Source organism: Psittacula echo (genome assembly GCF_963264785.1).
Source record: "Psittacula echo genome assembly, chromosome: Z".
Taxonomy (NCBI): domain Eukaryota; kingdom Metazoa; phylum Chordata; class Aves; order Psittaciformes; family Psittacidae; genus Psittacula; species Psittacula echo.
In genome coordinates, this window is record NC_137742.1 from 91,808,803 (window position 1) to 91,950,751 (window position 141,949).

At 40.5% G+C, this 141,949-nt stretch overlaps 3 protein-coding genes across 5 annotated transcripts; 2 read left to right on the forward strand and 1 right to left on the reverse strand.

Annotated features, from left to right (window-relative positions):
• The first annotated feature begins 35,024 nt into the window (after positions 1-35,024).
• SIAH1 (siah E3 ubiquitin protein ligase 1) lies at positions 35,025-57,143 on the forward strand. Of its 2 annotated transcripts, none has more exons than XM_080637114.1 (2): positions 35,025-35,501; positions 54,078-57,143. In XM_080637114.1, exon 2 carries the CDS (start codon positions 54,080-54,082, stop codon positions 54,926-54,928), a length of 849 nt encoding a protein of 282 aa, XP_080493240.1. In that variant the 5' UTR covers positions 35,025-35,501; positions 54,078-54,079; the 3' UTR covers positions 54,929-57,143. The 2 variants fall into 2 exon arrangements, with proteins under 2 accessions (XP_080493240.1, XP_080493239.1); XM_080637113.1 differs by lacking the exon at positions 35,025-35,501 and adding an exon at positions 50,895-51,107.
• A 218-nt stretch (positions 57,144-57,361) lies between these two features.
• LONP2 (lon peptidase 2, peroxisomal) lies at positions 57,362-103,120 on the reverse strand. 2 transcript variants are annotated; one of them, XM_080638143.1, is made up of 15 exons: positions 102,873-103,120; positions 101,702-101,936; positions 100,800-100,931; positions 99,305-99,427; positions 97,573-97,736; positions 96,812-96,906; positions 94,781-95,039; positions 86,092-86,233; positions 79,929-80,079; positions 79,296-79,422; positions 76,849-76,979; positions 67,069-67,211; positions 61,492-61,699; positions 60,454-60,644; positions 57,362-59,139 (listed from the first exon to the last, which is right to left on the reverse strand). In XM_080638143.1, exons 1-15 carry the CDS (start codon positions 103,103-103,105, stop codon positions 58,918-58,920), a joined length of 2,556 nt encoding a protein of 851 aa, XP_080494269.1. In that variant the 5' UTR covers positions 103,106-103,120; the 3' UTR covers positions 57,362-58,917. The 2 variants fall into 2 exon arrangements, with proteins under 2 accessions (XP_080494269.1, XP_080494268.1); XM_080638142.1 differs by having other exon boundaries at positions 86,092-86,281.
• A 27,218-nt stretch (positions 103,121-130,338) lies between these two features.
• Positions 130,339-131,160, forward strand: PLEKHF1 (pleckstrin homology and FYVE domain containing 1; the record flags this gene model as incomplete). The annotated part of the gene is made up of 1 exon (XM_080638260.1): positions 130,339-131,160. The coding sequence occupies one exon, from the start codon at positions 130,339-130,341 to the stop codon at positions 131,158-131,160; it is 822 nt and encodes a 273-aa protein (XP_080494386.1).
• Positions 131,161-141,949: the final 10,789 nt, after the last annotated feature.

Consider the following 141,949-nt stretch of genomic DNA (forward strand, 5'->3'; position numbering starts at 1 on the left):
TAAGAAAACATACAGATCAATAGAAAATTTTTGAAAATGAATTTATAATAAGTCAAATACAATTTATTTTTAAATTGTGTGGAAACATAGCTCAGCTGTGTAGTTTTGTTTAGAGTCACATTCTTAGCATGAGGAAAGGAGAACTCCCTGACAGAGCTAGACTGCATGAGTGTGTAAGGCTTGAACCTGTTCAAGTAACACACACAGTACTTGGTTGTCAGAAATGACAAAAATTGTGAGTTTCTGAATAGGTTTCTGTGCAATTCTTGGCTAGTTCAGTGGGGGTTTATGCTTTCTTATTATTTCTTTACTGGAAAGGTGTGTAGGGTTGCAGAGTTGGACACAGTAAGAGTAGTTTCTCTGGTTAATACATTGCAGTGGCAGCTCCAAAACTATTGTTCATGCAAATATTCTTGTTTCAGAGACAAATGCCAAAATTAATTTCAAAGATCTCTGTGTTCTAGGAAAGTTCAGATCTAGTTAGCCCTATCCATACTGTTGTCACTGTAGGTATTTAAACTGATTTGTTTTATTTTGAGGTAGAATTTGGTATGCACTTATTACTATTTATAAATATTTAGGACCTAACAGAAATATCCAGGATGAATTTCACAAGAATGGGCTTATTTAAAATATTATCCTTCAGAGCAAGTGGATGGCTTAGCTCTGAGTGAGAGGAAGCTACAGCAGGAGTTGACTCACACAAAACTGACCTGCTGTCCTTCTAATTCTCTGTGGAGCCAGGGCGTATAAGCCACCAGGAAATTTACACTTCTAGCATGAACTTACAGGCTCCAAACATATTTGTGTTTACTGAACCATTATTACTTGTTTAGTTTTAGGTGTGCAAAAATGTTGCTGAATTTACAAATGATAGCTTAACCTTTTGTGGATAGCAATAATTACTATCTTGTCTGTTTTAAAGTGTCTATTGAGGGCTCCAAAGAACTCACTTAACACAGGGTTATTTTAGTTCCATATAGCACTGTCTTTAGAAGAGAATCCCACTCCACAACAGTCTGTAATGAAAATCAGAATGGATTGTTATGGTCAGTGGAGGAAGCAATAATTAAGGCCCTGGGAGAAGTACGCTTCACAGCTACCTGGCAGAGCAGCAAGTTAGCACATTGCTGACTCCAAGAGACCCCCAAAGGCAATTACTGCTACCTCATTAAAGGGATTAAAAACACCTTCTGTAATACTTAGAGCCTTTTCTATGTTGGCTTTGCAGACTTTCTGAAAGTGGTTGAACAAAAAAACAAGTTTGATTTGCTTTTGTAAGAATACCATTTTAAAAAACCCTTACTTCTACATCACAAGCAAGCTGTCTTTTCAATAGGTATTTGTTGCTAATTCTTAAGAAGCAAAACTTGGAGACACCTTGTTCTTGTTGACTTTCAAACTTTTACATGCTATTTAAGAAAATACTTCTTAGTCTAAGCAAGTTCAGTTAGGGAGACTTTGAAAGAATTTTCCCAAGATGTATTTAATTTACTGGTGAATTTGTTTTTCCCTTATGCTATCAAATGAGTTGTTCTTCATAGAAGAGTACCTTTTGTATCTAAAGACAGTTCTTTATGGTTTAAATCTTAAAGCTTTCACTTGGACAAGTTCATTTTAAGTAGCTTCAGTTTAGCTTTTTAAATGTTGAAATTCAAAACATAACATACTAAATGATGAGGTGGTAACAGAATTATCATGTATATGATATTTTTAAACATTTTTGTTTTGAAATATGAAAGCTTTGGAGTTTTTCCTTCAACACATGTTCTCAATATTAGATACTCAATATGCATTTAATTGGTTTCTTTAAGCAGTACTCATCTGAGTAATCACTGTCTCATTTGAATGGTACATAAGAATGGCACCATTCTGTCTCTCTGAAATTTTGTAGAAGCTAATATTAATTTTTGTTTAGCTCCAAAATTCTTACCAGCTGATTGCATAAAGTTGATTTTTATTACCAGTTTGTTCATGACTAGGCAGTACTCATGTGAACTCTATGTAGTGAAATTCTGGTGTATGGAGTATGCCAGAATTCATGCATAGCATCCTACTGGGAGCTAAATAGTATGTGATAGGAACTGAACATGCCTTAGAGGAGCTTATGAGTCAACATGAAATTAATGCAATGAGAAATGGTAACAGGCAGAAGAGGAGGATCAGAGGAAAGTCAGTGGTCACAGAAATTAAAAAATTAATGCAAAGTAACCTTTTTATACTCATTTCAAGTGCTTTTTTAGTCAAAGAAGCTGTTATTTATTGGGCAAATTTAGGAGGATTTTTGCTTCCTCTTTGAATGTAGTAATTCTAGAGTGCATTTCTTGAGCTATTCTCATACTGAATGAGTCCTTATATCCAGTTATGAGGCTTCATTTCTAAAGGACCACTAATAAAGATGAATATTCTGAAAATCAGACTTTTTCTGTGGCCACCTCTTACTCATTTGTTTGGGGTTCTGGGAGGCATTCCATTTCTGATGTCTTCCAGGGAGTCCCTCCACTCGTCCTAGCACATCTGTGAGAGGGTGTGCTGATCTTTGTTTAGACACTGATGATATCTGACATTTTACTGGCTCACTGAAATTCTCCAGGGAATTTCCAAATGGTAATGTACTTCTTTAGCTGCCTACTTATCTTAACACAATGACTAAATTTTATCACTCCTGTCACTGAGGCAGCTACTGTGGTGTCAAGCCAAGGAGGACCATCTGGGATAACTTTGTAGATAAGTTCCAGTGATTTGCTGAAGAGACTTGTATCAACTTTAAAGCAGCATTCTTTGTTGAGGCTGTAAAGCACTATGTAGAGGTATTTGCATCTAAACTTGTTGTTTCCTCTTCTGTTTAACATACTGTATTACTTTAAGTTCAAACTGCTTGTGACATTGATTCTTCCCTTGTGACAACTATACTATTACAAACAGGAAGTTTGCCTCTTGTGTGATTCTTATTTACCAGCATGATTTCCTTCTCAAGAAGGCTGTACATGCTAAACATAATCTCTAGATGTGTTTCCTGTCATCAGTCCTGTGCTTGAATTGTTCATTATTGTGTCTCTAACCTTTGTCTTATGTAACTGATGTGGCTGTTCAGATTGTTTCTAAATAAAGTTCACAACATCTTATATTATGGCAGTTGCAATTAGTGAAATACATATTTCTCCAGTGGGAATGTTTGGCTAAATAACTCTGCTGCTAAATTGATTAAATTTACATAACATATTGTCTTCCAAGCTTTTTTTCATTAATTCAGTGACAAGGCATAGGAGTTAATAGATCAAACCGCAGCTACACTGAAGATGGAATTTCAGTCTCTGAAATGCTAAGACAACGCTGTGATCCCTTGTGACAATGTAGAGTAGATCATAAAGTCCTGAGTGAAGTTTTTGTATTTAAGCGGTTCTGGTTAGACACATGCTTCCACGGTAGATTAAAGCCAGGCACTGAACTTCTTTGGGAACTTCTGTAAAATCTTCTTCACAGAAAGTCTTCTCACTGTTGAAATTACATAAAAAATCTGGATACCAGCTTTACAGCAAGAAAACCCAGGCAGCACCCAATAATTATTTTGATTAAAAAAAAAAATAATAATTAAGTAAAGATGTCTCAAACATTTGATTTCACAAGAAAGAGACACAACAAAGATTTTATGAAATATGATTTGGACTTTACTAATTTATATATAGAAAGTATTCAACCACCATAATGGCAGGTGAAAGCATAAGCAGATTTACTGATGGGTCCTAAGGAAATCATGGCTGTTTAGTCATTTCAGGATCTGCCCCAGCAAAGATTGCAAACCATTGTGGAAACCAGAACTTTGATGTTAGAGCTGAATCAATCTAATATTCTTAATTTTCATCTAAGGCTAAGGGTCATTCTGAGTGTTAATGCTTGTGATAACAGCATTTTGCATTTAATTCGTGTGCAAGTGTATGCAAAAACCTGACATCTCCTTTTTGCTAACTTCTTTGCTTCCCTTTCCTGTTTTCTGTGTAGTAACAAAAACACTGCTGGATGGTCTAATCTCCAGATATTTTTCCTATGCGACAGTACCAAGAAATACTAAGCAAAACAATAACCCAAAACGAGCTCCAGCTAGAAGGAATATAGACATTTACAGCTACAAGCATGTTTCAAATACAATCTAAGTAGGAAGCTACTAACTTAAGTGGTGCTATAACTTTTCCTAGGCATTTCACAGAAGTAAAATTCTGTAGCAGGAGGAGGTTGTCTGGTCTGACTGAAAATTTCCTAAAATAAGGAGAAGATAGGCTACAGAGGGAAGTAAAATTTATTTTTATAGTCTGTGGTAGTAAACTAAGCTGGACTAAGGCACAGATTCATGTGCTGGCCCTTAGTCATCCATGCTGTTGAACAGCTAGCGTGCTGGCTGAGGCAGTTCAGGCCTGCTAGAGAGTGCTCGCTCAGGCAGTGCTGGGGTAGCACAGGCCAGGGGAAGGTAGTGCAAAAAATGAAAGTTCAGACCTCCCAGATGTAGGCTGGCTGAGTACCACTTGTCCTCAGGGGCAGACTAGGTTCTGGCTGATCTTATTTACTTGTACCTATAGAGCCACAGAGCTCAAGAGGGGAAGAAAGAATGGAGATCTTTAGAGGGACCAAGAGTCTCTGTCATGGTTAGGAATTTTGTTTACTGTCTGCTCCTTATAGATTAAAGTGACTTGACTACTTGTGCTCATTTTATTTAAAGACTACAAGTGCTTGACTATACCGAAAAGTCTAAATCATGATCTCTTGCTACTTGGCTCCCTCATTATTAGAGGTGCCATGAATTAATGGTCAGGATAAGATATTTTGGCCTAAAAACATTATGCTCTTTTTCCTACCAAAGCACCTGACTAAATAAAGACAGATCCAGAATCAACATAAGTTATAAATGCTATATGATGTGACTCAGCAAAAGCAGAGATGTCATCATCAGTAAATATTTTGATTTCGACTACTTTTTGTCTTTCCTATAGATATAAGTGCCATTATTAGCAAAGTCAGAAATTGGCTGCTTTTCCCTTCTTATTACTTATCATGTTTTCAGGTCAGTTCTGAGTAGCTGTAAAAATTATTCATATGTGAAAGTGCAGGTATGTTTATTCTACATTCCTGTTACTTTTATTCCACAGCACTTGCAGACCAAAAGTATAGTCAGTATGCTACTTCTTTGCAATTCTCAGCCCATTATTTAAGTTCCAAAGTGAAGCATTTCAAAGATGCTATAAATAATTTTCTGAAACTGAATATGAATGAAGATTGATTAAACACCAAGGTTTGGCATGACCACCTCATTCTCTAAGCTCCCTTCTTCTGATTGCATTGCAATGTGAAACTATTAAGAAAATATTATAGGAAAGATCCTGTTTCTTTTTTTAAAAGATACATTATTTGAAACAAGATTTGATAATTAGGAAGTGCAGAATAGCTGCAATTTAAAAGGAGTAGTGTTATCTGTCTCTGAGTACAGTTTTGCAACAGGTCTAAAAGAACTAGCAGACCCCTTGGTAATTCATTGGGATCCTGAGCTCATGACCACCTTAAACTAACAGGCTAGCATTCTCAAGGGAAAAGAGAAGCCTGGAAGGAGTGAACTGTAATCCAGTTTTTATAGGTTTGTGTACTACAGTTATCTCTGTAATGTCTGAGTACATTCCTGGAAGCTACTGCTTTTCTTTCTGTCAACTAGTAAGTAAGAAGAGTCTATCTTAAATGTAGGCCTAAATCTTGTTTATCAAATGGTATAAACATGGAATATTTTCAGCCCAGTGTATGTAGAAGAGGGAAGAATACACTCTGTGACATCTCTTCCATATGTCAGTGAATGCTGGACTTTTAATTGACATGCTTGGTATCTCATTTCGGTAACTGATATGAAATTCAAGTAAAGAAGAGAAGGTAGTAGCCATATGTATGTCTAGGGGCATGAGGCTTGGCTGCTTGTTATACTGGTACAGTTCTGAAAGAAATCTTCAGTAGCAAACTTAAAACCAAGTCCAGAAAGTGCATTTCTTGCATTGTTGTCTGTTTTAGTGTGCTTAACTGTTGTTGTAAAGCAGATCGAGGAATCTAGATTCCTCGAATACTTTTAGGTTGCAAAATTCATTTGATACTTTTTCCTGCCTTTGACACCAGATAGGGTCCAAAAAGGGCTTCACCATCTGTGTTTGTGTTGGCTTGGTCTTTGCATATCTAGTGGGCAAGTCCCACAAGTATTTCTCAGTGACTTAAGAGTCTCAGCTGATGCATTTTTGCATGTCCCATTTTCTCTTCAGATGTCAAATGCACTGAAAGCTTTTAACATGTCCCTGGTATTTCCATCTCTTGTTTCAGGGAAGTATAAAATAGGATGGTTAAGCTCTTCAGTGTATCTTTTGCTGTTGAGCATTCTTTGAACTTAATATTCCTCACAGTATTTATATATATATGCTCTAGAAATGTCTATGTCTTACACAGAATTTCAGCTTTTCTATCAATATATTGCATTTTAACAGGCACAACATAAACTTTTGCTGGTGTCGTGATCTAAGCCCAGCCGTAACTCAGAATCATGCAGTCTCTCTCTCACTCTCCCCTTCCTCCCCCCACCCCACCACCACTCCCAGAGGAATGGGGAGGAGAATCTAAAGAATGTAACTCCCACGGGCTGAGATCAGAACAGTCCAGTAACTAAGGTATAACACAAACCACTGCTGCTGCCATCAATAATAATAATGATCAGGGAAATAACAAGGAAATAGAATACAATCACTTACCACCTGCCGACCGATACCTAGCTGACCGAGCAGTGATCCAGCCCTTCCGGGTAACTGCCCCCGGTTCTACATCCTGGGCATGACGTGCTGTGGTACGGAATACCTCTTTGGCTAGTTTGGGTCAGGTGTCCTGTCTCTGCTTCCTCCCAGCTTCCCCTCCTTCCTGGCAGAGCATGAGACTCAGAAAGTCCTTGGTCAGACTAAACATTACTAAGCAGCAACTGAAAACATTGGTGTTATCAGTGCTGTTCCCAGGTTGAAAGTCAAAACCACAGCGCTGCACCAGCTACTGAAAAGGAGAAAAATTACTGCTACTGCTGAACCCAGGACACCTGGTCACAAAAATACTTTCTTTTGAAGTCTCTGGGACATTTTTAAAACCTAAGAAAATGTAGAAGACATTTTTAATTATCAAAATATTCCTTAGTACTAAAATGGACCATAACTATTTCTTGCATATTGCAAGTTCCAAATTGTAGAATCATACAGTTAAGGTTGGAAAAGACCTTAAGATCATGTAGTTCCAACCCCTCTGCCATGGGCAGTGACACCACATACTAGATCATTTCTCCCAAGGCTCTGTCCAACCTGGCCTTGAACACCGCCTGGGATGGAGCATTCACAACTTCCCTGGGCAACCCATTCCAGTGCCTCACCACCCTCGCAGTAAAGAATTTCTTCCTTACATCCAGTCTAAACTTCCCCTGTTTAAATTTTAACCTGTTACCCCTTGTCTTTGCACTACAGTCCCCAAAAAAGTAAATTAAGCCAAATTACTCAAGAAGGAAGTTGAAATGTAAATAAGAAACTTGCACTACCTTCCTGTATGCTTGAATACATTTAAAGTGGATATTAGTTTCTTGACATACTATTGAGTTCCCTCAGGTCAGCTTCACATTGATTTCTACAAAATCTAGAATTTAGATTTGCATGTGTATGAGCTGCAGACACAAATAAGCAATATGTTTGTTTTGACAGTGTCAAGTAATTTTCCCAAGGCATGTAAAAAAGAAATGTCTTTCCAGGAAATTCCTGTTAAATAATAGCTTCTCTATGAATTTAATCTTCAAGAACTGGATCATTGTTTAATAGTCCTATATTGTTATAGGCACAAGATGGTGGGCTATTGAAGCAGTTTTAAAATGTAAATACAACATTCATGTCTAGATCTCTCTGTCAAAAATATATGATTTGTGTTACAAAAATAAAAATACAAGCATCTTAGGTTTATAAGAAAAAGAAAAAAAAAAAAAGAAAACCAAAATTGGAACCATATGTTTAGAACTAAGTTATTACTACTTTCACAAATGGTTTGTTGCACAGCTTTTTCAGAATTATCCCAGATAAGTATTTTGTTGATGACAAGCTGGAATTAAATTAAGATAATACACCCTTCATTATTAAAAAAATAAAGTAAAATAAACAAAAGTATCTTTCTGGCTAAAGGCTAGTTGTCACCTTAAAGAATTTTTGGTTTAGGTTATTAAAGCATTCAATAATGATTGGCTGCCCTTGGGACACATTTGTTAATATTTTATTACATGTAAACATCTGGATTCAATTCAGTCAAAGAACATTGTAAGTGAAAACTGGCCTCTCTCCAATGCACTGCAATAGGTATCTGGAGGTCTGAATACTTTGCTTGCACCACTTTTCTGAGATAAAATTTACTATCAATCCTGCTAATTGAGACTTAGTAAATGCCCTTTAATACCAAGTATCTTAAGAAAAAAACAGAAAATAAAATTCAGGTTCAAATGCAGAATGCTGCTGCAGTGTAATAACCATAGGATTTGTAATAAAGGTGTGCAAAAACACTCAGTAATCCCTTTGCAGAGATATAGCAGTAAAAAAATATCTAATCCTGGGTAGTGGAGTTTTTCACTCTGAATTGATTTTTATTGTTTGCCATTTGATGTCATAACAGAAATATGATAAACTGCTCTGCAATACTTTTACAAGCTTCTAATTTATTTCCTCCAAGAGTAAATTAATTTGTACCCTTATGACCGACTCTTAGAAGTACCAAGCATCTCCCTTCAAGGTACTGAAAACTACTACATGAAACAGCAACACTGTCATGAATCCATGAGGAAAATATCCCTTGATGATCATAATATTTATGTTTTTGTCTTTGAGCATTAGTAACCATGAAGAACATCAATATTGTTGATTAGTTAGTGAACAAATTTAATTCCTTAAATGTAGCTGTAACTTCAAAATGATGGGCCTTCTTGATTGAATTTAAGTTGCATGGTCAAGTCATGTTCATTTTGCCATTTATAAACAGCATGGGAAGCTGTTGCCATATGCACTAAAAACCTTTTGAAGAGTAAGAAGATAGAGGTCTAGTTGAACATAAGCACTACAGCCTGTATGAAGTGCCTCTGGCTTTGAGTATAAACCGCTGCAGTCAATTTTCTATCCTGATGCCTTACAACTCTGTAGTCCTTTGTGTCAAGAAAATCAACTAATTGTATTTCTATTTGTAAAATTACGCTATGCCAATAACTTACAGATAATAAAGATTAATTTTGTAAAGTTTTTTACTGTGGAAAGTGTTACCTAAGGTTTAATTAAGCACTGTTATGTTCTCATAAGCTATGTAGCTAGTATTATGCAGCTGTGTAGACTTAGACATAGCAGATTGGGCACAAATCTTGCATGCTCTATCCTACTTCCTCTGTTTTTTGGGATTTCATTTTTGGGACATGAATTAGTTGCCAAAACAGAAATGTCAATTGATCTAAGGTATTTCACTTCTACTCTGGCTACCAATTCCTAAGGAAACAGATACCCTTTATGTTCTCTGTTATATCTAAATAGATTTTTCCAATAATTTGAAGCGGTATATAAATAATAATCATTCTAAATATCAAGTGCTATAAGTATGATCCTGGCACCCTACACCCTAACCATGCTAGAAGGCCAGAGATATTCTTCAGAGCCAGCTGATGAATCAGGCCAACTTCTGACACAGTTGCTAGGATGTGCTCTCTCTCTTTCACCTAAAAAGTTCCAACATTAGGAGGAAATGTAGCATATTTACTAACTGGCAGGAGACAGAAAATATAAAAAGGTTCAGAAATTAAACAGTGAATACTAATGCAAAGGCTCCATATCATGTTTTTCACAGTATCTTTAAAAATTTTACGGCATAGCAATAAAGGTGTGCAGAACATAGATAATGGTTCCATTTTGTGCGCATCAACTATGTGGATATTGCTTGTCATGGATCTTATCAGGGATTTTCTTTGAGACTTTGTTTACAAAAATAATCAGTGTCAATTTTTTTTAAGAGCAGAAATACATTCACTTTTTGAGTGTCCTTTTGCAATTTTCCTTGGCTTGAAAGAAAGCACAGCCAATGAAAAAGTTGTTCTTGGCATCCTTCCCAGTTTGTAGTAGGTGAAGGCCCATGTGACATTGGTATCCACATCCCTGTAGGAGGATGTGGGTGCATACATGGACTGTGTAAACCATAATAAATCACTTGTTTCAAACATAGTTGATCCTTTTTCTTGGTGTCTGGATGATTGAGATTGTGCTGTATTTACTTTGTCTTCTCCTAAATGTTGTATTGAAAAGGAACAGATTCTTCCCTGCACATTTCCTCCTTTGACTCTTTTGAATTAATTTCAGTATTTTTATTTCTAAGCCTTTTTCAGCTTATTCAGAGGTATAATGGACGAAGCTTCCAAAGTGGTGTGGTGAACTTGGCAAGACCAGAGAACCATTTCAACAGAATTGAGTCAAGAAGACAGATATCTGTGCACCACAGATATTTAGTTGAAAAATAAGAACAGGAATGTTCAAAATGGTGCATTCCTTCTCTATAAATAGCTCTTAAAAAAAAAAAAAACAACAACAAAACAACAACAAAACCCCAACACTTTCCCTGCTCTCATTTTTGTTGTTTTTCTAGTTGTGTTGTTATCGAGTTTCAGGTTTTACACTGTCTTTCAGAAAACTATTAATAATATTGGCATTGGTAATATTTCAGAGATAAAAGTAATTTCAAGTTTTATGCATAGATTGCATTTTTTTCCTCCTTATATTAAATTGCAGTGTGGGTTTTTTTTCCTCCAAGGTATCTTAAAGCATTTCAGATGAAAGCCCTTTTTCCAATAAATTTCCCATGATGCTATTATATAAGAGCTCCACCAATTGTATCGATCAGCATCCATAACAGAAGTCGGAAATACTGGCTATGCCATGAACATCTTATTGCCCAGAAGCTAAGGGTAGGAAATAAGAATGCAAACAAGCACAAAATATGAGCTGCAGAAAACAACACCAACTGCTATAATAAGTGAGTTCTGAATGTGACAGGATGACTGGCAATACCACAGTAAATGAAAAAAATTCATCTTTGGGGAAGAAAGAAAAGCAGAAGGTGTGGATGATGTTCTTGAACCAGTACACATAACAGTGGAAGTGACAATATTTCTGATTATTTTCTCAAATATAAATGAAAGCAGAATAAATGGACAGAGATTCTTCATGAGTCAGATCACTTCCAGCTGTAGTCTTCCCTGTGTTTTGCAAAAGTACTTAAATTCATTTGTTCATGGGCTTGCCCTAGTTATGCAAGTACTCGTTATGGAAAGACAACACTTCTGTTTACACTGGTATGACTTTCAACAAAGGTCAGACGATTCCATGAGAGTTGTAGGTTTGATGTGTACAGTTTACAAGAGGTCTCTAACTCATCACTGTTAACAAGAAGCCTCAGCTATTTGCAAGGGGCGGAAAATCTTACCCATTGGTGGTTAAACTCTTTGAAGAATCATACAAAACAAACATAAAGAATTGTGTTGCCTATAGACAGACTGAGAAGCTAGCTGGTTTAGTTCTCACTTTCTTCTCACTATACAAGCCACTGTCATTTTCAGGTTTTAAGGAACTTCCTGATTCCAGCACTCTCCCCTGACAGTGGATAAACCAGTATTTAGCACATGATGTCTGAATATCTCAGTGTTTAATTTTAAACATGTTTTTCACTGCCATCTTTGTGTCTCTGTTTTTGCAGTAGCTTGAATGAGGTCAGAGATATTGTGCCTATAATGCAGACTAATGTATCTGAGTAATCAAGTCAGCAATTTCATATGGGATTTAAGGTCTTCAATGCCCATTTTGTCTCCAGGTATCAATTGGCTTAAAATAAACCCAAACCTGTTTGAAAGCTATGTTATTAGCTGAGTGCACATTTCAGTAGGCTCCTGATTTATGTATTGCACGTGACCCGGCTGTTGGAGCTATGGAGATTTGAGTGCTTCAGGAAACCAACTGGAGAAAATGTAAGGCATTCTGCTAGTATTAGACAGATGCAGGTGCAGTATTACACAGGGAGCTATACAGTGTTTTCTTGGAAGGAAGCAGTGTTTGCCCCAGCACATGAGCCCACTTGAGGCCAGTGCCCTGCCTCTGCTCCCTTCGTTTGCACATGCCGCACTGGAACCATGCTTTGCATGAGATATGCTATGAGCAACAGAAAGTTTGTTTTGTTTGTCTTTTATCAATATTAACCAAGAGAAGGCTGATGTTTGCACCACCTTTTTTTTTTTTTTTTTTTTTTAAGCATAGAATCTTTTATTATCCTCTCATGGTATTTTTGAGGTGATGTAATCCCTGTGCTGTTATTTTTCTATATATGACAAGTACTTTAAAAAAATCATTATTTCTAAAAATGGGACAAGGTATCACTTTAAGATCTTTGCAAGATCTGTATTTGGGGGTTTAAATTTAGAAACCTGTGCTGTCATTAAAAAAAAAAAAGAAATAAAAATGTTGCTTTTCATCTGATTTCCCTCTGGCTCCCAGGAGTCAGTCTCAATGTAGCAGACACTGCATTGCCATTTCCTTTTTAAATCTAGGACAGCAAAGCTATGACACTATTCAAAGTTCCGACGTCCTTGTTAATATTTTTTTGTACTGTGAGTGAAGGTAAAGCTTACGCAGGAAATGTCCTAGTTTCCAGTTCCTAATTCCAGCAGAAAAAGTCTAGAAAACAGAAGTTTGGCAAGCCTTTTATATTTATATTTATATATATATTATGTCATGTATCTTGTAGTGTGCAAAAGCTTTGTGAAAGATGGAGGGGATAAAATGCAGAAGTATGACACTTTATTATCCACTTGTAAAATATTCTACTGCTAGTTTGGAAATAATTTCAAAGCTTTCACAGTCTTTTAACTCAGATGCATCTGTTTGGTACATGAGCGGCAGTAACCTTTTAATGGCTCTCCAGTACCAGAAAGACACTGAACATACTGCAGTTAATTCAGCAAAAAGCCTCTAAGAAAACCAAGGGTTTGAAGTACATGATACTCAAGGAGAGGCTGGGAGAACTGAGTTGTTTGAACCTCAAGAAGAGAAGATGAGGGGGAAACCTTATTGCTCTCTGCATTTATTTAATGGAAACGTAGTGAAAAGATAGAGGGTGACTCTTTCTAGGGAGTGTGCAGCTACAGATGAGAGACCATGAATGCAAAGTGGAACACAGGAAATTACAGTTATATGATCTTTAAGGTCCTTTACAACCCAAACTATTCTATGATTCCATGAAGAAAATTGCTTTCACTGTGAGGATGATCAAACACTGGAAGAGATGACTAGAGAAGTCATGGGATCTTTGTCCTTGAAGCTGTGTTCCACCAGATCTACTTGTACTTGCTTTGAGCAGGGGACTGAACCTAAGTTCTGTGTTTCTGTGACTGAGTAAAGCCACTACATTTGATGCCAGTTTTGCCACAAGAATAGGAAAGTATATCTTTCATATAAAAAGCTTAATTATTTTTATAGTTTCTCTACAAATGTCTGACTCCAAATGTACCTGCTATGCATAGTATTTCCTTGTCCTCTCCCTTCTCTGTACTCATGCAGCATTAATAGAAATTGAACAAATAATACATGAACAAACAACAGGCTAATATCATAATGCTTGTGCAGAGGGTTTGAGCTGGCCAGTAGAGCATGTAAAAGCCCTATCTGTGTGTGGCATAAAGTGCATGGTGAGGAACATTGGGATCTTAATTTTAAATTCAGCAGAGGAAAACACCAATGAGATTTGAGATTTTAACCACTGATGATAGGAATGTGTACCTCACCCAGAAATTCCTCTGTCAGCTGTTTCCTATTACTCAATTAAGGTTCTCACAAATATAAATATGCACATACACACTTTTTTCCTGACTTTAATCTCACCAATGTTTTTAGCTGCTGCTGCGGTAACAGAGACCTGATTCAGAAAAATGAAAATTAATACAAAGGAAATAAAATTCGACATTCTCATCCCTGTGCTCCTGGCTTTATCCACTGTTCAATCAAAATCAGATACCCCACTACTGCTGTGAGAAGCAAAGCTGGGATATTGGTAGTCCTTCCCCACTGACTGCAGTTTTTAATACGTTTACAACTCAAGTTAGAGGGAAAAAGTTTTGCAAGAATCTATACCATTATAGATATTGCTGTATGAAATTAAAGATTAATGGTTCTTACTTTCTTCCTATAAATCACCTCTTTTAACTCTTTTCCAATATAATAATTTTCTTTGCCTTTTCTACCACTTAGCAGTATGGAAGGTTTTGGACAGTATCTGCAAGCCTTCCGGAAAATCAGCAGATCTTACAGAAATGTTTTTACTGAAAACTAAAGTATAAAATGTTCAATGAGCCTCTAAGGATCATCTCCAAAAATGTACATATAATTGCCATGTATCTAAAAATGCCACCCCTTCCAAAACAAAACAGGTGGTGTTGTAATAAATATCAGTGCTACATTTGAAGAGGGAAATTTTCAACTCAGAAATTCTTTTTATTTATTTATTTTATTAGATTGGGATAAGATTTTCAAAATTGTTTCACCAATACAGGTACTAAATCTGGAAGTAGAAACCAAGTAATTGGCAGCTGTTAAAAATAATATTTGAAGAAAACTGAGTGGCTTTTGGAAGTTTGTCTGTGCCTACTGGAGACATTTTTATTACAGGTCAAATGCTGTTTTCCTACATGTTCACTGACCTTGGTGGGACTGCAAGGGTGCTACTGAATTCCTCAGGAGATTATTTTATTGCATATTGATGTGATCTCTAAGTGCTGTATGTATGAAAGGTTAGAATCCAATGTCTGTACTGTGATTATACTCTGTCCTTATCTATGTAACTTAGTAAGTTAATATGGGGGTAGAAACAGAAGGAGAAGGGATACCTGCTACACTTGTTTCAGAGTATACCAAGTATTTAGAAAATAGCAATGCTATTGAAAATGAAAGTACAAGAAAAAGAGCAGAATGCCTGCCTTTGAAGCAATCTTATGTGGAATGCTGAGGTTTTGGTTTTCAAAACTAATGTCTGTTAGAATACTAGCAGTGGGGGAAAACAGAAGTGGAGCTTATCGGGTAGTCTGGGAGGAGCTGTCTTTCTCTTGTACGCTTCCAAAATAGAGATGAAAATATTGCTGAGTTTCACAAACCAAATACACCTCTATGCAATCCTACTAATCAAAGAATTGCATCATGATCTAGTCATCCCTGCAATCTGGACTACATAACATTGAGTTCAAGGTGCTCATATATCGGGGAATAGATATGTGGCTCTTGAAAGATACTGGCATGTCAGGGAGTTTGCTTCAGGGTCACAAGTTGACATGGAACAATATTTGGAAGGCCTTCCTTTGGAAAACTCCCTCCTGAGCATGGGAGTTCAGAAGGAAATATTAATAAATACAAGTATTAGAGAGGCATACTCTGCTGTTCTGCAAAATGAGAAATAAAGGGAGATCTATCAATTGCTAAGAAAGCATGCTTGGAATGACTTCACTTTTGATGTTTTTATTTCTGCACATACTAGGATATTAATTCTAGATACCTCGTCAAAGCTACATACATGTGCATTAGAAAGTATATGCTACTATAGAGGCTAATAATAGTATATAACTTTATGTAATGTTTCATTCCACTTAGTATATAATTTTATGCAATGTTACATTCCACATTAGACGTCATATAAATAAACCTTCTTTTAAGCAAACTTTACTCATGTTCCTTGGATCATATGCTGAGGAGAAATAATAAATAATAATTGTGGCTAAAATAATAATTGTAAAGTTCTGAAGGTAAAATGTACACAGTAGGATCTATTCAGACAAGAGGGTAAGTGGGATTGACAGAGCTTTTGCTGTGATTTGGGATAGAATTTATCTTAAAGCAGGATGCAGCATGAGTTAATGGCCATGCTCATTTAAGAGTGATCTCAATGCCCAGATTATCTTTGTTACTACATGATATAGTAACGTGTTACTACACGATGTAGCTGGTGATGAAGTTGCTAAGCCACTGTCCATCGTATTTGAAAAATCATGGCAATCAGGTGAAGCTCCCGATGACTGGAAAAAGGGAAATATAACTCCCATTTTCAAGAAGGGGAAAATGGATGATCCAGGGAACTACAGACCAGTCAGTCTCACCTCTGTGCCTGGCAAACTCTTGGAGCAGATTCTCCTGGAAGGCATGGTAAGGTACATAAAAAACAACAAGGGGGTTGGTGACAGCCAGCATGGCTTCACTAAGGGGAAATCCTGCCTGACCAATTTGGTGGCCTTCTAGGATGGGGCTACAGAACTGATGGACAGGGGCAGAGCAGTTGATGTCTACCTGGAATTGTGCAAAGCATTCAACACTGTCCCACACAACATCCTTGTCTCTAAATTGGAGAGACATCAACTTGATAGATGGAGCACTGGGTGGGTAAAGAACTGGCTGGATGGCCGCATGCAAAGAGTTGTGGTCAATGGCTCAATGTTCGGCTGGAGATCGGTAACGAGTGGTGTCCCTCAGGGATCGGTGTTGGGACCGGTCTTGTTCAACATCTTTGTCGGTGACATGGACAGTGGGATTGAGTGTGCTCTCAGCAAGTTTGCTGATGACACTAAGCTGTGTGGTTCGGTTGATACGCCAGAGGGAAGGGATGCCATCCAGAGGGACCTTGACACGCTTGTGAGGTGGGCTGATGGCAACCTTATGAAGTTTAACCATGCCAAGTGCAAGGTCCTACACCTGGGTTGAAGCAATCCCAGGCACAGCTACAGGTTGGGCAGAGAAGAGATTCAGAGCAGCCCTGTGGAGAACGACTTGGGGGTGTTGGTTGATGAGAAAATGAACATGAGCTGGCTTCAGTGTGAGCTTACGGCCCAGAAAGCCAACCATATCCTGGGCTGCATCAAGAGAAGCGTGACCAGCAGGTCAAAGGAGGTGATCCTGCCCCTCTACTCTGTTCTCATGAGAACCCACTTCGATTACTGTGTGCAGTTCTGGTGTCCGCAACATAAAAAGGGCATGGAACTGTTGGAGCATGTCTAGAGGAGGGTCACGAGTACGATAAGGAGGCTGAAGCATCTCCTATATGAAGATAGGCTGAGGAAGTTGGGGCTGTTCAGTCTGGAGAAGAGAAGGCTGCACAGACGCCTCATAGCAGCCTTCCAATATCTGAAGGGGGCCTACAAGGATGCTGGGGAGGGACTCTTCTTTAAGGACAAGGGGTAACGGGTTAAAACTTGAACCAGGGAAGTTTAGATTGGATATAAGGAGGAAGTTCTTTACTGTGAGGGCGGTGAGGCACTGGAATGGGTTGCCCAGGAAAGTTGTGAATGCTCCATCCTTGGTGGTGTTCAAGGCCAGGTTGGATGAGGCCTTGGGTGACATGGTTCAGTGTGAGGTGTCCCTGCCCATGGCAGGGGCATTGGAACTACATGATCTTAAGGTCCTTTCCAACCCTAACTGTTCTATGATTCTATGTAGCTCTTCAAAGGAAAATGGAAGAAGAAAGTAGATACGGTTCTATCATCTATTAATGAGCTAATTTCTTAGAATCGATCAACCAATGGCAGGGACTTCTGCTCTGTGTGACCTTTCTCTGATATGTAACACTGGAATTGCAACTTCCTGTGCACACTTCTATCCCTGTGCATGAAGTATCATTGCTGTATGTGTGAATGGGCTTTGACCCACCCATGCTTTGCATACTGACTTTTTTCACAAGCTGACTGGAAAGAAATAAAAATTGGCTGTTTTTTTCTGTTCTTCTGGCCCCTTGCATGGGTCAAGATAAGTTTAATTGCTGTTGCATGCTAAGCTCAGGTTCTGTGAAGGGGTTGTAATGCCGGCAGGGAAAGAAACAATGGTTGAAAATGTTCAGCAGCAATTGAAGCACAGTTCATTTATGCATTTCAAGATAAATTAAAGGTATTTTGACATCATCTGGAGGTCCTCTTAGGAGCTCCTACAATCTCTGAAAAATAAATCTAAGTAAACTTTAGGCTTTAAGCTTTCTCTGCAGTGGGCTGTAGAAGTGTAGCATGTTAAAGATAGCAGGCATTTTCATAGTTCTCTCTTATTTTTATCCTGTGTGTATCACATTATACACCTGTCTGCAGTTGGTGATATGAACAGAATATGTTGAATATATTTTCTTAAGTATTTTATGTGAACATATTCTATCTCATTGTTAACTTTTAACACATTGTTTTCATACTTGCTAGAAAGCACTTAATACTAATTTAATATGCAGATTTCTAAATTTTCTAATAGTGTTCTTAAATCCTGATTCATACTACAATGGTGCAATAATCTAGATTAGATATTAACTCTGCTTGGCTTTCCAGTTAAAATAGTTTTATGAGATTCTATGCTTTCTCAGCTGCTGTTGAAATTGTCAGCTTTTGCACCACTGCCCAGTTTATACCAAAGTGTTGAAGGTAGTCATGTTTGAGGCTTGGGAGGCTTTTGTATATTTTTATTTGTGACAGTAAGTGCTCAGATGCCACAAGTGCTCAAATTCCAGACAGCTGGATTTGATTGGTTTCACTGCTCACAGAGTGAGCGTCTGTTAGTAGTTATATTTTTTTCTTATATCAAGAAAATACCTACTATAAACACAGTTTACCAAGTGTGGAAGTAGAGCAAATATAACTTTCAAAATTACTATATAACAGCTCTTTCTAAGGGACCAAGCCTTGCCAGGATTAAATCTTCACTAATGACATAACCTTTGCTAATGAGGCTTCAAAAGTATCTAGCCAAATAATAGTGGATAATCTGAGGTAGCTAACAGTTCATTGTGGTGTGGAGAAGCTTGACCGAGTGCTGACAAATGGGTAGCAAAAAAGAGAGGCAATGTTTCCAGAAAATGTGAAGTGGTGACATCGTTTTCTATTGTGGATTTGACTCAGAAGATTGGAACTTGACTTCTGGCCTTCACATTCAACACTTGTTGGCAGCATATTGCTGTGTGTAAATAAATCTATTTAGTTCCTTTGTTCTGGTTAGTTTCCCAGATCACGTCAAAGTACATGAAACACATGCTAAAAGGAAAATACCTTTTATCTTAATGATAACAATAAAAACTACTTTAAATATTCTTCAGTCTGACATATAAAATGAAGAAATATGCATTTGATATGGTTATATTTATTTTAAGCAAACACAGTACTTTCTATGGGAATTAATGGGAAAGGTTATCTGTTTCAAAACAGAGCTGAATATTTCTGCTTTGTATAATGCTATGAGATTAGATTTCTTGCATGGTGTACTTGAATCCATCCTGCCTTATATTTTGAACTCTTGGCACCCCATTCCCCTTTGCAAAAAAAAAATCCTGGAAAAATACAGAAGAATGCAAGTTGTATTTTGGGGGAAAATCAGAATTATGAGATGTGATTCCAAGTATCTGATGACAGAGGGGCAGATTAAGTTCACTTGTAGGCATTTTCTTACACTACATTACACTAATTGTTACACAAACGTTGGTAATCTCTTAAATTTCCCCTATAGAAGCAACAGATTAATTACAGGATGTGAGCATGTTCACTTGTAACTTGACTGATGACAGAGAGAGGGAGAAGAATAGTGATTCTAACGTCAATTTAAAGCATTAAAATAAGGTGATAGCAAGTAATATAAAGCTCACAAAGTCTTGATGGATACCTCCTCCACATTCCCTTAAAGCTTAAGAGGGTTCCTTTTGTTCCTTACATTCAAACTCTGTTTTACACTTGAAGATTTACGTTATGGCCATCGTGTGTGGGAGGAATTTATTAACATGACAAACGTGCTCTCTGAAACATCACAGAGTTGTTACCCAAGAAATTACCAATTTGTATTGTGAGCTGTTCCATTCATGGGGGTTGTAAGCACAATGTAGCTAGAAAACTCTGGATCTGTTAAACTGAAGACCACTATTCAAGAAAGTGGGAAGTGATTACATTTATCATTACTTCAGCTTCCCATGTAAGCTATAGAAAAACATTCCCTTCATCCCTCATGATTAATTTACAGATGTGCAATTTATTTTAACTCTCCAAAAAAAAAGCAGAATTTGAAGTAACAAAATTATTTCAGATTTTACTGTGGATGAAATTAGACTGTGGTCACTGCAAAGGAGACCCCATTCAGGTTATATGAAGTCCAGAACCTTTGATCATTCGTAAGTTCTTCAATTGTATTTTTAAGAAAAGTATTACCCTCCCATTTAAATTCTGCTCTAGGCACGGGATGCAGACGGTATCACTGTTGTCTATTTCTCAAGTGATGAACCTAATGCAGAGTTGCACCACTCTGAACAGAAGTCTTCAGATTATAGACAAAGCCTATATGGTCTATCCTTTATAAGGTCTTGCTCTAGCTTAGAAAGTCCCTTCTCACTCTGTAAACTCTTATACTCTATTCTCCAAACTGGAGTTTGCCTGCAAAATCCCTAAATAAAGGTTAGTAGAGTAAAAAAAAAAATTCCTACATTAAGGTTAATGAAAACCTGAATGCTGCTGCTGATGTTAATTTCCTTCTGCGCATATCCAGATATGCAGATTTTGGATATAAGGAAGAAGTTCTTTGCTGTAAGGGTGGTGAAGCACTCAGTGGTTTGCCCAGGGAAGTTGTGAATGCTCCATCCCTGGCGGTGAACAAGGCCAGGTTGGATGAGGCCTTGGGTGCCATGGTTTAGTGTGAGGTGTCCCTGCCCATGGCAGGGGGGTTGGAACTAGATGATCTTAGGGTCCTTTCCAACCCTAACTATTCTATGATTCTGTGATTCTATATACATGTTGGTGGTCCTTTCTGTTTCTTCACAAGTTCTCATCATTTTTTTTTTATCTGGTCAGGCTTTTCAGAAATATGTAGAGGAAAAGAGAAGCAAAATTATGAGAGCTTTAAGACATATTATTCCACTTCTTATCCTTTACATAATTCCTGTAGAGAATTAAGGGTATGTGCACAGTTCATAAATTAAATTACAGGTAGCAATCTCTTTCCAGTTGAGAGAATCAAATACTTGAGCAATTAGTCTGCCTGTTAAGTTCAAATCACTAAAGCCAAGGAGATTCTAACACAGGCTTCGTTAGAAATTCTCCTGGAAATTGAAAATGTTTAAAGCGGTTCTCTCACCTATGTTTTTAGTAAAGGAATATATTAAAAAAGAACTTTTCCTGAGGACTATCAAGAAGTAACACGGGAGTTCTCTGAAGATCTGATGGCTGACAAATTGCATTTGTGCTGATGGAGATCAAACAGGGTTAATGCCCCAAGCTACTGATGTAAATTATAAAATAGCTTAACACTTTCAGCCTTTCTCTACCAACTATTGAAACCTGTGGGAATTATACCTCAGAATATGTTGGCAGATAAGTACAGAAGAATTATGAGAGCAGTTTCCATTCTACCTATGAAACTGCAAATAGGATGTACCCATACAGCTTTTTCTTTACCACTGCACCATCACCACTGAGACAGAATACCAGTTTGAAATGCAATGGATGAATTAGCCAGGGAGATTCATTTGCCTATAGCTCAGCTATTCATTCTTGGCCCCCGGATCTTACTGCATATCTGTTGCAGAAAGATACTTTACTGTATAAGGGTTCATACAGCATGAATGGGATACGAATGGTTTCTGCCATTCACACAACTCTAATACTGTGAGAATTTCAAGGCCTTTTATAAACCGGAATCAGTCCTGTGTATGTTCATACATGTAACTGTTATTCAGAAGCATAAATATATGGAGATCAGCTTCTTTGGAAGATGAAACTCAAGGTAGGTTTTCAGCAGACCGGGAAGGCCAAAAGCAGTTTCTTCATGAGACCAGAGATATAACAGAAGAAATAACCTAACTTTTTCCCAAACCAGAGAGAGGTCTCTAAGATGGATCTCTCCTAATGAAGGTCTTACACCGAGCATGAAAATTACTCTTTACAGGCAGCAGAGGAATACAGTGAAAGGCAGCAGATGTTCTACTGTGCCTAGGGTTATAAAATAACAAAGAAGAAATGGTAGAACCCTGTCCTGGGTTCAGCTAGCAGTTATTTTTCTCCTTCTAAGTAACTGATGCAGTGCTGTGCTTTTGACTTTAGTCTGGGAACAACGTTTGATAACACATCAATGTTTTTAATTGCTGCTAAGTAATGTTTGATCAAGGACTTTTCAGTCTTATGCTCTGCCAGGGATGAGAGGCACAAGAAGCTGGGAGGGAGCAGAGATAGGACAGCTGGCCCAAAATAGCCAAAGGGGTATTCTACAGCACAGCATGTCATGCCCAGTATATAAACTGGGGGAAGCTACAGGGAAGGGCCTGGTCAGGCTGGGTATCGGTTTATGGGTGGTGATCAATTGAATTGTGCATCATTTGTGGTTTTTGTTTTCTTTTTCCTTTCCCCTTTCAGTTTTATATTCTTTCCCCTTGCTATTTCCCTTATCATTATTATTATTGATAGTAGCAGTAGTGATTTTGTATTATACTTTAGTTACTGGACTGTTCTTATCTCAACCTGTGGGATTTACAGAAACCTTGGGAAACAGAAGCCTTGTCTTTTTAAAAAACAGTGGAGAAAATCAGTAAGGCTTCTCTGTAAGTAATGTTATATGGCTGATGTGGGCATCTCATTAAAAATAGAGTGTGTGTAAGTGAATCTGTGTGTAAGCCAGTGGTGATGCCAGGGGATTCTTCCGTTTAAACAGGTAGCTGGTGAATATGAAATGCTTTCCAAAACCACACTGTGATGATTGATTCTTAGTACCATAATTCATTACTTCTCAACAAATACAGTACATCATCCGAGGGTGGAGGGAGGATGGGGAAGGAGAGAAAGAGAAAAAAGTTGTGTTTCTAAGATCCTGTATCTGTGCTTCATAATAAATGAACGTATCCTGATACTTCTCTCTGCTGATGTCTCTGTTAAAACATTTTTTCTTCTAGACTTTGAGAATATGATCCCTTTCTAGGGTCATATGCTTCTGGTTTCTGTATTGCATCAAGCAAACCAACCATCCCCCTTCCTAGATCCATTCACAGCCTCTCTGTTAATGGCTGTCACCTCTGAATGGTACTGAGTGGTTAAACCCTTCCTCCAATAACCTAAACACAGTAGGATCCATGACTTTTTAGTTAATTACTTAACAAAAATATGCACATTTTTCTATGCCACTCCTCATGCTTTGGGAGAAGGTTTTGCACACCTGCAAAACTCTGTTATTTTCATTCAAATTCTGGTGAACTTTTTGTCCCCTTTTTTATGGCCATGCCTACAAAACAGAGGATAAATATCAGGATGTCAACATACTGTAACTACTTCCTATATTGCTAGCTTTTATTGTCTTGCTCTCTCTTTTGTTCATGTTCTCCCATCTTATACAAATGTCTAGGGAGTAGGAAGTGCCCTTTAAACTTTATGTTTATTGAACAACTGGCATTCTGAAGCCCTGGCATATGAAAAGAATTTACAGGCATGGGTGCATTTAATAAAAGAAGCATTACCTGTATAACTTAGCCTGGTGTGAAATTGGACTTGTTACTATTAAGGCTAGGTAAAAGGACCTATAATCAATCAAAGATCTCTGAAAATCCAGTTGACATATATTCGTATTTTTACTTAACATACTTTAGTATCATGTAATCCGAAGAGGTGGCCAGCTGCAGTTTGAATAGAAAAAAGAATTAAATTCAGTCTTCCATCATAGAAACTGAGTCAACTGCTCAGTGTTGGCTGTGTATGGACACCTTAGCCAATGGATGTGCTTGGACGTATCCTGTGACATCACAATGATAAGCTGTCTGTTAGCATTCTAATATTCTGGTTGTTCAGGAGAGTTACTCCTGAATTACAGTCATGAAGTGCTGGATTTTTCCTGTTCCTCTTGTAGGTGCTGCAAATATAGTGTATCAAACACATCAGGTGTCTTTGTATGCACACATGAAGACAAACTGGAGAAGCGCAGTGAACTAGCCTATCTTCTTCCAGGACTCAGAGAATCTTCTCTTGGGAACAGACACAGAGGATTTCAGGTACTAGCTTGCTTTTCTTGCTCATTGTCTGAATTCAGGGTATCCTAGAATATGGAAGATTGATACTGTTTGTATCAAATATGTACAAAATGAGATGTATTAGGGTATTCCCAGATTATGCTTGTTTAGATGAATCTTGGTGGGCTACTAACACAGTATAATGCATACATTATCCACAGTTTATGTTGTAGTTAATATAATCATTTTGGTGTCAAAAATAACATCTGTTGGCTCTCCAAAACAGTAAATGATATTTTTCAATTAACCTTGTAACTTGTCCAAATGGGTAATAGCATGTAGTTATAGCACCTGGGCTAAATTAATGCATTCAGCAACTGATCTGAAAGGCAGAGAAGCCTGCATTTCTTAGCCTACTTGCTGAAATTAGTTAGTTTTATGGTGCTTTAACATTCTTAAATCAGATCACAATATTTACATCTCGGTGTCATTACAACTGCAGTCACAACTCAAAGTAAAAGCATGATAAACTGGGAATATCTTAGCAAAGTGTCTTGCTTGGACCAAGAGTTTTAGGGGCAAGATTCACTTTTTCCTTGCTTTTTAGCTCCATCAGCACAAGAGACTGCAATTTATAACCTTTTTGCTTAATTTGTATTGATAATCTATAGAGATTTATCTCCTTTCTTGGATATGCTTTGGGTGATAGTATTTTAAATATGGTTACAGGTTTGACACATGCAAGCTTAGGCTGCTGAGACCACGTATTTAGCCATACTGATGTAAATAGGTATTCCCCCACCACTCAGTTCTTATTTGTGCTGGTTGACAGTTTGTGCTGTAAAAAATACTGTTGGAAAAAGTTTTGCATAGTAAAAGGATTTTGCTGTGGTTTCATTAAGGGTTATAACAAAGTTACAAACTAGAAAACTACAAAGACAAATGAATTTTAAAATAGTTTGAGGATTTATGATGAGCATGTACACACTTCAGAAGGCCTCTGGCACTAATAAGCCCCAATGTCTATCGTCCAACTAGATTACATTCATTTCCACTAGAACTCAGCAGATGCAGCAGCCATGGGTTGTTTTTCATTCCCAAGGGGTACTTTCTCCTTGATAGAAACTCCAGATACCCTTTTGCTTTTCACCATCTAATTATTAGACAGCAATCAGGAGGTGACAATAAAACTGGGAGTTTAGAGTAAACACCAGTCAAAAAAGGAGAAAAAAGTTAAAATACCCACGGCTTAAAGCAGTTTCTTAATGCACGTCCTTCCTAGGGAGAAAAATGAAATATGCAACCATCAAAAACAACACACAGCTCGAAAAGTTGAAGCTGAATAGTGGAATAGAACTTCTCAAGAGAGAGCAGTGATTGTAAAAGGGAACTAAACTGTCAAAATGAAATTGGAAATGAGAAGTGGATGGCAGATTTAGTAGTTGGAATCAAGACGTTCTTTCCTGTTTTCCAGGAATACACTGAAATTTATCACTGCCTCAAAAAAAAGCTTCACAATAACACCAAAACCTAAACTTTGGATGGAGCACTAGAGGAATTCTACAGTCAAAAATCGGGAGAAAATTGATAGGGTAAATTAGTTGGATTTTTTTGAATGAACTCTAATTCCTTGTTATAAGCAGTTTTCCAGCTGCTTTGATGTGCAGCTGCAAAGATTCTGCTTTGGTTAGTTACTAGGATAGGTCACATTCCAGGGCTTCCCATTGTAATGCACTTCTAAGAACCATTTATTGGAAGCTCATGGATGAAATTTATTGATTGTGAAAACTGGCTGTAGTGTGATGACTAAAGGAACAGACATGTTTGTTTGAAAGTACTGGAGTCAATTTATTTGAAATTGGTCCCTGAATTGTGTAGTTTAGGATACATACAAAGATGATTGATTCTACTGCTGTGGCAGTAGCTTTCCCTACCACCCTTTCAAACTTTCTAAATGTGTAGGATGCAAGAATAGTTCTGCAGCAAGAAACTCCCATGTTCTAGAGCTTATGTTCTTCTGAACAAACTAGGGTGGGGCTTTTTTTCCCATTAGCACTCTCTTCATAACTTTTTAAGGAAACCTGTATTACAATAATACATTAAGAAACAACAAGACTGAGGCTGTGGCAAGCCCCCACTTGATATGATGAACCTTCAATTGCATACTATTTAAAATAAGAAGATGGTGTCTTTAGGATCCCTAATACCATATAGAATGCATTCAGGCAGACAGGGTTATAGTATTTTATCATATCTTGAAGTGCCTCTCTGGGGTGTGCCTGTTGGAATCCAATCCTGTCTGCAGGATCCCTGTGGTGAGGGAAGCACTATGCAATGCTTCTCCTTATCCCCGCTGAGCCAGCCAGAGCAGGATTTGCTTCATAATTATGAAAAAGGATGCATATTTCACTGTGCAGATGTTCAAACAATGTCCTTGCTTTCTTCCATCTAGAGAGAAATAAACTTTTTTGCATTATCACAGTGAACACAGGCACAGCTTGCGCAGGATTTCTGTTTAACATCTTATTGAATGTTGTTGCCATGTCACCCAAAAATACTTTGGAAGATGATATCTTTATGCAGCTGACAAGCTATAAATTTTCTCTCAGACAGCTCTGTAAATGTGTGATCTTCCCAAGAGCTTTTCATTTTAAGCAAATGTGCAAAATAATCAAAACAAGCATGGATTTATTTGTAACTACCTAAGAGATTTTACATTTAACTTTGGACTTACTTTGGTGTATACACTTAATCTTTGATGAGTTAAGACTAATAGTTTTTAAAAAGAGGGTGTTTCACCTTAGCCAGGGAGCTGTCCTCTCCACATCACTGAGAGAACTGAAACAAAAAAAGCCAACCTCCAAACCCAAACCACCAAACAATAACAGGAATCAAACCCCAAATATGTTTAGTAGGGAAAATTACAGTGATATTATTGATGGTCAGTGTCACCACGCTAATTGGGATGGCAAACCTGTCCTTGTCATATTACATTCTTTGAATTATCCTGTTGCAAACCAGGCTGTGTTTTGTTTTTTGTTTTGTTCTTGAGACGAGGCATAACACATATAATGACCTCACTGAATAAAAGGAAGCCTGTGACTCGAAAGCTTTCCTGTGCAGCACTAGCATTCTAGGGAGAGGGCTGGAAACAAGAGGTGCTACAATGGTAAATGATATTCCAGTAAGAAGTGAAAAAGGTGTGTGCAGTATGAAATAGGCATTCGTATCAAAGAACATTATAACGCCCCAAGCTTTCTGGGTACTCAGGTGTGGAAACCAGAATGTTGTCTTCTGCAGTTTTCCCTCTTCACTGGTAAATCAGAAGTGTCAGTGATAATGCACGTAATCAGATTTCTTTGTGGCAGACACCTTCTTCAGTGAGGCACCCCCTCCGATGTTATAATCCTCATTACACTCCTAGTGTTTGCTCAGACTAACTCCCAGTACCATTAACAGGATGTCGCATGACAAAGGATACCTGATAACAAATTTCCTTACTTTGTACTGTTCCCAGAACACCTAATGTAAGGTGTTATATCTAGCCAGTATGAGATTTGCTGATGTATTTCTCATCATAAGAATTTGTTGACAGTGATAATGATTTTTAAATGCATTTTAAACACAAATAGGAATATAAATGAAGCAGACCCTTACTGTACCTGCTGCATTTATGTCCTGGTGACCACTGGGACTTTACTGAAAAATTACTGGCAAGAAGAAAAATGAAAACTCCCCATCACCCTTTATTTAAAGCTGAATGCAAACCTTGTTCCTTTGTCCAAGCTTCCCCACAGTAGTGCTCTCATTCTTACTGATTCATGCAGAAAACAAAAATCAAGAGACTCTTTGTCCCAGTTTGTATGGATAGAGGAAGGAGAGAGAAAAAGGGTGGAAGCATGACCATTTTGTTTGGAGGTGTTCTCAAAATGCTCTTTTTTTGGCAAATGTTTGCTACTGTGCTCAGTCACGGGCCTGAGTAGTACAGTCAATAAGTAAAGGCTGAGCAGGAGAACAGTGAAACATTCATGTGTACTGAGATATCTACAACAGTGGGAACTGGCAGATGTGGCAGGATCTGAGGAAGGTGTTAATCATGTGCCTCAGGAGGTTGGTTGCAAGTATAGAAATGGGGATTAGTGTGAGTTTTCTCATCAGAAAACTTGAAGAACAGCCATGAGCCTCTGTCGGAAGTATTTCACAAAGGCAAAAAAAGGGATCTTTAATCAAGGAAGGTGATGCCACTCTCCTTTTTCCTCCAATATGTTCAAGGCAACTATTTAATAAATAATTAGGCTTATGCCAAAGACATACTTACATTCTACAGAGGCCTCCTCCTGAGTTTAAGAAGGCTCAAAACGTTGGTTATTTGCCTGAACCATGAGTAGCAATACAATGAAGCAAACTGTAAGAATTTAGATAGGAACTACCTATAAAGTGCATGGTATAGGACTATGTTTGTATTCCTCTGGGAAAACTAACTTATTTGTGCCAGCTACCGGTGTTTGCATTCACTATTTGCTGTTTGTTTCTGTATAAAACTAAAGATGTGTTAAGTCTGGTTCAGAACTTTATATATACTGTTTGGGGTTTAGCTTGCACCTGATTATTTGTGTATACAGATTATCTGTCAGAATAATACAGATCTAGTTATAGTGTCTGACTTAAAAAAACCTGGATGACTTATTACTTAACATTGTTTCTAATTATCTGTCACTGTCCAGGAATGTTGTTCTTCAGGGCATGATGTAAAACAAATTTCTTCCACCCAGACATAACCTGCCAAAAGAAACCCCTCAAAACCACCTTTTCATTTTGTTCAGCCTTACAGACATGCAGATTTCAAACCTGGAAAAGTTATTGTATGTGTTTCACAGTATTTTTAAATAATTATTTTCATATCACAGTTACTAAGTTGCCAAGTAGTTGTGAATTTATTCCTGCAGAGTATCATGTGCTACATGTCCACAGAATCTTTCCAGTGTTGCACCATTTTAATGTCATATAATTACACATCTAATTTTTTTACTTAGGAGTTAAATGAAGATTACATTTTTACATAGTAAGAAATGGATGATTCAGGAGATTTTAATTGGTTTTAAAGGTTTTTAAATATAGTTAGTTAGAATCTAAACCAGGTCAGGACTGACTGGAATTGTATATTGTCTAATGGCTTGTTATGGATTCTTGCAAAATAACAAGCTTCTCCTTGGATTCATATTGATGCTCAGGAGGTCAGCGCTTGTGCCAGCTCTTTCCACTGCTAATAGTACGCTATTTCTGTCTTGAAAATCAGAGCTTGTTCTAAAACAGAATTTAGATTAATTATTTCACCTGCACTGGTAGACAGCCGCTTGCTTCCCTCCTAAGATTGCAAGGTAATAATTGCCTAGAAATATGCTGACTCTGAGTATTTCTGTGGAGCTCCATGACCTATCAGACAGATAGCGTACAACTGGTTGACAGGTTATTTGAATGCATTTTCTAAATAATTGCTACACAGAGAAAAATATGTGCAACCTAATCCTGTGATTCCTGTATGCTGGTATATCTACAAAATATCAAGATGCTGGCTGCTATCAGGAAGAATGAAGCTAGAGAAGTAGGCAAGTCTTGTATTAATTTTTATAGTGCCTCAGAGGAGTTAGTAGATTAGGTATTACCTAAAATCTCCAGTTCTGAAAATGCTTTTGTAATATACTTTAATATATTCATATGATTTAAAGGGTACCAAGGCACCTATGCCTGCCCAGAATAACTTTTAAAAACTAATTTAGCATCTTTTTCACTTTAAAAAGATTCTTTTTGTCTCCCCAACATTGTTCATTGCTAAACTAAAAATCCTTCTGTCTTCCTAGTCCTTCTATAAAACCTGTCTTCTACTGCTTCTTTCAATTTTAAGTTCTTAATAAATCCTGAAAAAGAACATAAGTGGTAAATACATCTAAAGCATGAAGTAAATAAGAAAAAGTTTCCTTGTAAAATAATTGTTATCAGCTAAAGTAGTCAATTATGATAACTAGGAAATACAGAATATCAGTTTGGTATTCTTCCAGGTTGCCTTTCTTTGAAGTGTTTCAAGACTTGGTACAGAGCTGCACTATAACAGGCTTTAACATATAGTTTCTGTAAGTATATCCAGTAAAGAAAACTGGTACATCAGGGCTATCAAATCCAACCAGTCTAACATAACATTAGCTTCAAAATGAAATATTTATTATTATAAATACTAAGGTTTTTGTTCTATTTATTTGCCTTCTGAAATTATAGCTTTTACTTTTGAAGGTTTTGTTCGTTCATATTTTTAGAGGGAATCTCTTGAATGCTGCAGATGTTAGAAGCAGGAAAAATATGCCCAAGCCTTTTGTTACCTAAAGTATTTATCAATAAAATTACTGGAGCTAGCAATCCTGTATATGATGAGGCTTTGCAGGTTGAGTGGGATTATCACACATATTTCAGAGAATCTTGTTACTTTCTTACAAGCTAAGTTTAATTCAACAGCTTATATAAGAACTTCAGCATATCCCAAAATGTTTTCTTGTAGAGCTCTTCGTACCTCAGAATTTTGTTACCATATAAAATGTGTGGTCCAAGCACATGAAATAGCTGTTGATGCCTACCTGAAAAAGTAAGATTGTTTTTTAATGAACTGCTTTAAGTAGTTGTTCTGTACTTTCACTTTCTTGATGTCAGAAAGCCCCAAAATAAACTGTTTGGAAAGAGAGATGTTTAGCAGCCTCGGCAGTGAAGAATATAGATTAAAAAAGCCAAACTCATTCTACTGCAGGATCAGTAGAGATCAGCAACTGATCTTCCATCTTCATATTATTAAGAGCCCTGGATGTCCCAGACAAACACTTGAAAGTCCGTCATCTTCCTTCCTGTGACACTGGGAATTGTGGGCAGCAAAAATCTCACTAGTACTCCATTCAAAGTGCTAGGATGTATGGGGAAGATATTGACTGAATAGAAAATGATAGGGTTAAAAATATTTTTATTTATATTTTGATAAATACGATGTATCATTTTGCATGTGAAGAATAGCCTTTTTCTTGAAAACTCATGCTTTATTTAGTACCTTGAGGAATGATCATTTTAAGTGTCCCTTGTAATTTGTGTAATCACTAATTTGTAATTAGTGTATTATGTTACCTTCAGGTACTTTGTTTACCCAAGTCTCAAAATAAGTGTGTTTTGTTGGACATTTATGTATTGAATTTTCTTAAGGGCTTAATGTTCTCATTTTCACAGAATCATGGAATCATAGAATAGTTAGGCTTGGAAAGGGCCTTAAGATCATCAAGTTCCAACCCCCCTGCCATGGGCACGGACACCCCACACTAAACCATATCACCCAAGGCCTCGTCCAACCTGGCCTTGAACACTGCCAAGAATGGAGCATTCACAACCTCCCTGGGCAACCCATTCCAGTGCCTCACCACCCTCTCAGGAAAGAATTTCTTCCTTAGATCCAATCTAAACTTCCCCTGTTTAAGTTTTAACCCGTTACCCGTTGTCCTATCACTACAGTCCCTAAAGAAGAGTCCCTCCCCAGCATTCCTATAGCCCCCCTTCAGATACTGGAAGGCTGCTATGAGGTCTCCACGCAGCCTTCTCTTCTCCAGGCTGAACAGCCCCAACTTTCTCAGCCTATCTTCATACAGGAGGTGCTCCAGCCCCCTGATCATCCTTGTGGCTTCCTCTGGACTTGTTCAAATAGTTCCATGTCCTTTTTATGCTGAGGACACCAGAACTGCACACAATACTGCAAGTGAGGTCTCACGAGATTAGAGGGGCAGGATTACCTCCTTCAACTTGCTGGTCACGCTCCTTTTGACGAAGCCCAGGATACAGTTGGCTTTCTGGGCTTCAAGAGCACACTGCCGGCATCTTTTTTGCTTCAAGAGACTTTAAAATACTGTAAAAAGAATTCATTTAAGGGTGTGTATTTTTGTTAGCTTCATTGTTGTTACAGACAAGCTTAGGAATTAGTTCATGTTTGGGTGCTTTGCTGAGGATCTATGCACTAAGCTACCAGGATCAGGTGTTACTCTGATCAGAAGCAGTACTTCTGCCCAGGAAGCCAAATCCAGCCACAAGATTTGAATATTCAGTTTATCCATTGGTAATTAGATTTCTACATCTGAGGAGAATGCTGCCATGAGTTGCTAACACTCTCTTCATTCTTGAAACAAAGAACGTGTTTTACAGAAACACAAAATATCACTAGTGACTTTGTAAAATATTACATCAACTCACATAAATAGTTTATTCTTTTACTAAATGCATATTAAATAATGGTGCTTCTAAGAATAAGAATACTGTCTAAAACTTAGAGAAGAAAGGAGTATTTTATTGCATCTTAATATGAAACTGAAGACTTACAGACATTATTGACTAGTAAGGAAATACAGTAATCTCATTAAACTATAGGACCCCATACATACATAACTTTTATCAACCATAGTGGCATTATACACTTCTGTAGTGACAGTAGGTACTTTTCCTAGTAAACAACACATACAAAAGTAATGCTAATAAATTAATAATTAGTAAAACTTCATGTTAAAAGGACTAACTTCAATTTGCAATTATTATATTGACAGATACTGCTAATTTAATGGTATGCCCATAGAGTCAGCCTTTATTACTCAGCATTTAGAAAGGCCTCAGTTGGAGTTCTGTGCCCAGTTCCCAGAACAATAGCAAAAAAGAATAAAAGGAGCAGTTGCAGAGTATGCAGAGAGAAAAGACAGGAGTGATCAGAGGCCTTGCAGTGGTGACCTATAGATGGAAAGGAACTGATGTAATTTACTGAAGATTAAAGCCTTCAAAATCAGGAAAGGGAAAAAAATATTTCTGTGTTCACTGGAGTGTTTCAAGAATGTACCAAAAATTATAGTGGGAGATTTAGATTATATGTCATGAGGAGCAACAATGTAAGGGTAAGGACAGACAAACACTACTTTCAGAGGATGGTTTTAAAATCTCTACTGCAGGAGGATTTTTATGAATGTTTAGACCAACACCTGTCAGGAGTAAAGAAAGCATAATCAATTCTACCTTGGAACAGGAAGGTGGATTAGGTGATCTTTTAATGTGTCTTTGAGACCTTCTAACCCTCATTTCCTACAGTAATAAAACTTGTGCAGCCTTGCTGTGAGGTCTGTCCCAACCAACCCCCTCCACTAACTTTTGAACCCATGGGCCAATTTCACCTCAGTTTGAAGGAGGAATAAGTCTCGAAGACACTGAAGTTCATGTAACTTTCTCAAAAAGTGTGATGATGAGTAGTGGAGGACTCTTTGGTCTGCCAGCTGGAGAGTGCACATTGAAGATGTGAACGTGGTGATGGAGCAGTGCGTGTGTGCCCACAGCTGGGAAGCAGCTGCGCTGCAGTATTCTCTCTGGGGCAGCAGCTACAAGCCAGGGTGCTACAAAGGGTTAAGGCATGTGGGCAAGCTGGAGGCATTGCAGAGGTGAGGCTGGCAGGAACATAGGGAGGTACTTGTGGTGGGAGGTACTTGAGGTGAGAAGAGAGACGAGAGAAAAATCCATTAGAAAAATGGCTCAATGACTTTCACTGCTCAAGGAACTAGTTTCTATTTAGTGAAAGGCAAACGCTTAGTCATACTGACCATCTAGCAATGGGCTGATCTGAGTAGGACTGTGAGACTCTGTCAGCTTGCCCTTTATTTAGCAAGAAGTTGGTGTGTGTTTGTGGGATCAAGGCCTTAACCACAGAGATACTTTGCAGAGACTGCTGGAGCTGATAAGCATTCTGGTTCTCGTATCTAAAAATACTAACTGATAGAAGGTTTTTTTTCCTTGTTGTCTATAGGAGACTGCCTTTTTTGAACTATTGAACAGACTTCCATTTGTTTAAAAATACATCAAATGATTGGCCCTACTCTGTACTAAAATCACAAGTGGCAAAAAAACCCTCTTAATATTTATAACTATCCAGGACAAAAATAATACTTAATTACAATGTATTTCCTTAAGTATTCAGGAAGTCAACCCAACTATGGGTTGGTAGTCCTTGCCAACAAGGGGCATGTACTGCTCCTTATGAATACTTAAAGGAAAAGGCTCAAAATCGACTGCATAGCTACAAGGAGTGCAGCAAAAAAATTATGTGCAATGAAGTTGCTCCCATACCTGTAATTCTTCAACAACAAATAATTTACATTATCTACACTTGGGAGGATTCCTAAATAATGGGTTTGATACCTATAGTACGGCATCACTACATGCATGTATTATTGAGAAGCTGCCTTAAAACTAATCCACCAAAATCTCTGAATAAGAGCAGACTTGGCAGGTTCAACACAAGAATGTTACACAAAAAGAAATGCTTTCTGGTCATCAAAAGGAATGAGGACGATATTGAGAACCATCTGGAGAAACAGCTAAACTAGCCAAGAAAATGCTTCAGTCATTCAAAATTGAAGTAGGATAGCAAATACATATTTTTAAATATTTTACAGAAAATAAACAGTGGCTCTCCTCTGGCAAACCTGAATAGTTTCAGTAGGCACTCAGAGTCCTAATCCAACAAAGCATATGTAAACACAGCAGTAGCTATACTAATTTCACTCATTTATGTGTTGAATGTTACATGCCCTAAATAAGGGCATTGCTGGACGGGGGCCTAACCTGAATTATGCAAAGTATTTAAAGAGACTGGAGGAGGGGTTTGTTGTATGCAGTCCCTTAGAAGTACCACCATGCAGCTGTGCTGAATGTTACCGCCTCTGTAAGGCCTCGTTTGGGGGCTTTTCCGGTTTTTTAAACAAAATTAACAGCCCGCGTGCCAAGGAGCGCCCTGTCGTGCCTCTGAGACTTTGCCCCCACCAATGCTGCTGTGCCAACCAGCTCCTGCTCTGGGCGCAGGGCTGCTCCCGCCGCCTCGGCCCACCGGGTGCAGGGAGGCGAAGGCCGTGCGCGCGGCTTCCCTAGGCTCACTTGCTTGCTCCCTGGGCCGCGGGGGAACCAGGTGACCCTGGCGGGGCTGGGTAGCGGCGCAGGTAAGAGGCGGCCTCTCCTCAGGCTCAACAAGTGGGTGGAAGCACAGCGCGGCCCGAAGGCCCCCGGCAGCCAGGCGCCAGGCGCGCTGCTGCCGAGCAGCCTTTGTTCGTCGGCCCGCGCCGCCCCAAGAACGGGGTAGCCCGACCTGCGTGCCGCTGCTGGGTGCGCGTGCGCGCTGTCGCCCGCCCGCCTCGGGAGCGCGTCCGGCAGGCAGTAAAAGCTCGCTCCGCCGCAGCTGGCGCGCCCTCGTGGCGGTGTGTACTTGGCCGGTAGCAAGCGGCACGCAGTGCGCGGCCGGTTTAGGCGGTTGGGGCCGGGCACTGAGTGTCTCGGCGAGAGCGGCGCAGCCAGTCGCCCGTAGCCCGCACGATCGGGGGAGCCAGGCCGCCTCAGCGGGGTCCCGCCCAGCCCAGCGCCCACAGGTGAGCATGCTGCGGAGAGGAGGCCGAGCGACCTCGCAGGGGCGAGAGCGACCGGCCTGACGGGGCCCTCTCCCCGCCCGATCTCCGGCGTAGGGCGGCCGCTGGTCGGTCACAGAAGGGCCCGGTGCGGCCTCAGGGCCGGCTCGGCGGCCGCAAAGGAGAGTCGGGACAAGGCCCCGCCGCGGCCTAAGCGCAGCCCGGGCGTCCGGGTTACCTGCTGACGGCCGGGCCCCGTGCCGCCGCCTGCGACGGGGGTCTGAGGCAGTGTGACCCGGGGAAGCGAGGCGCGGCGGGACCTTCTTTCTCGGTCGAGCCTGCGGGTCAGGAAAGGAGGAGGGACGGGGTCCCGCGGCGCCTGCGAGCCCTTCTGCTGGGCTATTGTGCTGCAGGCTGAGGCGGCGGCCCGGCCCGGCTGCTGCGGAGGGCCTCGGCCGCCGGGCTGCCCCTTTGTGGTGTCGGGCTCGGCTTCGCCGCGCTGTGCTCTTTGTGCGAAGGGAGCGGGCCCTGGCGCGGCCAAGGAAGGGCGGCGAGGGCGGCCCTACCACTGCGGGCCTCCGGCGGCGCCCCTCTGCCTGCGCCTCGGCGGGCCCCGCCGCCGCAGGAAACAGGTTGCCGGGGTAAATGGGCCGCTGGGTGCTCGTCTGTGGTATTTCCTGGGAAGGCTGCTGTCTCCCTCCTCTCTAATCCGGTGAGAGCAAAAACGAAGGGGGGGGGGGGGGGACGACGACGGACGGACGGCGGAATTCTTGCTTATCCCACGGCTTCCCCTGTAAAATTAAAAGGCTGGAATTCTCTTCTCCACGGATTTAAAAGGACAGGAAACAATAGTGTTTGTAGTGAAAGGCAAAGCGTCCTAAGTGTTTCTTCAGGAGAAAAACTAAGTTTCTTTTCCGATAGTGAACTGGTGGCACTTCTACCATAAGCTCACGTTTCGTTTGTAGCTGCAAACATGCAGTATTTCTCCAATATTATCTCTTCAGCTTCTATTTCAACCAGTCTGGGTGAATACTACCTTTCCTCTATAATAAACGGTTTACTCATATGGTAAATAAATAGATAAAGTGGCTTAATTTGTTTAGTGTGGCAGATGAATGGATGTTAGGAAGCTCATAGCTAATTGGACTAGATCGTGAAGGACATGGTATATTCCACACATGGGACATAGTTTCACTTGTCTATTTAACTCTGAGGCTAGCACAGTGCATTCTAGAGGGGGAGAAAAAAATGGAAGAGGCTCTTCTCAAGCCTGAGTTATTCAAGCTGATCTTCAAGAAGATTGGGGGTATTGGAATAGAGGTGGACTAATAGAGGCTTTTAGGATAAAACATGGATCTCTGGGCCAGTAATCTGTTGTAGAAAATAACTTTGGGGGGCATACCTAATGAATAAATTGATTAGTTCTGCTTTTATAATATATTCTACACCATAACACTGGTGTAAAAAATGAGTGTTAGAAATAATTGTGTGAACTTAAATAGAAACTGACTTTCTCCTATAGTTTTAGTATTTTTCACAGCACTGAAAAGACATACAGGAAAGCACAAAGAAAAAATTTATCCACTAGTTTTGAAAGTCTGGTGTGACCCAAGAATTCTGAAAATGATGGAATAATGAGCATTTTAGTCCTGAAAGTGCATGTCATGACAAAGTATCTTGTCTGTTAACCTGTTGTTTCTGTTGGTATAGTTTTAATGCTGTAGTTTAATTAGACTCTACTAGAGGAGTTAGTTCAGAAATTTAGTGGCTCAAGCTAAGTAGGTGTGAACTAGGGAAAGTAATGTTTTAAATAACATAAGTAATTTCCGTACTTAGGTTTGAGCATAGTTGCTGCTGTCTGCTTAGTGTGAATTGTGAAAGAGGTACTGCTTAGACGCCAGATACCTGCCTCTGATGTTGAAGAGTGGGAGTCTGAGCATGTTTGCATAAGAAGCAAATCTTTTTGGTCTGAAAGCTTCAATCAAATAGGATAGTTTTATGAGCTCTGGTCTTACGTGAAGCATTCTGGAAGACTATACATACAGCTCCTATGAGAAATGTGATGTTAAGTTAGAATCACTTTGCTTTTCTTGTTTTTTCCTGCTTGTAATAGTGTTTGTGGTCTTGTAACCATCAGCTTTAAAAGTTGGACTGAGTTTTGCCAAATAGACTATTGATGTGTGCTTTGCTTTAATGGTTGTCTCATTTTCAGGAGCTAATCTGAACTAGATGAGTTAAGGCAAATCAATGGTATCTGAAATTCTGGACATATGAGAGGAGCTCAGTTCTGCAGTTGTGATGCATATACTAAGTCTGCAGAAAGCCAAAGTGAAAATTGTCTTTCCAGCTGCTGACTGTAGTTACCCAAGTCCTGGTTGGTACTGTTAATACCACCTGCTGCAGACAGCAGCAGCAGTAAGAGTAAGAATGCTGGCAGGCTCTAGTTCATCTCAGCCATCACTTGAGACCTACAGCTTAGGATCTCTTCTCTGACATTAACGTTATGAGCATTGTAGATGCAGAAGATAATTTTACTGGATTTCTTTTTTTTTTTTTTCTTTGTTTTTTGAAGGAAAATCAGTATTAAGAAAAGTGACAACTAGTTGTGATTACTTCTTCAGTACGTGGGTGTTGAGACATTGGCACAGGTTGCCCAGAGAACCTGTGGCTGCCCCATCCCTGGCAGCATTCAAGGCCAGGTTGGATGGGGCTAGGAGGAACCTGGTCTAGTGAAGGTGTCACTGCCTGTAGCAGGGGGTTGGAACTGGATGATCTTTTAGGTACCTTCCAACCCAAACAAATCCGTGATTAAAAAAGAATAGTAAGATGTACCCCTTTTGATTCTAACAGAAATACATGACAGGTAGAGATATACTGTTATCTTAATGTATATGGTTTGTTTCATTAATAAGAGAATTTGGTATAAGCAATTTACTCTTCTTCAAAGTGTAATGTTGTTTTATGTCATGCTATGGTGTGTTTAGCTGTTAACTATACTAAGTAAAGAAAGAAAACAAACCCTAGATTAATGCCCCATTAATATTCCTAAATTTTAGGCCATGCTTCATACACATATATATTTTCTAGTTCTAATCCAGACTACATACTGTGTTTCTATATAATGACCAGGACAACTCTTTTAAATGCATGCTTGTTTGAGTTAATCTATAAAATGGTGATTCTTTGTGTTATCACTGGAATAATGAGAGATTTGGTTACTAATTCCACAGAACTTTAGTCAGCTAAAGTGCTAGATAATTACAGTTAACCAAATGGTACACTTCTGATTTTGATTTGTTTCTCTTTGTAGAAGCTGAATAGGGAAGCTGAGGTTGGCTTTGTTTTCAGTGGGGAAGTAAAATATTATTTCAGTGGTAAAGACTGTATTTGTTCTTTTGCATCTGGAAATACCTTTTTAAAAATCACTGTGGATATATTCCTACAGGGAAATTGATGTAAAAAGAGCAGTAAATTTATCTACAGGCAGTTGTTGACCATTTCCTTTTTCGTTTGCCTTACCTAGGAACAGGTTTGTATCTTTTCTTGTAATAATTGATGACCTTGCTTGAGACATGAAGAAAAACAAGGAGAGTGTAGTGATAACTTCTGCTGCTTAAGGAATTAGTCATCCGCTCCTTTAAAGTGAAACAGCACTTACTTGAACATTAGTTTGCGTGGCATGAAGTCTTTAAGTTAATTTTTTTAAGTTCTTGCATATAGTGCTAAATGGAGCAAAAATTCTTTTAGTCCTTGATGAAAGACCACAGTGACTTTTCAGTGGTTTTTTTGAATGCTGTCAAAGAAGAGCATTTAGAATGCCACACTTTTTTAAAGAGTTATTTTCAAGTACGTGTTCAAATGAAATATGTCAAAGGAAAACTACATGTGAAGTAAGATTGTGTGTTAAATTTTGCTAACATACAGACTGTCAAAAGGTTGAGAAGGTTTTAACTGGAGTAGGAGTATTTTGATATTAAATTGGTGGTGAGAAAGCTTGAAAATCATTTCCTTTAGGTAAAAATTGCTAGAGCTGGTGTTTAACTTAGAAATATAGTTGTATGAAGAGGCTTATCTTTGTTGTTTTTATTTAGTCTGTATTACAGGTTTTTCATGAGGGAAGATTCTGTGTCCTCTATTTTGCAAGAGGATGACAACTGAAATACAAGGTTTCCAAGTTCTGTTTTGTATATCTTGGTACACATTGCTTTATGCTGAAATATGATGCAGGGATTAGTTTAAAGTGGGTTTGAGAAGTTAGTTTTTCCTATGTTGTATGATTTTTCTAAAGGAAGTGGTTAGCTGCTGTTAACACACTGGTATTAGGAAAGAAGAAATAACAGAAGATGTAGCACTGCACAAGCTCTAGTTCAGCAGTGGCTAAAGACAGTTTCAGTTCAGACTGTTAGTGGTAACTTGCAGTGTTGCTGTCACCAATGTGAATGTGAAATGGGCCAGTTTGAGTTCCAAGTTTAGTTGAAAACTAATCACCTGTGAGGAATGAGTAACTACTACCTGGTTCACTTCCCAGAGCAGCTTGCTCTGGGAATGGCTTAACATGGCTCATGTGTTAACCTGTGAGCCAGTAGTGCTGCAAGAGATGTCATCCTCTGTCATTGTGGATGCGCTTGGATTTAGTCTAAGTGTAGGCTTACAGCTAAGAAAGACTGGTCTGGCTCTCTGTTGCCAGCTTGTTTTCAGTGTCTTCCTGGTGTCCAATGTAAGCACTCATGTAGATGTGCAAGACTGATCTTGCTGAATACATTACTTTAGAGAGAAAGAAAACTAATAGGAAAAGGCAGTGCAACCATTAAGTTTGTTAGCAGCTTGCTTTTGTTTGTTGTAGAAATGGTAGAATTGCACCCAGACATACTGTGTTTGTGTGCCTGGAGGGAGTCATGGAGCCTCTATCTGGTGGATTGTTCTTTGTGCTGTATATATTCAGTTGTTTGTAGTGGTATCTGAAAGCTCTGAAGAAATACTAAGACTGAGCAGTTCTTAAGTGCTGTTAAGGTGTTTCAGAACCATTAAACGTGTAGTGTTGCTACTTTCTCTTTGAAAGATAATCATAGAATCATAGAATGGTTTAGGTTGGAAAGGACCTTTAGATCATCTAGTTCCTACCCCCTGCCGTGGGCAGGGCTGCCTCATACGAGACCATGTCACCCAAGACTCTGTCCAGCCTGGCCTTGAACGCCGCCAGGGACGGAGCATTCACAACTTCTTTGGGCAACCTGTTCCGGTGCCTCACAACCCTCACAGCAAAAAACTTCCTTATACCTAGCCTGAACTTCTCCTGTTTAATTTTAAACCCATTTCCACTTATCCTATTGCTACAGGTCCTAGCGAAGAGTTACTGTCCAGCATCCTTATAGGCCCCCTTCAGATACTGGAAGGCTGCTATGAGGTCTCCACGCAGCCTTCTCTTCTCCAGGCTGAACAGCCCCAGCTTTCTCAGCCCATTTTCCTATGGGAGGTGCTCCATTCCCGTGATCATCCTCGTGGCTCTCCTCTGGACTTGCTCCAACAGCTCCATGTCCTTCTTATGTTGAGGACACCAAACCTGCACACAGTACTCCAAGTGAGGTCTCACAAGAGCAGAGTAAAGGGATAGGATCACCTCCTTCAACCTGCTGGTCACACTCCTTTTGATGCAGCCCAGGATACGGTTGGTTTCTGGGCTTCAAGCGCACACTGAAGCTGTCTCATGTTCAGTTTCTCATTGACCAACACCCCCAAGTCCTTTTCCACAGGGCTGCTCTTAATTACTGCACCACCCAACACAACTTTGTGCAGCACCTTAGAACAAAGATCTTAATCCAGTTCTTAAGTCTGTGAAAATGGGCTCTAACATTTTGTAGCTTTGTGTTTTGAAACCTCACAACCTTCTGGCATTTTTTGACCAGGTGTAGGACTCAGAATTTGCTAGTCTTGTGATCAGATATTTTAATCTTCTTAAATTACCTCATATTGGTTTAGAAATCATGTTTGAAGCATGCTTTGATATGTGTTTGTGTGTCAATACATATATAATCCCACTTTAAGGTGTACAAGATAAGCTTCTTATTTTTAACTGAAGTTAGTTTTTAAATTTGTGTAAAGTTGTTCACTTTTGCGTATATGTGAGACTCAAGTCTTGTTCTGTTCCTCCTCCTTATGTGCATCTGCAGTTGCTTTCCTGTAAAAGCTATGAAAATGCTCTGCTTATCTCTTGATTTCTGTTTATTTTGAAATACGTATGCACACATGTGTATAATATATATTAAAAAATCATTAGAGGCACAAAATTACTTTGGTTCACAGGATTTTTTTTCCCCCCTTTTGTGCATGAAGGTCTCAATGCAGTTAATTTGTGTAGGGTTTATCGCTACATGGCCCGTATCTGTGTGATTATGCAAGTGTGTTAGGGATGTAATTTGAAGACTGGTTGCACAGGTGTGACTGCGGAATAAATTGGCTGGCAGATGTTGATAATGTACTATAAAATTTTAGTTTGGCTTTGTGCTAAGTCAAGTATAATCATTAGAAAGGAAATTTTACAAATAAAATGTACGCATTCCATAATAGAAGTTGAGATAGACATTCTTTCAAAAGAGCACCTGTAAAGCAGTAATTTTAAGAGCACTTTTATGCATATTAAAACCAGCTGCTTTGCATAACAGCTTTATGTTAAAGTCTAGTGTTCCATTTAAGGAAAAGTTCCTTATATGATCACAATTCTTTCATGGATGTACAGGTGCTCATCTACTAGAGGAGTTAGGAGGTTTTAGGAAAAAAGATTATTTAATAAAGGGAGTTCCTTAATAGCATATGAGGAAGGAGTCTTAGGGTTGCCTGTGAAACTTTTTTTCTTGATTTTTTGAATGCTTGATCTTCCAACCCAATATATTTTTGTAAAACTCCTGTTAACAGAAGGCAGCTCAGTTGCCCTCTGGATAGTGAGTCATTGTTAACAGTTGATGGTTGACATTCACCACTGCAACATAGGCTCAAGTTTTGATTTAACTATGTAACAGAAGAGAGGACAATATTTTGCAGAGAAGGACATGGTCACGGGTGTTGAATTTAGAAAGTGCTGATAAAAAGAGCATCAAGCAGCAGAAAGATACATCTACTCCTCTGGCTTCCAAACCATTTATAATGTCTTGTGTTTTGTTTTCTGATGCAGACTCAGGCCTGACTTCAGAGGAGTTATGGTTGAATTTTGATTTTGCATACCATGAACAATTTCCCAGGCAGTACAAATATGTGAAATAGTGAGTGCATTCTACTTAGCATTTGAGATATACCTAGTCAGAATTCAGTGGCCATTAAAGAACGTAAGAACACTGAGAGCTGCTCTTCTGCTGAATTTGAATCACTTGCTTCAAGAGTTGGGTAGTTGGATCTTCACAAAGAAAGCTGAGGCACTTTTTTTTTTTTTGGTAATACAAGGATCCCCCTAAAGAAAGATTACTTTATTTGCTTTCTGTAAAATGTCAATGTGGAGTTGATGTCACAGAAGGAGGCCTTCAGATTGGCCTAATGCAATAGAATTAGTGAGAAGGGAGCTGCCCTGTCTCCCTAATTTGTTTTATGTACAAAATACTAGAATGAATAGAGGGCAGTTACCTGTATGTGAGGAGTTGAAAAGTAAACAGTGATTGAAGTTTGACAATTGCTAACTGTAAAAACCGAGATGTTAAATAATTTAAATAATTGACGTCCTTTAGTGTATAATGATATTTAGTTATTACTAACCTTAAGTAGATTTAGATAGGGTCTACACAGTTAATTTAGTATCCTTATGAAGTTAATTTGTCCTCTTCTGCATTAATGCCTGAAAAACATGTAAGAAATGTTTGAAAAACCTGTAAAAGGCAGGGAAGTACTTTCCTGTGGTGACTCAGAAACTTGTGACAGAGCAGGAGCTAAACCCATGTCGCCCATGCTACACAATAATGCTCTATTACCACTAATCCTTTTATATATCTATATATATATATATATTTTTTTTTTTTTTTTTTTTAGGTTTCAAGGAATGCTCAGGCTTTTCATGTGACATGGTTGTCTGTGGAGTGATCAGTTCAACCCATTTCTGTTTGCTGCGTCTCAGGTTGATAATGTTTGCTGAAAGAGTGCTGTTATTTCTGAGATAAAGCCATTCTAAAACCTGCTAAAACCTTTTCATGAAAAGTAGTAGAGCTGTTGCTCTGTGCAGGAGTACAACCATGGTAGAGTTGTCAGTAGCCAACTTTAGGAATCTGAGTAACATTGTAGTAGTGATTTTTAAAAAGATTTTTAATGGTGGCAGTTGAATCCTTGTGCAACAGTACTACAGGAACAGTTGATTCAGGACTGAGGAGTGGGGAAAACAAGTAATTTCAGTAAATTGGATTTGGTTTAATGGAAACATATGTAATTCAAAGAATGGATGTTAGAAACACAAGACATGTAGCAAATGGGAGTTCAAAGAAATGAAGTGCTGAAAAGTTTGGCACCATCAGAAATGTGAGAGCACCACTCTGCTTTTGCATTTATTTTACTGAGGTCTTACATTTGTTACAGTGTAAAATATCGGTGCTCTTTATTTTCTACCTGAATTGGGCATCCACAGTGGGAAAGTCTTACTCCAAAATGTAGAAGTTACCATTTAAAAAATATGCACTTGATTTTTTACATTTAAAATGTTGTGTGTTTTATTTTTATGTTGTGCCTCAGAATGACTGGAGGTTCTGTGTAGGTTAGTACGAGAAGGTCTGAAAATTTAATAATTTCTGATAAGTTAGGCTTCCAGTGTCATGCTGTGTGCTGCTGGAGGTACATGTGTGCAGATTTCATGTTTGTCCTACCATAGGGCACCCAGATCTGTACTCTGGAATCGGTTATCTCAGTTCTCCATGCCCACCCCTACATGTTTGCCCTCTACAGGTCACATTACCATTCTTCACAGGGTTTCACTATCAACAAGACTGCTTACAAGAATACAAAACAAATTAAGGATGGCAAGAATAAATTATTATTTGAGATGGAAATATGTATGGACCTAAGCAATGCCCTCTTGTGGGGAGATTTTAATAAAAATAGTCAATATACATAGACTTGTCCTGGCTGCTCCTACAGGGTGGCTTTGTGTGTCATGATCAGTCTCTTTTATAGGCCAGGTCCTCCTTGATCAGGTCTGGTTATTCTGATGGTCTACTCACTAACTGTTTAGTTATGCAGGAAGAATATTGAGCATAAAATAGGTCTTGAATTTGAATGGGAGTAGTTATCACAGAAAGACTTTGTATGTGAAGACACATCGAAGTACATGTTCTTCTTACAGTGTTCAGCCTTACTGAATTAAGGTAGGTGCTTCCACACCATACGCCACACCCTCCTCCCTTGTCTGCCACAGACACAGGAATGGTGATGCAATATTGCATGGCAGTTACAGTATGCAGTGGAGAATATAGGTTTTGCAAAATCAGACTGAGGAAAGAACCACAGCCCCCAAACTGTCACACTCGGTAGGATTTGCTGTTAATATTTGCAGAGTTTTGGTTGGGTTTTTTTGTTGTTTTGGTTTTTTTTCTTCAGCTAACAGAGAGAAGTTGTATACAGAGCCCATCTGTGATATCTTATAGAATAGAATCAAGTGCTTCTTGCTTCACATACTTCTGGAGGGTAGTATATGTTACAGCATGAAAAATAAGTTGCTGGGGTTTTTTTTGGGTGCTGTTACTAATTCACTTTGTAGCTGATCCTCCTGTATGCCTGCCTGCCTTTTTATTGCAACATGCTATGTCTGGAACTTTTTAAGAGGTAACTGACTACCTGTGTTTATAGAAATTACTGGGCTGAACTATTGTTGGAAGATGATCCTGATGCAGCTTAGTTCAGTGTGTTCTGTACACTGTGAAAGGAAATCAGATATTACTAAAAAAATAAAACCCATTTTCCCTGGTACTTACTGTTTGCATAGAGTTGTCTGCATTTTCATATGAAATTTTTCTTACTTTGTTAGATTTGGTGGTTTATCCTGTCTTTATTTTGAAACCTTAACTTCTGCTTTATCTCAGCTTTTCTGTGATCAAACTACAGCAGGCTGCCAAAAGGCATGTTCAGTTTGGTATCTGAGAAGGCTAGTGTAGGACAGCTGCTGGTTTGAGTTCATACCATAGTTTTTGATGGTACAGGTTCTGTTTATACGCATGCTGGTGATTCAGGTGTCCTGAAAAAAAGGAAAGCTCTGACCCTTGACTGACTCCTGGCACTGAGAATACAGAGACAGTGAATGGAAAGAAGACAAGGCTTTTGTCACAGAGCCCAGCTTCAGTACACTGCAGGAGTGTGCACTTACAGAGCTTTGAGCAGTATTTCTGTAGTACCGTCGTCACGACTCTATAGTAGATGGGATTCAGCAGTGTCAGTGAGATAAATTATTTGCTTGTTTTTAAAAGGGAAAAAAATGGTGAAGTCCAATTTGGAAGTGGTCCATGATCTTTCTACTGCAAGTGTTTGGTTTTGATTTGTGTTTAAGGAATGATTCTTTTTCTCTAAATTTTTGTTTATATAATGAAGAAGGTTGTTTCACTGGCTAATTTGTGGCTTAACTTTCACAGACTGGTTTGGGTTGGAAGGGACCTTAAAGCTCATCCAGTTCCAACCCCCTGCCACAGGCAGGGGCACCTTCAACAAGACCAGGTTGCTCCAAGCCCCATCCAGCCTGGCCTTAAACACTGCCAGGGATGGGGCAGCCACAGCTTCTCTGAGCAGCCTGTGCCAGGGCCTCACCACCCTCACAGAGAAGAATTTTTTTCTAATACCTAATAAATTACCACATAGCAGTAATTTTTGCTATTATTGCTTATACCAGTTTATTTAATGTTGCGTTTACTTTACCTAGTGGTGGTATTTGATAAATTGTTTTTAGTATAGCTGGAATTTTAAGGAATTTCCTTTATGGTTCCCCTACCTTTTGCTTTCTGTCCAGCTTCCTCTCCTTCCATCTCTGAGAAGATGGAGGAGATGCATACCCTATTTTGCTTTATTATTTGCTTATGGTCTGTGTTCTTATAATTGCAAGACGTATGAAAGCTGAGATGTTCTTTGGTAGTACAGTACAGAGTGAGCAGTCCAAACTTAGTTTTTTGCTATTAATCAGACATTTCTAGTGTTCATTCTAGAATGAAATTTGGGGGTTTATCAGTTAGTTGTTCTTTCTCTGAACTTTGGCAGAGAAAGGCTAACTGAGGAACAGACTGGAATACCATAGCAGTATAGTCTCCAATATTCCATGCTTACTTGGATCTTGATTCTTTAGAGTATGGAAAATTGTGGTTGGCTACATTATGAGTTACTTGCTTTTTTTACATTGATGAAGTTATTTGTTGCATTTAAAACTTGCATGACTACAGCATTCAAAAGTTACATGATGACAACATTAAGCTGTAGTCATGGTAGTAGTTGCTTGCTAATATAGATTTTATGTGATGTATATCTTCTATAGGGCACTGTTCCTTCTTAGTTTTACATTTTAAAGTTGTTGGAAAGAAAAACTTTGGTAGCTAGAAAAGCATCTCTTGGGTTGGTATTTTATATTCTGGCATTGATAGGCAGGAGAAATAGTTAATGATAGTGGTGAAGCAGAAGTCAAAGGACACTAGCCAAGGCTCAAGCTTTTGTATTGGATTAGAAACAGGTCACTATAATTTGATGGACGTAATAGTATTGTTTGTGTTTACATAGTGCTGTTTGGATCTGCATCTGCCATGCAGTATGTGTTGAATTTGGAGAAGACCTGGATTGCCCACTAGCAGTGACTCAATTGGTTATCATATTATGTACATGAGAATATATTTGATGGCATCAGAACACTGAGCCTTAGGGTCTGGTGGTTCACTGCAGAGGTAGCCACAAAGGATGACTGATTCCATGATTATATAAATCCATTGGGATTTCTTTTCCTGATGGTTGGGAAGAGGGGTTGGTAGGGAGTGTCCTGAGGTGCAAGAAAACTGTCTGCACTTCTAGGCAGGCTGGGTCACTACAAGGGGATGGAAATTATTGCAATTTTGTATACAAAGGAGATGAACTGGACAGGTGATGTTTTGGAAAAGGAAATCATCTTGCAACTTGCCTCAATTTTGTGATTTTTTTGAGGGGCTTGCTTTATTATCTGTTATATTGGATTGCTCTGGCTTTTGGCTGTTATGCAGGAAATTAGAAGCCCTGAGGTGTCTGAAGTAATAAATAGCATATAGTTAAGAGCACTAAAGAAAACAGTGTCTGGGAGAGTTGAAAAAATTCATAATTCATGACTCAAGCCCAGAGTGTATAGAGACTAAATTGTGTTTTGTAGTTGATTAATAATTTATGTCAGGAACTGTCTTCTGGAAGTTTTGAAGTAGGCCAGTAGGTAGAGAGGCAGTGGATAAGCTGGGATGTACTTTTCTGTGCCCAGTGTTATCACACTTGCAGGAGAAAGCATGCATTTGATATTAAGCATGCCAAGCCTTTGTACTCTGAAGTCATCCAAGAACTGTGGGAGATAAATTGATAGACTTCAAAAGGGAAAGCCTTGGGCCCTCAAGTGTCTTGAAATTTAAATAGAAATTAAAAATATTAATTAAAAAAATATAAGCTATTCACTGGGACAGTTGTGCATAATGCACTTAATGTTACATATGTTTGATTGCTGAGGTGTGGGTTTGGTGGTGGTGAGGCTAATATATAGTATTTTCAGTCGAGCCTGCTAAAACCCTTTTCGCTTTTGTTTTGCTGTACATTGACAATTATGAGTGCAAGAGGGGACAAGGAAAGGTGGATTCCTTGGAGGATGACTTTCAGAAATAGTAAGTACATGTAGTTGAAAAGCTGGCTTTTCCGTAGACATGTAGATGTCACCTCAGCCGCTTAAGACTTTTCATAACTGAGCAGCCATGCTACAAAATTATGGTATCCTAAGAATATTTTACATGAAATTAATCTAATGCTACTTTAAATTTTGTGAGAAAGCTCCCTACTTAAAATACACTGGTGCCCCTTTCTAATCAGAACCAAGTGTGCTTTATAATCACCTTCATTCTCAAGATAATATTCACTTGGGACTTCTGTATCCTTAACACTTGCAGCTTCTTGGGCGTGATATTATGTACTTAGAGTATACTTGTACATGTGCACACATTCTTGTTTCTAAATATACACACACTTTTTTCTGTTGCATTCACAAAGCCTGCTGCTGCTGCTGCCGAGGAAATATTGGTCACTCTTTAGTATTTTCAATTTATTGTTTATAACATTTTACAGATGTTACCAATCTTTCTGTATCTTCTTTTAAGATCTTATTTACACCTGTTTAATGAGTGTTCTCAACAGGTTGTTTAACTTTCAGGTTTTGGCACTCCTTGGCTTAACATCACATCTTAGAAAAAGTAACCTGTCTGGTTTTTTTACAACTTCAGACACTGTCATGAAATGTTCTCATTTGCAGTGCTCTGTTACAGGGGATTGGTTTTAAAAAAGTCTCATTTTCAAATATGAATGTAGAGTTTAAAAAGTTGACAGATTTTGTGTAACTTTGTTGATGGCTGGAATGCATTAAGAATGCATTTTGAGTGTAAGTCTCTGAATTTAGTTAGTTCTGAAATGTGATTGAAAAAAAGATTTTATTGCATCTGTGATAAGGCAGATCCTGTCCTTACACCACTCTTCAGCATTATAGAATCAGAGGGTTTTTTCTCTCTTCCAGCCATTTAGATGACTCTACAGGAGTTTCGTGGTTTTTTTTCCCGAAACCAATATTGAGATACCCCCTCAAAAGCAAATTAAAATGTTAAATCTAAGTCTTAATCTGTTTGTTGAGGGTGAAGATTTTGGATAAGTGGGTGGTATTGACTTGAATTTGTCAAAGGTACCCCGTATTTTGGTGCAGGGCAGGAGAGGTAATTTCTAGAGTGGTGTCTGAAGCCAACACCTTTGAAAGATGAGCAGCTGAAAGGGTATCGATCCTTTCCTGTGTACTGTTAATTCTGTGGCATGCGAGGTATATCATTGTTTTGAGCTTCTCTTGAAACTGTTTTCCTATGCCTGCACCTCTTCTGAGATTGTTAAACAGTGAATTGATTGCATCTTCCTCTTTTCACTGTAATTTTTTTATCTATCTGGAGTTTCAAAGGCTTTCTCTCTTTAGGCATTGTAGATTACATCAGTCTAGCAGATCATTCACTAACCTATGGAGGGGCTAGTGATTTTGTTTCGGGGGCAGCTGCTTTACTGCAGAAGGGAGAGCCCAGGGCACATTTCAGACACGTCAGAAGATGCTCATGGTTTCTCTAAAGCCATTTCAGTGCTGGTTTTCTTCAGCTTTTCTGTGTTGTTTGGAAACTTTCTTGACTCTTAGCAGGTGGGATGTTGTATATTAGATGTTTGGGGGGAGGCTGAAGCATGTCTTGTACTGTTCTGATAGTTTTTGTTACTAGTGATGGGGTGTTATTTGCATGTGGTGGAGTGCTTCCATGGTCTTCCTTGAACAGGACTTGAATTTCAAGTAGTAAGGATGCATTTTCAAAGATAATTTTCTTTATTCTGATACTGTAGCCTTTTTATGTGACCAAAACAATTTATTGCAGTATGTTCTTGTGTTGCCTCCACTGGAACTTGTACCTCCGTGATCTTGCTATCCTTACGTCTATATTCTGTAATGCTAAAGGTTTGATGAGCCCAGAGTGTGCATCATGAAATTGTATTGACTTGGTTTCCAACTCCTTTATCCTTAAACTGTTCTATTTTGTCAACAGTCCACATGGACATTCAACTGTGTCACAGTGTTCAAGTCTTTTGGTCTTTTCCTTGGCTTTAGTATGCTTCTGCTTCATAGAAATGGTGAAAATTCATGTTGAACAGGTACTTTATAGATACACAGTGGAAAATGCTAATTAGAGCAGTGTCCTTGAAATAGCGGCAACGGGAAGAGAAATCCATGTTTTGAATGCAATCTGTAGCTTTTTAGAAGCTGTTATTTGAGGAAGATGATCAGATCCAGCTCTGTATGTGAAGAGAATTGGTTGTGGCACGTGAGAAGCACGTACCGATGTTGAGGGGAGCTCTGTGTACAGGTGTGAGGAGGAGGCGGTGTGCGCGGCGGTGCCGAGTCGGCCCCTCGGGGTGTCCATGCTGGGGCGAGGCGCTGCCCGCGGTCCAATGGGTGCCAACGGCCGCCGGGGGCCGCCCGCGCTGCACCCGAGCCGAGCCGCCGCGCCCTACCCTCTGCGGCCGGGCGGAGGCGGGGCGGGGCCGCCCAGGGCAGCCAATGGCCGGTCCGGGCCGCGCTGCCTCAGCCGCTGGCCCGCAGCCGGGCGCGGGGCAGCGCTGGCGGGAGGAGCCAGCGCGGCCCGGCCCGGCCCGGCCGGCCCGCGGCGGGGTGGAGGTTGAGGAAACCATTTTGGGGCGCTGGGCCGGAGCGTGGGTGCAGCCGTAATGGGGGGGTGACAGCAGCGCTTGGAGCGGCGCGGGGTCCCGCCGGGGATCTGTGCACCCCGGGCAGCCCCGGGAAAACGCGATGAGCTCCTCCGCTCCCCATGACGGGGAGATCGGCTTCCAGCTCGCCGCATTCGTGGAAGGGAGTCCTGTGTGCCTGCTTGCCGGGAAGTAACGCCAGCAAGGGGAAAGGTAGCGACTTGTGACTCGCGGTGTGCGCAGGGCTGTAAACTGTTGTGTAGGAGCTCTGAAGGCGTGTCCCTCGGGAGGCCTCGGTAGTGTGTGCAGCTCACCTCACCCCTCCCCAGAACGGTGTTGAGAAGTTTCCTCAACAGCTCTCTGCGTTCTGGTGTCAAGGACAGAGTTTTTCTTGCTCTAGACCTAGGAAATCTTAAAATACACTTTTCACTCTTCCTCTTGATTTTGTTTTGGGTTTTTGTTGTTAGGGTTTTGTTTGTTTTTTTAATTTGTACAATCTCTTGAATAATTTATGTTGTAGGAAATAATACTTTGACAATGACGCTTAGCCTTAGTTTGTCACTGTTGCCTAGAGACTTATTCCCAGTGTATGCAAACAGAGATAGTAACACATACCACGTATTAAGGTTTTTTACCTGTAGTAAAGCTTTTGTATCTAAAAATGTATTTTATTTCCAGTTCTGTAGTTATTTTTATGTGCTTTGTAATTGTATGTTTTTGATAGTTTAATAGGTAAAATATATTGTACTGTTAACACTTGTGCTTGTGATTAACTTGTAGTTTTCAAGACAGCTATAAGAAATTAACTTTTCGCTTTTCCGTCATGATGTATTATTCATCTTTGCATTAACAAGAGTACTGAAAATGTAGGCTTTGGGCAGGTTTAGGCTTGGTGAATTACAGTTTATAGTTTTGTCCAGTTTCTTCCTTGCATGCTGATCTCAATGGTTTGGTTAACAGATTCCTGCTCAGTTTCATTCCCTGCTCGTTTGGACAGTCCTCAGTTGTGGAAGGTGTGTGTGAAGGTTGGTCACACACAGAAATGGTGACAAAACAGGGCTGTACGGTTCTCTGTAGTGCGTGGTTCTTTTCTCTAGTACTTTGAGGCTTAGGAGGTTTAAGTGGGAAGTAAAGAGTGCATAAGATCTCCTGCAAAGTTTGAAGGTTGCTTAATTTAACTGTTGAATGGGTCCCGAGAGGTGTAATTAAAGAAAGCAGAGCTCACCCAGCCCGTCAGACTGCCCACGGAACTGGTCTAACACAGTGGGTTCACCAGTGTTATCTGTGGCTTAGTGGGGATCCCTGCATCAGGACCTGTAGGTACAGGGAAGATGAAACACACAAATGTTTCTGAAATGTGTGTGTTTACAATATGCGAAGGGAAACACACTTAGAATCTGACATGAACATGCATGTGATGTGTCATTGAGTGGCCTGGTCTAGTGAAGGTATCCCTGCCATGGCAGGGGGTTGGAACTGCTTGAGCTTTAAGGTCCCTTCCAACCCAAACCAATCTGTGGTTCTAAGCTCTTTCCAAGTGAATACCGTGATCAGAATTTGTTCTCCCATGTTCAGTTACTTTCTGTGTATAATTTGTTCCAGATTGTAGAGCTGCAGCATGTCATGAATCTCCCACCTACAGGTGCTGGGGAAAAACAACAGCAGTGCTCGGTTCTCATGGAGGCATTTACCATTTGAATCCCCTAGCAACAAGCTCGCGTGGCATTGCTTCCCCAGAACATCTATCTGATTTGTCACAGATCAAATAAACTTTTGAACTTTTCATCTAAGCTGGAATGCCTTACAGTAGGGAAATGAAGCCAGAAGATACAAACATTCCTGTCATATCTCTACAGTATCAGTTAAGGTCCAGCATTGTTTGAGTTTGGTATATTTTTTTCCCCAAAGATGGGAACTGGGTATCTCTAGTCCAAGAAGCCTGAGATGAAGAGATTTTGACGGGTGAGATGATGCTGTTATTGGGCATGTGACCAAATACTGAATCTTAGACAGTGTTTTTCTAGCTCTTGACTTGGGAGAGAGGTGCTTCTGTAAAGAATTTAAAATTGCTAGTCTGTTTACTTTTTGAATGTCAAGGGACAAGTTTATTTTATGTTCGAGTCTCTTAGTTCCTTTGCTGCATGCCCTGAATAGCGCATGTCTTGCAAAAGCATGCACAGTATGCTGCTTTGAGGTATGTAGTCCAAGTATGAGTAAGTTTGCGGGTGAAATGATGCTAAATATGGGAAGCTTGCCTATTGCCTAATATTCCCATGTCAAATAGCAAGGAGATTAAGGATGAGGTTTATTTTGAAAGCTTTATACGTATGTGACAGATACAGAGCTGGTGTACTTGCAGGGAAGCACTTAAGGTGGTTGGGAATTTTACTGTGTAATGGAAGCCAGTTTTTGATAGCATTTAACTTCCTTCACTTAGGATGGAAAGGTTTATCTTTTCAAACTGGACTGTTTATTTTTTTCTTGTATCTTCACAAATGGTTAGCTGAAGCAGTGGATGTGCTTTACAAGCCTTAGTAATAGAGTAATGAAAATGAAGAGTCAGTGTCTGGTCCTGGGGAACAAAGCAATGCAGCAATCTCTGAGCTGTGGTTTTCCTTGCTACTGGTTTTCAGTTTAAAACAAAACAAAAAAAAAATAAATACACTAAACATGGTCACTGAGCAGATCGTATCTGGAAGATCATGTCTGGTTTCTCATCTCACTAAATATGCGGGAACTTAAAATTCAGCCTTAGAATTGCTTCATAGTGCTCCCAGTTGTTACGCCCAGTGGACTGGGTGGAGTATTTTGTAAATGCAGTATTAACACCACCCCCTCCGCCTTCGAAAACAAAACACCGACAACAAACTTTGAGGATTTCAGTTTTGTTTTCAGTGTATCTTTATTCATCCCCCTTGGAGTTTCCAGTAAGTAAATTCTACTTCAGAAGAATTACGAGAATTTCTTCACTTGTTACATCTGCATCTCGTACAAGTGTTTGTGTTGTATGCAGCACAACTGATATTCTCCATGTAACATACCCACAGTTTGTATTACATGGAGGTTTTTCACTGTCGTTTGTATCTGGTTTCTTTTGAGATCTCTATGTAAATCAAGCAAATTGATGCAGAGGAAAATCAAATGTGTCCAGGTACTCATTCTTTTTTCTCTGTTCTGTTGCAGAAATGAGCCGTCAGACTGCTACAGCACTACCCACAGGTACTTCAAAGTGTACACCGTCACAGAGAGTGCCTGCGCTGACAGGCACTACAGCTTCCAATAATGACTTGGCTAGTCTCTTCGAGTGTCCTGTGTGTTTTGACTATGTGCTTCCACCAATTCTTCAGTGTCAGAGTGGCCATCTTGTTTGCAGCAACTGTCGCCCTAAACTTACATGCTGTCCAACTTGCCGAGGCCCGCTGGGCTCCATTCGTAACCTGGCGATGGAGAAAGTTGCCAATTCTGTACTATTCCCATGTAAATATGCCTCTTCTGGATGTGAGATAACTTTGCCACACACGGAAAAAGCAGACCATGAGGAGCTGTGTGAGTTTAGGCCTTACTCCTGTCCATGTCCCGGTGCTTCCTGTAAATGGCAAGGTTCTCTGGATGCTGTAATGCCACACCTGATGCATCAACATAAGTCCATTACAACACTTCAGGGAGAAGATATAGTCTTCCTTGCTACAGACATTAATCTTCCTGGTGCTGTTGACTGGGTTATGATGCAGTCTTGTTTTGGCTTTCATTTCATGTTAGTATTGGAGAAACAGGAGAAGTATGATGGTCATCAGCAGTTTTTTGCAATTGTACAGCTGATAGGAACCCGCAAGCAAGCAGAAAACTTTGCTTATCGACTGGAGTTAAATGGTCATAGACGGCGATTGACTTGGGAAGCAACTCCTCGATCTATCCATGAGGGAATTGCAACAGCCATTATGAATAGTGACTGTCTAGTCTTTGACACCAGCATTGCACAGCTATTTGCAGAAAATGGCAATTTAGGCATCAATGTAACTATATCCATGTGTTGAAATGGCAATCCAGCCTCTTGAGGCCAGTGTTTAAATCGTTGCATTTAATTTAGCTGAAACTAGGGTAACCACCTTTGACTGTTGGGCGAATAATTTGGTAGATGGAGGGTAGACATATATGAAGGTAAATAAAAGGAAAGGCTGTTAAATTACAAGACGCAGTTGCATGTAGTAACACTAATATATTTAAAATAAGTCAACAGTAAACCACTGAAAATATATATACACCCAAAACGGGCATCTTTTGTATTAAGAATTGATTCTACAGAAAATGTTGTAAAATAATTCTAAAACCTTGTTTGTAGATTGATTGTACTGTTGAAAAGGATACTGTTTTGTGGTTTTGTGGTTTTTTTTTTTTCCTCCACCCTTTGACTGACAAGCCATGTTGAGTGGTCTGGTCTCTGGCCACTGCTTCCCTCCCTCCCCATCCCACCTTTGTAAGTCACTACATAGTATTGCTGCTGTTTGTGTATATTTTTTGTGTATTTGCTAATTTTTATTAACTTCTAGTTTTTCATTAAATAAATATGACTTTCTTTTCTGTAATTCAGGTTTTTCTCTTTTTTGTATCTTTTTAAAAAATAATTACCAGTGTCATCTTTTGATATGCACAATTGCTATGGTAAAACTTCCGTTTCTGTATGTTTGGTAAATTTTGTCTCTTTCCAGTAGTCAATTCTTTGGTGATGCTGTTCTTAATTGAGCTATTCTGTGAATGTACGGAACTCAAAAGAAGTAATTCTCTTGAAAGATATATCGGTAAAGAAAGCTCCTCTAAAAACAGGTCAAGATGTTGTTGTACTTTCAGTTGTCTTCTACCAAAAAGGAACAATTACTAAGAATTTTGTGAATTATTATTTTGTTTAAATTCAGGCTTCAAATTTAGAGATGTTTAGAAACTTGATTGCATCCTTGTATTTGTTGTTTGCAGTACAAAGAAGGTATTATCTTAAGCAGTATTTCAATTACAAACCCAGACCATTTGCTTAAAAAAAAAGGCAGAATGAGATGCTTTCAGTCATTTTATGTTTGTCATTAAGAGAATACCTGGCAAATTCAAAAACAAAACCACCCAACTTTTGCTTTTTGCATTAGCTCGAAGTTTGACACATTGATACTCTTGCTTAATTTTTTGTCTTCACAGCTTTTGGTTGTTACTAAAGGAACTGTCTTGAACTGATTTCTGTATATTAGTGACATGACGGATGTTGCAATGCAAACAGTCTGCTACAGGTGTGACTCCCCAGACAGAAAGGCTTTTGAAGGATACTGGTCTTTCCACAGTCCATCTGTATGTGAAAGATTGAGCCATAGATGTATATGGTATTTGTGTTCCAAATCATAAACACACAGAATAGACTAAGCTGAAAAGCTGTTTGAAAGAGATCTTTGTCAAACCTGGTGGTAGTGGACATGTGGTTGGGGAGGTAGGCTGGCTATAAACTACTTTTGTAACCCATTAAAATACAGTTTTATTTACTGTGCACTGTCTTAACTTTCTTGTCAGAGGTTGATCTATTAAGACAACTCTTGCTCTTACTATTTTGATGCATGATGAGGTAAGTATGGCTAAGGAACTTAAAATCCATCAGGTTGGATTAATAAAGTACTACAGAAATAGCTGGCTTTGTGTAGTAAAAGTTTCACTTAAAATCTGGTATTTAGGCTGTTAGAATGTCACATAGATTTGATTTAAAAGATGTATTGGTCCCTTGTGAGAGTAGATAAAACACTTCAGAAATCCGGCAATCTAGCATCTTTTTCTGTATGAATATACAGTAATTATTTGCGGTCTTCCAAATTCAGTAGTTACTCTAACCTAATTAAGCTTGTCTACATTTACCTCTAGTTTGTCTCCTGGTCTTTGACAGAAACTTGGCTAAATACTTTTTGATATTTTGAGGGATACGCTGACTTGTGTGTGATCAGCTGCTTGGGACTTGCGTTTGCTTGCTGAGGTCAGCTTGTTTCCAGCTCTGTGGTCTTGTTAAGAAATCTGTATGGAATATGGGGTGTCCATCATCAGATAGAATGATTAGAGATTATCCTTAGGCCCAGATCCTCAAAAGTATTAGAAGCCTGTTTCAGTGGCTGTCCTTTAAAGAGTTTGAGGATATGGTGAGTCAACTACACTCTGATATGGAAACAGAAAACATACTAGAAGTGTGTACAGTTCACTGCCTTATTTAAAATAAATGGTGTATTAAAAGTCTCGCATTGTTGTAACAGTAGCTATTTATTCTAGAAAGCATTGTTTTACTTTGCTGTATTGGGAGTGAGTATTCACATTTAATAGATTGGATGAAATGCAGTAGATCTTGTGTTTGCTGGCCCTGTTCCCATTGCTTTTCATTGTCCTTGGCAGGGGTGGGGGGGTGGGGAAGCCTTAAAAGGAAAATTACTGTCAAATGTGGATGTTAATGTTCGGGTTCTGTTTGACATTTTTTGCTGGTTGGTTGTAGTAGTGCTTTAAAGTCGCAGCAGGTGAAGCAGTACATTAGTGATGTACCTTTGTAGTGTTTCACCAGTTGTCTAGTTTCTTTGTCCGTTCTGTGTTCAAGTATCTTGTAAGGTGTTCTGAGACTCAGTGGTTGTTGCCTCTTAACCTTGCAAGGTGCCTAGTGAATGACTGAAACAATTCTTAAAATAGTGAAACATAATTTTATTAGATTGTCTTCGGTGACATTTGTAGAATCTTTTGTAATCAGGTACAGAAATACCCACAGAATTTATTACTATGGTGCTGTTATGTTCCAGGTAAATCAGCTTTCTGTCTACGGAAATGAAAGCAAAACAAATCATTACTTTTGATCTATAGGCTGCTTCTGTAATAGCTTTTGTCAGTGACACGGGTTGCATTTCATGAGCACACTCCAGTTTGTTTCAGAATAAATGAGCAGGATGAGACTGTAATATATGGGGCTTCCCTTGTGGTTGACCCTAGCATGAAACAATGAAAAACTCAAGGATCTTACATTTAAAAAGTTTAAATTCCTGTCCACACTCACATTCAAGGGAAGCCAAGACAAAGTTGTCAGCTGGGATGGGACACTGACAGGCTTTTTCTTAAACATGCTTGATTTTTGTTACATCACTTGCAGTGTGCAGTACCTACTACAATGTGATGATCCAGTGTTCTCTTGGCATTGTTTAAACGATTCACTCTTTATGGGCTAACTCCAAACATAGGCACCTCAGACTCAAAGTGATTTCTGTCAGGTAAGAAAGACACAACACACTGTCCCTCCAAAACGTGACCAGGCTTTTTTCATAGTCTTCAAGTGTGCTCCACCTCCTGGTGCTGACAGTACAACTGCGTGTACCTGAACCTGAGTGTGTCCTCTCCCTCCTATTATGAGAATTAGAACATTTCAGTTCTTTGGAGTAGGTTCCTGCATTTAAGTTTGAAAAAAGATGTCTGCATAGACCTTGCCACAAACCAGAGGTGAGGGTTGAAAGGACTTAGTAACTTAACTTGGACCATATTGCTTCTGTTCAGATCCCTTAAGCATATTTTTTAGATTTCAAACCCCTTATTTTTCTCCTGCTGCTGCTGCTCCTTAGTGTATTGAATGGTATTTCCTAAATAAGTGAGCTGTTGGGCTAAATCAGTTTACTTTTTGGTATATTTGACTCCTGCTGAGCTGAATTTACTGCAATTTGTGTTTTCTAACTACAGCTCACAGAATTTTGTATTATTCCCTGTTTTTATACAGCTATACCAGATGAGCTGAGGATTCCTTCTCGGCAGCCTCAGCTTTCTCATGCTTTAATCTCATCAGTAAAGGAGTATTTTTTTCATGATTCTTTGTTGATGTTACTAAAATGCCTGTAAAATGTGGTTTCGGATTAACTGCTGTAGTAGTATTTTTATTCCCATTTACAGCTACATTTAAAGAATCAAGTTTAGCTCATAGTTCTACTTGATACATTGATAACTCTTGATCTCTGTGAAACTCAATACAGATGTAATCTTGGCCTGGCTCTTAAAGTTTACTATTCAGACGCTCAACTCTGGGCTTAACTGCAAAGCCTCCATCAAAAGCTGCATTAAGAACTTCATCCAGACAGCCTGCCATAACAAAAGTCAAATCTTGCCGTATGTTCACTGCAATTTCTTCAAGATCCTTTTCATTTCTCTGAGGAATGATGATTCTCTTCAGTCCAGCTCGGTGTGCTGCCAGGACTTTGTCTTTAATTCCCCCCACCTAATGGGAAGAAATACATACATAAAAACATCCATGACACTGATCTAATGAGGTAATCATTGTTAACAAATCACACGAGGAGTTAAATTTTAATGAAAGGTTCTCCCTCCCCCAGTCATTTAGGAAAACAATTAAAAATGCAGCTGTAGTTTTAGCTCATTATATGCTTAATGAGGGGAGTATGTTAATGTGCTACTGTACTCTCTCTATAACAGTTGAAAGAAAATTAAAAATTAATCTGGGAATGCAGGTACCAGAGCATCAATAGTGGAAGAGTCACCAGTTTTCAGGATTTCTTAAGAAACATGGCCTTAACTCATTTTTTTCACAGGATATACTGAAACCCTGTACCTACGTTAGAACTTTTATGATAAGGGCAGTACCAGCTGTAGGGGGAAAGTAGTCTTAAGGATGCAGTGCCACAGGATTCTAGACAACATTTAGAAGGAAGGGAAACCTGGTCTAGTATTTAGATAACCAATTTCTGCACCGACTGTAAAGAGTAGGCAAAATTTGGTCACTGCTACAGTAAAGTCAATTTATCTGCAAAACTGAGTAAACTGCACCAGGGCAGCATCAATGCAATGCTTATTTTTCACTACAGCCTTTACCAACAGGCAATTGTGTCAGTCTGACTGCCACCAGAATGCTGTTTCAGAGATCCTTCTAGTCTTATACCTTTCCATGTTACCTCTGGTTTACTGCATGAAACAAAATAAATACTATTTCACACTTCCTTTGTCCATCATTTGGTATGAGAGGTAACTCAATCCTGTATCTGCCTAATCACTTGTAGCCGGCTCCATTTGATACTGAAAACTAAAACTGTATTGTTTTGAAAACTTGTCTTTACCCTCATGCTTTGAAAAAGCTTCACAGGAACCATTCAACTGAACTATGTACAAGTAACAGAATCTAAGACAACTTCAAAAACACACATTTGGATGGCTTCAAGAGTAACCTACATGCAGTAACTGCAAGAGCTTTAAGAAACAACTTTTCAGATTAAACTGGAGGTAGTTCTGTATTAACAGTTTAGAAATTGCAATTCTGGGTCCATCTTGAGTTTTAAGAAGTCCAGGTTTCCTTTCTCACTAAACATTTTGCAGTGCCTTCCCGAAAAGCATCATCAAGGGGAGCTTTAGTGTTCTATGTAAGGCCGTAAGGAATGGTGTGGCAGTGCAGTGGGCTGGCTTCCCCTCAGCTTACAGCGCACCAAAAGAGACTGGATTGTTGCAAATGGCTATAACGAGATTTTACACCCAGAATAGAGAGAATTAATACAACTTGGCTGTTTTCTGAAATGATGCTTACAGGAAGAACAAGGCCTCTTAGAGTAATTTCTCCTGTCATGGCTACATCTGAACACACCAGCCGCCCGCTGAAGAGTGAGGCAAGACAGGTTACTATGGTAACGCCAGCAGATGGTCCATCTTTTGTGACAGCTCCAGCTGGGAAGTGCAGATGGATGTCAGTGTTGTCAAGGAGATCAAAACTTCCAGAAGCTTAAGGAAAAAAAAGAATGGTTTGAATGTGAAAAATCTTAAACCATTTTGTTCCCGGTCTTTATTCTAAAAGCCCACCAGAGAATTAGAAGTCTCAGCACTATTTTTTTAACAAACAGTAGACTGAAAAAACAACACTGTATTGCAGAGGCCCTAGAAAAACAAACAAAATGACAACTCATGTGCTTTCTACATCCAGATTCCCAGAGAAAACCATAACAAGTCAACCAATGTGCTTTGTATTTGCATGTGTTGGGAAATTCTGAGTAGGGAGTAATGTAGAAACCAAGCAATTCCAACACAGAATTTTTAGGGGGTTTTATGTCCCCAACTCTAAATGTCGATTTTCAGAGACCATCCCAAAGAACTAGCACTTCACAGAAACCCAGGATTAACCAATATTATAAAGTAAATCTCTTATTTACATCTTTTTACCTTGCTGAACCTGTAGGACATAATAGTGTAAACTAGAGAGGAAAATGTATATGCAGTTAATACCAGCAGCATTTCATGCATCAATTCCATTTAGTTTTTTAACCTGTCTAAACTTCCGTAAGTAGTGACAGATACTGGCCAGTTACTGACTAATCAGCAGATGGTCCAACTAGACTCATTTACAGAACTCTTGGGAGGTTCAAGAGTTAAAAATGTCTTGGCTGAAGTCCTACTGCACTGCAGCTCAACAGCTGCCACACAAACCCAACTAATTCTCAAGGTATGAAAGCTTAGGCTATGAAAACTCATATTTAGCATAAACTATATCTTAAATTTTAGAGAAAAACTACAGACTTGTCTATCTAGCCGATGGATGCACACCATCTCCACATGTCATTTCTTCCCAACCTACCATTGGTTAGCTGGTATCTCTTGGCGTTGCTGCGCAGCCAGCTGATGGCAAGATGTGCCGACTCCTTCATCACATCTCCAAGCTGACCAGTCAAAGTGAGCTGACCTTCTCCATCCATGCGACTGGCTTCTACAAACATGATCTCTCCTCCTAAGGGAGTCCAAGCCAAGCCTATGGCTACTCCTGGCTGATTTAAGCGTTCAGACACCTGAAGGAAAACAAAAGGGAAACAGTTTAGGGAACAGTTTTAACAAAACTATCACAAAACCAATTTGATAGTTGCCTTCAAAACAACTTTACCCACTGAAGCACAAAAGGTAAATCCAAATGTTCAGATTTTCTTCTAATGCAGCAGTGTTTCTGCTAATGTGTAAACATCCATTACAGAATCAGAGCTGTATGTGGCTGCTTAGCTTAAGGCAATGGCAAACATCTGGGTATATCAAGTTTTTGAAACCTTCCCCACTCCCAAAAGTTCAATGAGAATCTTTCTTTTCAAAGGACTTCAAGTATTCTGCCAATGTTTATATGACCTAGTCCATCTGCTAGAGGTCTGTTTGCTTTGACTGTTACCTAATGAAAAAGCCAATTTTGCTCTCAAACGTTATCTATCAGCCTCCTTCAAGGTGGATACATTGCTAAAACTACCATCAGATAACACTGATTTTGCTCATTGCAAAAACAATTCTGAAAAATGCAAACATGACTCTGCTAGAAATGAAAGAGGATGGGAAATCTGGCTGACTCCCATTAGTAATTAGAAGTAGTTGAGCAAACTCTACCCACACCAGACTGATCTACTCATCTACAGGTCTGCCCAGGCCCAGTTACTGACGAGAGTAATGGAGCGCTCTGAGTCCCACATTAAGGGGAAGGGAAGACAGGTAAGATGTTTTCCATACAAGTTCCAAGTTTTGATTTTTTTTTTTCCTCTGTCGGAGATTCTTTAAGAATATTCAGAAAGTCCTTTTGTTTTCTTGAGCTTCAAGATGCAGAAGCACTGCTGAAAAGAGCATACAGCTATTCAGCATGTTCTGAGCTACTAAGTTAGGTATTTATTACAAGGCAAAAAAGAAACAATGAATTTTTACTGTGTGAGGCAGTGACCGGAGCAAAAGACAAATACTCCTTTATAAAATAAAAGTATAGGCCCATTTTAAAATAATTTAGTCTCCTACTGAAATGCCAAATTAAAAGTTAATTTGAGTCATTCCTGAAAAAGGGATGAGTTCTTCAGTAAACTTTTAGAGAATTTCAATGTTTAATTTCTTGGATAGAAAACAAATCAAAGTAGCATCACAACAGAACCACAATAAAAGAATTCCAGTTCTGAACTCTGCATTTTTTTTGTCCCTTCTAAGCACATTTAACAACATCCCGTTTTATATTACTTGCAAATCCAGAACAATAGACTTTTTTTCTCTCTAGCATCAGCTCGTTCTGCACTGCACAACTCACTGTGATCTTAGTGCTTTAATTTCACTTCCTGCCCAGAGTTAGCAGAGAAGTCAGTTTTTAACCATCAGCCCAGCTGCAAGAGCAGACACATCGGCATAGAGGTCTGCACAGCCCTGTACCTTAGGTTCGGAGGCAGAATGACTTGTACGGCCCAGCTGTGAGCTGGCTGTGTTAGAAACACCTCCAGTAGTGAGCTCCAAAGACAGAAGTTACTAAGTATTCTAGTTCCCTACTAAAATGCTCTCTGGAAGCCCACTAGAAATGCTGCTGCAAGTCCCCAACTAGTACATGGGACTGAAGTTTTGTAAATCAAACAGCAGGGCGGATTTGCTCTTACTAGCATAATTTAGATGACAAGTTTCTTTTCCTAGCATTTAAGAAAATGGCACATAATAGAGTATTTAACTTCTATGGTATCAAAATACCTCATCAAGGATTTTAATTTTTGTTAACATGAGTTTCTGCATTCATTCCTGTATTTTACTAGTTACAGTGACTTAGTCAGATTACCTTAGTAATCACTTAGTAACTCAGGTTAACAAAATTCATCTTGGTTACACTGAGATCCAACAACTGTGAATCTTTCTCCTTGACACTTGAGACGATGTATTTTGGCAACCTGTCATGGTTTCAAACATTTCAGGTGTAATGAACAACAGCAACTGTCCATATACTCTCCCATCCCAAAGCAGCTGTCAAGAAGGTTTGTTGGTTTGAGGTTTTTTGGGTCTTAGCACTGGTTCTAACTGTGTATCAATTCCAAACAGTTACAGACTAATTCCACCGTTTGACAGCTCAGGGGCAGAAAACAGCAAACATGACTAAAGACCAGAAAACAAATGGTCCTAAAGACTCTTCAGTTATCTCACCTCAGTACAAACTCCTTCCTCTATCCCCAGACTATGCAGACACCTCCTTCTATTTTCACAAGTAACTTGAGATCTGGTAAGAGAAACCAGGTGTGTAGTAAGTGCTAATCTCCTTTCAACCATCATTCTTGGCACTAAGTGGCAGGCTCAAAAGCCAGCAACTTCTCTTGCTGCACTGCTAGAGACTGTACTGCCTCCACTGCAGCCTCTTCATCTCAATGGTAACTGATGTGTGTTGACAGGAATATGTCTAGAAAATGCCCTGGCAGTTTGGATAACTGTCCTCAGAAAACAACCCTGAAAATGCCTAAACACACACACATACCTGGCACCTCTGAATGAATAATTTCTTCTCAGAACAAGTCAGAGGAATTTAAATTAGAAAAAAGTCCTTACTTACACTTTTTAAAGAGCTTCAGTTAAAAATGCCATTAGAATGACTGGTCATGTCTGTTAGATCATGGAAAAAGAGCTACATATCGGTCTGTTCTTGAAGCTTTGTGTAGATGAGACCTACAGTTTGGCTGTAATCTGAGAGGGAGGAAGAAGGGAAGGAAGGCTCCAGAGATGTTAGAAACCCCACACTTGTAACCTACTGTCACAATTCTTCCATGTGATTTATTCCTACATTTGTTCTGTAAAGTGGCACATAAGACTATTTATTTGTAATAAATGAATTAATCTTACACATATGAGCTGAGTATTCTGTCCTGCCTTTCTGCTGTGAGACCTCTGCTGAAGATAGATACACAAGCAGTGCACTGAAAAGACTAATCACTTACTTTTAAGGTATTCTCTGAAGGACAACAGATCAATTAAGTCATGTCATGTTTTCAGTTCTATTTGCTCACTCTCATCCAAGTACTGACATGCAGTTGCCTCCACTGTATCTTTATTTCAACTAATTATAAATGGCAAAATGCAGGTCAAAGCTGAAGCTTTAAATGCTAGAGAGAGACACACCACAGACTACAAGCCAGAAAGAACACCACTGGCCAGGCTGGAATGCCTGTCATTGACACAGGAGCTTGAAAGAATCTTGGGGGCACTTGACAAAATTCAAAGGCATAAGGGGTTAGCTGGGAAAATTCATTAAAGCAGGAATTATGTGGCTGTCTGAGCAATTTACATTCAAAAATCATAAAGTTTATGGAAAAATATTTGCTTATTAATAAATACAGCAAATAGCACATGAAAATAAACCCTGAGCTGCTCAGGGAATTGATGCTGTGTGGATTCATCTCTAGTTCTATTTCTGCACTACTTAATTCGCCTTCTAAATACAGAAACGTTTAAAAAACCTTTGATAAACAGGTCAATAGCATCAATCTTATTTCAGCTTATACAGGCCAGCAGATCCATGAAATGGCCATATGCATATTCATGGCAACTGTGCATGCAAAAGACCCCAAGACACAGCACTCATGTATTTGTTTGTATACTTGGAATTAAGAACCACAATGTAAGAATTTTACTTGCATTACCTACTCCTGTAGAAAAAGGACAAAACAGCAGAAATTATTTGCCAACACAGTCACGCTACCAAATTTAAATGAATAATCAACTCCAGAAAATGTCTAAACTAAGAAGAACCTCTAAGGAAAGTCACATATTAGCATATTTCTTGGTCTCAAATCTAATTTTTAAGAAGTGTGATAAGTTCATATTTATTTGAATTAATTCTACTCTTGGCTGGGAACTGGGTGTACAACTGCAACTGACCAGAGTTTTTGTACAAATTTACAAAATTCAATTTACTTTTAACACCTTTATGTAACTACTAAACACCATTTGTAGAAATCAGAGTACTGCCTGAATACTGAATATTAAGTTCAATTTACTACCATGGCTTTATGTGCGCCTGCAATTCAAGCACTAAAATGATCCTGCAGTGCTTTAGCTCCAAAGACCAAATGTCTGAAGTATGTAACATACTTCAAAATGAAAATTCATAAAGAATGTTTTATCTCTGAAAAAAACCCACATGCTGTTTTTCAGTAATTGTTTCTAAAAGTCAGGTAGTGGATAGGCTAGTAAAAATTACCACAGGAGTATCACAAATGATCTGATGGCTACAGTCATCCCAAATCAAGCTGAAGTATAGCCACACTATCTTCTTAATTAAAATGGCCTTGAACTGTCTTGTGTAATTTTATTACTGGGTATAGTTTTATATATATAAAACTATATACTGGATAAATACATGTATATATATATACACTTATAGTCATTACTGGGTATATACTGTGAGGGTGGTGAGGCACTGGAATGGGTTGCCCAGGGAGGTTGTGAATGCTCCATCCTTGGTGGTGTTCAAGGCCAGGCTGGATGAGGCCTTGGGTGGCATGGTTTAGTGTGAGGTGTCCCTGCCCATGGCAGGGGGGTTGGAACTAGAGGATCTTAAAGTCCTTTCCAACCCTAACTACTCTATGATTCTATGATTCTATATATATTACTAATGCCTTCTTCCAATGTGTCTCCTCATTTATGTTTCTTCATTAAGAATCTCTACTGTGATAAAATCTTCATATCAGAAAACCTCAGTTCAGGTCTAAAAACTGACTTGTTCCGTAACAATCACTCGTATTCTCCTGCTTTCCCTGCATATCTTGTTCCCTTTTTGTCCTTCAAATCCCACTGGAGTCTGGTTCTCTCAACTAGGAGATAATTATCACAGGAAAGTTCCTAAAAGTTTGAATTTTGTCTCTTTTGGAAGTTTTCCCTTCATTTCTATTTTCTCTATAACTTACTGGTCTACTGATCTTTTCTCCTGCATAAAGACAGAAAAATGTCTGAGAAATTCTGTTGAAAACAGAAGTGGTTTTAATACCCAAAACTGCTGACTGGTTTTAAGGAGGCATGTGGGACAGTCCTTAACACAGCTGCTTCAGAGACAGGATTCCTGGGTTCTACTTTTGGGTTTCTTTCACAAGACCACCAAACACCCCCCCGGAGAAAAGCAAAGTTGCTATAAACTGAAAAAACGCCACCACATTCTTCAGCACTGCTGCAGGCATCTTTGCTAACAGAAAGTCATGCCATTGTGTTATTTATGTATCCTGAATTAAACCAAAATGAAAACTACTTTAGGTGAAAAACACGCTTGTTAGAACACAAAGAGATACAGTGCTGTTACTAATACATTTGTTAAAAAGTTGGTATTGTATAAACTTAGTCAATAGCAATAAAATAGACAACTAGTCAAACTAGACAGAAACAGCAGCCAAGCAGAAACATATGAGGATGTTACCTCCATTTCATACATAGGTGGCCCCAGGATGTCTTTTAAAGCATGGAAATCAATTAAAATTGGCATTTCAGGTGGCAGAGCCAGGTCAGCTGTGTCACTGATGGATTCTGATTTTGCATCTTCTGTGACATGCTCTTTGCAATCTAAGAGAAGAAAATCTGATTTAAGATTTGTAGCAGTAATTCTTGATGCAGGAATTAAAAAAATCGTGACAGAGAAAAATAAAATATTCAAAGAAATCCTCAGCAAATTCATGAAAGTGCGCTTAAACCATCTTAGAAAAATCTTGTCAAACTAAAGATAATACGGCATCAAACTCAATTATTAAACATGTTCTAACTGTTCAGCAAAGATAATGTTAAATCTAGAGCACTGACAGATGTGACTCACTTATAAACAAGGTCAAACAGTAAAATACACAAAGTTCATTTTTCGACTTTGCATTTTTCATCAGATTTGTGCATAAAAACTGTATGTGTAGGAGATAATCATGTTTAATGTCATGTGTAATACAGAATATGGACCTGAATGTGGAAATGCTGATAGTTCAGTAACTACAATTATTTTTACACATTTACAACAGTGCGTCTGTGGTCTCCTTCTGCAAGGACTCCAGTGCTTAACTTCTGATACCAGTAATTAAGATCTGACAAATTACGTAGGAGCGTTTTGGCCAGATTTACCTACGCTGCTTTGCCACGTGGCTGCATTGCTTACAGCTAGCCTACATTACATTCAATAACATCTCCTTTCACAGTGGCAAACACTGCAGCTCTGGCCTCCCTGCTGCACATCCCAGTCCTTGCACACATACCCTCAACAGCAGCTGATGGGGTGCAGGAAAACTTGCTACTTGTAGATCACGCAGAAACCAGCTCCACTGGAAGCCTAACTCACCCGGCCCCAGTGTGCTGCCTCCTTCTGGGCTGTCAGAGCCACTAACTGAGCACAGAACAGCCCACCTTTATTGCAGCCTGTGCAGCACATACTCTGACACACTTCTTTAATCCGATTTTTGTCTGTTATGACTATTATGGCTTTACTCAATCATAGAAATATAGAATGGTTTGGGTTGGAAGTGACCTTTAAAAATCACCTAGTCCAGCCAAAGGAACATCTTTCACTAGACCAGGCCTTTGCTTAATTCACGAAATCAACATTCCTTGTTTGCTCAGCAGCCAGTTCAGAACACGGCATGTACAGTCCTTGCTCAGTGGTAAAACCTCAAATAATATTCATATAACAACTTCATCTATGGCTTTTGTCTCGAAATATTATATTTACACAGGGCTCTGCTCTTTCCTTTGTTGGATGAGTTACCGGTAAGGTGTCCAGACCAATAACCACTAGCAGCAAAAAATACCTCAAAGATCAAATTATTAGATATTTTCAGAAATCCCTACAGGTGTGAATCATACTTCATGAAGTGATATATGTATGTATATATATATATATATATATATATATATACACACACACACATAAGTATATTTTTCATCCAATATGCTCAAGCATCATCAAGAAGGGACCATATAATCAAAGCAGTATTTATGGATTCAAAAGTGTGCTCCTTCATTCCTCCATTTATAGTATGATTGTATTTCTTACCTATACAATTGTTTCCTTGCAGAATTTCCTTGAAATTTCTGTTTTCTCCACAAATGTGTTTTCTATACAAAAGTGAACTATAATGGGGACCATGTAAATATCAAAGCCTCAGGATTGTTTTAAACCAGACTACACAGCTGGTTGTTTGCATGAATAAGCTCAAGAACTTAAACAGCATTTGTAAGAGGCCTACACTGCACATTTACTTAAGTGACTGTATACAGAAGAAGAATGTAAACAGGGAGTCATTTCCCCACAGAATCTGATCCAGATGCAAAAGGCTCATTACCATTTTCGAAAGCCCAAAGCAATATTTTTGTGAAATATTTATCAGGGAAATGAAAAATACTGGAACAATCCAGATGTTTCTGAGGTTCTGTGGCAGTTTTATGGCAGTGCCTCCCTGCCCTGAGGCTGCCATGAAGAAAAGCATTGTACACATACATACAGTGAAGATACTTCCTCCCACCCCCAAGAAAACAGGCCTAAGATACATTTAAAGAGTTTACATTATGCAGGAATGTATACTGAGCTTCAAGACTTCTGCACCATATTCATTTTACTTTCAACTAAGAAACTCTCTTCCTTTGCATATTGATGCATGCACAGTAACTGAATCTAGTAATTTAAACAATTACAGAAAAACACAAATCACTGATTTAAGCTATTTAATATAACATTAAGAGGTGTCCTGTGCTGCAAAAGTAATTCTAAGAGTAGATGAAGTATGAATGTCTCCTTCACAAGATACAACTATCCTTTTATTAATCGTGATATATAAAGGCCTTTTTACAGTTAATTTTGCTGCAGTGCAATTCTCACTAATGCCTTCACACAGTATCAAGGAAAACATTCTACATCACTATTACCATAATAACCCCAACTCAGCTTTCATTCAGAACTCAAATCTAACAGTAATTATCCAACAGCCACTAATCTTTCCGTTGTACAGCTCATGGCTCCATGCACAAATCCCATTCCTTTACTGTAAACACTACTTTAGTCAGATGGCCCTCCTGCTGTTCTAGCATGTCTTTTTTGTTGAATTACTATTTCTGTACATAATAAATTCAAATACATAAATGCTAGCAAGTCTAGGAAACATAACCCCACATGCTATTCTTGCAACTCAGATTGCAATTTCAACACTATGGATCTTCAAAACCAGAGTAATTTGATATGACAATTCATATCTTACAACAAAACGGAGTTTAAGAACAAGTGCTTTTGTTCTATACCAAGATTTCACCATCTAACAAACACCGTTTTCCATTTCTGCTTGCTCTTATTTCCCTAATTCTACGTATACCGCTGAAAGACAGACTTCTCATGAACAAATCAGCAGGTAATTTTGAAGCCGCCTGCCTTATTGAAAGAATCAGAAACTCTTTGAGTTTATATAATCTAATTAATAGACCCCATTTTATAATCTGTAACAAAAGGAAACTCCAGACTTTTTCTAAAAATATGAATGTAAATTCTGACATTATCTAATTTCCTATAAAAGCATAGAGTGATGTTCCAAAATACAATTACAGACACCAACTTTTTGGAGGAAAAAACATTTTTATTCACAACCTTTACAGAATTGCTGACTACAAAGAGTCTATAAAGATGCAAGTAATTTCCATTAATGATGACAAATACATGTTCCCTACCTATCCCAGATGAACAGACACAAAACATAGCAGAAGCTAAATGACACACTCATCTAAAATAAGACAATTAAATTCAAGTTTCCAGGAGCAGAACTTTTGGTTAAGAACACAGCTCAATCATCTTACATTTTGCGTTAAGGTAGAGAAATAAGCTAAAGAGTCAAAGAAGTGCCCTTAACAGAGCTCCACACTGCACTGGAGGAACCACCTGCTGATTGACTATTGCTTTGCTGCTTCAACCAAAGCAGCACGGTACTGAGTTGTTTAAACATCTAAAAACTGAGGAGGGGCAGAATAAACAAAAACTCCCAAACCACCATCAACCCCCAAACAACAAACCAGCAAACACCTCTCCTGCCAAAAAACAAACAAGAAACTCCCACCCCCCAAAAAAACCCCAGAAATAACAAAAAAAAAAAAAGAAAAAAAAAAGCAATGTTTGTAAAATTTTTAAAGCAGAATCTGCAGCTGCTCAGCAAAGGTCACAGCAATGTTCCTCAGGAATCTGCCTTTGCAAGTTCCCAAAACAAATCAGTCTTGGATGTAAATACTGCATTTGTTGGGAAGTGGACTGCTAAGAAAACATACTGGCTATGAGCAACTATATATAATTCAAGATTTAATCTAAAAAGGAATTCCATGGCACAAAGATTTAAGAATTTAAGACTGCTACTTTCTTCTAGAGATAGAATCGAAATGAGTGAATGGGAGGGCCTAAAACTTCCTCAACATGTAGCAATTTCTCAGCTCCTCATAAATCATATTGAAATTAATCACTAGCAATATATAAGTCTTAAAGACATAGATTTCTAGCCATACTTGCTGGCCAAGATAGCAGAATATAACAGAAACCTAAAATTTTTTTGCTAAATTGCAATGAAGAGGTGTAAGAAAGAACATAAGCATGAAAGAAGTAAGTTTCAAGTTTATGGGCAATTAGAGGGAAAATAGCATGTTTTTTCTCAGCTGATACAGTAGCAGATGCTCCAGCACATGATAGACAGATCCAGAATTCTTTTTGCCCCTCCAAACAAACAAACTCCACAAAACTACATTTAAATAGGACAGGATGGGATTGCCCTTACTGACAACAGTCCACACTCAAAGCCAGGGATAACATGAAACTACATCATAAAAGCAACTTTCCCTTGTCCGAACTAAATCTCATGCACTACATACTTGGCAAGTGTACTTCCAAAAGCTTTTTGTTTGGAAAGGAAGTCCTTCCTGGGACCCTAATCCTACTAACACTTACTTGTATAATTCAATTTAATGCTATGTGCATTTTTCCCCATAGGATCAGAAAATTTCTGTCTTCACAAAATAATTATATTCCATCAATTCTCATCTAGAATAACAACATGTACATGAAGCACTTGATTTTGAGATTTTGGGGGTTTTTAGATAAATTAACATGGTAAAAAAATAGTTTGTATATAAACCCAACTTTACATAACATTTATGTCTCTTTGGCCTAAACCAGAAACATCATTCCAAGTAATTTTTAGAAAGAGCCACATATTACAGTCTGAAGAGCTGGTAAGCATACTAATACAGTCATATCACTGTGGGATTTATGCTGCTCAGGTTTCATACACTCATTTCCCAGTGCTGTGGGAGATCCCATGCTGCTGGAAGTGCTGTTTTGGCTAGAATATTGAACAGGTCACTTTTTGCAGGAGCAGTGATGTTTGCCCAGCAATATTAAGGCCCTGAAACTACTAAAACCAAGCAAACACCACCCCCACCTCCCCCAGGTCATGCATATCGTTTTGCAAATAAAATGCATCATGGTTGAGTTGAGTAAGGGAACCTAAAGACTTCATGTTTCAGTTCACACTGACCACTTCAGTCAAACTTACATTTAAACTCACAACCAAGTGTTTCATTCAGAAAGAGCAGAACAAACTGTATTGTATTAACAGGTTACTGAAGTATTTTTAAAGCCTTGGTTTCAACATAGATTGAATCTTCATTTAATCACTTGTAGTTATTAAATATTACCCATCCTAAACCTCCTTTCAAGTCTGAATTAGGCAAATAATTTTTCACTCTGAGTTTCAACTGTTGCATCTTGACATGGTGCCCTAGTGCACAGTTGCTGCATTGTATTCTCAAAGCAGTTGCACTAAAATAGGAAGCAGAGTTTCACATCTCTTTGTGACTCCCAGAATTTCTTCTAGTGTCAAAAACAAGATGAGTGTCTCATAAATCTCAGTGTTTCTGTAAAATATCAGATAGTGTTACTGTACACAAGGATGACTCCCTGGAGAGGTCTGAAAAATGACTCCATTTGCTTTTGCTGAAGTTCACTGTACAACTTCAACGACTGATGCAAACTAACACTCCTCCACTGCCAACTTCATCATAAAGCTCAGGAGTCAAAGGAGCCAGAAAGGCAATATAAAGCTGCCAGTGTATTTCAGTCATGCAGTTCTGGAAGGTGCTAAATGCAGTTTGACCGCACATCTCCTAACACCAGTTCTGCTGTGGCAGGTATCCTCCATTTTTAGAGCCTACAAATCAAACAACTTCAAAAGCCAAATATTTACAAAGCCTCAAAAACACATGCTCCACTTTGAGTTCATAACCTGATTTAAACAATATAATGATGGAAATGTTGTAGTTCTACCACCTTATGTCTTTCAACTTCTATTACAAACCCACAAGACAGAAGGCACTCAGCTGAACAAACAAAATAGGCACCATGTTACTATCCTGATATGCTACGAATCATACATAAATTATGCTTTAGAGCAAGTTAGAATCTACAACGCAAGCCTATAGGTTGCTCTCTCATACTCACCACTCATGATATATGAATGCACTAACTGTAGAGTATAGATCTCACATCAGTAACTGACAAATGTGTAAAGCAAAACCAGATTATAGGTCTTTTTATGCAGGAAAAAAAAAAATCAATAAATAATTCTAAATGAAACTACTAAGAGACAACAACTTGATTACCAATTCTTCCAAAGTCATTCATTATATGAAATAAAAATTCATCATGACTATGCACAACTGCACAAATGTCCACTAATCCAGGGGAAATAAAACTCCAAAGAAATAAATTTAGGTTACAAATCCCATTACTTGTATCGGCTCACAAGCACTTGGGGCTATTTCTGAGCTTTGTTTTAAATACTTCGTTGTTTCCAACAGACTGAATGAAAACTAGATAAAAATATTTTTAACAGTGTCTTACTCTCATACACTCCCAACAACTGACATATTCAGCTAAAAATACAGCAGGGTATAAAGCATACTACTGGTACAAAAGAAAACACATTTTGCAGACTGTACCATTCTATACATGTCTTTTTAATGCCAAACTTTAACTATAGAGCCACCTGTCCCTTGGACTCCTTTTTATTAATACAGCTTTTTCTAATAGAAAGTTTCAATTTCAGAAATACAAAGGCAACTCTTCACAGTTCATTTCTTCTGGGTTTACTCCAGATTGTGTGTCACCCAAAAAAGCCAGCATGTGCCCTTTTGAAGCATTTAGCTTTCTGTTTTCACTTTGCTTTGGTAAGTTCCAAGTCCAGTACTAATTTTAACAGAGTATAATTTTAACAGTGTAAATACCTAAGTTGCAAGTACAGTGCTAATTTTAACATTGTAAATACCTCCTTCACTGGATTGAGATGTCTAATACAGTTCTTTTTTGTTCTTTGCTTTAATAATAAAATGTTTCTTCTTATAGTATCAGGAGCTGTGCTCTGAAACTCTTCCTTTATTTTACCAGAAGGCTTGAACAGCAGAATGACACTTAGTTTTTATAAATTCAGCAACCATGTTATACCTTTTAAGCCCACTTTAGACATAGATACCCTTCAGTGCAAAGAAATACTTTAAAAACATGACTTGTCAAAATTACTATCAAAAAAGTGACAGTAACAAAGACACCTGATATTGCTTGATGCTAGCAACCCTGGCCACCACAGCCCAAAGGCTCAGCTCAGCATTCTGCTTCAAGAGCAAATTCAGGTATCACGGAAGAATCGACAAACTGTGTTCGACTTCCCCAGCACAGGGGAGAGAAGGTTGAGAAGATGTACATAATATATATCGAAAGCAGTAATAAAGATGTCTTAAAAGCTCTTCCTTTTAATGTTGATGGGACTTTTTAAACTGCAGAGTCATTCGCACATGCACAGCCATAGTAGGAATTGACTTTCTTTAAGCCAAACATTCAGAGAAAGCTGAAATGAATCTAATTGTTTGTAGACCAAATTCCATCTTCCAACATTACACTTTTCACAGGTGTTATCATGATCTTAGAAAACTCAACAAGGTAAAACAAGATTTAATTTTCAGAAGGGAAATACCGACTCAGGAGAAAAAGGCATGGTAAAGCAGAATCTATCAATAAACAGATTTCCAGAGACAAATTACAAAAGCTTTTACTATGAGTAAAACTCTCCCTATACTCTACTAATTAATACCCCTGTTTGTACAAGCATCAGTAATACTTCCTCCCCCAGGGTTTACTTTCAGAAAGGGGGGTACCATTCAGATCTATGTGCTGCCTTATTTTAAAGGAACAGACGAGTCTCCTTATTTTTGTCTTCTGTATCAGTCCAGAACTATTCTAGCCATACAGATGTGTCCTGGGTTCAGCAGTAGCAGTCATTTTTCTCCTTCTTAGTAGCTGGTGCAGTGCTGTGTTTTTGACAGCCTGGGAACAATACCGATAACACCGATGGTTTTAGTTGTGGCTAAGTAATGTTTACTTCGACCAAGTACTTTCTGAGATATGCCAGGGAGGAGGGGAAGATGGGAGGAAGCAGAGACAGGACACCTGACCCAAACTAACCAAAGAGGTATTCCATACCACAGCACATCATGTCCGCTATAAACTGGGGGTAGTTATCTGGAAGGGCTAGATCGCTGCTCAGGTTGGGCTGGGTATCGGTCGGTGGGTGGTGAGCGGTTGTATTCTCTTCCCTTGTTATTTCCCTTATCATTATTAGTATTGGTGGTAGCAGTAGTGGTTTCTGTTATACCTTAGTTACTAGACTGTTCTTATCTCAGCCCTTGGGAGTTACAGTCTTCCCATTCTCCCCATGACTCTGGGAGTGGGTGGAGGAAGAAGGGGGGGTAGTGAGCAAGCAGCTGCGTGGTTCTGAGTTACCGTCTGGTCTTAAACCACAAGACAACGTTAAAGGTTTTTTCCACACTGGCTATGTTGCAGAATCTTTCACAACATCAAACCAACAGGGTTCTGTTCAGTATTTTAAGTTTCTGAGTATTCTGGAGCAAAAGTAAGCAGCCACTCTGCCGTTTCTGCTTTCCGGTATCCCCTGGGACACTGTTGTTCTCTGACAGATTGGCAGTATTTCTTGTCAGGAAGTATCAACCAGAGTCACTGCAGTCTTTGAAAAACAAGCAAACCAAACATCTGACACCCTGCTTGCTAGATTTTATCGAGACTAAGGACTAGCCACATTTTAAAAGTTCAATTTCAGGTTTGGATTCTGTCCTTTCACATTTATCATCATCTTGAACTGAGGGCTCCTGAAAACACCTGGTGCTGCAGTGAGCACCCTGAAGCCTTCAACATAAAACTGCTGTGCACAGCAAGATCCTCCATCAGCAACTGGCTGGCATAAAAGCACAACAGTCTCTGCTCTGTATGTTATGTTTCACCAAACACAGTAGGGATGTTGGTTTTTATAAAAGAGAACACTGATTTGGGGATGAAAAGAGAGCAGTCACCAGCTGCATGTTGCACATGAACTGGATTATGGGCCTGATTTCTTCCTTCCTCCCTTCCGTTTCAAGAATAGAAAGAGGTCTACCTTTACTGGCAAAGAAATTACATGAGTATATTTACTGTCTAAGAATTCTATGTTTAGTTTTCATTCAGTCTGTTGGATGACTGGGAATGATAAATCACTATTGTCTGTATACATGAGAAACCAGAACACACACACTAAAATAACCTACACCTTTGTAATTCCAAAGTTCTTTAAGCAGACATTTAGAGTACAACAAAACAACCTGACTGATTTCTGAGCTGGTAGACCATGCATAGCACAGTTAAGGAACTGCTTTAAATATAAAATAACTAAATAATAACTAAATTATTATTATTAGTATAATATAAATATATTTATAAATATATTATATTAAATTAATAACTAAAGCCATGCTTAGTCTTTTATTAAAAAAAAAAAAAAGAAAAAAAAAGATTTTGAAACACGTGTGAAAACAAGCCTAGGAAGACAAAACCATACACAAATCATGACTGCATATCTAAGACATGAAACAGATCCATTGTACTTCCCGATTACCAACCTGGCAGGTTGAAATTACTCTACTCATATCCCAAGCCTTAATTTAGGACTACTTGAACCATGTTTAGTAAGAATGTCCCTCTAGTTGCAAACATTTTGAAAACAGAGCCCTTAAAGAAGCATACAAAAGCAGAAAAGGTTGATAAATCAGCTTCTTAGTGACTATGTTAGAAGTTTCCTTTTTAATGAAACATTCAAAAGATACCTACCTTCTTCACCCACTTCAGCACGATCTGGCTTTGTTTCTTTGTGCTGTCCTTCTGCCACTTTTACTGCCACTGCTCTGCAAATAGCTCCCAGCTTCCGATCCAGAGAGCGGACTCCTGCCTCTCTAGTGTATCTAGCACAGAGACAAATGTTTTACTGGTGGATGTGCTTTGTAAGAGAGAATTCTTTTAAATATAAACATGATTTCCTTTTAAAAAATACATTCAAATAAAATGAGATGTGAAAAGCAGTGAGACCTTGGGCTACTCAGGAAAACCAGGATACTCAGGATAAACAGGAAAAAAATATCGTGTGCTTTTATCAAAATAATTGTGATTTGCCGATAAAATTGTTAAGAAATTTTAAAGAAAGTCAAAGAATAGAAAGAAGACATGTCCAATGGCTCATGCCAAACCTTAGTGAAATGCTAAACAATGCTTCAATAGCACTGAGTTCTTCTCAGGTCTTTTTCAGTTCTTTTAGTTTACAAATTAGAAAGAAACCCCAGACAATAACACTCACTAACTGCCAAAATGCTGTTCCTGGTCATAAAATGTTTAATTAATTGGAAATAAGGTAGTTTAAAGTCCAAAAGATGTTCTGGTCAGTCTTTGCTCTCATGTCCAATAAAAAAGTAGCTCTAATTCTACTTTAGAATACAGTAGAATATTCTGTATGAATAGTTTCTACATAATTCCAATTTTTAGACAATTGTGGCCCATCAAGTCACAAGAAACAAAATAGTAACTTCAATAGTTTCTATGAAAATGACATAGATCAAACTTCATTATTTAAAATAAAGACTGCCTGCTGCCAACACCACAGCTTTTGAACACACTGAATACTACAGCAATACTAGCTTCAAGCATTGCTATTTATTCCTAGTGCCTTGCCAATTTTATCAACACAAGCGATTGTGAGCCATCCTCTGAGAGCCAGAAAAGTAATTCTCTAGAGAGGGAAGGATAATTCAGTTTAGGCAGCAGAGCCAGACAGAGTTCAGGAACAGCAATTCTATAAATTACCAACTGTTGAACTTCTGAAGTTATTAAGGACAACAGATCTTATGAAATGTTTTGTGTTATCCCTTTATAAATGGTTGTAATGGAAGGGAACCTAGCTGGGAGTTCATTCCCTCTCATGAATGAGAACCATAACAAATGACTTTGTGTCATGGTTTAAGCCCAGGCTGTAAATTAGACCCATGCAGTCTACGTCTCCCCCAACTCTTTCTTCCCCCAGCTCCTGGGGGGATGGGGAGGAGAATCGAAAGAATGCAACTCCCACGGGCTGAGATAAGAACAGTTTAGTAACTAAGGTATAACACAAACCCACTACTGCTACCACCAATAATAATAATGATAAAGGAAATAACAAGGGAAGAGAATACAACAACTCATGACCCGTCGACCGATACCTCATCCCCACCCAGCAGTGATCTAGCCCTTCTGGGTAACTCCCAGTTACATCCTGGGCATGACGTGCTGTGGTATGGAATACCTCTTTGGCTAGTTTGGGTCAGGTGTCTTGTCCCTGCTTCCTCCCAGCTTCCCCTCCTCCCTGGCAGAGCATGAGACTCAGAAAGTCCTTGGTCAGACTAAACATCAGTGTTATCAGCTCTGTTCCCAGGCCGAAAGTCAAACACACAGCGCTGCACCAGCTACTAAGAAGGAGAAAAAACGAACTGCTACTGCTGAACCCAGGACACTTTGTTTGACATAGTGTATTCGGCAGCGTATGTATGTTTCTGCTCATTGTGACTGTTTGTCACAAAGAGGCAGAAAAACATAGGTGTGCAGCTGTTCTATGACCTTCATACTTGGCTGCACTGGAGTGCCTGCCAGCGCTCTCAGAGTGGACAACAGTGAGATCATAAGAAACTGCATGGTCCCACGAGTAAACAATTAGAATCTGGCATAAAGCCGGTTGTTTTGATAATGGTATAAAAGCAGGACCCTCTTGTCACCACAGAAAAAGCCTCACCTATGGGTGGACGCACCACACTGGAATTTTCCCAATTACTTGAGACTCCTGGCACTGGCTACAATGAGGCTTCCCAGCTGGAAGCGTGGCCTGGATTATGATTCAGTGGTAATTGATGATGTATTTCTTCTTAATCTCTATTCTCTCTATACAGTAACGATCTAATGCATTGCTAACTTTCTTTGGTACTTTACTTATATACCTGTATCTCTGATTTGTCTTACTGTACTTATTCACCATATATAAAGAGATACATTTACCTAATTCACATTAGTGTGCTTGCTTTTAGTGTGCTTGCTGTTAGTGTGCTTATTGGCTTTAGGATGCTTGTTTAGTAGACTCTGCATATTATACAGCTAGTGTGTGGTCACTTTGTGGCGTACCCTGTCTGTCAGCAGAACAATGATTTACTAGTTACAAGAAAAAAGAAGATACTTAAACTTAAAGCAATGAATAATGGATTTACCTGGTAATTATGTCCAAAGTGGTTACTTGTGGAATCTGTATTTGCTGTGGAGTCAGGCCATGTTGTTCAAGCTGTTTAGGAATCAAGTGTCTATGTGCAATTTCAATTTTTTCTTCTTGTGTATATCCTTCAAAAGAAAAAGCATATGTTTGCTAATCTTTTTTGCTTATACACTACAATATAATCAAATTTCTTATGATTTATAATTGCACCTGTTTCAATTTAACAAAAAGACCTCAGCTATAGTTTAAAAGGCTGTTAGTATGATATATCATGGTTATTCATAACTTCATGTGAACAAGAAGAACAGAATTTTTTTGTTACAACAATCCCTCTCTTCACTGGAATCTTAAAAAGATGCATTAGCCAATATCCTGTTAGAGTACTAACACATTAACTAGTGAAAATATTGTTATAGAATGTATCAAAGTATCACCACACATCTAGAACTGAACTTTCTTCTCATGACAGAGGCCTAACAGAGGCATCCTGACTAGTCTCTCCTAATGATTTTGGCCAGCCTAGATTCCTGGCAGGCTTATTTTAAGGAACTGCTTTCATTTCAGAAAAAAACACCCCAATATTATTTAAGGACCTGCAACAGCCACTTTAACGAAAACACTGTATTGGTACCTGGAACTTGAATAACTTCCATTCTGTCCAGCAGAGCAGGCGGTATAGTAGCTGTGGTGTTGGCTGTAGCTATAAAAAGGACTTGGGACAGATCAAAGGCTACATTTAAGTAGTGATCGGTGAAACTGTGATTTTGTTCTGGATCCAAGACCTTAACAACAGTGAACACAAAACTGATTTAGTTGCTGAATTAGAAGTAAATAAAATATGCACATTTTATTATATTTCTTTCAGATATGTCAAATCTGACTTCACATTCATAAAATGTTATGAGCATTACTAAAACCTCACTCTCAATATCCTGCCTCACTCTGATTACTCTGTAACAATATTCCACACCATATGCAAAAAACCCCCTCTCATTTTCCCATTCATTCTTTTTACCCTTTTCTAAAGATGGCTGTAGCATATCTCCAGTCACCTCCATGGCCTTTCATAGCTGTTAGAGAGTGGCCTTTCAAGGACATTCAGCACCCTTGGAAAAACAGTCGATGTTGTCCCATGGACTTGTATCAGTAGAACTCTCTCAAGAACTCCCTGACTCCAATCCTCATCTGATGCTGTAGCTCTTCTAACTCTAAGCACACCAGCTTGAAATCTAACTGTGAAAACCAAGGGGAAGAATATCCTTATCTGCTGCCACTAAATAACTCCTTCAGCTTTGTCCAGCCTTTTACTAGTAATGCAGTACTAGGAGCTTTTCTTATTGTCCATGACACTGCATGAAAGCCTTGACTCTAGGTGAGCCCTGGCTTTTTACTAACATCATCTCTGCATTTTTGTTTTCTCCCCAAATGAAAATGGAGACAATATTAGAAAATGGAGACAATATTAAAAAAGCACTGGAGCATAACAGAGAATAACAGAATATACCAACCAGTCTGACCAACCTCAAAAATTTACTCCACAAGTAGAACTATGGCTTAAATAATACTATTGTCTTCCTATTGCTTTTAGTACTCTTTTTGTAGTACTAAGACAACACTGGCATGTATTTAAGCTCTTACTTGAATAAGCTGATTTTCTGCATTAGGTCATAACTATATATGTGGATCACAGGTGCTCTCTTGTAGGTTCTTTAACAGTGCTGAAAATTGGAAGTTCATATAGCAATCTACATTTGGCTTCTATATTACCACCTATGAACCACCTTCATTCCACCCCCTTAAAGTACTGTCACACTTTTCCTTCCCAAATGACAAATTATCAATGCTACATTGACATGAATAGTTCTCATCTTACAAATAATGACACCTATGCATCTCCTGAGAAGTAATACTGTTGTCAAAATAATTTATCTGCCTATACCCAAATGAATTCACCCCTTGTCTTAAGCAACTTGAATTACACCAAACAGTGCTGATAATTCTAAAAAATAGAATCTGAGCACTTCTTAACTGGTTATGAGAGAAACTATCCTGAATTTTCATTACTCTCAAAATCTGCTCAGTCTGTGAGAAGTTAAAAATCTTTAGAATAGAAATGTTTTCTACACACAAAAAACTAGTAAAAGAGGGTTTTTTTATAGAACGTCAGAAACACAGCAGAACTTGCTTTAAAACAGAACAATTTCTGATTTTATTTGAAAGTACTGCACAGATTTAAGACTAATACTTGAAAGTGTATTTCAACTGTAATAAAATACAAGTTATAGGTTCCCCTTCATAGTGAAATCTTAAAACAAATTGAAGCATATGCCTAAATTCTAAAACTAAGGTTGGAACTCAGTGAATACTATTGTTCATTAGCTATAAGCTATTCAAAAGCTTCATATGCTCTTCAGCAAGCAGATGGTATCATTTACTCCCTTCTTTACTGATGAACTCAAAGGCCTTTAAGTATTCTGACTAGCCAAGTACACTGATGCATAATTCAGAGTTATAGATGTTTCTTACCTCAATTAGTCCCACAGTCTAGCCCTAAAATGCAGAAGGACACAACAGGCAGTGTATCTAACCACAGCATTTACAAACTGTCCTCAAAGAAAGTAGATCTATACCAAGTATTTGTCCCTCAGCCAAAGTCTACTCTCATAATTTTTTCAAAATTGATTTAAACAGCAAATCCTCATTAAACTTACCCTCCCCTTCTTTCATTTTACACTGATAATACAGTATTTCCACAGAATTCCAGTCTATTAGCTGAAGTATTTGAAACTACAGCCCAAGATCTTGAAAAAACCAATGTATTCTGGCAGACCAAGTTGGGGTTTCTTACCACATTTATCTACACACATTTATCTCTTTCTCCTTCCAGTCTGCAATCAGAAATCCTTATGGATTCTATTAAGTGTTGAGCTGGTGATTATAACAGCATTTACAAAGATATACAAAATACTGATGCTGTAATCATGTGAAAACAATACTATCAAATAAAGGGAAAGGAAACAGTAATCGAAACCAACACATATTATACCTAAAAATGTGAATTACCTGAGATTTTCTACAAGGGTGAGAGTCTGTCTGGACTAATAATTCTTCGTCATGGTAACCATTTCTTAGAATAAGACATAAACCAGTATCATGCCTAAGCATTTAACAGATTTTCCAAAGCAAATAGAACTGCTCTTCAGTTAGGTATCTGTGCTAAAGTTCAAGATCAAAAGTTTTCAAAGATATTAAAGTAATACAAAAATATTACTTAGAAAAAGAACATTAAATGAACAAAACATCTTGGTTAATTTATGGCTAACAGCTCACATGCATGCAAACGCTTCTCTGTACCAGCTTTTTTTCACCACGAAATCCAGAACAAGTTCCATGAACATTTAATTGCCTGGCTATGCTCCTGGTCTAATTTCCCTGCATACAAACACTCACTATCAAGCACTTGGATCCATTTCTGGCTTCTTCTGTTTTAAACATAGGTCATCTAAATTTAGGCTAAAATATTCCCTTGTTGATGAACAGTAACTGGAAATAGGAAGACATTCTGCTTTGCTTAAGCAACAACTGCAGAAGGACTAGAACTGAACACATATCCAAATTATAAAACATCAAGCTTTGTATCCCAGCTTAAAGGGTATACCAATTTTCTTCTTGAATATATATCCCACTGTAGACAGTCAGTGAGAATTTAACACACCTACACATTAAGGAAAAAAGCATGTTCCTTCTATGCAATAATGATGGCACTTACTAAACAAGAAGCTGCATTCTGAAAAACAAATGTCAGTTAGGTGACCACTTACTACTGTTTGTTCTCCACCTTTGCTCGTTCCAGATGGACTTTCCAACCACAATGTAAACCACAAAAAGCAGATGAAAATTAAGCTGGTATGTCCAGGCATGAGTTCTCCATTAGAAGAGGTAAAGCGCCTGCTTCAGGATGTTTAGACAGCAGTAGGAATATACAGATCTCACATGGGAGCAGCCCAGACACGGTTAGTAGAGCAATTACTTCTTCTCCAGATTAATCTAACGGTCAATTAGCAATGACTTACATACAGACTGCAGCTCAAGCAGACAGCTGGAAGCTAACCTGACAAATGTCAGCTGGAAAAATCCATGGGAAGAGTTGAGCTGAATAACCACTGAAAGTGTGGTTTTAGAATATAAGAAATGGAAACATCCCAAAGCAGCAACAAAGTTTCAAAAATTCAAACACAGATAATTTAAAAATAAATTAATTTCATTTGCCCTTATACACTTGACATAATAGAAGAACAGAAATACCGATTCTCTACTGCAAGCCCGGGAATGAAAAATTCATTAAAAGAAACAGTAAAGGTTGAATAAAATTAGCAACATTAATGTACCAATCTGGATTCATGATTAGAACACTTTAAAAAAAATATTCTCTTCCAAGAAATGCCAAATCACTGCTGCATTATGGATTTTGATTGCCTACAAACAACAGGCAGCCAACAAAATTAAATTTTCAGCTATTTTTTATCCACGCATTGACTAAATTTAGGCCAGCTTAATTCAGTATCTAAAGGGAAATAACAGAAGAAATATCAGCAAACTGAGAAACAGAGCTCATTACCATTAACAGCAAAGAGTAAATAATATCCCACAAGCAAAAAGTACAAAGAAAATGTATTTGAGTATTTGTTACACTGACCTGTTTGTTTTCCTTGTACTTAGAGGCTCTTCATGTACCCTCGAAATGTGTTCTACATATTTATAAATATGCAAGTAAAGAATCATAACTGTCATATTTTAAAAGCTAGAAAAATAAAGCCATGCTATTTTCTAGCACATTTAAATTATTACTAGTTCATGTTAACAGGCAAAGATCAAAACAGAGCTCTCAAACCATAGCCTGTTCATACACTGACTTTCAAAGAACTAGTTGGCCTTGTCAAAACAGTAATTTTACACTATCTAGTAGGAAGAAAATAATGACATTTGTAGAATGTGAATTGTCATTTCATTTGCAGAAAGTCATACAGATGAGCTCATGACACTCTAATGTAAGTAGCATTTTTCATATTCAAATCACTATATTAAGTGATTTGATATCACTTATCAAATATACTTCAGTATATTTGACTGCCTGTCAAAAAGTCATTAGGATGACTCTGTAGGCAAATATTACAGGAACCACTTTTATCCCCACCTACAATCACCCAGCTACAGAAGTTATCACAACTTAAGTCTAACAACTGAGATGCTTCAAGAATTAAGCCCTAAATTATTTCAGTGAAAGTGAACCAGACTCACTCAAAACAACTGGATAAATATCTTTTACTAAGCCAACTCCTGTTGACTGAAACAGGTAAAGAACAATTGCGTAAGCAGTTGAACTGAAACAGTGATAGGAAGGTAGCCCCTATAGCCAGAGAAGACATAAGAGATATTCACTGTAAAAATGCAGCAATATGAGGAAATTCTAAATTTGCACAATATCAAAAACATTGTAGCACTTGTGCTACACCTGCTCTGAACAGCCTCAAGCGTTTTAGGCTAAGCCAGCCTTGCTATGTCATGACCTTCCTCATACCTTCCTTTCTTCATCATCAACGCTAGCACAGGAAGATGTACACAGCCTTCTGCACTAAGATGCTGGAGAAGGGTAATACTCTCTTTCTTTTCCCCATACCTGAGGAGATGCTCTTTCCTCCCTCTAGCAAACTGTTAGAATAAAACCACTGAACATGTGAGTCAGTGGAAGAAGAAATTGTATTGGGGTATCTTCATGTATCTTACTCCAGGGAAAAACAGAAGGCAGAAAGAAGGTTCTGGCAACTCATTACTGCTCTCTGCTACAGACTCCTTGGACACATGAAGTCTGCAAGGCATAGATCTCAATTCATCTTCTTCGTAATCACTTAAGTTTTAGCCTCCTGAAATTCCAACAAGTAACCTACTTAAATAACCTCGTAACAGTTGAGGGACTTATAAAATATAGCAACAGTACCTCATTCACCAAAGTCATTATTTGCATCTCCTAGATTTCGCTTGACTTTAAGCAAGTCAACTTTAACACCTCTAAACTTTTTGTGATAAAGTAACACCACCACATACTTCAAAACTAGATTCATCCACATTCTTTGTCAAAGTCTCAGAATTTCAGAAAAAAACACACTTAATAGCTGAATCTCATGGAAAGCAAACACCACATCAAAAAAATCAAGTCAAGGACGGGGATCCATGACCTAAATGGAAAACTTCAGAAAGTTAATTACAACACTAATTTAAAAAATGCTGCTAAAAAACCACACAACTACTCCAGACTACATGCTAGATAAAATGCTTAGCTTCCATATAAGTTTGTACCACCAAAAGCTTCAGAAACACGTTAAAATTGTTCCAAGAAAAGAGAGGTAAAGCTTGAAAAAGTCCAGCTACCATCTGGCTGCTCTACAGCTCTTTCCTATGGTTAACAGCATTTGGTCATTAAAAATCAATGTCTTGAAGTCCCACAAATAAGTAATGTTTGATTTGAACAATCTTTAAATATACAAAACACTTAGCATAAAACACTTGTGTTTAAGCACAGATCCCTGAGACTAAAGATAGCATACTATCTAACAAAATTTGCATTGTGCGCAAGTAATTGACAGAAATCCAATGTCAAAAGATAGTAGCTGGTATTTGACTAAAGAAGCTGACACTCTCATGCTATCTTTTGTCCAGTGAATCTTCCTTTCTGATCCCAGTATTTTAGTTCTTTTTAATTACAAATGAAACAGTGCTTGTGATTTAACATCTCTTACCTCAAGCAAGGCTGCTGCAGGATCCCCCTGCAAGCTCTTCGCCAGTTTATCAACCTCATCTAAAAGGAATACTGGATTGTTAACCCCAACAGTCTTCAGTCCATTGATTATTCTGCCAGGCATACTTCCAACATAAGTGCGCCTGCAAGAAATAAACGTATATGGGGAGAGAGGGACCAGCCATGTGCAGCTGGGGTAGAAACATCCAAAATAAATGAAAATATAAGAATAAGCAGCACTGTAACAATTCTTGCTGTTTTGCAAAACTTTTTGGAACTAGTTGATAAAAACATGGAATATGCATCTGAACTAATATAAGCAACTACATCAGTAGATGAAAATTCCAGTGCCATGGTGCACTAGCTAATCTGGAATGATAAACATATGCATTAAAGAATATCCAAACCTTATGGCTTGTAGGTATTTAACATGATTCAGTATAAGCACCTTTTTACTGTATGAACATGGAGAAGCAGATTTGGGAATGTCAGTAACATTTTACTAATGATGCGAGTGGGTTTTTGTCACAACAATCAAGTTCACACAGCACATTACAATTTACTTCAAAATTCCAAATATGCTGAACTGTCAATGTCCCCTGTATAAACAGCATGCTTTAGTTACTACTCGCAGAAACTAACTTAATTTACAATGTCATTTCAACATGAAACAAGAAACTAGAACAATGCAACAGAACAAAAATGAGTTGAAATGCAGTAATAGTGGTAAAACCTCTTTTTCACAATGCACAGAGGAGCTACATTTTACATATATACACACTCCTTGTTTGCTGCATTTATCACAGTCTTTTAAAAATATGAAATGCAGGTCACTGAAGAAGAAAGAGATAAATGAAGCGCTGATTTACAGTACCTATCTCATGACCCTCACAAAGCAGATATACAGAAAATGCCTGCTTTGCCATATGATGTGGTGTACTACAGTCCAGAATAAACAGGATGACATTTATAAAGACAAAACCAAAAATACCATCGGAGTAATTTCAAAAGATACTAGAGAAAACTTTAAATATTAAAAAACCCTAACTTAAACTACACAAAAATAGTGTTAGTTCCATGTCATATTCAATCATTGAGAAAACAAACTGCAGTTACTGTCTTCAATTATACATCTGAGCAAAAATAAAAGTGTTTAAGATTATCTAAGTAGACAGAAATGCAGCAGAATTTTAGTTTGCCTATTACCACTTTCATGAGACAGCTGCTAAAGACTCGAGCAGCCAGCATGCAATAGTTTATCATCTCTCTGCTTTTGTGTGGAGTCTTACTCCTCAGCAAGTGAGTGGATTCATCTCCACTGAGGGCTGCACTGTGTAACATTCATTACAGATCTAGAATCTGCATGTGGGAGCTATTATATGAGCACGCCACTTCATTCTCCATCTGCACACAGGCAACCTTGCCAAAAGAATGAAAGGATTCCATAAAATCCAATCAGAAAATTACAAGACTGAAGGAGAATCGAAGTTCACAGAAGTGAATCATTTACCAGTGCAACCAAATTAATCATTGTAGCAATCTGGGGATTTCTTTTTCATTTTTCTTGGGTTTTTTTTATTTTATTTATAGTATTAGATTTTATTTATTTGTTTGGTGGTGGGGATTTTGTTGTTTTGGAGATTTTTTTTAAACAAAAGGTACTTACTGCACTAGTATATAGTTTTATATGCTTCAGAAACAATGCAGCCTGTTTCTAATACTCGATAAGATAACATAATTAGGTAAACTTTAAATGTTGTTTCTTGCTTAGCACGTTATTCTCAAGTGCATGCTTAAAGACATTACACTTTTCTAATGCATGTTTGTGGTTTTCTATATACAAGTTTTATCTGATCCTTTCATATAAAGTCCTGAGATAAACATGTTGCATCTAGTTTTAAGAAACAGCTTTGGTTTATAAACTAAGTGAGGGTAAACTGGGTTTCTCTAGTCATGGGAAAGCACTGTGAATAACCACTCTTTCTCTCCTTGCACCATCCAATTGCAACACAAGTCAAAGAATAAAAGCGTTAGGTACCAAAAGGTTTTCTGAATAATAGATCTGTTAGTTTATATTCATGCACACATATCTACCACTTTTAAAAACTTTTTAGGAGATTTTCCAAATAGAAGCACTTAAAAAAAAACAAACAAACAAACAAAAAAACCCCAGCAAAATACCACACACACAAAAAAAAAAAACACGGAAGAGATTTTTCTTTCTTGTGATACAAAAAAGCTGCTATTAATAGACTGAAATACTTTTTTTTGCCCTCAAACAACCCTGAAAATAGACTTAAAGTCACAGTCATTGTAGATTCAAGTCCATTTACACTTGTGGAAGATTCTCCCAGATACAGCATCTTTCAGTAAGACTTAACAGCTGAACACAATAAAGTTTCTTGACATTTTAAAATAAGCCATAACTTATTATAAATAAGCCATAACAACTAGGTAGGTTGAAACACAGTGTATCAAGATCTGTGGTGAAGAAAAACCAGAAAAAAGCGAATATACTCAAGACAACTTATGACAAGTCAAGTGAGATCAATACCTTGGAGTACTACAATTTTATGAGTATAATAATTAAGTAGCTTCTAAAGGAAGTAATAAGAAAAAACATTCTAACAGTGACAGAAAATCAGTAGTTTTTTTTCATGTACCCTGACCAAAGTAAGCCTTGGGTCATGAGCTAAAACTTAAATAGAAACCACAGTCCAACTAAAATGAATCCAATGTTATGAAGAGGACTAAACTGTTCCCTATATAACCCAAGAGGTTTTTCAAGAAACTCAAAGGTCAGAATTAAAGGAACTATTGTTGGAAATATGAAGTAGTTCTGCAAAATACCCAGGTCTCTACAGAATTAGTTTTAACAGATGAGAAAAGCACATGGTAGGTTGAAGCATTCTGTTCTTCCTTTCACTATCTGACAATTGATTATTCTCACTTTTCTCTCATACTGTCTTCTCATTTGTCTTTTCAATCACCTCTAGACATAGTAAATCTAAACAACAAAGTCCAGTATAAGCATTTAATTGATATACTAGATTTCAAATAAAAGCATGATTAAATTTATTTATATAATTTGATCAGGTATCATGAAATAGAAACTTGGACTACAAATTTTTGGATAACAAATACCTAGGTATCAATTTGCTTTTCCCATGTGTAACAGCCTAAATCTGTGATACATCTATTACAGATGGACCAATACCTATTACATTATACTATTTATCAAACACTCAAGATTTCCAAGGCAAAAAAAACAATTCTAATGCAAATGTCATATGTAGGATGTCAAAGAAATATAATACAGTATTTTACCTTCAAAATAGAAACATAGGTAGCCTGGCTTTATTTTTAAATGGCTAGTATGGAACACATCTTAACACAAAACTCCTTGGTAAGACAGACCCTGCAAATATTTATATATAAACTCATTAAAACATATTAAAATGACAAGCAGATACAGCCATTTATCTGTCTGGACATTAACCTTTGCCTTGTAACCTATGAAACTGAATACTGCTGTTTGTGAACAGCAGCCACCGAATGTGATGCTATTCTTTATTTTCATTATTCTAGCAAGGGTTGAAAGGAGGAAAAACAATATTCTGCATTAGCACTGCTGATGATACAAGGTGGCTTTGCTCAATTTTTTGGTGCACTGTTTCTTTCCATGTGTTAAACCTAAAGCTGCTTTCCATTCAAGACAGAAAGTACATACGAAGTTTCCTGGCTATCTCACTTGTGTAGTAACCATTAAAGAAACCTCTTAAGAGCTCATGCCACAGGTGGTCTGTAATTTACTAATTTTTAATTTATTTTAAAATCACTGAAAGGGTACATTTAAAAGAACACTAAAGTTGTACGGCATGTCATTAGGAGCTATGTATCCTAGAAAACGCAAGAAAAACATCTGGGAGGCCTAAACTTCTTGACTCTTCTGATGTAAACTGAGAATGTGTCTGAATCGGAACTTTAAAGCAGTACTAGTATTATTGATAAAAATATGACTCACTCCCTTCACACTGTTTTAAAGACAAACCATTTTAACTTGTTTTTAACTACAGTAGTTTTCAAACTACAGACGAAGAAACAGACAACAACGTTAACGCCGCCAAACTATTTCTGGACTTAGTTCACAAGGTCACAGCTTATTTTTTTGCAATGACAGAGGATGCATGTACTCAAAGGCTTTACCAATGTATCTCTGCTTTGTACTTGTATAATAAAGCTATTCCTCTCACAGTTGAAGTTACTTGAGGTTTGTTTTTTTCTTGTGCAGCAACGTATGTGTGGTGAATTTCTGCTAGCCTGGCTGTACTAGTGAGCAACCACACCTTTTCTCATGCAGATTCAGCTGAACAAGTCTTCAGCACAGGGCTAAGCTATAAATAAACTACCCAAACTTCCAGAAACTGAAAAGCAATGGTAGTGTAAGGAAAAATGCTCCACAGAGAGGTGAGAGAGAATAAAAAAGAGCTTCACAGTGATCTCACCAGCACCATTATAAGTAAATGGCACAATTACAGCTTTCTTTTGTAAGAATAATAAAACATACACACATGCAACAGAGGTTATATAGTGCCTGTATAAAATAAAGCATCAGTACTGAGAAGACCGTAAATGCAGTGACCTTCTTGGAGAAAAGTGCCCAGTCATTGTCGTGGTTTAAGCCCAGCCAGTAACTCAGAACCACGCAGCCACTCACTCACAACCCCCCTCCAACTTCCTCCCCCCACCCCTTCCCGGAGGGATGGGGAGGAGAATCGAAAGAATGTAACTCCCGCGGGTTGACATAAGAACAGTCCAGTAACTAAGGTATAACACAAAACCACTACTGCTGCCACCAGTAATAATAATAATGATAAGGGCAATAACAAGGGAAGAGAATACAACTGCTCACCACCCACCAACAGATACCCAGCCCGACCTGAGCAGCAATCTAGCCTTTCCGGGTAACTGCCCCCCAGTTTATATACTGGGCATGACATGCTGTGGTATGGAATATCTCTTTGTCTAGTTTGGGTCAGGTGTCCTGTCTCTGCTTCCTCCTGACTTCCCCTCATCACTGGCAGAGCATGAAACTCAGAAAGTCCTTGGTCAGAGTAAACATTACTGAGCAACAACTAAAGCCATCGGTGTTATCAGTGTTGTTCCCAGGTTGAAAGTCAAAAACACAGCACTGCACCAGCTACTAAGAAGGAGAAAAATGCTACTGCTGAAGCCAGGACAGTCATCCTTCAGTGTGGTTTGTTGTTTGTTTTTTGGTTTGGTGGTTTGTTTTTTTTTTGGGGGGGAGGGTTTGGTTTGGGGGTCTTTTTTGCGGGTTTGAGGTTTTTTTTTAATACAAGCTAAGAACAAAAGTAAACCAGCAAACTTTAACATGCAATATAGATGAGTGGTAAATGGGTAAATGCAAACAACAGCTGGAGGATGCCTGATAAAGCAGTTCTGCTTTTGTACCAAGATGATTTCACTTTGGGAAGGCAGAACGGTAGCTGCTACTCTGCACTTGATCAAAAAAATAATTCAGAAACCCCAGCTGCAAGCACATGATCTGCACTGAGATGGCAAACCCTGGGCATTTCCAGCTGCCCTAGTTACGCACCACAAAGAAGAGCACGCTTACTGAAACTCCACTCCCTACCCTGCTGCCATCTCATATATTTTGCTTGCTGAATCTGTCATTCTGCATCCTTCACTTAAAATCGCAATAAGTGGCCCATAAGTGGCTATATTTGCTTGCAAGTGAAACCGAATCACAGGTTCTTTTTTAATGTTATAGTATGTTTAGTACATTAGTTGGTACATACAGTTGATACAGACTTAAGCCTTTAAGATTAATAAAGAACTTTCAGGAGAAAAATAATGGCTTCTAACACATAATATCAGAAGATCAGCCTGTTTACTGGACAGTAAAACTCAGAACAGCACCTTCTGTCCCTTCCACCTTCAGGCCACCTCTGTAATTACTCTCTGTGATTGCCACCAGATGCACAATGTGGATTCACTTGACTGTGAATAACTTGGAATGACTTATTCACACAAAAGGACATTACAGAGACAGTTCTACAGAAAAGCCAGAGTTTTCATTGATTAAATCTTATCTTGATAAGCACAAACACAGGGGAAAAAACGAACAGAATTTAAAAAATGAACAGTTGGTTTTAACTACAAAAAATTTGCAAAAGCTCTCCTTACAAAGGGCTCCTCATACTAACTGTTGTGAAGTTTGTTGTTAAACTATACACTTGTTTGTTGAAGAGTAACCACATGATACTCTTGATAATTCTAGATGGTATCTTCTTTTGCTTGTGAAAAATACACTGTGTTATCAAATATGGAATTTAAAATGGTTAGTTTCCAACATGCCTTAGTCATTTAATAATGCCCTTAAAAAAACTACAGTGACAGTCACAAACACTCGAATGTAAAAGTTTTAGAAGCCTCATTATCAGACAACTCTGTCTTTATTCTTTATTAGGCCTAAGCACAAGATAAAAAGCCAAACAAAACAAAACTCATCAAAACAACAATAAAAATGAATACAATGAGGAATTTCTGGCAATTGAGGAAGAGTTGATGACAGCTTTACTCTTACTTAATGTTAATTTCCCAGACGTGGTTTCCTTGTTACAAAGGCTGCAGCCCTGCTCTGCCTCGGAAGTCACTGATACCTACTTTGCTTAGTATTGAACACCCTCTAGTGGCTTCAGTTTTAATAGCAACGTGCTGCGGAATCACATTTTTAATTTGTGTTTAGGATCCCCATCATAAGTAATCTAAACCATCAGAATTCTGAAACAGCGACTGACACTGTTAATGAATTACAGGAATAATATGTAGTGCAGGAGGAGAACACAGTTTTGCTTCTTTTTCCATTAGTGCATAAGTAAACAGGGGAAAGGCCAGCTTTCACAAAGGTTGACAAAACAACACACATACATGCACAGAGTGCTGCTATGCAGTAAAAACCAGCGCATCAAACCATATGTACCTAAAAACCCACAGTGGCTGCTGGGTATATTGGCATAAGTAAAAAAAACCTCAACTAAGAAAAAATCCACAAATAATTGTTTCAGGCTACAAACACGCTGTCAACCTCTAAGTGTCAAACTGTAAGTGTCAAACACGTTGGAAAACTCCAGCAAATTTGCCACAGAATACGTACAGGAATAAACGCATATTGCTTGTTTTATTGAGAGTGCTGCAGTAAAGGTTCATGAAAAAAAAGAATTTTGAAGCTGTCATCAAGCACAAAATCACTGTTCTGTCACTTTTTCACCTCTCATGTTCTGGCCTAAGAAGTCATCAGCACTATCTTATGCTCCAGATTCATAGAAATACCTCATATTCCAGATTCCTAGAAGTTTATGTGTATGCTCAGCACAAGATTTCACACTGAGTTTCCTGCATTCCTTTCAGTTGGGACTGTGAGTTTCCACCACTGTAATGTATTCACACATGCAACTAGCTTACGTCAGAAGTCTTAATTCTGATATCAAAAAATGAACTTTTATTGAGGCATTTATTTTACGTTATCATTAAAATTTCATATGCAAGTGATACAAATACCAAGGTCCCTTTTATGCTTTAAAAACAAAGAGAAATTACAGAATAACCTAGAACTGAAGACAGAATGATGGTGTATTCTGATGATTCGAAGCAGCAGCATAGCCATTGAGCAAAATTAACTGCTACATGGCATCAAAGAAATAATGGATAGTTTTAATTCATAATAATTTACCTAATGTTGTAAGGAGAACTTTTATTTAATAATATGACTTAAAAAAAAAAAAAAAAAAAAAAAAGACCAAAAAAAAACCCCAAAACCCACATGTTTTTACAGATCTTTAGAACACTAACAAATCTATTATACCAAATATCCTATGCTGCATGCAAAAAGCTTAAAATGTGCTTAACAGAACCAAAAAGTGCTGCACTGATGTTTGGCACCTACTTATCTACCTTATCCATCATATGTTTCCAGTTGCAAGGAATGGGCAATAGATTAATACATATAAATGATTTAATAGACTAAGAAGTATATATATAAATAGATGCAAGATCATAAAAAAGTCCTACAGAAAGTCACTCCAAAAAACTCCTTTGACATGATCCAGCCTAGGTGTTCTTGCATAAACTTCCATTTGAAATGGAAAAATACTACACTACCAAGTTTGAGATACTAAGTAACTCAGTTGCTATCCTTTAGCAACCTGTAAGTATCACTCTCAGTTTCTCTTTCTGTTTTAACAACAAACATGGTTATAAAGTAATGCATTGCTACACATAGGCTATTTTGTATAACTAGATCTTTACATCCCTCTTAAAAAGTAGAAAAATCAGATACAACATTTAAGAGTTTGCATTAGACTTCCTACTGAATTTTAATTCAAAGTGCTAACATGAATGAAGATGAAATTCCATTCTCCCCTATGACAATAAAAGGCAGTAGCAGAAGGAAAGAATAAAGGCCTTATCTCAACACTAAACATCCATTCCCACTACTAAAATTCTCAACTGAATACCACCACTGAATACCAAGAAAAATCGATTAATAACTACCATTGTTTGAAATAAGCAAAATGGCTCTGTATTAGCTAAACAAATAAAATAATCCATACATTCTGTAGCAAACAAAAGCAAAAATTTCAATTAGGAAAGGAAGAAGTAGTTACCTGTGGCCTCGAATATCAGACTGATCACAGACTCCTCCTAAAGCAATTCTGTGGAATTCTCGACCCAATGTCTTCGCAATTGATCTTCCAACACTGGTTTTACCAACTCCTGGGGGTCCCACAAAACAAAGAATGGGTCCCTTGAGGTTGTTTTTAAGCTGTCGGACAGCTAAGTACTCCAAAACTCTCTTCTTCAGCTTCTCCATAGCATAATGATCATTATCCAAAACAATTCGAGCCGCACGAATTTCCAGGCGATCTATCAATAATTGACAACAGAAAAGATATGAGCACAGTTACCTTTAAAAATTGAAACAATTAATTCTCAAACATGTTCATCAAAACAATCCCACTGACACACACACACGCTTTTCAGATATTTTCCTAAAACAAAGGTATTATAATTCTCACTTAATTAGACATAAGATAGACAGATTACAGTAATGAAATTTAGAAAACAAAAACACACCGGTTTACAGTGTCACAGACCAAAATCTGGTTCAAATGAACTTAGGGAATGTGGTTCAAATGAACTATTCTGTAACAGCAATTCAGTGATAAATAAATTTTTTAGCATTTACCTTCTCACAGAAGTAAGTTAGATCCTGTAAGGTCTTCTCAAAAGACAAATTCATCCCTATGTCTTCATCATCTACATAATAAGAGCCTGTAACTATCTCACAAATGCAGCAAGATCTCATAGGCCTAAAGGGCATGCTTTATTTACTACTTAACACAAAGTGATTTAGCACTGTATAAAATACCCACATGATACCACAACTGGAAAAATTAGGTTTTTGCAATTGCCATGATTTGTGATAAATGGTAAGGCCTCACTAGTGGACATTAACTAATGCTTTACAAAAGGTAGGAATTTCTGGCAGCTGTCTTCTCCTTTGCTCTACAACATAAAGATAGCAGGCAGGAAGCAGTGAAGTCTTATCAACTCCTCACACACCCACCCTTCAAATCGTATGCATTCTAGATGTAGACTCCTCAATACTGTAAGTGTGCCTATTTCACATGCAGACAATCGTGACTGAAGTCTCATCATCAACTGTGTAAATTTTTGTGATGAACCACTGGACAAAAAATTCACTAATGATCATAATTTTCTATTGTATTTTCTATTTTTATATTCACATATATTTTTATTCACTGTAGCTATGGATTCCAAAGCATCAGTCACATGAATGTGAATACAAACTTCAAAACTTTGCTTAAAAAAAACTTCACACTACATGTGACATGGCATAAGTTTACAAGATTAAAGAGCAAATGTAACAAAAACACCATTCTTCTAGGACATGAGTATCAACAAATATTTTACTCATTTTGATATTATTTAATAAAACCATAGAGATCTGCAAAGGTCTGTAGGCAGATCTTTTTACAATTTAATCATTAAAGAAAATTTTACAAGAAGATTTGTAAACAGTCAAGGCTCTAGTTCAAAATGGCCGAAGTTCATACCACGTGTACTAAGAGGGCAAAAGACAGACAGAGGTTTCTGCTGGTGTGTTATGTTAAATTTCCTTTTAAAATCACATTCAAAAGTTTCATTCTTCAGTAGCTGCTAGAAAGAATTAAAATCCTTTTCTCCAGCAGAACACCTTCTGGAAAGTTATTCTGCCCACTTAATCTATGTGTGCTGTTCAGTACGAAGTCATGTTTGGTTTTCAACTCTTTACTTGCTCTCCATTTTTGTACGCCGTTCCCATATTAACAGTATCACTCTATGCTCAACATTTGAAAACAAGAGTACAAAGCTGACATGACATTCAGGTTTTCTATTGTACCTGACATTGCAATTATTAACATTAACTACAATTGTACTTTTTCATCCTTTTGTTCCTCACCAAACTTGAGTAACTTAAGACACAGCAGAACCTTCTTTTATTAATGACGTTTTTATGGTCAGACAATGAGACAAACATCTGCAAGACAGAACTAAGTGCACAGTGTTTACATGATGGTTACCTGTCCTAAAATGTCTGTGTAAGACATAATCAACAATACTACAGGGGTTACCTTTTGTACTCTTGTTCCATGGCAATTCTACCATAAGTTCCAAGTAATTTCTTGTCAAAGCATATTCTGGCATTGATTGAGGCATCTTCTTTAATCTGGAAATACAGCACAGAATTCATAACGCTAATCAGGAATTAACTGCAAAGTAAGACTCTCCTGCATCACAAGATGGACATTTAGCAAACACTTTAAAAAACAGGATACCATCTTACTTTCTGACAAAGTAATAGTAAAAAAGCAAGTCATTACTCCACCAATCATGAGCTTGTCTTTGCATAATAATAGGTTATTTATATGATACAAAGAGAAATTAAAAAAAGAGTCCATTTCCTATGCATACACTGCATCCTCAATGCATGCAACACTATCTATGCATCCTCACTGGAAGAGGTTATTATCCATCATGGATAGCACAGTTATCCAATCACAAAAGAAAAACAGAAGAAAAAAGACTCAATAACTGGGTCAGTTTTAATTAAATAATTATTAAAAGCTGGTATTATTCAGCTGAGGTTTTTTAGATCTTCATAACATAGGGGCTTAGAGCTTACAGTTTAATGCTATATTAATGCATAAACCATACCTAGACTTCATATTTGTCATCACTTCTGATGCTCAAAAAAGATGATGAAATGTATAACCAAAAAACAGCACTCTACTAAATTTTTTAAAATTATTTCCAAAACACAGCAACACAAACACACAATCAAATAAGGGCAAGTTAATGCAAGAGAAGAAACCACCATATGAAAGTCTCCTACCTCTTTATTTCCTTAAGACAAACTTTAAGAGCCTGTTCTGACATACTGGATGTTCTAATCTTCTTTTCCAACATGACAATATCATCATGATCTTCTTCCTCCTCCTCATCTTCTGTAGTGCTTGGAATGTGATTGCTTCTTCTATTAGGACGGATAGCTACAACCTATGAAACAGAAGACAGAGCCAGAGTATAGTATTGTTTTTTAAATCAGGTAGATACTTTGGCTTTGAATGGAAACCATGACAAAAATATACAAGGTGCTGCGAGAGCCTCCATAGAAAAATTCAGAAGACTTTAATCCAATAAATAACTTCAGAAAGTATTATTGGTACTACTTTGAAAAGTTATAGTTGTTATATTGCTGTATATTGCTGTATACTTAGGAAATATGTACCTCTTAGGTGCATCTACCTGAACAGAAGACAAGAACAAAACTGAAAAAGTTATTTATGAGTTTTTGGGCATTGCATCCCAACATATTAAGCATAGTAAGCATTATTTTTACAAAACAGGTGTTGTGGTTTAAGCCCAGCTGGTAATTCAGTACCACATAGCAGTTCGCTCACTCCTCCCAGCTTCTTCCTCCAGCTCCAGGAGGGATGGGGAGGAGAATCGAAAGAATGTAACTCCCGCGGGTTGAGTTAAGAGCAGTCCAGTAACTAAGGTATAACACAAAACCACTACTGCTGCCACCAGTAATAATGATAAGGGAAATAACAAGGGAACAAAATACAAGCAATCATCACCCGCCAATTGATACCCAGCCCGATCAAGCAGTGATCTAGCCCTTCCGGGTAACTGCCCCCCCAGTTTATATACTGGGCATGATGTGCTGTGGTACAGAATACCTCTTTGGCTAGTTTGGGTCAGGTGTCCTGTCTCTGCTTCCTCCTGGCTTCCCCTCATCACTGGCAGAGCATGAGACTCAGAAAGTCCTTGGTCAGAGTAAACATTACTGAGCAGTAACTAAAACCATCGGTGTTATCAGCGCTGTTCCCAGGCTGAAAGTCAAAAACACAGCACTGCACCAGCTACTAAGAAGGAGAAAAATTGCTGCCACTGCTGAACCTAGGACAACAGGTAAATCTCTTTAACCTTTTTTCATTTCTCGATTACTTGCTGCTTACTAAACTGTTTAAGTATAGGTAGATGCAGCAAAAGTCTAAGGTGCCCTAGTTTAGCAAGCTACATTTTACAACACACATATTTTATCTGTATTTCAAAAGCTATCATTCACCTGCAATGCCATTAGCAAAAGGTACACTATTCACTGCATTGGCCAAAACTCAATGTGTGCTTGCCACTGGGCATCAAATGAATCTTTGAAGGAACCTGAGCCTTTATTCAATGTCAGAAAGTGCTCAGATTGAAAAAAAAGAAGAAAAAACAAACAACAACCAAAAAAAACCCACCACCTAAAAAAGCCCGCACAAAACCAACCAAACAAAAACTACTGCCCCACACACGCATGAAAAAAAATCCAAAATTATAACAAAACAAACCCCAAATAAAACCTTGGCTGTTTTAAAATTATATTTTATCTTTTAGGTATTTAAAATACCAAAGTTGCCATCAGGGTGTTCTCTGCAGCTCCAGACTGACCATGAAACATTACTGCTATAAATTAAAATTTTGCACTGATTAAAATTAGTGAATAAGGATTAGTATGCTTAAGAGTGTATCTTCATACTTATTTATGATGTTTAATTATCCACATTTAAAGTCCATACCCTTTTATCATCATCCTGTTTGGGCTTTCTTGTTTTCTGAAGCAGCTTCAGGCCTTCAATCTGCCTAACAAGCAATGGTATAGTCATCTTGAACCGTTCTTCCAGCCTAACAGCATCTAAAATCTAAAAGCAAGGAGTTATAAGTTGCCAATGAGTTCATTCTGATGGATCATCAGCTTCAGGGAGGGGAACATGAAGGACACTGTTACTGTCTTCTATCAGTTATACAATAGATGGTTTACAAAAAAAGGCAGCGAGAAAAGCAATGAGAATACAGTCCACAAAACTCAGCCTCAGAGGTCTGGATGCCAAAACTACAAAGCACTCCAAAACAGAAAAAAAGTCTTTTATCCTGTCTGGTTTTAAAGCATCTTAATATTTCAGTTGCATTTTCTGGGGCAGACATCTATCAGCATTCTGGTTTTCAATTACTGAATTGAAAGAGTTAGATCTCTCAGAAAGTTACAGCATGATCACCTTGATTAACCCAGAAAAAAATCACCTTATGCCTTAAGGGGTTTCTTGTCTGTTTGTTTAGAGGTTCTTTTATTTTGTTTGTCTTTTTAAAATTTCATATGCTATTTCATTTTCATGATTAATGAAGTTGCTATGTGGAAATGGGTAGAATTTGGCTCTTCCTTTTTTCCACAGCTTCCACTGGCTGCTCTTTTCTTTAGCACTTCTAATAAACAAAAAGGACATGGTAAATTTAATGATTTATGTGCCTTCCTCCAGCAGGACATTCAGCCCAGTACACACCTTCACTCCAAATTAATTTCTGCATTAACTACTACTGTGCTTTGAAAGAACCTAACTTATGCTTTCAATTCAAGGTTAAACATGCAGCACTGTCAGCGACAAAAGGAACAACAAAACTTCCAAACACAGCAAATAAATAAGAAATCAGACTAGTAAGTCTTAAGCCATAAGCATCATTTTTGCATAAAGTTACCTGGACATACGATGCAAATTTAACCAGTGTCTCAGTATTTTAAACCACACATTTTGAGATGGTTTTTTTTTAAATACTTAAAAAAAGTTCCTCTTTTGGTAAGAAGAAAGCTATTGGTATTAAGATATGTATACTGATGTCAACTGTGATAAGTAAGCAAGATTTCAACACAATTGGAAGAATGATTCTTCATCTTTAATATTGGAAGGGGAAGTCCATGTTGTATTTATTGTTTAATAAAATGAACTGTTTCCAATGCTAACTAGATTAATCTACCTATTAGGTGAGTTCCGATACATACATACATACATACATACATACATATATATATATATATATATATCACTTTAAACAATAGCATAAAATCCTTTTACAAATATTCATGCTTAGGTGCAACACAAATAACTTCTGACACAACATTATCACTGTACAGTCTCAAGTGTAAGCAACTTCACAATCATCTAAAAAGTTAATTAACTGAAAAATAAAACCCAAACCAGCAAACACCTAACTTCACTTAAAAAGGGTTTAAGGTCATAATACCTGAAGTTTCTCTTGGTTGGAGGTACGGATGATAGAAGTCAGTATATCTGGCAAAGCTTCTCTTGGCAGATTGTCCAAAAGACGTCTCAGCTTTGCAACTGCAGGAACGGACATATCCAGCATCTCAACCAACTGTAAGGAACACACAATAAACAATATTCACGGTTGTTATGTTTCTTTTCATCTGACTTAAAAAGGGTTGCACCTTTCAGCATGAAACACGTCTAGGTTCTTTTCCAAAAAGCTACCAAAATAAACTTATAGAAGTTCACAGGAGGCACTAACTCAGCACAAGGCAACCACAATTTTGGTTTTTTACCTTGTGCAAGTAGTTAAAAATACCAACATTTGCAGCACTTTTTTCAGTGCCTACATCTCTTATTTCCCACACACATGCTGAATAAAACTTTCCCAGTTACCTTAACACTACAATGACTCTTTTTCTATACATTCTTTAAACTCAAATTCATTATACCTGGGGACATCTGTTTACAATCAAGGTTCTAGAGGGTCTTTTCACCTTTAATAATTAAAAAAAAAAATCAAGCCAAACTACAAAATCTCAACCCATTGTATATGCTTATACATATACATATGCAATCCAAGAACAAAAAATCAAAAGTATTCCTTTTCTTAGTGTATTTACAGTAGTACTATATATGAAATACTACAAACTTATCACACTGCTAACATACACAGTTAGACTCATCTTGCAACAAGCTGTATAGACACCCTGCAACTCAGCCTTAAGATGTAACAAAAATATTTATTTTGCAGAAGAAATACTGAAATTCTAACAGTCACTGAGAAACATAAGAACTATGGAAAGAGAAGGGCAGATAAGAAACAAAGAAAAAAAATGCATACATTGATATATGATAAATAGGATTAAAACAGTTCACCTGCACTGCATACTTGTAGAATTGTTCTGACAGCTCTCCAAGCTCCTCCTCAGATTTATGCTGATTAGTAAACTGCTCAAGTCGATCTAACTGCTCAACTTCTGCCACAGGATATGGTTTCTCTTTCAGCAACTGCAGGATCTGGAATCGGCAGAGGCCTGTAACCAGCAACGTGTAATGTGGCTTCGGCCAGTTGCTGCCAACCACCTGAACTGCCAAGGCAGCAGTGCCAATCCTAAAAACAGACCAAATCTCTGTGTTACTTGTCACATTTCATGGAACATTTTGTGTGCCCATTATTAAGCAGCAATCAAACTAGAGGTTGCAAGAACCTTCTGGGTCATAGTTATTTATCATGAAAAGCAACCAAATTACACAACTTCCTTTGTAACACAGATTACCTGAAAATTAATGAGATAACTGAAAAACTAAGATAATACAATACAGTCACCCAACTTAGAAACATAATTTTGTCATAAATAATTTTATGAAGCTTGCTGTGGAAAGGAACACTGACATTTCTGCTTAAACTAACATGCTGGGAAGCTGAGTGTAATTTACAGTTCTTCAGTGAAATTGTCAGCCTCATTCTGACCAGTTTTAGATAACATGTACCTGTTTAGGCAGATTTAAACCAGAAGTTACTTTCTTGCAAAAACCTTACTAAGTTCACTGATAGGATAATTTTGAGAGTAAAGGTTGCAGCATGTTAATTTTACTGATGCTTTATCCGACAGAAACAGGATAAAATTCGGTTTCATTTTATGTGAACTAGGTTACTCTCCATGCTACTTGTTAGGTGAAAAACGCTAGCGTTAACAACTGCGACAGGCTTAACGCTCCTGGCCTGCGCTCTTTGATCCTATCTTCCTCGTCCACCTTGGTCTCCTCACTCAGACCCTTCCCCAGATGCCAGCCTGACAGCCCCTGCCGCCATGGCCCCCTCCAACAGGCGCTCCTCCGGGGTACCAAGGAACGTCCCCCTCACGGCGGCGGCGCAGAACAGATTCGCGCCCGCGGCCCGGCCCATGCCCGCAGAGAGGCGAGCCGCGAAGGTGACATCAGGGCAAGCTCGTCCCGGGGCCCAGCCGGCCCGGCCAAAGGGGATTATGAAGAGGGTCGGCCGGGACCAGCGCGGCGCGACGGCGAGCCGGCCCAGGCAGGGCAGCACCTGTGCAGGGAGGGCAGGTCGTCGCAGTCGGAAGTGGGGTCACTGGTGTTGGGGATGACGCCGATGATGGTGCTCCTCAGCGAGGTGCCCTTGAGAAGCCGGCTGCGCACCAGCTGCATGTTGCGCGGCGAGTCCACGCTGGTTCGCATGGTCGAGCCAGGCAGCAGCACGCCCTCATGGGTGAGCAGCAGAGGCAGGCGAGTGGGGATCTGGATGGCGCTGCCCGACGCCATAGCGGCCCGCTCCGCTCCCCGCCGCACACTGGCGAGACAGGGCAGCCTCGGCTCCGCCCCGCTACGGGGGCCGTGACGGGACATTCCGCTCTGCAGCCGCCTCGCCGGAGAGCTCCCACACGGCGAGTCCTTCCCGGTGAGGCCACTTCTCGCTCAGTTTTTGCCTTTTTTCTTTTAAAAGACAAGGCCCGCTGTGGGTCAGGGCCCGGGGAGCGCTGGGCCCCGCGCCCCGAACGGCGGCACGGCTCCGGAGTCTGACAGAGGAGAGGCAGAGTGTGACAGATTCAACATCGGTTAAATGTGACAGTTTCCAAGTGAAAACCATTTTGTGCTTGTTTTTGCAAAAGCCTGCTCTTCTGGGTCTGTACTCATGGACAAAGGATTCAGGGCCCTGTTTCCGTAAGCAGAAGTCAGCATAGGGACTCTTCAGAGTGCTTCGCCAGCCCAGCACAGGAGGCAACAACATGCAGGAGACCCCACCTGCAGTCGTGTGTCCAGCTCTGGGGCCTCCAACACAAGAGGGACGTGGACCTTCTCAAGCGAGCCCAGAAGAGGCTGTGAAGATGATCAGGGGGATGAAGCACCTCTGCTCTGGAAAAAAGCTGAGAGAGCTGGGCTGCTTCAGCCTGGAGAAGGCTCCTCCAGAGAGACTAGAGCAGCTCCAATGCCTAAAGGGGCTGACAAGAAAATTGGAGAGGAGCTTTTGACAAGGGTCTGTAGTGATAGGACAAGAGAGAATCACTTTAACCTGATAGAGAGAAGATTTAGATTAGGTGGTGAGGTGCTGGCACAGTTTGCACAGAGAAGCCCCATCCCTGGCAGTGTTCAAGACCAGGCTGGATGGGGCTTGGAGCAACCTGCTCTAATGGAAGGTGTTCCTGCCCGCGGCAGGGATTGGAACTGGATGAGCTTTAAGGTCTCTTCCAATCCAAACCAGTCTGTGATTTTATGACATCTCTTCTGCAGGGTAGGGGCCCAAAGCCTGAGCCTTCCCCAGGGGCTGGGGTACAGTGAAGAGCAAAGCACCCACTGGTGCTCGTCTTGCCCAGGCCAGGCCAGATGCCCACAGAGGAGGGACAGAGGCCCTGGGGCCTCACCATTGCTGGGGGAGTCCTACTGCAGTACAGCTATTTTCAGCAGGCCTGGAGGGATTAGCCAAGGTCACAGCTCACTGTGATCAGTAACATTCCTTTGCCTAGTCCTGCTAAAGCCTGCCCAGGGGAAAGGGCTTGACCACTTAGGCCCTATGGAAAGTTCAGATGAAAAAGCAGCTTTTAGAAACTTTCCTTTCAGCCCGTCTGGTGAAAAGAGGTGCAATATCAAAATTGCATAATATAATGAGACACATTAGCCAATCCCTTGTTAATCAGTGACTTGCACAATATGTTTTGAGCAAAGGTAATCCTGTACAGAGGGGAAATCTCAGTAGCAACAAAAATGACAATTTTAAATGCACAAGTGTAGCTACAGAAAAAAAATAGCTTAATTGTTCAGTTCATTAACACCTTAATATGTTTGTCTACTGGAAAACACAAGGTATCAGGATGTATGGAAATACTAACAATATATTTAAATGCAAATAGTTTAAGAAGATATTACAAATATCTTCTAAAGATATTAAAAAAATAAAGTTAAACATCTAAGGCAGCCACCTCATGGACCTTAGAAAAAAGCTGGAATTTAATACACTATTCAGCATGATGTTTAAGAAACATTAACATAAAAGAACACATAACAGGAATATGGAAAGCGTTCTGTCAACTTTCTGATGTTAAATATAATTACTCAGTAAACATATGTTTAACACTCACAATGTTTAAGTGTCTCTAACTATATTAGTTTGTGATGTGAACACAAACCAAACCTAAACTTTTAACATTTGCTCAATATGTTTATTGATTTCTTATTTTCAGTCTGAGTTTTTTTCCTATTCCTATCAATGCAATGCCTTCCAAACCTTCAACACTGCTAGATGTTGTAGAAGAACTTCAAAATTTATTAGGACATGAGGGTTGGGAAGATTTGACAGATAATATATGCTAACTAGTTTTCATTTAAGAAAACAGCATCTTTCTTCTTCTTAATCTACTTCATGTTTCTGGAAATTTACATTGTCAAGTACTAAAAGCTTTCAATTGAAATAGATCATACACCAGCTGTATATCTACCTATTTTCATTTGAAGTTCATTCTTATTATTTGGCACCCACTGTTATTATTTGGAAATGATATTATCATTACTTTAAAGAGGAAGTAATTTAATACAAAGACAGAAAATACAGTTATAGCAAATATTCTTACAGATGCATAGGAATTTTAAACCATTTTGCATTTTGTTTGGTTTAACTGAGACTGTGCCATCTCTGATGTGCTACAGGTTTTAGAGCTGCTAGATCCCTAACCAGCTCTCATTAATCCCAACGTGATGGATTTATTTTTTGCCTACTAGATACCAATTATTAGTACTAGTTACTAATGCTAGGGAAAGGCCATGAAGTGATCTGGGCAACTCAGGGCACCATGCTGGAGGCATAAGGCAGTGACAGAGAGCTCCCAGGGAAGGAGTGCCTGGGATAGAGTAGGAGCTGAACTGCGGTGGCTTGCAGGTGAGTCACAGTGCACCTCTCCAGTGCACCACCTTCCCCTTTTCAGGGCCATCCCTCACCTCAACACAGCTCCCCCTGTCCCAGCATGCTGTCTGCTGTTTGTTTCACATTGCCCAGGATATTCCCAGTTGCAGGGACACCCAGTCCCAGCTCACATTCTCTGCGGTTGTGGTCACAGTTCTGATCGCAGGGCAATGCCTTCATTGTTCCAAATAAGACCCAGGACAGCCACCGTAAGCTGTACATCCTGTGCTCAACTATACCATATTGGATATAGAAGGACCATTGCCATCAACCCCACTAGCTGCACCAGGGGCTTTCTGTCCCCAGCCTCCCAACACAAAGCAGTGTGCATCCCATGGTCAGGAACAAGAGCCATCACCACTAGCCTTTTCAGGAACAGCTGGGGCTACCAGGGCAGCAAAGTGGGCCCTGGCTCCTGAGAGCAGCTTGCCAAAGAAAAAGGGAGAAGCCCTGGGGTGCACAGAAAGGAAAAAGGATTAGTTTTAAGGGGAAAAGAACAAAGTGAGAGCTATGGGGTACAATGAAAATAAAAACAGTAGAGGATGATTAGGGCAAACTGATGACTTTGTGAGGCACAACCAAAAGCAGAAAGCCCAGCGGCATGCAGCATCCTTATCTCCCAGCGCCACCAACACAGGCCCCAGCTGTCTGCTCCTGACGCACTAGAGGCATGTCGGGGTGCTGTAGGCAAAGTCAGGAGCAGCTTGGGGACCTCATTCAGCTCTGGCAAGGCCTGGCTGCCTCTAGGATAATGGAAAATGCCACCAACAGCCCTGAGAGTCCATAAATCCCCAGCAGCGCTGTGAACAGCACTGCTATGAGCCATAAACTCTAGCTGAAAAACTGCAAATATCAGAACCTAAATGGTTGTTGGGGCTTTACAACTTATGGATAAGATTAGATTTTAAAAAACCTCTGCCCTGGGTAGTAAATGTCTAAACTGTAAATCCTGACAGATAAATACTGAATCCCACAAAATTAAGAAGAAAATCACAACATCTGAGTGAGAAAACCCCAGCAAGAAATTCTAAACAAAAAAATGCACAAGAAAGCCTCCACACCCAGTTTTACACAGGAAAAACGAAAGCACGTGCAAGCAGGAAAACAGTAAAGAGAAGCCAAAGCTTTTCTTCCCACAGCTTAAAACATTTCCCCTTCATTTGCGAGTGCAGCAAAACCGTAAGACACATCACAAACACTTCACAGTCGCTGTTTATAAGCTTGGTTTTAGCCACAATTCAAATGTGACAATACACAAGAAGCAATACATAGAACTGTGCCAAGCTGTCCTTCCCCCGAGCGTGCCTGTCACACTGTGAGCAGTAACTCCTGTGCGGTACGAACAACCATTTGCGTTACCCCGGCTATCCAGCAGGTGGTGCAGAGTGTCCAGAGTGAGGGTAAAATACTGCGGATGGGGAAATATTTATGATGTACACTAGACATTTTTTTAGCCCATTAACCACATTTCTAGTCCAGAGCGTTTCTCGTCCAAGCTATACCTAATCACCCGGCTGTCTTCAGCCCTTAGCAGTTGGTACTTTTCAGGGAAACTGCAGCACAGACAAACACTGCAATGTTACAAATGGCATGAAAAACACCTAACAGAGAAGGGGGGAACAAGCAATCCTCTCACCTATCCATTTTCTCATTCGACACAGCAGGAAAAGGAAAGCTAAGGCCTCTCAGACTCCCAAGACACCATCCTCCACCATGCCCAAGAACACTGCCTACTCAGCATGCTGCCACCAGAAACATCCTGCTCGTTGACCTGAGAGCAAGGAAGCCAGCCCGCGCTCCAGCCCTTGACTCCCACATCCCACCTGCGCTTCTCCACTTAGCACTGCCCCAGCTCTTCTCCCACAGACCAGGCACACAACACCCACGGCACCCAAATTTTTGGTCTCCAGACCATTCAGAAAGCAGCCTCTAAAACTCCAAGTACCAGAGAGACTAAACTAATGGGAAACAGACTGCAGCAGGATAACAAGAAAAGCCAGGTTTTGCATCACTTCCATAGACTGCCTAAAGCACACAAGTAGCTCAAATTGAACAGATCTTGCTAGAAAGCCCTGTGGTTCAACCGCGTGCCTGAAAGGCTGAGTCAAGTGCAAGCTGCTGCTGCAGAGGTGGAAGAGGAGCAGAAAGAGGCTGATGCAAGGAAGACACCTGTTTTCATAAACACATATCCAACAGGAAATTGGCCTATGTGCTGGCGTCACGTTCATGAGTCAGGCTGCACCTCGTGACAGCCCCATCTGGACACAGGCAAGCAAAAGGCACTGACAGCCTATGCAGAGGACAGCCTGCGCACTGATGTGTGAGACAGATGGTAACAGCAACTCCCAGGCTGACCTGCTACTGGCACCTGCCCTAACACCCAAGTACTAGGAGACTGATCTCTCTCTTCCTGCCACCTCCCCTACAAGCGTCTTCACTATCAATCATACTGCCCACATAGCATCTTGGCTCAGTGGTGCTTTCCCAGTGCACATCCACAGCCCTGTGACCCTGCAACAAAAATCTCTGGAAAGGTGTTACAGGAATCTGAACAAAGCAGATCATTCTTCCATTCACTGCTGATCAACATCACTGAGCACCCCCCAGGCCTTGCTGAAGGCCTGACAAAACACAAAGGAATGTCAAACCTTCAGATGACAGAGAACAGGAGTAGAGAACGGGGATAAGACGGAGAAGAAAAGAGGGATGGGAAGACAGACAGAGGAATTAAAAGAGATTAAAGGTGTCTTTGAAGAGTGCTTGGGGGTCAGGAAGAGCTTTCAGGAAGGGTTTGACAGAGTTTGAGGGCAGCTGGCAGCTTTAAGGCAGCATCTGGTGGGTCTGGGACAGGCTTTAGGGATATTTGGAATCTCTAAGGCCATTGCAAATCCATTGCAAGGAGGAGCAAAAACAAAGTACAGTGTGAGGTCTGTCCTAGTCATCATCAGTATCCAGTGATGCTGATGACTGCAGTCTCTGTTGTAGCATAGCTTCATCAGCCAGAGCTTTCTGGAGGAGGCACAGTAAAGTCCATTGTGCCCATAGGACCTGTAACACTGACAGCCAGGCACAGCAGCCAAGGTACTGGAACCCATGTGCACATAGCACACCAACAAGGGCAGCCCCCCACCAACTCTAACCCCCTCTTCCCTGCTTCACTCCTCCCTGCAAGGCTTTTTAAGACACCCTCTCAAACTCTCCCTTCAAAATCCCCTAATCACTCAACCTTGCCTCAGTGTGAACACTGAGCCTTAAAAGCCCTGGTACTTGCAAAATTACCTGCTCCTCTTCTTCATGAGGACTGAGGCTGGAGTAAAGCAGCAGGCACTTCGGATGCCCTCGAGGCCTGGGGCAAGTTTCTCATGCCTGTGGTAGCTAAGGGCCCTGGTTGTGACAGTAGCAACTCCAGAATCACAGAAGGGCTGAGGTGGCAGAGGACCTCTGGATGTCATCTGGCCCAACCCCTCCCTGCTCAAGCAGGGCCACCTACAGCCAGCTGCCCAAGACCATATCCAGATGGCTTTGGAATATCAACATGGTGGCACACTCTACAACTTCCCTGGGCAACCAACCCAAGCCAGTGCTCCATCACCCACACAGTGAAAAGTGTTTCCTGATGCTTCAGTTTGTGCCCATCACCTTGTCCCATCACTAGGCACCACTGGAAAATGTCTGGCTCTATTTTCTTTACACCCTCCTTTGGAGTGTTTATAGGCATTGATAAGATATTCTTACCCTCTCAACCTGCGCCTTCTTCTCTCCAGGCTGAACACTTCCAGCGCTGTCAGGCTTTTATGCGAGAGATACTTTATCCTTTCATCACTTCAGTGGCCCTTCATTGGATTTTTTCCAGTATGTTTGTACCTGTCTTGCACTGGGGAGCCCAAAAGACCTCCTGTGCTACTGACAAGAGCCCAGATACCCTTCCCAGCACAAAACTCCAGATTCCCTGACACAGGGGAAAAGCCCCAGATAACCTGAGCAAGTAAATGGCCCCCCAAAACCTGAAGAATGCACTAGAGATGCCAGCATAATCTCATAGTCCCTGGAAAGGCCACCAAGACAAAAAAATATGGCTCCACAGACCCCATAATAGCTCTGGGGGCACTTTGGAAAATTGCCAGAAGCAATGGGTATAGCCCTAGAGAACACCCCCAAAGATACAGTATTGATGGGGCCACCTCCCAGTATCTAGAGCACTAGGAACATCCACCTCCTACAGATCACAGTAGTGGCACTGAAGTGCTTACTCTAAATGACCTATAATACAATATTCATCAAGCAGCCCTAACAGGGTTATCTCGTATTGATCAAACAGGTACTGTCCATCCTGTGATGTTTCTGACACCCGATTGTTCCAAGATGTGTAAATAAAAGGTAGGCAAACCTGGTTTCACTATTTTCATGATAATTTGCAAATCATAGGTTTAAAACCTCTGGCTGGAAACATTGGTGGTGTTTTTTTTCATAGAAAGAGACCAAGAAATGGCATAGGGTGAGAAAAAATACAGAGCTAAAAACACTGAGTGGAGTTCAGACTGAGTAACAAAGGGAATGAGAGTCAGTTTGTAGTGGAAACAAATCCTGCAGGGAAAAGCTGCAGGCATTCACTGGTAATTCTGTGCATCATCTGCAGGCTTCCTCTTTTCTAGGGAAAAAAATACTCCAATTTTGTTACAGACTACATGTGTCACGCTAACCAACTGGGGCTCATGGTCCTTCTCCAGCACTTTTTCTTTTCTCCTGGTATTTATAAAGCTTTTATAAAAGCTTTAGAGATAATCTTTAACATTCTACAAATAAATATGAAGTGGTCCCTGAGAAGAGAGCAAAAGCCACAGCATATAATCTAAGAATTATCGGAATTTTTTACTTTCCAAGGCAAATGGGTGACAGGGAAACACTGAATTTGTGACAGCTCTTACAACAGCCCAGGTCTACACTCTGTCACATGTTTCTGTTGGTGCACATGTGCAAAGAACCAGCACACACCACAGAGCTACTGACAGGTTTGCTATCAAATAACATCTTTGCTTACAATTCTCTTCTTAAATAGCATCCTTTGCCTCATATAACCACAACAGTTCACTTATCTTTTTTTTTTTTTTGTCCACACCTCCTTCTACTCCTTTTAAAATACCGTTAAAATGCAGCAGTGTTTAAGGCAGGACCCACTGTACTGCCTTAGACCTGAGACAACATCTTGCTCCTCTGCATCAGCAGCATGTTTTCAAAAAAGACGAGCAGTGTCTTCTCAAAGTCAGGGCAACACTGCTTTTATTTATACAAGATAATTCCTCAGCCGATTACCAGAGCAGTTACACATGCCCATTCACCAGTTACAAGTCCCAAAACCATACACAGACATGGTTTTTAACTAACAAATAAGTTCTAGTCACCTTATCATTCCTGCTGCAGTCACTCACACCTTCACACTGAAAGCCACACTACCGCACACACTACAATTTCCTTCAATAATCTCCCTTTGTTTCGCTGTGACCTTATCTTAAGTGATGCAAGTATAAGCTTCAACAATCCACAAGCTCTCCTTTCCGGCTACCAACAGCTCTGTCTTCTTCAGCCTATGCATCACATGAAGTTGGGGCAGCATCAGCAGGATAGAAGATCCCCTGTCATCAGTAGCAACTATATCAGGGCAGTCTGCTGCACTACCACAGGCTCTTTGGCAAAAACTAAATTCTAAACAAGCTCTTCTGATATGAAAAGCACCTGAGCACCTTGAAAGACTAACCCTTACCAGCTGTGTCTCCTAGCCCAGCTGTACTGCCTTCTTGCACCCAAATTGAGCTTTTTAGCATGCAGGGGCTTGCTAGGTAAAACACATTAGTTGACCTATATAACAAATGCTCACCTTCATTCATCCTCTTAGACAAACAAAAACTGGATTTACAGAGCTTACAACATTCACCAGGCAATGATACTACATACCAGGTCAAATTATTTGTTGTCAATGGACAATTCCATGGAATTTCACAGTGGTTTTTGTGGTATCTTTGTCTCAGGCTCATCTTCCTTAATTCTGTCATTCCTATAGTAACTAACTCCAACCCCAACTCATCTTCCTTACAGCCTGTGATGAAAAGGTATTCTTTTGGTAAGGCAGAAATCTCCCTCAGTGTACTGGTTTAATTAAATTAGTGAGCAAATGTGAAAGAGAAAGGATCAAGCATCCACTGCTGCTGAAAAGAGCCGTTACACCTGGCAAATACAAACCTCCTGGGCTGCAGAACAAACAGTACCTGGCGCTTTACCTGCAGATGGGTTTTGACATCTAGCTCTGCACACTGCCTGTTGGACTGGAATTATAGAGAACTACAGAGAAGCCAGCAACGCTTAATACTGAATTAAGAGTTCTCCCTGTTAAGAGAGCTCTCTGCTGTTTTCTATTAGTGTATATTAGTATATTAGTCAGATAAGGTACAGTACCTTACAACCGTTAAGAGGAGACGGAAAAAAAATTTAGTATACAGTTGTCTAACTAACATAACTGACAGCTTTGAACCAGGATGCTGATGGAAAAGGCACAACCTAAACTTTACTGCGTATCCTGCCCCACTCCTCAGCCTATTTTTAGGCTGTTACCTTTTCTCATTCCATTAGGAACTACTCCCATAGCACAGAACTATTGCCAAACAACACTGATTTAAGACATTTTCAAAAGCTTTCAGGTGCTGACCAGTCTTCTAATAGCCACCATATTCTGTAGGCAACTGAACAGCATGTTAAAGATTTGTGGTACAGGCCTGATAACAGAAATTTCATCCTAGTGTGTTAATTAAGAAATTCAACCTTATTTCTTTCAGCTTTCAGAATGAGCTCCTAGCCTCACGACAAACATGCATACTTTTGATTGAGACACTAATCTTAACATATATAAAAAAAAAAAAAAAGGGGAACATTAATTATAATATTCATATAATAGTTTCTGAGAAGTACAATGTTACCAGAAATACCAAAGGACTTTGGCTTGACCTCACGAATTTAAGTCAATAACCAAAATTGAATATAAATGCTGAAGTCCTCATATGCTTGTTAAAGGCAAAAGTTAAGACTTGAAAGCCAAAACTTCAACCTTGACTGGTCCATGAGTCAAGGTTTCTCAGCTGAGCCACATGGCTCCGGAACCCCAGGCTTGCAACAAAACATTTAGGGATACGCTTGTGGTATATCTGAGTACAACTGCCAAGGCAGACCTCCAACTACCAGCTCCTTGGCCATCCTCTAGTATACACACAGTATCAGCCTTAAAATGGACTCCACCTACTAGCACTGCTATTCTGGGAGGGAAGGCAAAACAGGGTTATGCACTTCTCATAAATGTTAAAATAATCCCATAAATTTGAATAAAATGATTTTGTGTGTGTGTGTGAAATTGTCTGCAACACTCTGCCATGCATATTCTTCCCCTAAAGGATTATTTCAAAATTATGGACTCAGAAATGTTCAGCTGGATAGTTCTTGGGTGGTTGAGGTGCTCACTGAAGAATTTAAATGATGTAATAGCTATTGAACACCCCATTATATGGCTGCCTAATTAATGTGAATGATAGTTATGTCTCACTCACAGAGGATTATTTTACACGGAGGAAAATCTACCCAGTGCCACAGTAGCCATTTCGATAGTTTTTATAGGAGCGGTTGCATTATGGCTTCATTGAGGAGAAGGTAAGTAGCCATCCTAAATAATGAAGATTGAAGGTTTAATAGTCCCAGTAAAGAATCCTGCAGGTTTTTTATTTCAAAAATTAGAGTTTGATTGCAAGCGTATGATAATGAGAGGGAAAAGAGCGTTGGCACGTGGAATCTGTCTGCAGCCCAGGCTCCTTGGGAACTTCCATTTCTTCTGTGATATATATTTCTTTCTGAAATAAGGAAGAATAAAGATAGGGGAAAAAAGAATAAATAAGCTTTTCTTTACTTTCCATGACAGTGTGTCCAAGCCTAAGCCTCTCCTCTGTGGCAACATTTCAGTGGATAAGGATATACTGCATTGTGCATGTTACATTTAGAAGGCTGACGCTACTGGAACAACCGCATACAGTTGATCACGTACACACAAATACCCTCAAATAATGTGAAGAGCCCAGCTTAGACCCACTGATGATATGCAGACATAAGGCAGCCTTACAAACTTGTCTCAGAGTTGTAGCTTATTGCAGCAACTCTCTTTTGTGAGGCAATAGTCAAAGGACTCAGCACTTCTGTTACAAGACCCTGTTTCCAAGGTTATATATCAAAGATTATAACAGCTATAAAAATTCAAATGAGATTTAAAACTTGGCATGAACATTCTCACTTGGGATCTAGTATTTTTTAAGCTAATCTTTGTAGGAAAAGCCAGAAGTTTACTTGTTCCACTTGTTATTTTAGGTCTCTATTGCTACATAATTCTCAATCTAGATTCTTATGTGCCCCCCATCACAGTACCTATGTAATCTCTTCCCACAGTTGCATTTTCAGAATGGCAATTCAGAGCTAGGACAATTGATTTGACATTTGTTTCTCCAAACAGCAAACTTCCAAGATGGGTTTTAAAAGATCTTCTGTTCCAAAGCAGACACTTTTTTTCTTTTTTTTTTAGCAATAAAGCACCACATGTGTTTTAGCAAGTAAAAAGTTGCAACACATTAACCTGAATTATGGTAACAATGACTACAAAACAGGCTGGCTGGAAGCACATTTGATTTGCAAACACAATCTCCAGATGTCTGCAAAAGATCCGATTTATCAAGCACAATCCAGGCAGGATTTGTTGTGGGTTTGTACTTCCTTAAATAGGTCTGCAGTGTTTATTTACTGTTAGAGTTGGTGAAAGGTGCTACCTTGTGACATCTTTCAGAAAGGTGAGTATAGCCCTTTAGAATAATCCACAGGATACAGAGAAAGCCACAGACCCTAGAAATTAAAGCTTAAAATCACCAATGAAATGGAACAGGATGAAACTGAATGTTAAATATGGGGGGGGGGGGGGAAGGTCATAGGAACAGGGGACAGCCTCAAGAGGAAACCTCAGGTAGCACCAAGAGGAAGCCCAATGCGCTCCAGATGCAGGGACAATTTAGAAAGAAGAAATGCAGGCCATAGAGGATATAATCATATTAGCACAGCCTGTGGCCATTTAAAATGCTTCCCTCTGAGGGAGGCTTGAAAGTACCCCACTGAGGAATAAAGGCTAGTTCTACCTCTAGTTTCCACAGCCTTACTGCTATTAAGGATGATTTCTGTGTTATGATTCCCTGCCATTCAGGAGCTGGGCTGACATTAACCCACTCTTTCCAAGCAGGTCTTCACACAATCCTCCCCATGGATAAGTGCTGCATGCAAATAACTCACCACTCATGTTAGGGAAAGACTGGCATAAGGACAGGCAGAAGCAGTGGGACCATTAAATTTATGTTCCCACACCTTCATTCTCACAGATCTGCCATGCAGGAGTCTGGACTAAGAACTAACAATTCATACAAAGAACAGACAGTCCCTTATAACCTAAGCTCAATATCTAGGGTGACAAAAAAAAAAACAAACAAACCCCAAACGTACTTACATATGTCCACTGAAGTAAGTAAAATAAATTATACACATGATCCATATTTTAAATTTTGCATTTACAGTGCAATACCTCCTATTTGGAATGACTTGCAACCAACAGTTTCAGCACAGCATCAAGATAATTACCTTTGTTTCTGGTTTGTTGGGCTGTTTAAGAGTTTTTTCTTAAGCAACAATGTTGGGGCAATTATTTAGGATTACTTAGAAAACCCAAGGCTTACCCAGAGAACAATAACATCTTCTAGTTTTGAACAATTACTTACTTCTGTTTAAAACAAAATGAGTTACTAATGTGAACAGATTGAGTAATCAAGCTCACTTAAGCACGTGCAGTATGCACCGTAACAACATTCACTGGTGAAGTAATTAACCAGCTTTATTTTCTTTTAACTTCTGGCAGTCTACCTCATAGAGCCATTCATTCCTGCTTCTACCCAGCTAGCATTTCCATGATGTATCATGAATTTTAGCTACTTTGCCAAATACATTGTTGGGGAGGGGAAAACAAAGAAAAACATCCTGCAGCTATAAGCAAGAGGCAATATTAGCACCTACACAGGCACCAAGCTTTGCTGGTATAGCCCACGCTCTGATCCTTTGTAAAGGAAGACAGGACATTTTTTGGGCTACACACTTAAGAGAATGTTTCAAATTACAGTTTTCTTCCCATGCAGCAGAATGGTTTGCAGCTTCTTGAAAACTACATTAATAACTTGTGGCTTGGATCTGTGGCAATTATTAATATAATAATAATTTATTAATATTGTTGTTGCTACTGGTGTTGTTGCAGCTAACGTAAGAATGCTATAGAAATCTCCTCACCTCCTTCTATGCCCAGGTCAACGCGTTTTGCGCTGGTACCAGAAGATGGAGCCACATGCTCACAGTTTTAAAGTGATTTTTCTTTCTTTTTTTTTTTTTTTTTTTTCCCCTGTTGTCAGTGAAAAACCACGAAGTAAACGGTACCTAGAGACTGCTCCCTTACCTTACATGAACTTGCCTTTTTACTGTGTCTATGTGTACTACTAATCTGGTGCATGTCTTATCCTATGTCAGCTGCCTGTCTCAGATGTTTCCATAACAACTGCGTTTTCCTTACTGCAAATATATTTTCTAAATTGCCTACTGTGTCAAAATGAAATAAAAAAAAACCAAACAAAACAGAACCAAACTAAGCCAGGCACTTCCAATTACTAAAATATCACACTTTTCATTTCCTTCATGACTTTTAAAGGAAGTCATACATGTCCCAGAACCATCAATTTAAGACTCTTAACTCTCTTCTTGTTGAAAGGCCAGATAAATGCAGATATATGACATTTACTGTGTCCTGATGGCAAAAAATAAGTGCTCAGATGAGAGAATCGGCTAGATTTGTACTCTGCAAACCCTTCAGTGTTGCTGCAGTCACTCAGCAAACCACAGGTTTGATGCAACTGAGGCATGCCTTTGCCTACTCCAGCAGTCCATGGCTGCCCAGTGTCTGGGTGCTACAAGGTAGGGCACGATTGTTTCTTCTTGCTCTGTTCAAGGCTAATAAACCCCCTGTTCTGCTTCTAAACGCATTTGAAAAAAGCTCCAAACACAAAGAACCCCAGACAAAATCAAACCAAACAGTCCCAGAGCTGCTCCCCCCAGGCCTTGCTCTGGGGCAGCGCCCATGCGCTGCCCTGCAAATGCATCCAGGCTGTATCAGTGCCAGTGGCAGCTGCTTCACAGGCAGGGCAGGCAAGGAGCATTGCTGACCCTCCCGCAGCTCCATGCTGAGGGCCAGTCAAGTCTGACAGCGAGCCTGCTAAACCCTGCCCCCTAGCCAGCAGTGCGTGCTTGTCCTACCGCATACAGCCATCTGCATGATGCACTAAGATGAAAAGAGCCTTTGTAAAATACCATACATCTAAGCGGGAAGAGAAACTCTTCATTAAAGGTACTAAAGCCTATTAGGTCTTTCCTTTGTTGGCTACTTGCTCTGTCAGCCGTACAAGCAGCCAATACTATAGTGTCAGATCAAAGCAAGATAATGGCATTCCTAATAAAAGCAGCAGAAATCTTTCAGGTAAAAATGTTTATTATTCAAGAACTCTGTCAGGTCCTTTCATGTCCTTTCCTGACCTGCCAATGTCCTGCCAATGTACAGAACTGGTTTAAATACACAGACTTAATTATTCTTTTTGCCATGCTTTCAGCCTGACCTCAGGTAGGTGACTAGATTTACTTTCATTCATTTCCTTAGTACAACGTTGTAACCTCTTTGTACCAAACCACAACACTAAACGTCTCTCTAAAGGGACATTAAAAAATTAAGCCAGCAAAACAAGTCTAGCAAAGTGGTTCACCAAACAAACCATTTATTTTTTACATAATCTAAGTATGGGACAAAGCATGCTGCCTCTATGACCCTGAATGCTGCAATGTGCTAGCAACAGTAGATATTCACACATGGCCTCAGCTCCCACCAGTCCTTGGACAACCACCATTTGATAGGGAAAACCAGAAGGCTGTGTGTAACAAAGTGGAGGCCACAGCCGGTGAGACTGACACAAGTGTCATCTTCTATGCAGAGCCTGTAGGCATCACTGGAAGGCTTTGGCACATGAAACAACTGGAGTAATAGTTACTACTAATTCTCAGCTTTTATTTAAAAAACATGTACTTGCAAGCTTATGTCCACCAATTATTTAAAGGCACTCTGAGTGACAAATCCAAAGAAAATGTCATGCCAACCGTTTCCCATTCCCCATTTATTTTATTGCTGTGGCCAAAAGCCCAGTTACAGCTTTGGCTACCAGCAATTCGAAGCATTGTCTCTAGCACTTCCTGTATGATTTTTGGACAATCACTTAAAACCTTGGATTTGCTTTCTTTGCTTGCAACATATCAACAGTGCTCAAAGTCCTCAGGGGAGCACTACATCTGAGGCTATGAAAGCACTCTGTAAAGGTCTAAGGGAGCTGTGGGTTGGGATGCTGACACATGCCTCAATATTAAAAAGGACTTTCATACTCTTCCCATTCACAGTCTGGGTCCTCTGCAGAGCAGCTACAGCTGTTAGCAGTGGTCCCAGTCAAACTGCAGGAGGTGGAGACCTCTGAGCCATGCAACCAGCGTGGGCAGAAGTCAGCTGTACACCAACCATGCTTAATCCAAACCAGCCTGCAAAATCCACAAAGGACACCTGTGCACCACTTGTAAGCTAGATGCAACCCAAATACATCACTTGCACTGTTCATGCTCTCTCTGCTCAGAGCAGTCAATTCCCGGGCAGAAATACAGGATTCCTATTGTAAATCTGCACTGAAATGACAGCATGCTGAGGAAACCTCCAGGAGGAAGCAGAAAAGGCCACACTGTTGATTGACTATTACTTCTGCAAGATGGACGAGAATTTGAATTCCTTTGTAAGGAGACCAAACATATCACTTAATAAAAACAAGGCATCCTACAATGAACCTCTCTTTCCCATATTTATTCCTCTCTAAACACAGCAGTGCACAGATTATAGGAAATGGTTTTACATTTAACTTCAACCCCAAGTGGTAAAGAAACGGATTGTATCTCACAATGTAAATTTGCATGTACCATCATTTAATGGATGTTTTATACATGCTATGTACTACTGTGTTTTTATGGAAAGGCAAAAAAATTACTTGGGAATTTGTTTTTAATTAAGCAATAAGGCTCAATGGGGTACTGCTATCATGCAATAAAACCACTCCTGGGGTGTTGTGAGGCATTTGGTCCAGATGAGTGCTCCAAATCACCCCCAGATTGTGATTAGATGATTACTCCCTGGAGTTAATATTAGATGGTTCTCTCTAGAGTTGTCTTATTGCTATTATAAAAAGTCTTCAACATGGGGAAACTAAGTAGCTTTTGTGCTTGAAGAAGATGAAGTTTGCAGTTTCGACAGTTGAGTGGCTGCCTGAGCTGTGTGGGTCCCATGGATCACTTATTTAGCATGCGTGAAAGATCATCTCAGTGCATTTCTTTGACCTAAACAGTTTTACAATTAAGCAGCTTTCTTTTTTCTAGGAGATGGAAGGATATAAAAAGCAAACAGCTCCAAAATTAAGCAACCCCAAGACAAGGCACTGAGGAATTTGGTACTGAGATATGTATTACCGGCTTTATCTTTTTGTAGGGAATAATGAATCCTAATCATTATTATGCTAATTGTATTAATGAAGGCTAATGCATGCAGTAATGGTAAGAGATTCTCCCAAGTTGGGTGCATGAGGAGGTACACAGCCTGAGGCATTCATGAAGGCTCCCAAGCTAATGAATTCAAACAGCCCAAATGATACAGAGCCAAACTGCAGCACTTTCCCCTGCCTCCCCCAACTGCTCTTCAGGGCTGAGGTTGGAGAAGAAATATTTCATTCTGAGAAAACACAAAAAAGGAAAAATACAAAACACCCAGAGGACAAAACCCAAGGCTTCCTGCCTATTTCAGTACACCTGCAAGAGAAACCTGAGGAAAACATTAACTCTTGCAGGTCCATTCCACTCCCCCCAAAAAACAGGATGGTAGCACACGCACATGGACAATTTTTGCTCAGCTTAAGCTGAATTACAGAGCAAAAGCATAGAATCATAGATAGTTAGGGTTGGAAAGGACCTTAAGATCATCAAATTCCAACCCCCCTGCCATGGGCAGGGACACCTCACACTAAACCATGCCACCCAAGGCTTTGTCCAACCTGGCCTTGAACACTGCCAGGGATGGAGCATTCACAACTTCCTTCCTCAGCTCCTCCTTCAGATGTTTCTCAGCAGTCCCCCACACACCTTCTATTACAAAAAGTCTCTCCAGTTTCTCAAGCAGACAACAGTTTTCACACTTCACTACTGAAGGTGTGATCCTTCACACATCCTCTGCCCTAGCCTAAGTCACATCTCACACCCTGCACAACCCAAACAGCAATACACTCTCTAAAAGCCAATCAACCTTTTCCACGTGGTAAGAAATTCCCATGGCTCCTCCTTCAGCTCAGCACCCCTCCATTTAAAGATCCAGCATGGCAATGGATGGGGATCCCGGCCAAGCTGAGATCTGCTTTCTTTTTTCCAGGAGATCAGCAGAACACCTTCAAAAAACCGCACCACCTTCCTATTTCTCTTGTACTTGAAGAACACAAAAGGAAACAAGGATTTCCTTTTTTATTTTTTTTTCCCCTTCCCCTTTTGCAGAGCTCTCTGCACTGTGCACTTGATGCATAAAATTTCCCCAGGCAATCACAGCAGATGCCTTCCTGCACAAAAGGCATTGATGTGGAGTGAGGCGGGGGCCCCTTACAAAGAGATGATTTTTTGCTTTCCGAGGAACACACACACACTCAGCCTGGGTTCCAAAAGAAAAGAGACCAAAGCATGTTCTTCACATAAATAGAAGCTATATCCATGGGCAAAGCAGGGCTTATGAATGAAACCCTTTCATGTGTCTTTGACTAATCAGTCAATCATAGGTGAACACATTTACATCTTTTCAAATTAACTAATGATTATCACACTCTTGTTCCTGGTGCTTTTTCCCCACTTTAATATTTGAAATGCCTAATCTACCTTAGTTTAGTGTTTGAAATAGCTAATTGCTCACCATGATTTATCTTGTACAATAAAAACACATTCTGAATATGAGATCACTGTTTAAACAGAATAGCAATAGGAGGAAAAGAGTTCAGATGAAGAACATGCACAGAATGATGTTACCCTGGAAGGAAGGCTAAGCCCACAAGATGCAGTACTCTCTTCACATCATGCTGCAAAATGCTTTCACAGCAGCTTTTCTTAGACACACCTCTCTTTTCCACATTAATTTCATGTGTTTTTCCTTTAATATTATACTCCTCTCTGCACATAATACCTGCACCTTCTCACAGTTCTGGCATTTCATCTTCTTACTCCACATCTTTCTCACTTTTCCCTTTCATATTTCAACTAGAACCTGCTCCCATTACTGGGAAACACTGCTCAGAAATAATGGATTGGCAGCATGCCAATCCTACTGTTTGTTTGTCAGTACTTACCTCTCCTGCTCCTCTGAAGAGAATAAACTTCTGAGCTTCCTCTGCAGTATGTCCCTGTACTGGGCAGTTCTTGGGTGCTACCTGGAGACTCATGGAGACAGAGCCACTTAATCAATCCTCTTGGAAAACGAAGATGAAGCTCAAACTGTTAAGAGTGAAAGAAAGCATGGGTTAGTGACACAAACCGAAAAAACTGAGACTAAGTAACTTGGCAAATGGTGTGGTGCTCCAGAAGGCAGGGGAAAGGCTGCCAGTGTATGAAGTGGGGCATGTGGAGGAGTGTTCTACACCACAAGGCAGTAGCATCTTCCCAGGCCCAGCATGCCCTCCTGACATCCATCACACTCCTGCACACTCTGTGCTTGACCCCACAGCATAAACCTGTGTAGCTTGTTTGCTCATGGTTTTAAGTTTCAAGTTTTAGCGTGTCTCCTGCTCACAGTATACTATCACACAGAACGGTACGCACTGACGACATCATATGTAAAGAACATTTCAGTGATGAAATACCCTGAGTATTTTATAGTTAAGAAGGGTGATATAAATGGAAATACATATTACATGCTGATCCAAAACATAAATTAGAACTTATACCAAGCTTTGGATCAGATCTTCTAACAAGTTCTGTGATTACAGTTACAGACCACTGTGAATAGCACAAGCTATGAAAACCAAAATAGGCTTAGCAGGCAAACCCCTAACATTCCTCTTTCACCACTGCTATTTTTTGAATTTTGAAACTTAAGGAGGAACAAGAAAAATACTTTGTACCTTCACAGCACTGAGATCCACAGACAGCTGCTTAACACATATACCAGCATACAGCCTATATATAACATTGGTTTCAAACCCTTCTCATGGTGCAGGTAACCACGTCTTTTTTACTGGGGTCAATATCTCCGCTTCTTTCTTTTTCATAGAATCCAACCTACAGAAAATATTTGTTATGTATGTATACACAGCATTTCAATTTAGCCTCTGTTGTTTACCTGCTTCATTATTATTGGCTGTTCAAGACTTCAGTTCCAACTGTACCTGAAGTACATGCACAGCACAGCACATATGTGACCTGCAGACCAGGGCTGAAGGTCTGGGCAGGGAATGCAAGGCATAGCAGAGCAAAGGCTCTTATGAAGCAAACTTGAAACTTTAGAGTCTGCAAGTGTGAGTGGTTTTGTGCTCTTTGCACATGACAGCTTTTGTAATGAACACTGAGGATTCCGAGCTGGGACATGACCCTGTGGTGAGGCACATGGGGACGTGAGTCAGGAGCTCTGGGGGATGTTCCTCAGCCTTCCAAGTGATTCACTCTGCAGAAGAGCCCGTTGCTGCTGAAAACAATAGCAAATAATCCACTATTCCTATTTCAGTGATCAAGCTGCATGTGACCATATGTAACTCCCCAAGTTTCAGTTTTACTCTCTGTGAGAAGGGCAGAAACCCTCACACTGTTATTAGAATTCCTGCTGCACTTTAGGATCCTCAGAATAAAGTGCTGCACACATGCAAAGCACAACAATGCTGTTGTAAGTACAAAAGCACGTCGATTTCATACTGCTTCCTTACACAAAAGGTAGAAGAAAAGCAGATCTCAAGTTTGCTTCCACGAATAGTTTCATCACTCTGACAACCACTTTGCAGCCAGGTTCCCAGGAATAGCTCAAGAAATGGGTAACTGCCTGGACATGGGCTGAGAAAAACTCTGAGGACACAACTACCCTCTGAAACGGGTTTGCCTGGCACTCATTCTAAGGCATGGGAATCAGTGGTATTTTGGAAACTGACAGTCTGAAGTTGCAGTCTGTACTGAAAGAGCCAAGCAGGGCTCCGATTTCTGCACCATCAGATTTGGAAGCACCTCATTCCTAAAGCACGCAAATGGTGCTGGTAGGGCTTCAGAGACACAAATCAATCATGGCAATTCATGTATTCCTAAAATAGGCTGATGAGCTGAAACCCCCAGAAACCAGATCTGACAGACACTCATCCCTCCATGCACACTGTGCTCTCACAGTGCACAGGACAGAGGTTATTCCTGCTTACAAGTAACCCACATAATGAACACGCATTGACTTATTCGCTCATAAAGTAATAAGAGTATTCCAAGCTCAGTTCAATAAAATCTCTATAGCCAAAAGCTGTCTTGTCCACGGATGAAATGCCCAATGTAGTCAATTAGTTAAAATGGTTGTCTATCCTAAGATCACAGTAGGCACCTGACATCACAAACTGAATGTCAATATTGAGTTTTATTCAAAATAATTTTATCAAATGCCTGTTTGTTGGTTTGGGTTTTTTGGGGTTTTTTTAACATGCACTGAGCTCAGAATTTAATAGATGTTTTTGTTGCTATTATAATCTAATCTTTTCATGCAGACTATTGTAGTAATTTTTAACTAGAAGATAACAAAAAGCCATTTTCTTCCCTGCAGTGCTTACCTTTGGCTGACTCAGCTGAGCAGCTGCAGTTTCTTTTACTTGCTTTGAAATTATTGCATCCCAATTGGGCAAGATATTTCTGCTACTGAGAAACAAGTGGGTTTGGAGAAAATGCCAGAGGCAATAGATCAGATAAAGCCTCTTTACCTTGCTCTAGTTGCATTAAAAACCGGTAATTTGGGCTGCAGCTTTTTCAAGTGATTCCACAAATGTTTCACTTTTACAGCCAGGAAAAAAAGAGCTCCCGACCCTGCCTATCAAATAGCTTTCAAGACTACTGGTTAAACTCTATAAGACTGTCTCTCAATAAGGCATTGAAACAAGGACGTAATGGCTTCCAAAACAAGCAAATAAAATATCAATAGAAAGTCAGGTCTCCAGTGCAACTGCTTAACACTGACTACATGCACAGCATGTACCTCAAGACTTCCCTCATCTCATGCAACCACTGCCTGAACACACCTCTGATTCTGACTGAAGAGAGAGAAGTAGAAACAACTTTCAAATCCCAGGCTGTTTGGCTAGCCCAATGCTATGTTTGGCCAACATGTAGCTATTAGTGACCAGGTGAGCATACTGAGAAACAACAACAAGAATAAATCAACTACACCTCAGTGGTAAAGACTATGATTAGGATCACATGAGAGCAAATGCAGAATAACTTTAGCACATAGACAGAAAAAACAATTTAAAAGTAATAATCTATGGCTGGTTATATCTGAGTTATTCTGGCAGCTAAGACAAACTCTGTTATACTTAGTTCAGTGCTTTGCATATTTACAGTTAGCTTTATGTATGTTGAGGATTCATTCCTAAACTGAGCGGATATTCCCAGAGCCAGAAGACTGCTGGCGAGGCAGCCAGGATGGAGATGGCTGGTGTCCAGGCTCAACACAAACAGCTCCCAGTTGTGAGAGCTGGTCTGTAAAGGCTGTGCCCCCACTTCCCACACGAAAGCACTACCAAGAACCTGGAACACCCTGCTCCACCAGCAGCCTGCCCTCTGTGGTTTACTGAGCTCTGCTGACAGCCCTCTCTGTAACCCTCACCATAAGCTGCCAGGGAGCTACACACTACAATTAGCTCAGTCCATGTCCTCGTTTACCTGCTCATCTGACACGAACAGAAAGTATTAAGAAAATAAGGTCTTGTGGAAGCCCTCATACCAAGCACTAAAGCGCTGAAGCGCACCACGAGCTTCCCAGCCCACATTATTATTACCAAAGAAAAAGAAAACCTGGGGGAAAACAAAACCAAACATTTTTAACACCTCGACAGGTCCATCAGTTCCCATTAAAAATAGAAAACCCATTACAGAGAGTGTGCAAGCACCTGAATTATACATCAGCAGGAGCCCTGGGAGCTGGGGGATGCTTAACAGAGCCAGGGGGCAGCCGCAGCGGGTGCTGAAGGACGCACACGGCCTTCGCTCAGCTACCCGACAGCGACGCACCGGAGGGACGGTCGGCGGCCCCTGGCACATGCAGCTACCGCAAGAGATGCCCCTGGAGCGGCCCCGGGTGGGCACCACCCCAGGCGTCGGCTGACGAGAGACAGCCGGAAAGGGCTCCCGGTAGCTGCGGACACAGCAGTCACAGGCACCGGCAAACGAGCACCGGACAACGGCTCCCGCCGCGAGGGGGAGCGGTCACACGCACCAACCCTGAGCCCAACCGCCCCCATGCCACAGAGAGGAGACCGCTCTTGGGCGCTCCCTAGCGGCACCCCAGCCTCCCTTCACCGCCCAGTCCCGCCCGCCATTGGCAGCTGCCGCACGAGGGGGCGTGGCTCCCCGGGGCACGCCAAGCCCTAGCGGCGCCCATTGGCTGTCGGGAGCAGAGGTGGGCGGAGTCGTGTGGCGGAGCGGCGGGAGTGCATTTGGGCCCTTGCGGAGTGGAGCCGCCTGGGGCGGCACGGCTGGAGGTCGGTAGCTGGAGGCCCCCGGGGCACTTCCACGGAGGTACGGGGACCACTGCGGGTCCTGGGGCTCGGCGCGGAGGCAAGGAGGGTAGCTGGTGCAGAGGAGGAGAGCTGTGGAGGAGCCCAGGCTTTACGGCGCCGGGCTGGTGCGCCGGGAGGTGCCGGCCGGAGGGCAGCGAGCTGGCTCTGCTGCTCCGGCCGCTGTGGGGAACAGCAGTGGGGGAGGCCGGGTTCGCCGCCGGACGGTCTGGTCCTGCGGGGCCCGCGGTGTACCCGGCCCGCCTGCGTGTCTCTGTCGCGAGTGCGGTGCTCTGCTCGCTGAGCAGCCGCTCTGCGGCACCCCGATGTCTGTGCGTGGCTTGAGCGCCAGGTAGAGCGGATTTACTGGGTTTTTAGAAGGAACTCTGTAAGTTACCGAGTTTGACCATGTAGCAAAGCCGCAGAGATGATCCCGCTGTGGAGCTGTAAGAAGAATCCCCCCCTTTGGCCACACGTCCCTTCTGAAAGGCTCGTGGGCTCTCAGGTGCTGGGAGAGACAGAATTCATCTCTCCCCTCGGTGGCACTCACCAGCGAGCCTATGTATGTCATTTGTTATGAGCCCGTGCCCAGTCTAAGGATGTAATGGGTGGCCTCTCTCCATGCCGCTACGTGAGTTCCATCAGCTCCAGAGCTCCCAATGGATGGCAGTTCCTGTGGTCACTCGCCACGTTGATGCTGAGGAGCGGCAGTGGGGAGGGGGAAGTGCAGGTGGAGCAGTGCAGTGCTGCACTGCCTGAGGACGGGTGAATGGACAGAGAGCAGGGCAGAAAGAAGGGTGTTCTTCCGTTAGTTTCAGGTTTTCCTTCCTTTTGGACACCTCTGAGCCTGCACAAGAGCCACAACAGAGCTCGGGCTGCTGGTGTGGATAGCATCAGTCTGAGCTCCTCAAATGCCACTGCTCAGCTGTCCCCTTGCTGTGGCCCTATGTGACACAAGTCCTGGGTGTGCTGAGCAACAGTGGCAATAAGCCCAGTAGCTCTGTTTGTCCTTATCCCACTGGGACTGGTGGCATTTCTTAATCAAAGGCCTAATGTGGCAGTCAGTCACAAAACATACATGTACTGAACTGTGTTCCTCACGGGCACGGCTGGAAGAGGGTTGCCAGAGCCTGCACCCAGCAGCCCTGCAATTACAGCATGCCAGGAAAGAGGGAGAGGCAAGCTGAAATCCCTTCTGTCAGCAAAAGGACAGGAACTATGTTTTTGTTGCTCTAAATGCCTGCTGTGGCTATAAGATGGCTTCATCCTGCTTACTCTACTTGGTGAGGAAGACCTTATGCTGACCTTAACTCCAGGGGAGACTTCTCATCTGGGCAAAGCAAAAGGAGGGAGTAAGGAAGATCTGCAGAGAGCTGAGGCGCAGGGCATTTTCTGCTGGCAGACCTTGGCAGTCAGATCTCAGTGCATGCCATTACTCCTGGACCGTCCCTTGCATGTGGTATGCATTAGGTATGCAGTGGATACCAAGACTGTCAGTTCTGTGTGACAGCAAGAACAGAAGAATCGAGTAGAACAGCTCACTATATTGCTATCCCCAAGCCTTAGATACATACTGACTTGAAAAACATACCCCAGGCTCCCTGACCCGGGAGTTTCAGTTGAAATGCTTTGCCTGGCGTGCATCAGCATGGCTGCTTAGAATCACAAGTGAGTAAGAGCTCATTGTTTTAGGACATGGCTTGCTTACTTCTGGAGTGGACTGCCAAATAGTATTCTTTTTCCTTCGAATATCAGTCGTATTCACCGAGTTATATATTCACTGCATAATACTTGATCACATGCAGAACCAACAGATCTTGACGAGAAAAACAAACCCCAAACTTTGCCATGCCAAAAACTCCTGTGAAAAGTAGCACATTCATAAAGTACATCTTCATACCCTCATGTTATCTCTGTAAGCTTCTGCTGCCTGTGGCACATGTGCATATGTATCCCTTGGTAATAAGCACTGTGACCCTGCTGACCTGACAGGGCAAACTTGAACAAACAGGAAAAGAAAAGAGATTAAAGTTTGTATTCTTATTTTTACATCTTACCACTGCTGTTCCACTGCTAGCACTCCTCTTTGAAAATAAGCTCATGTTTCCTGGCTCTTTGCAGGCACAATCTTTATATCTGACAAAAAGTTTTCATTACTACTGGCTTCAGGTACAAGAGGATCCCTAGAAACAGAGTCATGTCAAGCACTGTACATGCTTCAGAGGTTGGACCATGCTTCTAAAATATATAAAGTAAAAGAAGCAGGCTGAGGGCTGTGGCTCCCTAACCCAGAAATATGAGGAAGTGAGACTGGTGGGAACAGGATTAACTGCTTTGGTTTATCCCACTTGGTGTTGCTGCTGCCAAAAATTCTTCGCAGTATTTTGTTGCATTCACAGTCTTTCCACATCAAACTTCCCAAGCTGTATTTTCAGTTTTTCTTTTTGCTTTATTATCTTGTGTGCTCATCTTGGTCTTTCACTCAGAAGCTCCTCATCCATGGATCTGTTTATCAGAAACCTCCCAAAAACACATTCCAGGATGGATGTGACTCTGGATATTCACAGTCAGAGAGTTTGGTGTTCAGTTGTAGAGCAGTTTGCCCTGCCGGTTTGTTCTTCAGCCTTATTTGTTTATTTAAGAGGGAGAGGAAAAAAAAACCAAAAACACATGGTGCATTGTTGTAATTCAGAATAGATTTGAATGTATGTCCTGCAGCAGAGCAGCTCCCTTCCATGCACAGGTCCACTTGGGCTGACACATCAAGGAGAACAGAGCCTTTCTCCTCTCCTGCCAGCAGTGATAAATCCCTTTGCACAAGTTCTGCATGTCCATACTGAGATCGCAGGCTGGTTGGGCCATTACTTCAGCTGCTGCTGGGGTCAGGCACACAGATTCCCTCCGTCTGAGCATTGCAGTTCATTGTAAATTGCCCTCCACACTGAAGCATACCCATATGAGTGGATATGCCTAATGCTTTCCAACTCCATCAAATCCATTCTGGTGCTTCAAGACCCTGAGGATACACATTCTTCCAGAAGGAAGCTGGAGGCTTTGGGGTCCTCCTTTCAGTTCAAGGGAGACCCCAAAGAAGCCAGCTTTTCAGGAGCAGTGGCCACTCAATACTTCTCTAGTGTTTTCTATTTCTGCAGGGTAGAGTAGTCATTTCATTTAGGTCTCCCCAGGCTAAACCTGCATCTTAACGTTGTGCCTTTTTACCCTTGCGTGCTCTAGAGAAGGAAATTCTGGGAACTCAGGGGAATAACGGGTCCGTCTGCCAGCTAGCTCAGGTGAGCGGTAAATGGCACACAGCAGCCTTGAGCAGCAGCTCTGTGGTTTCCCTTCTAGCATACCAAAGGGGTGATTTAGGGTGAAGGGCAAGGCAAGAATGCAAATCATTATTGTTCCAAACATACAGGATCAGTCATGTTGTCCTCCTCTCCTTCCCTTTCCCCTCCAACCTCCATGGCTCCAGGGACTCTAGACAGGGAGGACAGGGAAAATGATGGGGAGCAGCTCTGCATCAGTGATTCAATGAACTGCTAACAGGAGCCAGGGCGACACACATCCCTGTGACCTCGGAGCTGCCTCGTGATGGCTGAGCTACCTCACTGGAGGAGGAAATGACTCAGGTTCTCATGACCAGCCAGCCTCAGGGCAGCAGCCTTCAGGGCAGGGGGGACTAGGTGCAACAAAACCAGCAAGGAGCGCTTTCCTCACTGCAAACTACTGATAGCAAGCATCTGCTTTCACTGCATAGGTACACTCATCTAGGCTTTTCTGTTAAAAAGCCACAGCAGACTATTGACACCTGAGACTGTGAGAAGGAGGGTGCAGAGGTGTGGGACAGATGAACATGCTTCAGCAGAGATCAGGCTATTTTAAGAATAACATGTCTTTCAAGTGGAAGCACTGGCAGCCCCGATGTAACTGTGGTAAGGGAGGAAGGGCTTGGCTTGTGTGGGTTTATTCACAGAGTGGGTACTTCTTCCTTTTATTTTTATTTTATTACCTTTTTGACATGCAGGGAGGACCAGAGGGAACAAGTGATCCTGCACTGGTTTGTTCCTGCCTCAGCTGTGGCCCCAAACAGCATTGTGGGGTGTGTGTGCTTTAATCCTTGAGAAAGTGGGTATGCAGTCAGAAATGGGAGTCTTGTTCCCAAGATCATGGATCTCCTCCCTGAGCCTGCATCCAGCAAAGCATCAGTTAGCTTCCAGCACCAAAAGGGATAAAAGCAGGGAGTCCTACTACCCTTCAGCTTACATAGTACAGTAAGTACTTATGCCCACATAAGCAGGTTCAGACCAAACAACCTTCTTTATGGGCTCACAGTTATGCTAGTAAAAAGCGTGGCTGTGATGAAAGAGCTGGCTCTGCCTTGCAGGGGCTTCCACTGCTGCAACTGAACTATCCCAGTATAGATCAGGGTGTTGCAAAGTGGTGTCATAAAGTTTGAAAATTTAACTTATAAATGTAACAAACTAGTGAGGAGTTGTAAGGAGATTATCATAACCTCAGGTTGCTTTAGAAGCGTCTCATCTGTGTATGCATTCGCCTTAGCCTCACCGTGGTGTAAATGTTTGCAGGTTCACCACTTATCTCTTTACTTTCCTCAGAGCGAGCTGGAGATGGTGGACCATCTTGCAAACACTGAGATCAACAGCCAGCGCATTGCTGCTGTGGAAAACTGCTTTGGGGCTTCTGGACAGCCTTTAGCTGTGCCAGGAAGGGTCCTTCTAGGAGAAGGGATTTTAACCAAAGAATGCCGCAAGAAACCAAAACCTCGCATATTCTTCCTCTTCAATGACATCCTTGTCTACGGCAGCATAGTCATCAACAAAAGGAAGTACAATTCGCAGCACATCATTCCCCTTGAAGATGTCACTTTGGAGACACTGCCAGACACTCTACAGATGAAGAACCGCTGGATGATTAAAACCTCCAAGAAGTCCTTTGTGGTTTCCGCAGCCTCCCTGACGGAGAGGAAGGAGTGGATCAGCCATCTGGAGGAGTGCATCAGGCACCTGCTGACAAAGACGGGCCGGCAGCCCTCCACGGAGCATGCGGCTCCCTGGATTCCGGACAAGGCGACGGATATCTGCATGCGCTGCACGCAGACCAAATTCTCCACACTCACACGAAGGCACCACTGCCGCAAGTGTGGCTTTGTCGTCTGTGCAGACTGCTCTAGGCAGAGGTTCCTGATGCCCCGGCTGTCCCCCAAGCCCCTGAGGGTTTGCAACCTGTGCTACAGGCAGCTGCTGGCAGAAAAGAAGAAGGAGGCGGAGGCAGACTGCAGGCAGCAGGAGCCGATCTGCTCTGCCATCCCAGGCTATGAACCCTCCAGTGGTGATGACAGTGACAAGTCTGATGATGACAAAGCTGATCAGTGGCCAGCAGACACTGAGTTCTATACCTCAGAAGTATCCTGGTCATCTTTCCATAGCTGACCTCCTGGGGAGTCAGTGGCATTCAGGCATTGTGAAGCCAACTTTTCGGCCTCCAATGCACATCCTTCTTGATGTTTTCCCTGGAAGCTCTGCCTAGGATGGTGGATCTTAGCCCTTGTGTGTGGAGTCTATGTGAGGAGCAGAGATGGGATTACCTCTCTGAGAGTGTGTCTCATACAAGTGAAGAGAGAAACAGCTCAGTGAAGTGCGCAGACTGGGCAGAGACCTGCAGATCAGGCTTGGCCAAGTGAGCTCAGCCTTTGGTGCCTTAGTCTTCCTGTCTGTAAATACAGAGCAATACTGACTTCTTTTTTCTTAAATGCTTTGAGATTGGCTTTTGGGAGAGAAAGGAGCAAGAAATCATAGAGTTAAACACTTGCCTGCTAGCAGTGTGTTGCTCTACCATGGCAAGGGGTGTTCCAACTGCTGTTCCCCGTGAGCATTGCATGTACATCACAGATGCTCAGTGCAAGCCTGCCAGCCTGAGGGGATAGCTGCTCATCCCCATAAGGTCGGCACGGGATTCCACTTCTACAAGTGGGTCTCTTGACTTGGAAATGCTAAGGGAATAGTGCTCCAAATGCAGCAAGCTCATGCAAGGCTCAGTGTGAGCAGCCTTAGTAAAGCAGTGGAGCATCCAGCAATCTCACATGGAAGGAGGCCATTTTGATGGTACCAGGCCAGGAGGGAGAAAGGAAAGGGGAAGGGGACGGGTAAAATTATGCAGAGGAGTGAGATGAGGAGGGGAGAGACTTACTGCAGTTGACTCAACCAAGTGCAGAGCCCTAAATCTCAAAAATGGGCTGTTAATCTACGATTACCAGCAACCTAATGAACTCAAGCCTATCAGGTAAAAGGGCAGCCCAGAGAAGACTTGTTAAGTCTTGAAAAATCCAGGAAAATGCCCCAAATGAAGATCCTGTGAAGTACTGCACTTTCACTTCCCTCCCAAGCAGGAGCCCAAGGCATTGCATGAGACTCACCTGTGGGCTCACCTAATCCTATCAGTCTCACAAATCCAAAGTTAAGATCCTTTATGTACTTCCAGGATTGGAGCCCAAGACTTTACAGTTCACTTGAATTCAACTTTAAAGTTGAAATTAAGTTAGAAATAAACCATGTTTATTCAAGTATTTTATCATACTATAGCATGGGAGTAAAACAAATCAGACAACAGCAATTGTTTTGCAGCAGATTTTCTACAAACTCATTATTACTTTGATTATATTTTTGTATTGTGTATTTTATACTCTGGAAAAGGAACATGGCTGGGAGTACACTGCCAGCGTTATAAACTGTTTCCTTACCATGACCTGTTCCAAACAGTGCGTTGCCTGCCAGATGGCCAGGCTTAGGGTTTTTTAAATTATAATTCAAGGTAATCACTTTTACTGTCTTTTGTAAACTGCCACTGTTCCGATGAACTTATATCAGTCGACTGTGTGAAATAAAGATATGGCCAACAGGAAGAAACCGGAAAAATATGGCAATAAATGTGTTGTTATTTAATAAGAGCCTTAAAGAGGAGCTGGGATTCAGGCCTAGCTGGTCACCCCTTAGCTATGGGGTGAATCCTATAGGTTTCTATTTAGTGCTCGTGAAGTAAGCCTGAGTGAAAAATAGAAAGCCAAATCTGATGCTTCCTTTCTATTTATACCAAGTTATCATCTAACCTACTTTTCCCAAGTCTTTCGCAATCCCCTGCAGTAGTCTGTATTAACTGAAACAGTATTTTTCCGGTGGAGCCACAGCTCAGAGTGGGTCAACAAACCTTATGACCTAAGCAGATGTTTTTAGGTTTTAAAGCAATAAGTACAGCGAGTTCTGTTTTTACCATCCCTCTCCAAGCTTAGTTCATAGCTCTGCGCAGCAGTGATTGTTTTTATAATGCCTCCCACCCACCAGAAGGGTGTACATGCTGTGCAAACAGAAAATGACCTTAAAATAAACAGCCATTAGAATGGTTCACAAGTCAAAAATAGCCCAGCTGCTGAATCCACATCCACAGCCAGTATTCCAGTTCCCTGCTCCTGAGGTAAAACTCCCAATTTCTTCCTAGTAACTGATTCCAGAAATATATTCCTGTTTTGAGCTACTTAGTTTTCTTACAGATCAGCTTTTCTTTATCTTACATGTCCAAAGATCTTACTATTATCAGCCCCAAAAGAGCTATAAACTGGTTTTATCTACTAATGAAGGCCAGGCACACCTCTAGCAAATGCTTTCTTTTTGAGCAAGAGCTTTTCTTAGAATCATAGAATAGTTAGGGTTGGAAAGGACCTTAAGATCATCAAGTTCCAACCCCCCTGCCATGGGCACGGACACCCCACACTAAACCATGTCACCCAAGGCCTCGTCCAACCTGGCCTTGAACACTGCCAAGAATGGAGCATTCACAACCTCCCTGGGCAACCCATTCCAGTGCCTCACCACCCTCTCAGGAAAGAACTTCTTCCTTAGATCCAATCTAAACTTCCCCTGTTCCAGTTTGAACCTGTTACCCCTTGTCCTGTCACTGCAGTTCCTGATGAAGAGCCCCTCCCCAGCATCCTTGTAGGCCCCCTTCAGATACGGGAAGGCTGCTATGAGGTCTCCACGCAGCCTTCTCTTCTCCAGGCTGAACAGCCCCAACTTTCTCAGCCTGTCTGCATACGGGAGGTGCTCCAGTCCCCTGATCCTCCTCGTGGCCCTCCTCTGGACTTGTTCCAACAGCTCCATGTCCTTTTTATGATGAGGACACCAGAACTGCACACAATACTCCAAGTGAGGTCTCACGAGAGCAGAGTAGAGGCGCAGGATCACCTCCTTCGACCTGCTGGTCACGCTCCTCTTGATGCAGCCCAGGATTTGGTTGGCTTTTTGGGAGATACAGTTGGCTTTCTGGGCATTTCTTAATCACAGCAGGGACAAAAACCCAAAACAAAACCAAACAAATAAACAAACTCCACCAAAACCAATCAGTTCCGGGTTTTTACTGCGCATGCTGTAGTTGATGGCCTTATGGGAAACATGCACACACCTTCCAGCAAGTGGCACGTCCTCATTCCATGCAGGCAGCGATGAGGTATTGCACTGCAGCTGAGCAGGGAGACCTGGTAAGGCTGCCATGGGTCAAAGAAGATATTTTACTTGGAAACCCCAAGTAACATAGTGCCTCTTGAACTGTTAATGCATATGGTAAAAGGAGCCTGCCCAGGAAAGAATGGGGAAATTTAAACAAAGCCTCCCTCCGCCAGCTTTCCTGTAGTTTATTAGCCAAGCTGGAGAGCTCAACCTGGGATCACAGCCTGGGGCTCCCAGCTTCTGGCCTGCTGAACACATGGGTTTTGCATCACGAGCTCTGCTGTTAAAGCCCAGCCTGGAGTTTCCCAGCTTGATTCTATCTCCAGTGCATTAATGGGGCATTTCCTGATGGTTTGGGTTTTTTCTTTCTTGAGCTAAATAAATGCCTTACCAGGGATTCATTACGGTTTGCAAACCCATGTGGCTAGGAAGAGCAGTAGCTTGAATGCTCACTTCAGAAAATCATCTGCAGGCTGGGGGTTTTGTAGGGTCACATCCTCCTCCTGAAAGGCTTCCAAACATCGTGCGTGGGGAACAGCTGCCAGAAGGGGCTCCTTGCCCAGCCCCTGCCTGAAGGTGTCATGGCCCAAAGGGCACTGCACTGTGCAGCATCCCACCATGCATACCAGCCTCGGCACTGCCCAACCCTGGCAGTAAAAAATGCTCCTTCTGCTCCCTTGAACCAAAATGGGAGCCCAGGCACTCCTAGAAAAATAGTTCTTTTTGAGCTGGGCACAGAGGAGCCAGGGGACAGTCCCTGTTTCTGTCAAGAACAAGAAGGACACTAGTGCACTGAACATGGAGAGCGAAACTTGAATGTTAGCATCAGACCTGCTGCAGCTGCTGGGGACTCTCCAGCAAAGAGAGAGGGAAACAGAGCTAGGGGCCATGCAGCGAGGCAGTCCTCTGCTGTTTGCAAAAGTCGGTAGGAAGGTGAGGCAGAGGATGGCACTGCTGTAGCAGCCAGTCACACGAGCCAAAGGAAAGGTAATGGGAGATTTGTTCTGTGAATGAACCATACAGAAAGGATCAAAGAGGTTCAATGGGACATGCGTGCTCCACCATCCCAAGGCTCAGCCAAGGCACACCACCACTTCCAGAGCATGGTGCTGACTCAGCACTTCACAAGCTTTTGGAGGCAGCGGGGTGAACTGAGCCAGCTTCTCAGAGTCTTGCTCTCAGTTACTCAAACACTCAGATTCTATCCAAGCAGACGTTCTGACTCTGCCAAAGCCCATGGCCTCTCCCAACTCACTACTGCTGCAAGGCAGTTTCCAGTTTTCCTCAGCCTGGAATTTTTGGTTAGCAGACAGAACTGAGGAGCACAGATGGTCCCATCTACTGCTGAGCTTTAAAGCACTGTCTCCAACAAAAAATACAGGCTTCTGACTCTGCTCCAGGCTATGGATCTTTAAGAAAGGTGTTTGCAGGAATAAGACGTTACACAACTGTCACTATCAAGATGGGTACAACTCGGGAAAACAGGTCTGAGGAACCCTTGCCCAAGACTTGAGTGCTGGAGATGCTCTGCAGACCTGCTGGGGAGGAGTGAGGTGCTCCAGGGAAGCATACGGGCAACACACAGCCAGGCCTGCCTTATGCTGCATATCCCAGGCAGGAGAATCCCCCCTGGTACCATGCACACAGGTGGGAAGGAGCCTCTCCTGCACATGCAGTTCGTAAAACCTCCAAACAGACACAGCAGCCGGTGCTGCGGTCCCAAGACAGCAGCTGGAGCAGATGGGGCCGGCAAGGAGGTGGTGTCAAGTGCTGGCAAACACTGGTATTTGACTTCATTTCCAATATGGCCTGGAAGTGCAAATAAACCATAAGCATGTTTTCAGTAAACCTCTTATGGAGTGTTTCATGGCCATAGCAAGTTACATAGCTGCCCAGCTAGCTGTCATAAGAAGGGCGGAGAAAAAGACAGAGGGAAGCCAGATAAGGTTTGCTTTAGCAGAGCACTCCTGTGCAGCACCCTCTCTTACGTGGTCAAACCACCCTAGGGCAGAGCTGCCGGCAGCAATCCTGCTGCCAGTTTACTGCTGCCCCATGCAATAAGAGAATGTTGCGCCCTGTGTGAGCTTTGTCTAGCCTCTCCTTTTTTTGTCTTAAACACGATCTGTTTTGGTGAGAAACTTAGCTAAAAAACCAACCAGATTTGAGAAGGAAAATCATTAACATAAGAAGCTGTGGCTGCCCCATCCCTGCCAGTGTTCAAGGCCAGGTTGGAAGAGGCTTTGAGCAACCTGGTCTAGTGGAAGGTGTCCCCCCGTGGCAGAGGGTTGGAACTGGCTGAGCTTTGAGGTCCCTTCCAACACAAACCAGTCTGGGATTCTATGATTCTGAGAACTCAGGGCCAGACAGGTCTCTTTTTGTCTAACAGAGGAGTAATTAAAAAGTCATGTATTTTTATCAGAGGAGCCATACGCAAGGTAAAACCAAATCCTTGGTGGTTTCATATACAAAGGATCTTCAAGAGACACTAAGTCCTCTCTGTGGATTTGCCCCCTCTCCTGTTAAAGCCCACAGGGGGAACCGTGTCCCCTAATGCACATCACATCACATCCCCACATAGGCATCAACCTGTGATGACCACCTTACAGCATACAGCCCTGCTGTGACAAGGCAGCCCGGGCGAGTGTGTGCGCTGGGGTCCTCCTTGGCAGCCCTCCTGAGCTGCATGTGCCCCATTGTGTGAACACCAGCTCTCCACTGTGCCAGAGCTGCAGACCCAGCCCCGTGCCTGGGAGTGCATGCAGGAGAGCAGCACTTGTGGGAACAACCCTTCCAGTTGTCCTCAAATAGCTTCAATGGCTCTGATACTGTGGTGTGAGCCAGCTAACCAACCCACAAACCAGAGACACCAGCACCCGGGTCACAGGCAACTAGTTTCCGTCAGAGTCTCTGACTTGATGAGTGTTTGCAGCAAGTTTCAGGCAAATAAACGTCTACCTCGTTCCAAAAATGGTCTGGAGCACACTTGTGACCAGCCTGTAAGGTCTGAGGTGAGGCATCTCCCCTGCATGAACCCAGGCAACCCTGCAAAGTTTCACTGTGTGTGGCTTTCGTAGTCCAAAGGTCTTTCATACACTGCCTTAAGACTCTGCATGCCCTTTGCAGCCCAGCCCTGCTCCCCAGAGCACCCCGAGCAAGAATCCAGGCCCAGGCTCTGTGGCTGGGGACAGAGGAGCATGAGAACTGCTCCAGCATCTTCTTATCAGGGAGCCTGGCACCCCTCACAGGGGTGTCGCCTCTGTGAGGAGAGGCTATTTCTCACTGCCTTTGCAGGACCCAGCTGCTCTCCTGGCACATTCCTCTCACAGCTGACTTTACTGAATCACCCCATGGAGCAGAGGGAGGAGGGATGCTGTGCATTAAGCCTGCAAGAGCCTCTGCAGAAGAGCCTTCTGCTGTGGTTCATGCAGGGGAGATGCCTTACCCCCCAAACCTCAACAGAGACAGGCTAGTGCCAGTCACAGTGTGGCTGGGGGGGACTTGTCTCACAGGGTTTCAGGCTGCAGCCACATCTATTCATTCTACTAGTGCCACATTCAAGGAAGATCCAACAACCACAGCCGGCAGGCTGAGCAAAGCCCTGTGTCTGTGTTTGGTCCCAACAGGCACTTGGGACACCACACTCTTCAGCCATCTGCTTGCAAGAAAATCGCCTTCACAGTGAAATGTTCTACAGAACCAGTGATGAAGAGCTATGGTGTTCATCTGGGGAGGAGGCCAAGAAGTGACTGTCACACTTAGCTATTTCAAGACTTCAGCAGTACCACTGCTGTCACTATAATACAGCAGCTAGAGCTATATTACTTTCATAGAAACAGGGTCTGCAATGCAGCTGGTGTAGCCCTTGAGGAAGGGCAGACCCTCTTAGCACGCCCCAGAGCCCAAAGCACTGTGAACACCTTGGCAGTCACCAAGCAGGGACCATTCACACCAGCTGATGCTCTCTCCTCAGGGACATGCCATAGTGAAAGCGCAGCACATGGCTGTGTCACAGAAAGGACTCCAAAGGATGCATTTGTTGGTTTAGACCTTACAAGTTAGAGACAGGCTGATGAAAATAGGGTTACTCCTTCACACAGGTTCCCCGTTTCAGCACGCTCACCACTCAGGAGAGCCATTTGGGCAGTCTATGATGCACTGGGTGGAGCCCCCAGGGTTGCAGCTCCTCCTGCCTTTGGAAGATGGAGAAAGGCCCTATGCTGGAAGCAGGCTGAGGAGCTGATCCTCATCCTAGCACCAGCAGTGCAGCTCCCCAGACACAAGCTGTCATAGGGAGCTTCAGCACCAGACGTGTGCAGAGCACAGGGGGCTGACCACCTCCACTACAGCTCTGCCTCCCACTCAGCACCAGTTGAACTTTCTCTTCCCTGCCTACCCTCCTCCACCAGAATGGGTCTCTCATGTCCTGCAGGCTGAGTTTTCCTGGAGCCAGCCACACTAGTAGGGTGCAATGCTGAGACATCCCTCCAGGCTGAGCCAACCTTGCACCACAGGCTTGCTGGCTGCAGGGTTGGGAAGAATAGCAGTACAGTGGAAGAGAAGCTGTCTTCTTTTATTATGTTTTTTTTAATTAGTTCTGTGGGAACACTTAAAACATTCAAAAAGAAAACAGGAGGAACTTTTCAATCAGACGCACGTCATCTTTCCGTGTAAAACAACTTTCCATTCTGCAGAACAAAGCAATAGCATGACTACATCTTAATACAACTTCCACTGTATCTGGGTGTGAATAAAGGAGACTTCCTTCTTTAAAAATACTGCCTACTGATCTGGATTCTGGTAGCATGGAGGCATTTTCTGATTGGCACAAGTAATAAAGACATTTGGTTTCATTTTTAAGTTGATATTGCAATTCTGAGAACATGAAATAACTGATTGCAGCTGATGGACTGCGAGAGGTTTGGGTTTCTTACCTTTGCTTAATCAATTGCTTGTACATTGGAAAGCACTCAGAGAGGAAGGGTCCACTCCTGAGCAGGATGAAAGGCACAAAAGCAAACAGGCAGCTCTTCCTGTGTCACAGGAAAACCCTTCTGCAGCGTGCCATGCTGTTCTCAGAATACGATTGCTTTGGCAGCACATACATCCTATTTTACTTGTGGTAGCACCTATGTTAGCACAACACTGCAGAAGCTGTGTGCTGTACGTGTTTGGGATAACATGAAGGCAGTCTTACAAACCAGAGCCAGAGGTCACCTACCCCAAAATCACAAGGGATGGCATGGAAGAGGCACCCACAGGGCACCCACTTCCACTGCTTTAGTCTATGTCAGCCCATGGTGAGAAACTTCTCAAGGCCAGGCTTGATTCTGGACCAGTATGTTTGATAGTGTTTTCTGCCATCAATCTAAGTAATCACTTTCTGAGCACACTTTTGGTTTGGCACTGAGAGTATCCTGTGTCAACGAGCTCCTCAATTCCCTGTTAACACTTGTGAACAAGCACTTTCCTGAACCTCTGCCTGTTTCATTGGTGCACCCTGCCTTCGGTACCATGGTACTGCTCCTCTATTCATCTCTGTGCTGTTCACAGCCACCAGCAGAGCTCTTCCCATTAGTGCTTTTTCCAAGTTGAAGTTTTAAACCAGCCCATCTCTCTTTACACAGATGCCTTCCCATACATTGTTATCCTTCTCTGTATTCTTCATAGCTCTGTAACACCTTTTCTGTTCCAAAATGACTAACCAGAGGGGATGGAGCAGGCTCTACAGGCTATTCAATACAGGGATATTCAATTCAGTGACCTAACAGCATTTACTGCTGCCTTCTTGGTTTTCTTCCCCACCCGGCCTAGACTTCTCATTGCCTTCTGATCTGCTGCTAAGCACTGAGCTTGTATTGCCAGAAATCTGTCCACAGTGACCTCTAGCTCTTCCCAGATAGGAAATAGGTCACACAGACACCAGCACTGTGACCATCTGATCAGGGTTATCTTTCTTCTGGTGGCATTTACCTATCAGACACCCACCCCTCTGCTGACCACTGGCTCACATTGATGCTGGGAGCCATCATGGCAGGCACTGCCGTGCTGCAGGCCAGGGCTTCACTGCCTGGAAAGGCTTTGAAACCTTGCAGTTAAAGTAGAGCACTCACTCTGTTCCTTGACACATAAGCACCGCACAGTATAACCGTGTTCTCCTTTGCCACCAGTGCACATCAGTACGATACCGTAATCACAACGCAGCACCAGCAGCACAGAAACTGAGGCTCTTCATTTAAGCACAGCAGTGCCTGGGTTTAACTCAGCTGCACTGGAACTGCATCTTTCACGTAGGGTTAAGGGACGGTGGATGGTGGAGGCCACATGCATGATGGAAACTGGAAACTGCAAAGCACAAGAGCCACTTTGTTGAACAGTCATATTTGAGGTTCCCAAAGATGTGCCAAGGCTAACCAAAAGACACGGGCCAGCTTTGAAGCTGGCGCAGTTGTTGGGGTGTGAGCAGCCAGCAGCTGGTTAATTGATTTCCTTATTGCTATCTGAAGACATCACCCAATTTTGGCTTATTGCATAACGAGACAGTACAGTTAAATTATGCACAGTAGAAACACATACCTTTGTCGCAAGGCTGCGTGAAGCCTTAATTAGTTAGTATCAGCAGAGCACTTGGAAGACATAAAGCACTACAAGGGTACTCCTTATTATCCTTGTTGCTCCTGATCATTAGTGGCACAACGTGACGGCTGATCTTCACCCTGTACTCACAGGGTTGTGCTGCCGCTGTTGTCAGCGACTCCAGTCCTACAGGGCTGGGCTGGAGATATGAAAGCCCAAAAGTAGGATTAGGCTCAGCACAGGCTCCTGCAGAGTTAAACTTCAGAGATGGCAGAAAGCCTCAACTATGCAGGCAGCTGCCAGGCAAAGGGAGGCTGTTCACTGTGGTTACGGAACAAATATTTTTATACACAGATTCCTGGAGAGAATGGCTGGGAAAAAAGCAAGCAAGCCCCTTTTTATGGAAACCAACCAAATCAGAACCAAAAGCCTGCCTCGCCAGCACACTATTTAGCCTTTTATTACTGACTTTGTTCCTGCATAAGCAACTAATAAACTATAGTTTGTCAAAAGTCTGCTGCGTGAACTTCAGCTCACAGACAGGCATAGAGCAGGCTGCTGATTCCTACTGATACTCCAGCAAGTCTTGTGCTGTATCACAGTATTTGCTGAACTGCTTTGCCTTTCCCCCTGCTTTCTTGAGGCACTTGCTCTTGCACTTCTTCTCCCTCAAGCCCAAATACTACATTCAGCTATTATGTCTTTTGTATCCTTCACTGCACTAAAAGGGAGAAATCCTTAATTTAGGATTTTGAAAATCTGGTTATGTAGGGCTTAAAATTAACCTGGAAGGGCAAGGAGGAAAAGTCAGATAGCCCCTTCATTTTGGGCTGAAAATCCTAAGAGAACTTTGAGTAAATGCAAATGGCAGTCGGAAGTCAGAACTGCCTTGGCCTCCTTTCTGCTTGCAGAAGACTTCAATTAGTACCAAGCAGAATTGCCTGCCAGGGAGAGGAAAGAAATCCACAGGAACTATCAACTGGCACAGTGAGCTGGGTGAACCCAAAAACTCACGTGCATACAAATATCAGAAGAAGGAGCTTACCTACAGCTCTGGACCCAGGACAGGCTTTACCCACTGGCTCACTCACTTCAGCAGGAGACATGGATCCCGCCCAGCTGGGAGGGAATGCTGGTGCCTAGGAAGGAATAG

Bases quoted from the DNA above. Each gene is read 5' to 3' on its own strand.
- LONP2 (XM_080638142.1), bottom strand. From the start codon at position 103,105: ATGGCGTCGGGCAGCGCCATCCAGATCCCCACTCGCCTGCCTCTGCTG. The intron at 99,428-100,799 runs GTATTATGACCT...CCTTGCTTTTAG, and splicing joins CCAACCAAGAGAAACTTCAG to ATTTTAGATGCTGTTAGGCT. The intron at 80,080-86,091 runs GTAAGAGATGTT...ACTGTTGTTAAG, and splicing joins CTGCAGCAGCCTTGCTTGAG to GTCTTGGATCCAGAACAAAA.
- SIAH1 (XM_080637113.1), top strand. From the start codon at position 51,017: ATGACGGGGAGATCGGCTTCCAGCTCGCCGCATTCGTGGAAGGGAGTC. The intron at 51,108-54,077 runs GTAGCGACTTGT...GTTCTGTTGCAG, and splicing joins TAACGCCAGCAAGGGGAAAG to AAATGAGCCGTCAGACTGCT.